We start from the raw sequence: 112,448 nt of genomic DNA, 5'->3' as shown, positions 1-112,448 counted from the left end.
GGTGGGGGGGGGGGGGGGGGGGAGAGAGTTTGTGTGGAAGGACAGGCAGATAGGGCAAATCTGCAGCCAGTGTGATGTTACAATGCAACAAGAATGCAGTGTCACATATAAAGGGATAAAGGTTTTGTATTTAAATGCATGCAGCAAAAGAAATAAAGTGGATGACCTTTTAGTACAGCTACACATTAGTGTTGTGGCCACCACGGAGTCGCGGCTCAAGAATGGATGTCATTGGATCCGAATGACGAAGGATACACAGTGTATTGAAAGGATAGGCAGGTAAGCAGAGGGGGTGGCGTGGCTCTGTTGGTAAGGAGTAACATTATATCATTAGAAAGAAGTGACTTAGGATCAGATGTAGAAACATTGTGAGTTGAGTTAGGAAATGGCAAGGGAGAAATGACTACATGAAGGAAATGCATATGTTTTATTTCAAGAATGTAATTTTTATTGATGAGTGAGAGCCCAGGATTGCACAAGTCTAGGGTGAGATGGGAGTCAGACCTAGACACAACAATTGACGAACAACTCTGGTCAGATCTAGGTCAAGGACGTTTGTTGGCTACTATCAATGCCAGGTATAGATTGGTCCATTATAATTTTCTCCATCAGCTGTACCTCACCCTGCAGAAATTACACCAATATAAACCTGAATTATCAGAGATGTGTTTTAGGTGTGGTGTAGGGGTAAGTTCCTTTTTTACGTTCTACCTGGCTTTGCACAAAGCTGAGGCCCTTCTGGTATGTCCTCTGTGTCACCCTAAACAAGATCATGGGAGCCACCTTCCCAGTAGACCCAGAGCTTTGTCTTCTGGGGAACTTTACCACGGTTGGTAACTAGTTCTCAAATTAAATTCAAAGAAATTGCCTTATGTGTGGCCAGGAAGTGCATAGCAGTAACATGGAAGTCTGACTCACCATCCACACGTTGGTGGATGATCTTCGGAGATGAACAGCTGCATGCCACTTGAAAAGGTCACATACAATCTCAGGAAGGAATAGAATACCTTCCTAAAAATCTGGCAGCCTTATTTAGAGCATATAGGCACCTCACTGGCCAATATAGGGTCACGATCGCTACTGGCTAGCCAGTACAGATTTGAACACTGTGGGATTATCGTGTCTCCAAGTGTTTTTCTCTACGCACTGACAGTGAGATGATCTTTCTTGTTTCTTTTTCTTTGTTTTTTCTCTGTTTAATAGGTCATATAGAGGGGAGGGGGGTCTCTTGATGTATTTGGTCTGATTGTTAAATGTATTTAAAATGATAAATAAAATATTACAACAACAAAAAATGGTGAAAATATCCAGACCTCCAAACGGTAGCTGGGATGTGGACAATAAATTACATACAGTAAATTGGAAAGGCGTGTCATTTAGACAATGTTATAGTCGTTATGGGAGGTATTAACACGCAAGCAGATTGGGAAAACCATGTTGGGACTGGATCTCAAGAGGGAGAATTGGTAGAAAGCCTGCAAGATGGCTTTTTAGAGCAGCTCATTGATGAGCCCACGAGGGGATCAGTAGCAATGTTGTGTAATGCTCCAGAGGTGCTTAGAGTAAAGGAACCACCAGGGGGCAGTGATCACAGTATGACTGAATTTAACAAAAGGAGAAACGAAAGTCAGATGTGTAGGTATTTCAGTGGAATTACAGCGGCCTATCTCGGCTGCACCATTTCATCGGATGCAAGGATCGACGAGATAGACAACAGACTCACCAAGGCAAATAGCGTCTTTGGAAGACTACACAAAAGAGTCTGGAAAAACAACCAACTGAAAAACCTCAAAGATTAGCATACACAGAGCCGTTGTCATACCCACACTCCTGTTCGGCTCCGAATCATGGGTCCTCTACCGGCATCACCTACGGTTCCTAGAACGCTTCCACCAGCGTTGTCTCCGCTCCATCCTCAGCATTCATCGGAGCGACTTCATCCCTAACATCGAAGTACTCGAGATGGCAGAGGCCGACAGCATTGAATCCACGCTGCTGAAGATCCAACTGCGCTGGGCAGGTCATGTCTCCAGAATGGAGGTGCATCGCCTTCCCAAGATCGTGTTATATGGCGAGCTCTCCACTGGCCACCGTGAAAGAGGTGCACCAAAGAAGAGGTACAAGGACTGCCTAAAGAAATCTCTTGGTGGGGAAGTCACGTGATGGAGTAGTGGCCGGACGGTGAACTCCAGCCCTCTCCAGAAAAGTTGAAAAAAATAAAGGTAAGCACAAAGGCACAAAAATAAAAATTAAAGTAAAGTGAATATAAAGGTGGAAAGAAGATGGAGACAAAAAAAGAAAAGTCGAAACCAACGGTAAGAAGAGAGGAAGAGAAGACAACGGAAGAAGAAGGAGAAGGCCTTACCTGTTCGAAGAGGCCCGCGGTGGAGAGAGAAGCCCGCTCCTTCAGGTCGGTAGACGCGCATGCAAAAAAAACACACCGACGGGAGGGGCGACCAGCTGGGGAGTCGATCTCCACAGCAGCAATGACAGCTACAGAACAGCAGCAGCAAGAGGAGAACATAGAAGACAACGAAAACAAGAAAGAAGAGAAGAAAAAGAAAACAAAGAAACAACAGATGGCCAACCCAGAGGAAGAAGAAGAGGAAGAGGAAGAGTACAGTGAAATAGAAGAAGAAGGGAAAGGCAATACAATGGATATATTTTCTCTTATTAAAGAATACATGGATTCATTTAAAGAATGGCAAGCACAAGAATTTAGTGATTTAAGAAGAAGAATAAACAGTACAGAAGAGAAAGTGAATAAAATAGATATGACCATATCAGAAATAGGAAAAAGAATGGACAAGGTGGAAGAACGAGAAGCAGCAGTAGAAATGGAGGTAGAGGACTTAAAAAAGAAATTAGAAGAATCTAATAAAAAAGTTAGAGAGACACAAGAACTGTTAGCTCAGAAAATAGATATAATGGAAAATTATAACAGAAGAAATAATATAAAGATAGTGGGCCTTAAGGAAGATGAAGAAGGCAAGAATATGAGAGAGTTTATAAAAGATTGGATCCCCAGGATCTTAGGATGTCCAGAACTACAGCAAGAAATGGAAATAGAAAGGGCACATAGAGCATTAGCCTTTAAACCACAACCACAACAAAAGCCAAGATCCATTTTAGTAAAATTCCTAAGATATACTACAAGAGAAAATGTACTGGAGAAAACAATGGAGAAAGTAAGAGAGGGCAACAAGCCACTGGAGTACAAAGGGCAAAACATTTTTATTTATCCAGATATAAGTTTTGAACTCCTGAAGAAGAGAAAGGAGTTCAATACAGCAAAGGCGATTTTATGGAAGAAAGGGTATACATTTATACTAAAGCATCCACCGGTATTGAAAATATTTATTCCAGGACAGCAAAACAGACTATTCTCGGATCCAGAGGAAGCACGAAAATTTGCAGAACAATTACAAAATAGACTGAGAGATGAAGATGTGTAACGAGAGTACAAAAGACTGCGAACTAAAAAGACGTGTGTATAGGACTATATACATATATAATACATATATTACATAAGTGTATGTGCATTTAAAAGAAAATATATAGTGTATAGAGAAGAATTAATGAGGGAAAAAAAGGGGAAGAGAGGAGTAAAGAGGTAATTTAGAGAGTGACCTTTGTTGTATATAAAAATTGAAATCTTTTCTGGGGGGGCTGGGTAGGGATAAATTACGGTCACTGCAAAATCAGTTGACGCTTGCGAGTGAATTCGCAAATCCAAATGGAGAGGGGAGATGTGGTTGCCCGACAAGGGATAATGGGCAACTCAGGAAGGGGAGGGGACAATGGGGTTAAAGAAATATTAGGTAGGAGAATAAGGGGAATGTTTGATGTGTTAAAAATGTTGTCTTATAAACTGTTCAAAGAAAGAAAGCAGAAATGGATGAGAAGGAAAGGTGATGATGAGGAAACGGAAGGGAAAGATAAACAAAGTATAAAATGGCTACATTAAACTATATGACTTTAAATATTAATGGAATACATAACCAAATCAAAAGGAAGAAACTACTAAATTTACTGAAAAAAGAAAAAATTGATATTGCATTTGTGCAAGAAACACACTTAACTGAAGTGGAGCACAAGAAATTAAAGAGAGATTGGATAGGACATGTAACGGCAGCGTCATATAACTCAAAAGCTAGAGGAGTGGCTATATTAATCAGTAAAAATGTACCAATTAAAATAGAAGAGGAAATAATAGATCCAGCGGGAAGATATGTAATGATAAAATGTCAGATATATTTGGAGTTTTGGAATTTACTAAATATATATTCGCCTAATGAAGAAGATCAAAAATTTATGCAGAATATTTTTCTGAAGATAGCAGATACGCAAGGGAATATATTAATAGGAGGGGATTTCAATCTCAATTTGGATTCAAACATAGATAAAACTGGGAAAAAAATTAACAGAAAGAATAAAGTAACCAAATTTATAATTAAACCGATGCAAGAAATGCAACTTTTGGATATATGGAGGAAACAACACCCAAAGGAAAAGGAATATTCATATTATTCGGATAGACATAAAACATATTCAATAATAGATTTATTCCTATTATCAGCTTGTATACAAGATAGAGTTAGGAAAACAGAATATAAAGCTAGAATATTATCGGACCATTCACCTTTGATATTACCAATAGAGTTAGAGGACATCCTCCAAAAATGTATAGATGGAGATTAAACCCCATGCTACTTAAAAGACAGGATTTTAGAGAATTCATAGAAAGACAAATTAAAATGTATTTTGAAATAAATACGGAATCAGTGAAGGATAAGTTTATATTATGGGACGCAATGAAAGCGTTCATCAGAGGGCAAATAATAAGTTATGTAACTAAGATGAAGAAGGATTACAATCAGGAAACAGAACAGTTGGAAAAGGAAATAGCAGATATAGAGAAAGAATTAGCAAGGAAGGAAGACACTACTAAAAGAAGGGAATTGGTAGATAAAAAAATAAAATATGAAACATTTCAAACATATAAGGTGGAGAAAAATATAATGAAGACAAAGCAGAAATATTACGAACTAGGAGAAAAAACGCACAAAATTCTAGCGTGGCAGCTTAAGACAGAACAAATTAAAAGAATGGTATTGGCATCAAGGAAAAAAGACAAACAGATCACATATAATCGAACGGAAATTAATGAAAATTTCAGAGAATTCTACGAACAATTATACCAAACTGAAAACGAAGGGAAAGAAGGCAAAATAGATGAATTCTTAACTAAAATTGAACTACCGAAATTACAAACAGAAGAACAAAATACATTAATAGAACCATTTGAAATAGTAGAAATACAAGAGACAATAAAAAATCTGCCGAATAATAAAACACCAGGAGAGGATGGTCTCCCAATAGAATTCTATAAAACATTTAAAGATTTATTAATTCCTCCCCTCCTGGAAGTAATCAACCAGATTGATAAAACACAAAGCTCACCAGATTCGTGCAAAACAGCAATAATTACAGTAATACCAAAGGCAGGGAAAGATCCACTTGCACCAGCATCATATCGACCAATATCTCTACTTAACACAGATTACAAGATAATAGCTAAATTATTAGCAAACAGATTATCTGATTATGTACCAAAAATAGTAAGTCTAGACCAAACTGGATTCATAAAAAAAAGACGAACAACAGATAATATTTGTAAGTTTATTAACTTAATTCATGCAGTAGAAGGAAATAAAACTCCAACAGTAGCGGTTGCTTTAGATGCAGAGAAGGCCTTCGACAGAGTAGAATGGAATTATTTATTCAAGGTACTACAAAAATTTAGTTTACCAGAGAAATATATTAATTGGATTAAAGCATTATATAAGGGGCCATTGGCAAGAGTGACAGTAAATGGATATATATCAAAATAATTTAACTTAAGCAGATCAAAAAGGCAGGGATGCCACTATCTCCCTTATTGTTCGCATTAGCCATAGAACCACTAGCAGAACTGATAAGAACAGAAAATAAAATAAAAGGGATAAAAATAAAAGACAAGGAATATAAAATCAGTTTATTTGCAGATGACGTTATAGTATACTTAGCAGAACCAGAAATATCAATAAAAGAATTACATAGGAAATTGAAGGAATATGGAGATGTGTTGGGGTACAAGATTAACGCAAATAAAAGTGAAGCAATGCCAATGAATAATGCGGATTTCTCAAAATTTAAGAAAGAATCACCATTCAGATGGCAAACGCAAGCAATGCGATACCTAGGTATACAAATAAATAAAAACCTCGGCCATCTATATAAACTCAATTATTATCCACTAATGAAAAAATTACAAGACGACTTAGAGATTGGAAAGACTTACCACTAACACTGATAGGAAGGATAAACTGTATTAAAATGAACATTTTCCCAAAGATACAATACCTATTTCAGGCATTACCAATACGCTTAACAGAGAAATTCTTCAAGGAGTTAAAGAAAATAATAAGGAAATTTTTATGGAAAGGGGGGAAACCGAGGATAGCACTAGATAAATTAACAGAATGGTAAAAACAAGGAGGCTTACAACTACCAAACTTTAAAAATTATTATAGAGCCACACAATTAAGATACCTATCAGATTTTTATCAAACAAGGGAAAAGCCAGATTGGACTAGATTAGAACTAGATAAAATAGGGGAGAAGATACTTGAACATATATTATATAAATGGGATGAAAAATTGGTACAACGTAGGAATTCTCCAGTATTGCATCATCTGCTCAACATTTGGAAGAAGATTCATGTAGAAAGGAATAAAACAAATTACCAACTTCCAAAACTAATACTGACACAAAATCAGCTAATCCCTTTTACAATAGATAACCTTTCCTTTAGAGAATGGGAGAAAAAAGGGATCAAAAGAATAGAAAATTGTTTTTCGGGAAATAAATTATTATCCTTTGAACAAATGAAGGATAAATATAATATAGCTCACGATACAGTGTTGGCATACTACCAACTGAAATCCTACTTGAAGGACAAATTGGGAAGCAGTCTGAGGTTACCAAAGGGAAGTAATTTTGAATATGTGATTACAGACACAATGATAATCAAAAAATTTGTAACAAACATGTATATTAAACTACAAGAAAAGGAGAATGAGGAAACAAATGGTAAAATTAAACAAAAATGGGAACAAGATCTAAACATAAAGATAAAGAATGAAACATGGGAGAAGTTATGCTCAGGAACTATGAGAAACACGAGGTTACGTATGATACAATATAACTGGATACACAGGCTATACATTACACCTCAAAAGTTAAATAAATGGGACCCAACAGTATCAGACAGATGTTTTCGCTGTAAAAAAGGAAACGGGAACAACAATTCATGCAATTTGGACATGTGAGAAAATGAAAAAATTTTGGGAAGATCTAAACCAGATATTAAATAAAATCAGAAAAAGCAATATACCAAAAAACCCAGAGATCTTCCTCCTAAGTAACATAAAAAACAAAGAATTTGGACTCGATTTGGATGGTGCACAAAAAAGATTTGTTAGGATAGCCCTAGCTGTAGCAAAAAAATGTATTATGTCAGTCTGGAAATTAGAAGATAACTTGAGAATACAACAATGGTATATAGAAATGAATATTCCATTAGAAAAAATAACAAATAATTTAAGAAATAATATTACAATATTTGAACAAATATGGGAGCTATACATGAAACATAATAGAGAAAACCTACCGTGGACATCTACCACCTAAAATGACAGAAGGAGAAGAGAATGAAAAGAACTGACTCAGTGGAATTTCTTGTTTATTTTTATTGAGTGACAACATTGTTTGATGGGTTTAATGTATCTTATATTCTCAACTTTAAATAAATGGGAGGGGAGGTAGGGAGGGAGGGAGGGGAGGGAGGGAGGGGAGGAGGGAAGGGGGGAGAAAATGACACTGTATATATTTAAGAAGGAAAATGTATGTATCTTGATCAATATGGTTTATAGTGTGAAAAATAAAAAATTTTAATAAAAAAAAGTATATAAAGAGTAAAAGATAGACCATGAGGCAATGATGCTGGAGATGTAATAATGGGAGACAAGGCAGAGGAACTAAATGAGTATTTTACATCAGTCTTCACTGAGGAAGGCACTAGCCGTGTGCCAGATGTTAAAAGGTATCAGGGAAGGAAAATGAGTGCAGTTACTATTTCAAGGGAGAAGGTGCTTGGAAAGCTGAATGGTTTAAGGGCAGATAAGTCTCCTTGACCAGATGGATTGTATTTTATCTACCACCTCTTTGCCCATTCTCCTAATCCATCCAAATCTCTCTGTAGCCTTTCCATAGCTCCAGTGTCACCCAGCCTACCACCTATTTTGGTATCATCTGCAAATTTAGCCACAAGGCCATCAATTCCATAATCCAAATCATTTATATACAACGTAAAGAGAAGCAGCAACAACACTGACCCCTGAGGAACACCACTGGTAACCGGTAGCCAACCAGAATAGGATCCTGATTCCTACTCTCTGTTTCCTGCCGACCAGCCAATACTCTGCCCACGCTGGTATCCTTCCTGTAATTCCATGGGCTCTCATCTTGTTTACCAGCCTGATGTGTGGCACCTTGTCGAAGGCTTTTGAAAGTCCAAATCCACAACACCCACTGCATCTCCCCTGTCCATCCTGCTTCAAAAAATTGCAATAGGTTTGTCCTTTAAGGAAACTATACTGACTTGGGCCTATCTTTTTATGCACCTCCAGGCATTCCGTAACAACATCCTTGACAATTGACTCCAACAATGTACCAACCACTGACATCTGTCTGGCTAATTTCTTTTCTGCTGCCTCGCTCCCCTCTTCATGAAGTGATATTTATTTGTATAATGAAATACTTATCCCACATATGTATTGTTTGTCTGTATGTATGTTACATCTGGTTGTGTGCCTGCATGTTTTGCACCGAGGACCTGAGAACACTGTTTCATTGGGTTGTACTTGTACAATCAGATGACAATAAACTTGACTTGACTTGAAACAATGGAGTGACATTTGCGATCCTCCAGTCCACAGAAACTCTGCCAGAGGCCACTGATTTTTTGAAGATTATTACCAATGCCTCCACAATCATTACAGCTACCTTCTTCAGAATCTGAGGGTAGATCCATCCAATCCAATGCCTTCTCTTTTGTGATCGAGACCAGTGGTTCCTAAATTTTTTGGGCCGCTGCCCCCTTCGCCTCCAGGCTGCATCCTGAGTGCCCTCCCCCATACAATGGTGAGAGGGGGAAGGGTAGTGGCGGTGCTGAGAGGGGAGGGTGGTGCTGGGTGGGGTTAGTGCCAGTGCTGGGGGTTGGGGTTAATGGTGGCACTGAATGGAGTAGTGGTGATGTTGAGCAGGTGTTGCATTGGCACTGAGTGGGGGAGGATTGGTGGTGACATTGAGAAGGTGTTAAGTGGGGGGGGCGTGAGTGGTGGCACTGAGCAGGGGGGAGGTAATGGCAGCGCTAAGCAGAGTGAGGGTGTTAAGTATTGATGTTGAGTTGGGTGGGGGTGGGGGTGCTTCCTTGTATGCCTTCTCGTTTGCTTTTACTTTGCCTTTAACTTTCTTTTTGGCCTGTCCCACACTTTACTGCATTTTGCGCATAGCGCCGGCCATGGCTGATCTGCTGTCTTCCCCATTAATGTGTTTCTCCAATCGACTTTGGCCATTTCCTCTCTCGTGCGTAATTTCCGTTACTTCCCTGAAATACCAACACATCGTTCAAATTTCTTTGAACTCAATCATATTGTGATCACTGCCTCCCAAGGGTTCCTTTAAGCTCACTAATCACCACGAGGACTCAAAATCTGGTCCGAAGATCTTAATATCAGACTGTAGTGTGGATTGTGGAGGGCTATGTGGCCTCTCCATCTGGAACCTAGTGGGAAATCACACCTGCCAATCAAGCTGAACTTTTTTTCCCCACTCCTCCCTCCAGAGTTGGTACAGGGAACTGGGAATCTGTGAAATCTGTCTTGTCCAATTGTGTTTGTAACCACATATTACTGGAGAGTAGGTGGTATTGGAGATTGCTGTATATAACATGAATGTCTATATTGTTTTTAATGTTTTGTGTTTTCCCTGTGTGTACAATAAAGATTACTCCTTTGTTAGCTTGTGTCTGGACTTGCTTCTCTCTGAACCCACTGAACCTGACTTAAATCTTGAGTAACAGAGGGTTCAAGAAGTAACATCCTAAACATGTTAGTAATAAACTAGTCTTCATTTACATGGGAATATGCAATGGGGAACACACATGTACATCTAAAACAGCAACACCCCAATCATACATATCAATCAAATTATAATCTCACCTCTTTATTATGACGCAAGGGTTACACAAACAATATCTGCCACCCCCTTGACAATAACCAAGTGTGGTGCACTGATTACCACAGGTACACTCAACTAGTTACAATGGAAACACACTAGTTTCTCCTGGGTGTATGCCACAATGGCCCCTACTCTGCCCCAGAATACATCTCTCAACTGGTTCTCCAGCTTCACCCACAGCCCACAACCTGGATTGGACCCCTTGCAGTCGGTCGTCCAGTATTGACCATGGCTCACAACTTTGAGGGGAGCTGAAGGATTGTCTCACAGCCAAAAGGGGAGCAATTGGTCAACATGGTGGGCTTTGTTCGGCAGTTGGCTGGGGGAGGCTCCGGTGTGTGCAGGTGACCTACAAGAACCAATTGCTGTCATGGTGGGCAGGCTTGGGTGTGCCAATGTGATTTATGAGAACCGAATGGGTGGTAGCCTCACTTGTGGGTGGATCCAATCTTGATAACCGGTTTCTCTCCGACCAGGTCAGGTGACCTTTGGTGCATCACCTGTGAGCTCCAGTTTCCTTCTATCCTTCAAAACAAATGGGGGTTATGGTTTAATTGGGGGATTTAGGCAGGGCACAGGCTTATGAGGCCAAAAGGGCCTGCCTACATTTAAAAAAAATGTAAACATTTTAAAAATATGAAAATTAAAAGAAAATTGCCATCCATGGTAATAAGGAAAGTGGAAGAGCAGCCAGTTTTAGGACAGAAGTAGAAATGTGTGGATCATTGGATACAGATCTCTGCATCTTGGAATGAATTGGCAAGGCTAAACATGGTCCATAAATGCCCATGATTGGGTTGATTTCCTGGCCAATCCAATTGAAATCTTCAAAGAATATTAAACAAAATCTAAAAACAACTAAATACTGTATTACTAGAGTAAAACAAATGTCTGCAGACTCCGTAATTGAAAACACGATGCTGGAGAAACTCAGCAGGTCAAACAGTGTTCTTTATAGTATAGAACCAACATTTTGTGCTTGAGTCCTTCATCATTGTTGATCCTGAAAAATAATTGGCGGCGGAGGGGGGGAGGTGGGTGGTGGCAGTGGGATGGGAACTCTCCCACAGGCAGGAGGTAATATGTTGATAAGGGAGGGAAGGCACAGTGAATGGAGGGAGGAAAGGGGGTGGGGAGCTGGAGGAAAGAAGACGAGGATGGAGAAAAGAGGAAGCCCAGCAGCAGGGTTCAATAAAGACAGTGCAATGTTACAAGAGGTTTTTTTTTTGTCTACCGTAGGGCAGACAGATTCACCATCGCCAGAAGTAGCCTGAAGCACTTCTTACAGTCAGAGAAAGAGAAGCAAGAGTTCTCCCCAGATTCACCAAGTGTCCGTAGATTGGCCTCCAGCACTCCCGCAGCCTCCATTGGCAACCTCTGAAATGATGAGGAACCCTTCAGTGCCCTTGGCACCCTCTTGCATCCTGGTTCTAATACCTGGTACCCAGGGTTGGTGCCCCCAAGCGAGGTGCAGTGCTCCTTATAAGATCTCTGCCATTACTTGCTGTGAGACCCACCCCCTCCATCATCACTCGCGTGAGTCAAATTTCAATAGCGTCTAGCTTGACTCACGCTAGCGATTCTCCACCTGCCCCAGGCCACGTCACAAGCGGGCGTCAAGCATCACCAGCAGCTAATTGCACTTGACATTATAAAAGCAGCGCTCTCAGCCCTGACATCGGAGGGGCCACTCCCCTCCGCTGAGTGTTTATCAGTGTTGCACCATGCCCCCCACTAACATTCGTTCTGGCGCCAACGTTGTTGGTACCACTTCAGTCAGTCCACAGCCTTGTGCAAGATCCGTGGCTGTAGTCTCCAGCAACTCGCAGGCTCTGAGGGGTCCCTGCCTCGAGTTGCCAACAGCCCGCCAGCTGTGTGGATCCTGGTCTACTGCTGTTATCTCCATCCAGAGCATTTATTTTCTCCTCTGCTTCTCCTTCTCAGTCGGGGCTGTGCTCCCCATTTTCTGGTGCACTGCGCCAGTCTTCTACTTCCCCTGAGTCTGCAACCCCTTGTGGCTGCTGCTAGATCAAAGAAGCTGCCATCTTGGGCGCAGACCCTGCAGTGGCAGGACACAGGAGAAGTCGATGTTAGTGCTGACCAGCTGGAGGGTGCTGGCATGGAAAATTGAGTGTTGCTCCTCCAATTTACGGGTGTTCTTGGCTTGACAGTGCATGAGGCCATGGTCAGACATATCAGTGCAGGAGTGGGGTGCAGAATTGAAATGGATGGTGTGACAAAGTAAAAAGATATGTTTTTGGGAGATAAATTGGGAAAGGTTTGTTAGAGTAGGCCACATACAAACACTTTAAAACAGATCTTACTTGAAATACTGGAGCTCTGCCCAATGCTAGACATGTCAGGGACTCAGACTTTTTGCAAGAGCTTTGAAGAGTGCTCAAGAGACTTCACTAATGGATTGTTGTTTACAAAAGGCAACAGATGAAAGAGCTTGTTGGAGCCGCAGATTGTCTGGAAGAGAACTTGCTGTTCTGAGAGGGTCATGTGGTTTTGCAAACAGAGAGAGTCAAACAGGCTTTCTCTCAGAGAGAGATAGAGACACACACACACATCACTTGACAGTGTTACAGCCAGCAGAAGCAGCTGAGATGATGTAATACAAATGGATGATAATAAACTTGATTTGAGGCTTCTAATGAAGAAGGTGTATACAAGCTTATGGAAAGCCAATTTGTAAGACGGTCTGGTCAAAACCCTTGTGGTTTATGCAAGAGGAGAGGACTGGTTGTCTAATGTTTCAATTGGAATAAGAGAAACAAAAAGGTGACCTGAAAGAAAGAAGTTATCATCTGGAGAACCCTGAAGGGGCAAGTTTCTTCAGCAAGCCACTGAAGTGACTGATGGAAGTACATCAGTTGTGGATGTCCTGGAACAACAAATCTCTCTCTGAAAACTGACAAGAACCTTCCTGAGTGGTAACCATTTACCTTTCGACCACGAAAACCTGGTGAACTTCATAAATGTTAAATTCTATGCACAGTATAAGAATTGCCTGCAATCAGTGAAATTGGAGGAATGAGAAGAGAGATTGGACTGTGAATCAAAGAACTTTTCTGAACTTACATACACATTACATACACATGTGCTTAGAATTAGAAGGGGGTTGTTAGTTAATAGAGATAAGTTAAAGTTTGATTCTATTTTCATGTTTAAAGATAATTAAAAGCAACTTTTGTTTAAGTAACCATTTGTCTTGGTGAATATCTATTGCTGCTGGGTTTTGGGATCCTCTGGGCTCGTAACAATGGCCACTGGGAGATGCCAGTCACCAATTATGGGCAGAGCAAAGATGCTTACCCCCTGCTGGTGAGCCTGTGATCCTCCCCTACCCCTTACAATTTTGTTCAGGTGCCTGCCCAGATTTTGTTTGTACCTTGAAGGGCTCAAGCCTGAAATGTTGATTATCTGTTTTTATCTTGTGAAAATGAAGTGCGCTGTTGGACCTGCTGAGTCTTTCCTGCATGATTTTTGTTTGAACTAAATACTACACAGGAGGCAGCAGAAGCTGGAATCTGAAGCCAAACACAATCTGCTGGAGGAACCCAGTGGGTTGAGCAGTACCAGTGGGTTTTTTAAAAAAAATCGGTCAATGTTTATGAGCCAAACCCATTCTTCAAGGCTGAAGAGATGTAATTTTTAAAAAAAACTTTAGACATTCACCATTGTAACAGGCCCTTCTGGCCCACAAGTCTGGGCTGCCCGATTAACCTACAACTCCTGTATGTTTCAAAGAGAGGGAGGAAACCAGAGTCCCTGGAGGAAACCCATGCAGATGGTGATAACAGCAGTAGATCAGTGAGGGGCTGTGTGGCTTAAGGATCCACACAGGTGGCAGGCTGTTGACAACTCGAAGCGGGGACCCCTCAGAGCCTGTGAGTTGCTGGAGACTACAGCCACGGGTCTTGCACCAGGCTGTGGATTGACTGAAGTGGTACCAACAACATTGGCGTCAGAACGAATGTTAGGGTGGGGGCATGGTTACCGGGAGAATATACAAACTCCTTGCAGATACTCTGGATTTGAACCTGGGCTGCTGGCGCTAACTGTCCATGCTGCCCTATGTCAGTGTAAAGAAAGATGCAGAGAAGTCAGTACTCAAGATTATTTTTTTCCCATTGACTGAATGAACTGCTTAAACAAACTCTCGAAAACTCGACTATTAAACAAATTTATTTTTGTATGTTATGTACTGAATATGTATGTGTGCCTGCACATTTCTGCACTGATGACTGGGGAACACTGTTTCCATCAGGTTGTACTTGTATAAATGGATGATAATAACCTTGATTTGAGGCTTCTAATGAAGAAGGTGTATGCTGCCCAATTGGATTTTTCCAGCATTTAGAATCACAGAACCATGGAACACAACAGCACTGAAACAGGATCATTGGTCCAATCTAGTCATGCTGAATTATTTTCCCATTTTAAAATTGTAATTTTCAGTCACTGCAGCTTTTTAAAAAAAAAACTTGGGATGCAAGTTTGGCAAAATGGTCTATTTCCCATGAGAAGAAACTCATCCGATCTTGCAGCGTCCATAAGAGGTAATTTTGAATCAAATTTGTCATCTGATTGTCCAAGTACAACCTGACGAAACAGTGTTTCTCCAGTCCTCAGTGACTCAAAGTGTTGGTTATAGATCTTCTTTGGTCGTTCAGCATTCTCACTGCCCATGGGAAGAAGTTGTTCCTCAGCCTGGTGGTACTTCTGTATCTTGGCCCTGAGCCCTTCAAGGTTTTAGCTAAAAGCAGGCAGGTGTCTTGATAAAGATTGGAGAAGAATGGGAGCGAGAGGAGCCCAGACAAAAGGTGTGAACTGGAGGAAAGGTCAGAATTTATTTTGTATCGTTGACTTCCTCAACAGAAGACAATCAGTACAAATTGGAAACAACATCTCACTGATGATCAACACAGGTGCACCCCAAGGATGTGTGCTTAGCCCACTGCTCTGCTCACTATACACCCATGATTGTGTGGCCAGTCACAATTTGAATGCCATCTTCAAATTTGCCAATGACAGCAGAGTTGTTGGCCGAATCAAATGGCAAAGAAGCTCAAAGTTTGCAAAATCAAGGAGATGATTGTGGGCTCCAGAGAACACCAACCAGCACTCATTCGAGGGGTCAGTATTGGAGAGGGTCAAAACTTTCAAACTCCTGTATGTCAACATCTCCGAGGATCTGTCCTGCAGCCTCCATGTTGATGCAATTACGAGTGGCTATACTTTGAGGTGTTTGAGGAAATTCGGTATGTCACCAAAGACTTCCGTAAATGTTTACAGGTGTGCTGTGGAGAGCATTCTGGATGGTTGCATTCCTGTCTGGTATGGAGGTGCTAACAAGTTTTAAAAAAATGTGGCCAGTGGCGTCATGCATATTGAGGACATCTACAAAAGGTGTGCCTTAAGGGAGCAGCCTCTATCCTCAAAGACTACCACCACCACCCAGGCTATGCCCTCTTCACACTGCTACCATGGGGGGGGGGAGGGGGGCAGTGAGATATAGAAGCCTGATGACAAGCATCCAGCACAAGCTCAGTTTAGGCATCCGATTGCTGAATGAACAATGAACCACAGACACTGCCTCACCTTGACTTTTTCTGGCACTCTTTTTATTTATTTTGTAGGGTGGTTTATATAAATGTTTGCACTGTGATGGTGCTGCAAAGCAACACTCTTCGTGGCATGTACACTACAATAAATTTTGATTCTGAGCATTGCAAAGACACAACTGCAAATCCCTCCATTCATTTTACACAGCTCTCTCCCGCAATTTCACCTTGCTGCTTGGCCTTCTGCCGTCTCTGCCACTCCATTGGCCAGCAAATCTGTCAATCATATGTCACCCCCATTGAGCCGCCGGAGGAGCGATGATTATGACGTCAGGCCCAAACCCCACAGCCAAGGCAGCAATCGACCTGACGTCACACAAGCTCCGTCTTCTCATTCGGCGACGGCGACGCCAATCACCGGCGACCTCCGTGAGGGAGGAGGCGAATCCCCGCGGCCTGAGCGCTGGGGCGGCAGGGATTGGCCAGCACGGGGCCGTCAATCAGCCGGCGGTGGCCCCCGCCCCTCCTTCTGTTGGCGGCGTCGAGGCGGGAGCGTTGGGAGCCATTGCTGGCGGTGGCCGGGCCTCCGAGTGCGTCGCGCGTGTGCAGCCTGTTTTCCCGGCGAGCGAACCGGGGTGAGGGCGCGTGTAATTGAGAAGAAGCCGAGCAGCACTGAGCCCCTTAGTTCAGTCCGGGGGAGCGGAGACCGACCAGACCGATGGCGGGATTCGCTGCGGCGACGACGGCGCCTCCGCACGCAGTGGGTGCCGGCGCGGCCGGGCCGGAGCGGCTGGGGCCTCCTTCAAGAAGCCGGACGCCTTCGCCGATGCCGTGCAGCGGGCGCGGCAGGTCAGTGCGAGGAGGGTTAGGGGGCGAGCGAGCGGGAGAACAAAAAAAAACGGCGTGAAGGCTGGAGCCTGGGTGGGTAGGCCGCGGCGGCAGAGCCCGCCAATTCGCTTACCTGGGGACCGGCCTCCTGTGGGCAGGCAGCCCCCTCTTCACGAGTGAGGAGGTGGGCGGATGTATTCCCCCTCCCCCACCCCCTACAGGTGGGAGCAGGCTTTGCACCTATTGTTGGCCTGGTCAGGTGGCCGCCCGCCCGATGCTGGGGTGCGAGACACCCTTCTCCCCCCTCCCCCTCTCCCCCCTCCCCCTTCTCCCCCCCCTCCCCCTTCTCCCCCCTCCCCCTCTCCCCCCTCCCCCCCCCTTCTCCCCCTCCCCCTTCTCCCCCCTCCCCTTCTCCCCCCTCCCCCTTCTCCCCCCTCCCCCTTCTCCCCCCTCCCCTTCTCCCCCCTCCCCCTTCTCCCCCTCCCCCTTCCCCCCCTCCCCCTTCCCCCCCTCCCCCTTCCCCCCTCCCCCTTCCCCCCCTCCCCTTTCCCCCCTCCCCTTCCCCCCCTCCCCCTTCCCCCCTCCCCCTTCCCTCCCCTCTTTCCCCCCCCCTTCCCCCTCCCCTCTTCCCCCTCCCTCTTTCCCCCTCCCCTCTTTCCCCCCTCCCTCTTCCCCCTCCCTCTTTCCCCCCTCCCCTCTTTCCCCCTCCCCTCTTTCCCCCTCCCCTCTTTCCCCCCTCCCCTCTTTCCCCCTCCCCTCTTTCCCCCCTCCCCTCTTTCCCCCCTCCCCTCTTTCCCCCCTCCCCTCTTTCCCCCCTCCCCTCTTCCCCCCTCCCCTCTTTCCCCCCTCCCCTCTTTCCCCCCTCCCCTCTTTCCCCCCTCCCCTCCTTTCCCCCCTCCCCTCTTTCCCCCTCCCCTCTTTCCCCCCTCCCTCTTTCCCCCCTCCCCTCTTTCCCCCCTCCCCTCTTTCCCCCCTCCCCTCTTTCCCCCCTCCCCTCTTTCCCCCTCCCCTCTTTCCCCCCTCCCCTCTTTCCCCCCTCCCCTCTTTCCCCCCTCCCCTCTTTCCCCCCTCCCCTCCTTTCCCCCTCCCTCTTTCCCCCCTCCCCTCTTTCCCCCCTCCTCCCCTCTTTTCCCCCTCCCTCTTTCCCCCCTCCCTCTTTCCCCCCTCCCCTCTTTCCCCCCTCCCCTCTTTCCCCCCTCCCCTCTTTCCCCCTCCCTCTTTCCCCCCTCCCCTCTTTCCCCCTCCCCTCTTTCACCTCCCCTCCCTCTTTCCCCTCCCCTCTTTCCCCCCTCCCTCTTTCCCCCCTCCCCTCTTTTCCCCCCTCCCCTCTTTCCCCTCCCTCTTTCCCCCCCTCCCCTCTTTCCCCCTCCCCTCTTTCCCCTCCCCTCTTTCCCCCTCCCCTCTTTCCCCCTCCCCTCTTTCCCCTCCCCTCTTTCCCACTCCCCTCTTTCCCCCCTCCCCTCTTTCCCCCCTCCCCTCTTTCCCCCCTCCCTCTTTCCCCCCTCCCCTCTTTCCCCCTCCCCTCTTTCCCCCCTCCCCTCTTTCCCCCTCCCCTCTTTCCCCCCTCCCCTCTTTCCCCCTCCCCTCTTTCCCCCCTCCCCTCTTCCCCCCTCCCCTCTTTCCCCCTTACCTCTTTCCCCCTCCCCTCTTTCCCTCCCGCCCCCGCCCCCCCCCGCTCTCCCCCTCCCGCCCCCCCGCCCTCCCCTCCCGCTCTCCCCCTCCCGCCCCCCGCTCTCCCCCTCCCGCCCCCACCGCTCTCCCCTCCCGCCCCCCCGCTCTCCCCTCCCGCCCCCCCGCTCTCCCCTCCCGCCCCCCCGCTCTCCCCTCCCGCCCCCCCGCTCTCCCCCCCTCCCGCCCCCCCGCTCTCCCCCTCCCGCCCCCCGCTCTCCCCCCTCCCGCCCCCCCGCTCTCCCCCTCCCGCCCCCCCGCTCTCCCCCTCCCGCCCCCCCGCTCTCCCCCTCCCGCCCCCCCGCTCTCCCCCTCCCGCCCCCCGCTCTCCCCCTCCCGCCCCCCCGCTCTCCCCCTCCCGCCCCCCCGCTCTCCCCCTCCCGCCCCCCCGCTCTCCCCCTCCCGCCCCCCGCTCTCCCCCTCCCGCCCCCCCGCTCTCCCCCTCCCGCCCCCCCGCTCTCCCCCTCCCGCCCCCCCGCTCTCCCCCTCCCGCCCCCCCCGCTCTCCCCCTCCCGCCCCCCCGCTCTCCCCCTCCCGCCCCCCCGCTCTCCCCTCCCGCCCCCCCGCTCTCCCCCTCCCGCCCCCCCGCTCTCCCCCTCCCGCCCCCCCGCTCTCCCCTCCCGCCCCCCCGCTCTCCCCCTCCGCCCCCCCGCTCTCCCCCTCCCGCCCCCCCGCTCTCCCCCTCCCGCCCCCCGCTCTCCCCCTCCCGCCCCCCGCTCTCCCCCTCCCGCCCCCCCGCTCTCCCCCTCCCGCCCCCCCGCTCTCCCCTCCCGCCCCCCGCTCTCCCCCTCCCCCCCCCCGCTCTCCCCCTCCCGCCCCCCCGCTCTCCCCCTCCCGCCCCCCCGCTCTCCCCCTCCCGCCCCCCCGCTCTCCCCCTCCCGCCCCCCCGCTCTCCCCTCCCGCCCCCCCTCTCCCCCTCCCGCCCCCCGCTCTCCCCCTCCCGCCCCCCCGCTCACCCCCTCCCGCCCCCCCCGCTCTCCCCCTCCCGCCCCCCCGCTCTCCCCTCCCGCCCCCCCGCTCTCCCCCTCCCGCCCCCCCCCGCTCTCCCCCTCCCGCCCCCCCGCTCCCCCTCCCGCCCCCGCTCTCCCCCTCCCGCCCCCCGCTCTCCCCCTCCCGCCCCCCCGCTCTCCCCCTCCCGCCCCCCCGCTCTCCCCCTCCCGCCCCCCCGCTCTCCCGCCCCCCGCTCGCCCGCCCCCGCCCGCCCCCCGCCCGCCCCCTCCCGCCCCCCTCCCGCCCCCCGCTCGCCCCCTCCCGCCCCCCCCCCTCACCCCTTCCCCACCCCCTTCTCCCCTCCCCCTCCCCCCCTTTCCACCCCCTTTTTTCAACCCCTTCACTGTACACTTGCTGCCCTGCAGGGTAGTTCGCACTTCATCATCTTTCAGTTGCACTCATTTAAATTAATTTTTTTTATTCTGAATATCGTGGACATCTTTTTGCACTTCAATAATTTGAAGTGCATCTTACAATAAACTTCTCTGGACTCAAAGCTGCTTTGGTCCATTTTTATCTACAATTCACGTTGCTTCAAATTAAAGCAGAAAATTTTGGGGATTAAATTGTGCATTTGCTAACTCCCATCAGTTGAGGCTGTGTCCTCAACTACTGTGGTCCCAATCTTCTCTCTAAAATCCTTTTAATCTTGATTCTGAAACCTCTTTGCCTGCCTTTTGATCAGTTTCTCTAAGATTTCCCTTTGAGGTTGTCATCTTTTACTTTTAGTGTGTTCATTGGTTGAAGTATTTTTGATATGATTTTTTTTTTTGGCTATATAAATGACATTTTCTTGGGAACCTCCAGTCAGATAGCATCTGAGGATAACAAGAGTTCTTGACTCGCGAAGATTATTGATAATTTTGTCCTGATGAAAGGTCAGTGACCTGAAATGTTTTTTAAAAAAAACATTATTTATTAATCATTATGCATATATTGAAACATACAATTAATGAATAGAACAAAAACAATTCAAAATATACATACATGATATTTCAATAAACTAATCCCCCTACAACTACCCAACCCACCCAGCCAACCCCACCCCCATTAACCTACCTCAAAGAAAAAGGAAAAGAAAGAGAAAGGAGATCAACTATAACAACAAAATTCATCAGTTAATTACCATGGATTGGAGAAACACCACTACTGTGTGGCCATGCGGTTCAAATAAGAAAACCCATATAATCGAAATAAGGGCTTCCAAGTTTTACGATTTGAAAAAAGAATTATCACACAAATTATATGTTTTCTCCAATGGAATACCTCAACTCCATCTGCCATCTCTGAATACTCAAATCTGTCACATTTTTCCAAGTAATTGCCAAACATTTTCTAGCTACAGCTAATGCCAATTTCATAAATGCAATTTGAAATCTATTTAATCTTAATTCGAAACTCAAACCTCTTAATATTATTCAACAAAAATACTAAAGGATCTAATGAAAATTTCACTTTCAAAATAACTTTAAAAAGTTCCTTAAGTCTATTCCTAAAAGGTTTTACTGTTTCACAGAGCAGAGTGTAAAAAAGAACCTATGACACCTAAAACAGAAGGAAAAAATTAATATCTCCTTAATTTTTCTGGAGTTAAATGTAATTGATGAATAAAGTTATAGTGAACTAATCGATACCATACATTTATAATTTTAGTCATAAATTCATCTAATCATCCTGAGGAGTAAGTATACCAAAATCTTTCTCCCATTTCAATCTAGATTTTTGTAAATCCAATTCTGTTGACCTGAAATGTTAATTCTGTTTCACTCAGTTTTTGCCTGAGCAGTTTTATTTTCCTGTTATTTCAAATTTTCAGCATTTGCAAAGTTTTTTTGAGCTGGAAGATTTGGTGTTTTGGATCCTTAGCCCATCATCATTTCAGATGACATACAAGTTATTTTTCTTACCTTAGATGTTGCTTGATAGAAACTTTTCATAAGACATCCAACACTTCTGTGGATGTGGTGTTTCATGTATGTGTGGGTTACCTGAATTTGGCTTTTCTCTGTTTTGGGGAAACTGAAATCTGATGATGTGAAATGGAAATGATTTGCATTTAAATCTCCCATTTTTGTTTAAATATGTATTCTGTTTTGTCCCAACCTTGTTTTAGGGATTAAGGTAGATGGTCTTTGCAGATTAACAGATTTTTTTGTGCTTTTTTTTCTCCAAGTAGGTGTTTTTAATTTCTTTTGGAAGAAAAACTGCCTTTTTAAAAAATTGCATCATATTTGAAATAAAATTTCTTAAAACCTTATGTAAACTATGGATTAATGTACGTTATTTGAGATAGGGCTTTGTGAAATTGGTAAAATATTGTTTTTGAAAATTAGAGGAAATGAATTATGGGAAGGGCATCTGGTACTTCAGTGGTAAGGAATTAGATATCACCTTTTAGAATTTTACAACATGCAATTGTGTATAGATTATATCTCTTTAAACAGGTGACCTTGGGGCCTGGCCATTGCTGGACCACAGAAAATGCCTGAACACTGAAATTGACCTCTAAGGGAACCCCCTATGTATCATGATGACATACTGAAGGGCTAAAATATAGCTGAATATAAGAAATTATCAGTACTGTATCACCAAAACACTCAACTGCAGTGTAAACAGATTTTGGCACATTAGCATTACGAATAGCGGCACCCTGTGGCAGATTCAAAATGTTCTGGACCATAGCGCTGGATTAGAGAGGTGCAAAGTGGACTTCTGTTTAAATAACTCTTTGAATAACCTAGTGTTGATATCATATGTTCTTGTGTTGACCAGGCAACATTTTGGGATGGGCACATAGAGGATTTGATCTCAAGTAAAATGAAAGTCTGCAGGCACCATGGTGAAGTAAAAACACAATGCTGGAGAAACTCAGCGGGTCAAACAATGTACAAGATACATAACCAATGTTTCAGGCTTGAGCCCTTCATCAAGATATGAAAGAATGAAGGCAGGCCCCTGAACAGAATGATGGAGGGAGGGGCAAGGGGAGATGCATGGTCACAAGCGCAGGCGGTAATAAGGGAGTGCACACTAGCAAACAGGCTATGAATAAAGAGGGAAGGGGGTGGAGAGCTGGAGCAAAGAAGACAAAAGGAAAGGAGGGAGAACAGAGAGTAGGCAGCAGAAACCAGAGAAGTCGATGTTAGTGCTATCCGGTTGGAGAGTGCCCTAGGGCATTGACTTCTCAAATTTCTGCTAGCCTATTCTCCCTCTTTTCTTTCCCCTTGTCTTCTTCCCTCTCCATTCCCAGAGCCCTCCTCCCACCTCCTGTTTGCTGGTGAGCCCTCATCCACCTCCTGCCGTTGGGATTATGCTCCTTCTCCTGCCCCTCATCTCTCCTCCCTCCCCCTCCCCCCCACCCATTCTTGTGTGGGTGCCTTCCTACATTTTCCATACCTAGATGAAGGGCTCAAGTCCAGAACATTGGTATCTTTATCTTTACTATTCAAGTGCACTGTTTGTCCTCCTGATTTTCTCCAGCATTGTGTTATTAATTTGACCTCAAGTAGCAGCATTTACTGAAAGCAGGGTTCAATTTTGTACTGAATATATACTTTTTTATATGAAAGCTTTGAATTGCAAACAATTTAAGAGTTGGAAAAAAAATAATGCATAATAAGAACTGAGTTGGATTGACTCCTTGCGAAGACTCTTGGAGTAATGTTTCAACACAATTTGCTGGAACTGGAGTTGGGGTGCTCCAGTTCTTGTGTTATGTCCAGAAATTTTTTTACATGAACCAAATCAAGCTGGGTCTAGTTCGTGATGGAGAAATTTGTAATGATTGCACTGTTGTACAACAGTTGTTAAGCAAGTTTTGTACGTAAACAGAAGACTTGTTTTCCTGGATGAATGACCTGAGGTCTGAATTTACTGGAAGGAGACAATGTCAACGTGGCTTGTGTCAGTATTGTTCATGCAATAAGATGGAGAAAGGAGCTTCTCCAGAAGAGTGACTATTGATGGAGAAGTTACTACAGATTGAGTTGTGCATCTGGAAATTGTGCAATGTCTTGAGAGTTAAGATTTGAGAACAAACAGAAGTAGTTTTCAAAAACATTGTAAATTTCATGGTTTTGCCTGATCTCACAAACTGAGCCACTTGCAAATAAATCTCTCATTGAGAATTTATATTCCCAGGCTGAGACCATTTTTGGCAAATCTACATTTGGTACTTTTGTGGTTGTAGCGACTGTTCATGTGAATGCTTTTTGCTCTGATCTTCAGTGGACCTTGGGTTCTGTTCAACATTAATGTGGTTGGAACTCAGGACATCCTGTCATCTCACTTGTGTGGTCTGGCCAGTGTAATATCTCCCTTAACTTGAAGACTGCTCACATGCGACCACTGTACAATGAGAAAGATGTGTTGGGAGATATACAGTAACTGTAGATCAATGAGATACACTGATATTATTAAACCAAAATGAAAAAAAAACTATGGCCTGCAATTTGGCCATGGACATCTTCATAGAAGATTTCAGTGGCACTTTATCATTCCTAACTAGGGATGCTGAAGTCGTTTGTGTTGTTGCCACTGCTATCTTAAGTGGTATTGCTGATCAAGTAATTTCATGAAGTTGAACTAATGGAGTCACTGAGGAGGATGTAATAGATGTGAGATGCCTCTTTTTCTACATGCTCATTTCTCAGTAGAGAGAAAGGTTAATGGACCCCCCCCCCCCCTGCGATTTATTTGGCGGGGGGGGGTTGCTGTAAAAAAACAGTCAATTTAATATTTATAATTTTCCTTAGTGTTGTACTGATAGATGATATCCAGATGAGAATTAAGGTTTGGAACATTTTCTGCAAATTCAGGAATATTTAATCTATTGATTATCAAGGAATGGGACTTCCCTTGCATCAGATGTTTTTAAACAATTCCATTAAATTATTTTCTGTTGTGTGTCGTAAGCTTTAACTATTGTCTCTTCTGCTGCTTCTCTAAATAAAATGACTTCACCTTGGAATTGTACTGTGTACATTATGCTGGATTTGACAGTAGTTTGGGGTATAGTTATATAAATTAACATAATAATTGTGCTGCTGGAGTGAGGACAGGCTTTAAAATCCTACTATGGATGCTAGCGTTAGTAATGATGTTAGTTGCTAAAAATCTGTGATATTCATTGATGTTCAGCATGGAATTCTGTTGCCCTAAGGTGACTACATAACCACAACACTGTGGTGATGCATAACAGTTCCTCAAAATGACCCTCAAGTCCCTCTGAGAGCAGTAAGAAATGGATGAAAGTTGTTAGCCTTGGAAATAAACAAGCCTGCCAATGCTGGAAAACTGGAGCAACACACAATGCTGGAAGAATTCGGTGGGTCAGGCAGCATCTGTGGAAAGAAATGAACAGTCAGTATTTCGTGCCGAAAACCCTTAGTCAGAAATAGCAAGATCCAGGTGGGTGTCCACCTAAAGGAAGGGGGAGACATACAGTCTGACACCTGATGGTGAATACAAGAAAAGAGCTAAAAGATGACGAGGGACAGGGCTGAAGAAAGCATTCTGGTCAAAGGAATGGAAGGAGGTGGGGGACTGAAGAAAGGTGACAAGCCACTGTGAGATCCTTGCTGTTGCAGGTGTCAGAGCAGAGATGCTCAGCAAAGTAATTTTATTTGGGTCTAGTCTCCCTGACGTAGATGAGGCCCCATTGGGTGTAGCAAATGACCTGCAGATTCACAGATGAAATGTTGCCTCACTGGAAATAACTGTGGGGCCTTACTCATCATGTCCAGCACCATTTGCAGAAAGAGAAACAGTGTAATGTTTCATTTTGGAGAGGTCTTAAATGTTAACTTTTTTTCCCCACGTTGTCTGACCTAATAAAGGTTTCCAGCATTTATTTCAGATTTCCAATGTAGGCAATTTTTGTGAGGGTATGGTGGCAGTCTACATTAACAATGATCTTACTTAAGTTTCTTGAAAAGGAAATGGTTAACGGGGAGTCTTGATATTTTGTCTAATTTTACTATAAACTACCAACAGGGCTTCACAGGAGCGACATCAAACTGAAGTGAATATTCTGGAAGCCTGATGTAACTGTATGTGATGAGAACCAAAGGTAGCAAAACTGGTAACCCCTCAGAAGGGGTGGCAGGAGGGATTTGGATTAGAAACTGTTGCCTTAGCCCACATTTATTTTTCATGGATGAAATAATTACACAGCTCAGAAATGGAACTTTGAGCCCAACTTGTCCATGTCAGTCTTCTTTGCGTGAATATGGCCCATATCCTCCAAAACCTTTCCAATCCATATACCTGTCTAAATATCTTATAAATGTCAAAATTGTATCCACTTTTACCACTTCCTCTGGCAGTTCACCACTACCCCCATTTGGGGGGGGAGGAGTTTCTCCTTTTATTCCTTTCTTCTCTCACTTTGAACCTCTGTCAAGTTATAGATTCCCCTGTTGTGATCTTTTAAACCATATAAATCTTGTCCACTATACCATAAACTTTGGTGTCATCCACAAACTATGAACCACACCAACAACGTTTCTATCCAAATTATTAATATATATGATAGCAATGGGCTGACTGCTGGTCATCAGGCCATCAACCATAAACAACTCTCCACCACCACCCTCTGATGCCTATCACCAAACCCATTGTGTCATTATGGTAGCAGAATTAGACCATTCTTCTTGCCCAGTCCTTATCAATCCTCAAACCTTTTCAAAAACATACTAGTGGGATGATTTTCCACACACAAAGCCACTTTGCTAACTAATGTAACATTGGCTTTCCAAAAGCAAGTTGAACCTGTCTCAGAATCCCCTCCATTAACTTTTCATCACTGTTTGACCCACTGATTCATTCCCTCACTAATCCTTGTAGCTCCTTTTAAATATGGGTACAACGTTAGGCATTCTTCTGATACCTTGCCTGGGATGATGCCAGGGCCCCATGAATTTATTCCTTGGCTTACTACAATGTTCTAGAATATGTTTAGTCAGGTTCCACTTACTTATCCATCTTCGTGTGCTTTGAGAATGCCAGCACCACTTCTTATAATGTAGATTTGTTTGAAGACATCACAGATCTCTCTTAATTCCCAAGCTTCCATGGCAGAGACAAGACAACTTACGATCTTGCTGCACACAAAGGTGATCACATTGATTCTTAAGGGGACCTATTTGCTCTTTTGTTACCTTTTTATTTGCCTCAATTATTTTTAACCCCACTTGTTTTATCGTTCCTGATGTTCTTCTGCTATTTGATATTTTCCCTATAACTGGTCCAAAATTTATCCATTTTATTTTTGTTTTTCTCCAAGAACTGTTAATAGATTTTCTTGAACATGTCCTTTCTGGCTTCCTGTTATGTGAGTAATTCACATGGCAGTAAGCGAATGAGGATTTTTGCATTTAAATATGCATTGTTGCTGCAGCTGTAGGCGCCTTTGCACTTGGTTGTTTAATAAAAATTGTTACTTTAGCAGTTCGGGAAGGAATTAAATTAAAATTAGAAAACTGTGGCTGTATACTATCCCAACATGCACAATTTTGCATAGCAGAGAACATTTAATTCAGAAATTTAAACAATAGTATTTTTCCCTGCTGGTGTAAAGGATGAAAGAGAATAATGCTCGAGTACTCTGATCAAAACCAAGAAGGAAAAAAAGAGCAGCATGGTCCCACTTGAAAAATGATAAATTGTGAAGTTATTTTGTATCTCAACTGGCCAGAGTAGCAGCTGGGATATCAAGGCAACATTACAATTGATACTTGTGGCTTTGTGATTGGGGAAATTACCTGGGGAATGTTATTGAAAAGCAAAACAAAATGCAGATGCTGGATAAAAAAATTGAAAATACTCAGTAAATCGCCAAAATTTGTGGTGAGATAAGTAGGTAATGTTTTGGGATGATGATCTTTATTCAGTATAAGGAAAGTTAAATCCATAGTGAAAAGGCACTGTTTGACCTACTGAGCTTCTCCAGCATTTGTGTGTTTTTTTTCACTTAACCACAGTGTCAACAGAATCCTGTGTTTTACCAAGGGGTCAGGGGGCATCTGTAGAGCGAGAAAAATGTAGTCAAAGGGTCCTTCCATCAGAACTGTTTTGATGTGCTGTTTGTATTCACAGGCAATAGAAAGCTCAATTGCACTTGTTTTTGTTACGTAGAATGGTCTCTCAGTTTGTATTTTTAACTGCACTGGAGACTACATCTGAAGTTCAAGTGTATCATCACCTGGTAGAAAAGTTTGGATTATTAAATGGTGGGCAGAGGCAAAAGGCTGGTATTGGATCTCATCCAACTGAATGGGAAGGTGCTGAGAGGGGGAGGGTGGAGGTGGGTGTTGGAGTTAACAGAACAGTCTTTGGAATCCTGGGAAGACAAGATGTATTTTGAAGATGGTAGAAGTTGGAAGAAAATCTATGAATAAATGTGTTTTTTAGACACCATTGTTGGAAAAATCTGTGAAAAATTTAATATTAATTAACATAATTACTCAGTTTGTGGTCATTTACACTGTATGCCTTAAGTTCCTGTGCACATTAGTCCCGGTGCTTTTATGTGGAACAACGTAGCCTGAGTCGTCAGCTGGACGTGAAATTCATGAGGTGAGTTTTGCAGTGTGATTTAGACTGCAGGCTTCTGAAAAATAGTAGGGGTCCTGCAGAATACATCATGGTGCAGGAATTGACTAAAAATTCCTGCACTTTCCTTTTCGACTGCCCATGTTGAGATTCATGCTTGCAGTTTAAAAACTCTAATAGACAGCATGGTGCCATCACTGGCACCAGTCTTCACTCCATTATGGACGTCTACAAGAGGCAGTGTCTCAAGAAAGCAGCCTCTATCGTCAAGAACCCTCACCACACAGACCACGCCCGCTTCGCACTGCCACCATCAGGAAGGTGGTACAGGAGCCTGAAGACGAACACCCAACCTTACAAAAACAGCTTCTTTCTGCCACCAGATTTGTGAATTGGCATTGAGCCGCAGAAACTGTGCACATCTTTTGCACTATTATTTATTTCTTTAAATGGTGTATTTACAGAAATGTGATTTACAGCAATTTTTGCAGCTGTATTGCTCAATAATGCTGCTACAAAATAACATTATGTGACGCATGGTCATGACAAATAAATCTGATTCTAAAACGAACATTGTACTCATACTGTGCGGCAGGAGAATGGATGAGGGCAAAATGGGTGAAGGGAATAAACGTGCTTTAGAGTCCTGTTGCAAGGGACCAGAGCACAATACTGTCAGTTCTGATGGCCATTCTGATTAATTAAACCTGTAGTATCCCTGTTGCTTTGGAATGGTTTTTTTCACTCACGTACTTTTGAATTATCCAATTGTATATTAATTAATTATTCCTTGCATTAATTAAAATTCCTGGCATAGACATCTTATCAAGTGTATTTATTGGATTGGTATTCTATTGATAAAGAATTGGTTTTATTTTAAGGTGTGTTATTAAGATCTTATTTTCCCCCCCTTCTCTAAATGTATCAGTCTTCTACACAGGTTGCTTTGAATCTGGCACTGCTGAATACCTATGATGCCTCCTGACCTGAGGTTTGTTGCTCCTTGAATGACCCATCAATCAGGATAGGCATGGGGGGGTGGGGTGAGGGGGGTGATACCGTGATGATGTATTTTATTTTTTGAAGCACCCCAATCCCATTTCAACATCATTGTTCTCCAACTTTGTGTTGTCCCACTTCAGTCACCCATGATTCTTTTCATGGACAAATATGAGTTCATTGCAGAGTTTCCACAGGTAAATGAGAACTATAGCTTGATGATTCTTCATTTTGGTGTGTTCAGTAATTGTCTTTGGTCCTGATCCAAGTACAACTATGAAAATCTGGAAAGAATGAAAAGGTTCTATAGTTTCATCATCTGGAGTTATCTCACTCTTGCTTTGTGGGCATTTGCTGGACTTTCAGAAATAGGACTTTGCATGTCCTCAGCATATAAACGAGAAAAAGCTCGGTGTCTTAAATAAGAGGAAGCATTGAACCTGTTGCAGTGATGGAATGCAGCATAAGGATAGAATTAGAGATGGTCTGACAGCAAAAGTAAGATACTGCAGCTATAGGAAACCTACAAGACTTTGGACACTTTTAGAGAGGAAATTTTGCATTTCAGATCACTAGCATTCCAGAGCAAGGAAATAGTTGGGGATAACTGAGAGCTGGTCAAACGGAATCCTCTGGTAAAAGCGATGAGGTGAAGGATTTCAACATTTCTGTCACAAGTAAATGATAAAATGTCTAAAACTTCAATAGTTGGAGAATCACAAAAAAAACAGATGACTATGTTGGGTTTCTGATGCAGGAGAGATAGGAATGTTCTGTATTTAGAAACCTAGAGCATAGATTTGGGGCGTTGGGACCACCACATCATGGTGGTCAAATATCTATACTGATCTCATTTTCTAGCACTTGGTCGGTGTCGTTGGATACCATGCCGATTTAAATGCTTGTCCAGATAATTATTGAATATTTGGATCAATCTTAGTTTTTCCACAGACTTCAATCTCCTGAGTGAAAACAAAATTGCTCTTTAACACCTCTGCCACAGTAAAATTTATATTATCTGTTACTTTCATAATCCTTGAAAATTATTTCAAAAGAGGATTGGTTGTTGTAGTAGTGTGTCAATGAAGGTGTAAACTCATTGATGTGTTGAATTTGGTTGAAAGTTCATTTATGGTCATGCCTCATCTTTTTCTTCAAGTATAGCAATAGATTAAACTGGGACTCGATAATCCAAGCAGATTGGGAGAATGAATTTTAAGGTTGTATGTGAGAGAGAACCCGTTATCTCAATGTCCTAAGTAGGAAAGTTCTGTTATTGGCTGTGTGACTGCAGTGGTTAATAAAGCAGAAATCTTGGTTTCCTTTCCTTGCATGTGTAATTGGTTGATTACTTTCCTTAAGAATGATCGACCTCTATCCTGATTTATACCAGGCTGACAAATTGGAAACTTCTCAATTCTGTTACTTTGAGGGGAGAATAATAATTTTGAATGACAGTCCTATCAGGAGCGATATCTATAATGATCTATGTTTACTTTTAGTGTGTTGGTATCTGCTTAGTTGAGGCTGGTGCAAGGCTGTGTCAACTTTTTGATCATGCCTGGTAAATAGCTATTGGTACTGTTCAGGTTAGATAGCTGTGTTAGTTATTGACCTTGTATGACAGACACTGCCATCACGTGCAAGAAAGAAACTGTGTGAAACTCCAGTGTGAGTGTTTAGTCCTTTGCAGTAATACCTTGGCACAGTCAGTGGTCCATTCATTTCAAGTAGTTGGTGCACATCTGGGAGGCAAGTCTCTGCTCGTCCTTTGACATCTCTTGGCTCTGAACTCAGAATTTGTCTCGTAGAAGAATGAAAGAACTTGTTCCAAAACTCAACTAATTGACTATGAAAAGTTGCTAGATCATCTTCAAAGCTTGGCTACCAACTTATTGTCCTAGTTACCTCAACATATTTTGAGGTTTTTTTGGAAAAGGAAAACATTTTCTCTGCATTTGGTGTTTGAAGGGCAGAAACTTGTATTACTAAAGTTCATTCTCTCATGCCAACAGCAGTTTGGGAAGTGATAGAAAACACTATTGTTACGTCTGCTTTTGCCTTTACAAGCCTGTACCTATTGCATTTTATTAGCGCCATCCCAATTTAAAAAGTTGATTTTCACTGTCTTGTGGAAATGTTTTTCATTATCTTTCTTTGAAATATTGTTGAATGGTTGCTGTTTGTTTAATCAATTGCTTTGGAATAGTTTGGTTTGAAATACATCCGGTTATGTTTAGCATTTCAATATATTAAAGACTAATGCCTGTGAAGCTACCTTTTATGGTTGCAATGTAAATGATGTGCCAAAGGGAATAATTAATCAAGGTTCAGGAAGGTGGCATTTAATTATGTTTGTATGTCTTAACTGCAGTGTAAATTTGCTGAATTGTCAACTGGGGTTTTCTGTTGTTTTTTTTCTCGGATTTTGCTACTGAGTTTCTTCTGCTTTTTGTTTGGAAAGGGTGAAGTAATGTTGCTGGGGACAGAGAGTTTAATTCATGTGGATTAAAGCAGAACCACTTGACTGGAGAATCAGCGTCTCTGTTTGAGCTTCCAGCAAATTGTACTTGTCTCTCAAAGACTGATTATGGTTTTTATTAATCTGTAGATAGCTGCTAAAATTGGAGGTGACACTGCCACAACAGTAAACCACAGCACACCAGAATTTGGATTTGTTGGTCAAAAGAGACAGCTGGAAGATGGAGGTAAGCCTTTCTCGTGCCACTCTTACCTTCAACCTGATTTTTTTTTGGCAACAGTGTTACAACTCAAATTGTTTGTTGCTGTTATGCCTTTACTCCAGTTGTCCATTTTTCTGTTCTGGGTGCCATATGTATTAATTTGGTTGAAACTTTTATGTCATGGAGGGGGATGGTGAATGGGTTGGAGAGAATTTGCATTGATTGGTGCTGGTGTAAAATAATAGCATTGTAATGGTGTTGATTGCAGCTGTTGTGACAGATGGAGAAAATCACAAAGTATAGCCCAGGAGAATTGAGATTTGCAGTGGATCATTGCAGTTCTCTTGATTTGTGCTCACTGAATCACTAAAATTCTTTGACACGAGTGGATTTGGAGATGACCACGCAAGTCCATTCAGACTTCACAGTAGCATGATTTAAAATTGTGGGGCTTGATCAAGCTGTTGGCAGCTTTCCCACTTAAAGATATGTTCAGGAGCCAACGCACAAGCTAAAATTAGAAAGCTTAGAATAAAGTTGTTTTGGAACCAAGAGTTGTGGCATAAATCTCTCGGGAAGGACATTGAAGCAGGTGGTTTAAATGTGTTCCTAGTATAACTGAGTTCTGTCTAGAAAGGCAGAAGATGGAGATGATGTTGGAAAAGAGATCTGTTTGGGCTAACGGTCTTGTCTCTTTGGGTGAAAATTCTTGCCACACAGCAGGTTTTAAATATCTTAACTTTTACTCCATTGCCAGTTTTGAGATTGATGTGTTGGAGTTATTGCTGAGCAATTGATAAACATGTTCTAGTCTTCTGTCATATGACATAATGAGTAGACCTAACTTGTGTTTCTTTTGAATATCTTGTTATAAATTATATTGCAGGTGATAAGGTTTTTCAGCAGATTAATTGCTTTTATTTTTAATTAATTGTAATGTGGAAAAGAAAGGGAATATGCTTGGTATCAAGACAGACAGCTGAAGATCCTTCATTTTTGTGCCATTTTGTATTGCAAATCTTCCTGGAGCAGATGATGAATGCAAACAAGTTTCTATGTACCATGTTTCAGCCCTAAAGCCAGAATTTAAAAGAGCTGAGTAAAGAATTTCTTTACATCTGCATAATTTGAAGAACTTCATAGCAACACACAACTTCACTAACCAGGGGTGTTTTCCTGGGCAGTTGGCTATCTTGCATTGACCGACAAATTGAATGTGATTTTCATGGTTTCTGTGCCAAGAATGAACAGAAAAGCTCGGTGTGGTGGGTGGAGGGGTAGTTGGAAGGCTATGACAATATTTCATTATTCAGTTCACCTGGTGCTTGATATCCACAGACAGTACAATTCAGACCAATTTGTCTATCTGTTTTCAGAAGGTAGAACTGAATAAATGTGGCTATTTCTGATGATAATCTACCATTAATGGTCAAGATTAGGTTTATGGGTACTTTCAATTTCATGGACATGCAAAATTAAGAATATTTCATGAAAGAATGTATCATTTAACCAGGTAGAATTGCTCTACTATTATGCATGTTAAATTTTGTCGTCTGAATTTAATGTAGCATTCTACTAAAGCTTTGTCTCCTGTTTTTATTCTGGAGCAGTGACAGTTGAACTTGACATACTAATACCAAATCCATTAGTCTTATAATGAAAATGAAGCCTCTTTAGTGCCCCAACCCAAGCATACTTGGCCTTTTTTGCACATAATCTTGATACTTGTGAGGGGGTTTGGAAAGTGACCAGGAATAAGATGGGTTCAAAGTTTCTTCCCTCCTTTCATGACCTCACAATATTAGATTTCATGGGAAGCTGGTTTTTCTTTTAATGGGACCAGAAGTAATAAAATATAGAAATCTTTCCAGCATTAGCCAAATGTCTGAGCTCACAATATTTTACCTGCTTTCAATTCAGCACTCAGACACATAAGGACAGCTTCTCTGCTGCCGTGAGATTCCTGAATGATCAGCAAACCAAAGACACAGCAGATTTTGATTTTTCATTCACAATTTTTATTTATCTTTTGTAAGGTGGTTTATATGAATGTTTGCCCTGTGACACTGCCGCAAAACAACAAGTTTTGTGACTTGTTCATGACGATAAATTCTGATTCTGATAATTGCACCTTCCAGATTGAAACTAAAGAGCATGTATGTTTTTCAACATGATGTTATTCGCTTAAATGCGTACCTACTTCTGTAAGGAGCTGTTGCCCATTATTTAAGTTGCCCTGTATTTTGTTTTTACCAAATTGCTGTCATTTACTTTCTTTTTCAATATTTTTTTTTGAAATGAAGTTCCACATTGAAAAATACAGAGTACATAAGAATACATATTAAAAGATCATACCAGTTCATCCAAGGAACCCCACATTCTCAATTAAACAAATTATATTACGGTAATATATAAACCCACCACCAAAAACGAAGCTGTTAGACAAGGAGAGAGAAAAAATTCCTAATCAAAGTAATAAATAACCTAATTAGTCACTACTTCCTCATTCATATTAAATCAGAGATTCTGAAAATAATTCAGAGTCCCCACGGTGTTTGAAAATATAAATTCAAATCTGAAATTGAGCATCTAATCTTTAAATTTAAACAGGACAGACATCACGTAGCCATTGAGCATGAGCAGGTGGAGCAGCATCCTTCCATCTGAGCAACACTGCCATAAGTAAAAGTTAATACATGCAAATCAGATGCCGTTCGAGTTATGTCACTCTCTCCAACAATATCAAACAAGGCAGATAAAGGATTAGGTTTAACATTAACTTTAAAAAGTACAGAAAAAGTCTGAAATACTTCATTCACTTGCAATTCAATATTTTTTCTTTCCACCTGTCCGTGTAGAAGTTGGCATCAGATAATAGGTTTCAGATGTATCTTCCAGCTCCATTCTTGTCATATAACTGGTCAGATTTATTGTCAGAGTATACGTATAACATCACATACAACCCTGAGATTCCTTTTCCCTGCGCGCAAAGCTGAATTACCATTAATTGGTAGTGCAAAAACTGTACACAGAGTAAACATTTCACAAATAAAAGAATTGTAAACAGATAAGGAATGTAAACAATAAAGTGCACAAGTAAGAGTCCTCAAATGAGTCCTGATTGAGTTTGTCGTTGAGGAGTCTATTGATGGATGGGTAGCAGCTGTTCCTGAACCTGCTGGTGTGAGTCTTGTGGCATCTAGACCTCTTTCCTGATAGCAGCAGCGAGGACAGTGTGTAGGCTGGATAGTGTGGTTCTTTGATGATTGCTGATGCCCCCTGGTGACAGTGTTCCCTGTAGATATACTCAATAATGGGGAGGGTTTTGCCTGAGATGTCCTGGGCTGTGTCCACTACCTTTTGGAGGGCTTTAAGCTTAGGGGTATTGGTGGTTCCCACACCAGACTGTGATGCAGCCAGTCAGCACGCTTTCCACCACACCTCTGTAGAAATTTGACATGATTTCTGGTGTCATACCAAATCTCTGCAAACTCCTGAGGAAATCGAGGCGCTGACGTACTTTCTTCATGATGCCATTTGTGTGTTTGGTCCTGAAAAGATCCTCCAAAATGGTGACTCCCAAGAACCTAAATTTACTTACCCTTTCCACCTCTGATCCCCCAATATCACTGGATTTTATACCTCTGGCTTTCCTAAAGTTAACAATCAACACCTTGGTTTTGGTGACATTGAATGCAAGGCTGTTGTTGATGCACCATTCAGCCAAGTTTTCAATTTCCATCCTGTTTGCTGACTCATGGCCATCCTTTATGCAACCCACTACCGTGGTATCGTGAGGAAAATTTGTAGATGGTGTTATTGTCGTACTGAGCCACACAGTCGTAGGCGTAAAGTGAGTAGAGCAGGATGCTAAGAACACAGCCCTGTGGTGATCTGGTACTGATGGAGATTGTGCAGCAGAAGTTCTTAACAATCTTCACTGATTGTGGTCTGGAGGTGAGGAAATCCATGATCCAATTTCACAGTGGGGTGTTAACTTCAAGGTCAGTTTTGAGGGGATGATGGTGTGTAATGCCGAACTGTAGTCGATAAAGAGCATCCCGTTGTATGCATCTTTGCTATCCAGGTGTTCCATGGCTTTGTGTAGAGCCAGTGAGATGGCATCCTCCCTAGACCTCTAACCATAGTCATTTAACTACCTTAGAAAATGGTTAATGTTGGAAATCTATTCAGTTACCTGTAAATAATAAATACACTTGTTTTTTTTTTCAAATCTGTTGCCTACAAATTTAAATATTATTTCATAATTTTGTTGATAAAGTCAATTTTGTTGCTTCAAAATATAATTTCCCGGAGTATTCAGCTAAGAATCCATTAGTAACTCAAACTGTACAATTTCAGATTGAACTATCTTTCCCTCGCATCTGAAACTGAACAGTTCTATTGTGATCCATCAAAAATCCGGCACCCATATGCTTCAGTGCTGCTAAGGTTTTGGTCAACAAGTTTCACACTCATTCCTCTACCATGTAATACTGTCAGATTTATTAACCCACTCCAGCTGGTCTTGCTGCTTATATGTTCTGATAGTACAGGCTAAAATTAAATGCATTGGTCAAGAGATTTTAACATGAACTCCTTCATGATTTCACAGTGGTAGACTTGATTTTCCAATCACAGAATGTTACTGAATGAAGAAGTTGAGCTCAGAGGCATTGACAAAGTTAGCACCAAATGGTATAAATAGACCTTGTCATGAAGATAATAAATGAGAATGAATGAACATTGCTATGCTAGGTGAGCAAGAACATTATGTATCAGCTGTAAAACACGAAAGACTGCATACACTGTGGTTGAAGTATAAGCACAACACTGGTGAAACTCAGCAGGTCAAATAGTGTACTTTATGTAGCAAAGATAAAGATACAGAACCAACGATTCAGGCTTGAGCCCTTCACCAAGGTAGGAAATAATGTAGGCAGGTGCCTGAACAAAGTGTTAGAGGGCAGGGGGAGAAGGGAGGGAGGGCACACCAGCAAGTGGGGGGGATGCGAATGGAGAGGGAAAGAGGTGGAGAGTTGGAGGAAAGAGACAAAGGGGAAGGGAGGGAGAACGGAGGGTAAGATAGCAGAATCCAGAGAAGTCAGTGTTGATGCCATCCGGCCAACCACTTCAATTCCATGCTCCAAACCCATGGCCCCATGTACTATTCCACCAAGACTACCTGTGAATTGGAGGAACAACATTTGATTTTCTTTCTGGGCACTCTGCAACTGGATGCCATTAAAATCGGTTTCTCCTAGCCTCTTGTCCGTTTCCCCTCCCTTCCCTTTTCCTTTTCTCTAGCTCTCCATCCTATCCCTTCACAGAGCCATCCCTTCTCCCTCTGGTTGCTGGTGTGTCCTCCCTCCCTTATCCACCTATTGCCTCCTGCTCCTCCCCTACCATTTGGTTCGGGTGCCTGCTGACATTTTTTCATACCTTGGTGAAGGGCTCAAGCCCAAAATGTTGGTTATCAGGCCTGCTGTTTCAATAAACCCAGAGGTTCATCTTTCAAAATGTTGAATATGGGCCCACATTGAGACATGTTTTACTTCTGTATTCCTGCAACCGTTCAAGAAAATGGGAGTTGTGGTTCAGAAGTAGTTAAAAATGCATAGATGGAATAAAGTGTGACACAAATCATTTTGACAAGCGGGCATAGCAGGTTAAATATTTTTACTACTTTATTTTACAGATCAGCCTGATAGCAAGAAAATGGCAGCACAAAGTGATCGTAAGTAAAATTAATATGTTAGTAAGTTTATGATATCAGGCAGCTGTTTAGTAAAATTTCAGATGTATAAAAAATTATGCTAAACCTAAGCGATCAGCAGAGATGTTTACGATGGAGAACATTATGCTAAAGTTTGAACTATAGACTATAAAATGCTACAGCACTGAAACAGGCCCCTTTGGCCTTTCTAGTGTTTGCCTAACCATTTATTTTTCCTAGTCTCATGGACCTGCACCCATCCACAGCCTTCCATACTTCTCCCATCCAGGTATCTGTCCAAATTCTTCTTAAATGTTAAAATTGAACCTTAGCTGGCAGCTTCTTCCACATTTCCACCACTCTCTGTGAAAAAGTTCCCCCTCGTGTTCCCTCTAAATTTTTCCCCTTTCACTCTTAACCCATATCCTCTGGTTTGCATCTCACCTACCCTCAAGTGGAAAAAGGTTACTTACATTTTCTTTGTCTATCCCCTTCATAATTTTAAACACCTCTATCAAATCTTCCATTATTTCTTCTAGACTCAAGGGAATAAAGTCCTAACCTGTTTAACCTTCCCTGTAACTCCGTTCTTGGAGTCTGGGCAACATCCTAGTAAACCCCTGCGAATGAAAACATACTCACAGTCCTTCAGGTTTTTGGGTATGTTGGTCCACACTTGTCCATACCTAGTCGGTGGAGTCGGGGCCAGGTTGCGACTTGTTGGCATAGCTTATGGAGGAGTGCTGCTGTGTCGTCTTTGTTGCTTGTCCAAGGGTGATGCGAATTCCCTGGGGACCACCAGTGGGGTTCCGTAGACGAGCTTGGCGGAGGAAGTGTTGAGGTTCTCTTTGGGTGCCATGCGGAATCCTAGCAGTGCCCATGGTAGCTCATCTACCCAGTTGGGTGATTGTAGACTGGCCATGAGGGCGGACAAGGTGCCTGTGGAAATGCTCCACGTCGGCCTGTTTGATTGTGGGTGATGGCTGTGATGTGGTGTCGCTGAGCGCTCCACAGGCTGACAAGGTTGGACCATAAGCTGGAGGTGAATTGGGCCCTTTTTTTTTTTTTTTTTTTTTTTTTTTTTTTTTTTTTTTTTTCACACCATAAATCACAATAGCCATGATATACACTTTTTCTTTTCCACACATTTACAGTGACTTTTTCTCCCTCCCCCCTCCCTCCTCCCAAGCCACCCCCCCATCCCTCCCCCCTCTCAGAATTGGGCCCCTTTGATGTAATGTGGGAGGGTATGCTGAACCGTGCCACCCCTTGTGGAGGTGGTGGAGAGACTGACTATGCTGTCTGTGCATAATTCATGTTCATAATTCTATCAACGTCTATAGGTTTATCCGTCGATAATCTTCAGTTTGGAGAAAAGCCTAGTCTATTGAATGTCTTTCTAACTTGAGCCCTCTGGACCAAGCAACGCTCCTATGATTCTATTTGCACTCTCTGCCGCTTAATTGCATACTTCCCGTAGTATGGTGACCAGAATTGCTCTCAATACGATCAGGTCAGAGTCTGCAGGACACCTAGAGGCTAGAAGTGATGTTTCAGTTTGTTGCACTCAGCATTGAATGAAGCAATTTGAATAGGGTATCACTTATCTATGGATTGGCAAGTCAGCCAGACAAGCGTTGGCTTGGTCATGCACCATGGTTCCATTTTATGTGATAATGCGGGGAGGAGCTATGATAAAATTTACAGTGTACAGTTTAAGCACATTCTTTGTTTAATTATCTGTACACCTTTATTTGATGTCATTGACGGTTCTCAAAAAGAGAATCTGATGCAGTGTTTGTTTTGGTTAAGTGCTTTTGCAGTTAGGATGTTGATATGGGATTGAGTGTTTAAGGTATGAACGTACAACTTTTAATAATGTAATCTGCTTTTTTTTAAAAAAAACAACTGAATTGCATGTGGAAATCTGTTTTTCTTTCATATTTGTCTCTTCTCTGCTAGCAATTGGAGCCCAGCTTGCAGCTATACATCAGCAAAGGTAAGGAGAGTGAGACGTTAATAGTGTAGCTGCCACCTTGTGGCTCAGAAAGAATTCATATTGTAACGATGCAACCTTCAATTCAGTCTGTATTATAAACTAGAACTTCTCATTCTATCATCTGTATTATCTGTGATCTGTAGTAGAAACAAATACACTAAAACCCCTGGTATCTGGCATCTATGGGGATTGGTAATGAGTGAATTTTCTGGTTGCTTGAGATTGTGTGTTGCATGGATTGGCGAACTAACAGCAAGGTGCACCATTGTTAAATTTCCATATTTTTTACCTATTTATTTTCTGTGATTTCTTTTGCTGGTTGCTTGAATTCCTGATGACAGGTATTTTACTGTATTACTGATATAAGAAGTAATATGTGAAACAAGTGTGTAAATTTAATTTCAAAGAGAAAAATCTCAAAAAATTTCCCAATAAAAACATAAAATCATTGATGATTTGGGAAGGGGCTTGGCCTCATGAGCCTTTACCCCTAGAGTGCTTGAGCTAGACTGTTTGTAGTTAGGAAAAAAATGGTTGAGAAGCGCTGTAAACCAACTTCAGTGTGGCTCATCAAGATCTCTTGAATCTAAACCATCTGCTGGAGTAACTCAGTAACTCCATCCTGCAGAAAAAAATGGACTGAAACCATCTCTTTTGCTTCTGTCTCTGACTGTAAAGGACTCCAGGCAAAGCTAAGAGCATTGTGTAAAATTGCATTTCTGTTTTATTACATGACAATAGATAGTATCTGATCTGATTTATTGAGACTCGGGAAATGATACCAGTGCAAAGAGGACAGGGTGGGGGGAATTGGGAAGAGAAGGTGACACTGGTGGTAAAGAAAGACAAGGTGGAAAGGGGGTTTGGGGTTGGGAAAGTGGAAGAATCCAAGAAAGAGATGGAGGGGAAATGAGAATGAGTGAGGAGTTGGGTAGGAAAGGAGGGAGAAAGGAAAAAACAGTATTCACAAGTTCAGAAGATGTAGGAGTAGAAGTTGGCCCATTGGCCCATTGAGTCTGCTGATGTCTCCTCTTGCTGAGCCCTCCCCCCCCCCCCCCCACCGGCTTTCTCCCTATAACCCTTAATACCCTGATTAGTCCTCTGACCAAAGAAAATTTTCCTCATCTTTGTTTTTTAATCCTGAAGTTATGCCCTCTTGTCCAAGTTCCCTACTATGGAAAGCATCCTTGCCACATTTTCTCTGTCCAGGCCTTTCAGCATTCGGAATGTATCTGAGGTTCACCCCCACCCCCCCTTTACTCCCTTTGAGTACAGTCCAAGGGCCAACAAACATTCCTCATATGCTATCCCTTTATTTCCTAGTATCCTAATGATACAGAAGAAGAAAGGAGACTCATTATCTGAAATTAGAGAATTCTAGGTTCATGTTATTGGGCTGCAGACTGCCCAGGTGGATTATGAGGTTATCCTTGAATTTACATTGGACCTCACTGGCAGTGGAGAAGGCACAGGACAGACTGGTCAGTTTAGCAATGGGGAGTGGAGTTAAATGGCATACAACTGGGAGCTTGGGATGGCTATTGTGGAACATAGATGCTCTTAGAAACTGCAATATATGGGTACCATAGGGAGTGGAATACAAGCTCCTCCCTGATTGTTAATATGTTGACATAAACTAGTTTTCTAAATTAAAAAATTAGAATACTCTTGCCATCCTCTTTGACCTTCACAGCTGAGTTTTAGTGGAAGGGAGAATGCAGTGATTTTTTTTTTTACTTTGTAAATTGAGGATTCTCGAGTTGTAGCTTTCTGCAGTTAAGGAAAATTTCCATTAAATGATTGTGAACTTCGCAGGTATTACGCTGCCTGAATATGAGTGTACAGAAGTTGGATGTGGTCGTTAAAGGCATAACACAGTGGTTCTAAACCATTTTTTCCCACTTTCACACCACCCAAGTAATTCATTACTAACCACAGAGCACCTATGGTCTGTGGTTAGTAAGGGATTAGTGTTAAGGTGATATGTGAATGGAAAGAAATAGAAATGGACAAAATTAATTGGCAAAGCCATGTGGTTTATAGACCAGAGGGTAGTTGCCTTGTGAACATGTGTGCTACATTACATCTTTGATCATGTAATGAGAAATAATTCATTGTCAAGCAGTTGTTTTGTCTAAAATTCTCGCAACCTTGTGTTTGGTGCATCAATTTTGGTAAACTTGTACATGATTTTATCTCAAAGAATTATTCAGAATATTGAGATACAAAATGTCAATGTGTTGCCATTCCAGCAGCAACTCAAGTAAACTTTGTTTCTTGTCAAACAAGGCTTATCCTGTCAAAGTGAGTTCGTGTCTCCCTTTTTTAAATTTTTTATTTTTCACACCATAAATCACATTAGCCATGATATACACTATTTCTTTTTCACACATATACAGTGACTTTTTCTCTCCCCCCCCCCCTCCCTCCTCCCAAGCCACCCCCCCACCCCCCCCCTCTCATCCATTTTAGGTATACAATCTAGGTTGCATTAAGCCAGTCAGACAATGTTGTCATTCAACAAAAATACACCAGAAATTCTACTGAGTCCATTCTTTTCTTTCCTTCTCCTTCCATCAACTTAGGTAATGTTTGTCCCCGGTAGGTTTTCGCTATTGTATTTAATGTAAGGCTCCCATACTTGTTCGAATATTTCAATTTTATTTCTTAACCTATATGTTATTTTTTCTAATGGAATACATTTATTCATTTAAATTTAGTACTTTCTTCCTTTTAATTTGGTTATGTATTCCATTAATATTTAAAGTCATATAGTTCAGCGTAGCCCTTTTATATTTTGTTTATCTTCTCTTTCCGTTTTTCCATCATTACCTTTCCTCCTTTTCCATTTCTGTTTTCTTATTTTCAACTCTTTATAAGACAACATTCCTACAACATCCAACATTTTCCTTATTCTCCTATTTCTATCTTATTTATCCCCAATCTCCCCTTTCCCTCCTGAGTTGTCCTTTATCCCTTGTCGGACAACCACATCTCCCCTCTCCGTTTGGATTTGCGAATCCACTCGCAAGCGTCAACTGATTTTGCAGTGACCGCTATTTCCCCCCACCCCGCCCCCCCCCCAGAAAAGATTTCACTTTTCATATGTCACAAAGGTCACTCTTTTAATTCCCTCCTTATTCTCTCTATTCCATTACCTTCCCTTATTAATTCTTGTCTATACTATCTATATTTTCCTCTAAGTACAGATACATTCACGTATGCACATTGTCTCTATTCACTCTTATACCTCTTTACCCACATACATATCAATCGTGATCATTTTTATTCTCATTACCCGTCTTCCTCCCTCAGTCTATTTTTGTAATTGTTCTGCAAATTTTCGTGCTTCTTCTGGATCCGAGAATAGTCTGTTTTGTTGTCCTGGAATAAATATTTTCAATACCGCTGGATGCTTTAGTATAAATTTATACCCTTTCTTCCATAAAATCGTCTTTGCTGTATTGAACTCTTTTCTTTAGGAGTTCAAAACTTATATCTGGATAAATGAAGATTTTTTGCCCTTTATACTCCAGTGGTTTGTTGCCCTCTCTTACTTTTTCCATTGTCTTCTCCAGTACCTTTTCTCTTGTAGTATATCTTAAGAATTTTACTACAATAGATCTTGGTTTTTGTTGTGGTTGTGGTTTAGAGGCCAATACTCTATGTGCCCTTTCTATTTCCATTTCTTGCTGTAGTTCTGGACATCCTAGGGTCTTAGGGATCCACTCTTTTATAAACTCCCTCATATTCTTGCCTTCTTCATCTTCCTTAAGGCCCACTATCTTTATGTTATTTCTTCTGTTATAATTTTCCATTGTATCTATTTTTTGAGCTAGTAGTTCTTGTGTCTCTTTAGTTTTTTTATTAGATTCCTCCAATTTCTTTTTTAAGTCTTCTACCTCCATTTCTGCTGCTACTGCCCGCTCTTCCATCTTGTCCATTTTCTTTCCCATTTCTGTTAAGGTCATCTCTATTTTATTCATTTTCTCTTCTGAGTTGTTTATTCTTCTTCTTAAATCATTAAATTCCTGTGTTTGCCATTCTTTAAATGACTCCATGTATCCTTTAATAAGAGAAAGTATATCCTTTATCTTGCCTTTCTTTTCTTCTTCTATTTCACTGTACTCTTCCTCTTCTTCTTCCTCTGGGTTGGCCATCTGTTGTTTCTTTGTTGCCCTTTCCTTCTCTTCTTTCTTGTTTCCATTGTCTTCTGTGGTCTCTTCTTGCTGCAGGTGTTCTGCAGCTGTCGTTGCCGGCTGTGGAGATCGACTCCCCAGCTGGTCCCCCCTCCCGTCGGTGTGTTTTTTTTCATGCGCGGTTGCGCACTTTTACTCGGCTCAGCGAGCCATTTTTGTAGTCCATTATTTACCGACCTGAGGGAGCGGGTTTCTCTCTCCGCAGCGGGCCTCTTCGGACAGGTAAGGCCTTCACCTTTTTCCTCCTTTGTCTTCTCTTCCTCTCTTCTTACCGTTGCTTTCGATTTTTCTTTTTTTGTCGCCATCTTCTTTCCACCTTTATACTCACTTTTCTGTAACTTTTATTTCTGTGCCTTTGTGTTTTCTTTTGTTTTTCCCGACTTTTCTGGAGAGGGCTGGAGTTCACCGTCCGGCCACTACTCCATCACGTGACTCCTCCCGAGTTCGTGTCTCCTTCAGGGCAGAACACGTTCATTTGTTTATATAATGTTGTGCAACAGTTGTGTGTCATAGGTTCCTGTGATTTAGTTTTTTTTAGTTATATTAAACTTGGACCCTTTTCTGCTTTTCCAAATTGATAAAAATCCCATTTATTGATGAATCCTGCTTATCAGTAACACCCAATTTTTCTGGTTGGTCTGAAAATTTATACGTTATTAACTTCTCGTTAATCCAAGAACCTTTGGACACAAACAATACATTTGAAGACTGACAACTGTTCCTCCATCTCTTGGCTTGTAACTGTAAACTAATCCGGGCGCAGAGTCTGTGTAGAATACAGCCTTATTCTTTTACATTTCCATTGTACATGGAAAATTTCCAAATTTGTGTTCTATTTGGATATAATGGTGCTTTCCAGGTATGCTGTTTGATTGCTGGAGTAAATCACAGAATATAACTCTAAAATAAATTGTACCTTGATTGATTGATGTGGTGCAATCCACGAAGAGATTAAAAAAATGTTTATTGATAGATTTGTGTTTGCCTGTGTATCTATCCACTGAAACATCCTCATTTTTTCCAGGGCAACCCTTACAGAGGATTACAGAGTACCCGATGGAATGGTTGGTCTTGGTAAGTCTATAATATATGAATGAAGTGTAGAGTGTTCTTTTATGTTCCAGTTTAATTCTCCTCCAATGGTTTGTATTCCAGGCTCTATTAGTTCATGAAGAACCAGATAAATTCTTCCATAACCCAATTCCTGAAGTTCTGCACAATTCATTGCGGACAGTTAACCAGTGTTCAGGAATTGTGAAATTGGTCACTTTATTAATTACTCCAGGTTCTGTGGTGAAGTATCTTGTTCTTTAATTTTAAGTGAATTCTAGGCGGTAGCCAACTGCACTTTTTAATCTTTCATTATGCAATCATAATGTTGCAGCATGCTGATGTGCAGCATCCATTACTTATTTGAGATTTATACACCTTGCATAAACCTTTCTAAGGTATACAAGTCTTGTATGACCCTTCACTATACAGATGTACTAATAACTTGGCAAAGTTTTGTATTTATTCCCAGAACTGACTACCTGAGCTACTTAATCTCAGAATCCTCTTTGCCAGAGTCCCTCCCCTTTAACGCTTAGGCACAACCTAAAGAGAGTGGGTATGCAATATGCTTGGTTAAGGAGAGAGTATTATGTGTGAAAGCTTAGATTTTTTTTGTGGGTTTAGGATCCTGTGTATGTTGTATGAATTTGGGGGGATAGTATCGTGGGCTTTAGTAATACTGGAATAAATAGTGATATTTGACTCTTCTATGCATAATCCTTGTGTATTATAATCATGTCCCTCTTTTTGAATGATGAACATGTGGTCATCTTGTTATGTGTACTTTTAGCAATTTGCAAAATGCTTTTATTTTAGTTATAGGTCGAGGTGGGGAACAAATAAACCGAATACAGCAGGAATCTGGTTGCAAAGTACAGATTGCTCCAGGTATCGTAGACGTTTCTTTTTTGAGTTTGTGTTTTAGTTTATGAAATTCTGCATTCTCGCTGTACCATTTTTGCCACTTGAATACATTCCCTTTGAGTTTCTTTGACAGTTTGTATGCCTATCTCTGGTCTAAGTGTTGCGTTCACATTTTGTTTCTGCAAAGCTTATTTCAGGTCTGGCAAAAGCAAGTAGAAAGGAGGCAAATTTGTCAGCCAAGTTTGGGGCACTTGAACAAACACATCATAATTTTGGCCATTTGTTTTTTGCATTGTGAACCAATATTGATGCTGTTTTTTGGGGATCAAGTTGATTCCTTTGGATGAAATACCAGCAAACTTTTAGTTTATTGGCCAAATTTTTCAAGAGCCAATCTCAAAGTAAAAGCAAGTTGCAACTATTGTAATTGGCGAAGGATCCTTGTGCTTTTATTATTTCTACCAATAAGGGTGACATTCGAAGCAAAGATCTCCCAAGAAAACATTGCTCCATCTCCCAAATCTTATTCTTTAACAAATGTAACACTCTTTGAGCATTGTGAGAGAAGGCTGTTTAATCCTTGGGGCTGGCCTATTTCAGATGGTAGGGGTGACATTCAAAGCAAAAATCTCCCAAGAAAACATTGCTCCATCTCCCAAATCTTATTCTTTAACAAATGTAACACTCTTTGAGCATTGTGAGAGAAGGCTGATTAATCCTTGGGGCTGGCCTATTTCAGATGGTAGGGGTGACATTCGAAGCAAAGATCTCCCAAGAAAACATTGCTCCATCTCCCAAATCTTATTCTTTAACAAATGTAACACTCTTTGAGCATTGTGAGAGAAGGCTGATTAATCCTTGGGGCTGGCCTATTTCAGATGGTAGGGCCTGGGGTTGTGGCTTGTAGCTCTTGCTAGCATGGACCCATGAAAATATCATGAATCTGGTCCCAACAGCTTGTGTTGTTGCAAATCAATATCAATTGTGACTTTTCTTCCCTCCTTAGGGCCAAATTGTGATGGTGAGTAACATTATTTTGCAATTAGTTTTCTAGCCCAGCATCCACATTGTTCATTGTATCCCTCCCTTATTTATTTTCCTTTAATTGGTAATCCAATACTTTTGGTAATGTTAATTTTTTTTAAACATAACCAAATCAGTTCAGCTCCCTGAATGATCACAATGGAAGTTGGATAAAAATGCTTTCCCTCTGGGCTCCTCCATTGCCTCTGCCATCCCAACGCCTTCCTCCCATCCTTCCAGCTAGTTAAATCAAATTTACACCAAAACACTGGTTTAGTCAAAATACAAGTAATGAGATGCTCTTTAGTGCTTTTCTTTAGGAAGGATGAAAAAAACCCAAGAGAATGGTACAAAAACATTGTTATTAAAGTATTTCTGGGGTGAAGAACGAAAGTTGTATTGATGTTTTGGGTTTGGTATTCAGTCGAGAGTTGATTTGATTAAGTATCAATAATAAACACAAATTCAAAAATAAGATCATTTGCATGGAGTTTTGGTGAACCATGAGACATAGATCTAAAGTGGTAAAAATATGAAGGTAACTCCTGGATCGGGCACTGGAAGTGGATACAGAGATAGACTTCAGTCCAGGAGTAGAATAATACCAGAAGGAATGACAGTCGCAGGACTACAGAGGAAATGGGCTACATCTGCCGAGATCGTTCTCACAAAGCTAACATCAGTTTGGCGAATGGAGTGGTTTTTTCAGTTGTATTGCAGAAATTTAGTTTTAACAAACACCATGCAGTTCATCCAATATATATTGTAAAAGAAAAGCTTTGGTGCTTGTTTTTCTGTATTTGTAAAGAAGATATTTTCGGTCATTTTTTGTGCAACGGAAAGGAAACGTCTTCCTCTTGAAATTGCCTTATTTCTAATGCTATTGCTGCTTTATTCTTCAAACATGGCATTTTGTAATAATTTGAAGGTAATGATTTTTGCATTTCCAGAATGTTTCAGCATTAATTCTTAAAGAACAGTTCTTTCATATTTGTTCATCCATTCTTTCTCTATTTCATGTTTTTTTTTTTTCATTCAGCTTGTGGGTTGAGATTTTTTACTTAATTGCATCTATCAATTATTTTCCAGAAAGTGGAGGTTTGCCAGAGCGATGTGTCACGTTGACTGGAAATTCAGAGTCAATTCAGTAAGTGCAAATGATCATAGTCATACAGCAGCGAAAAACCGTCCTTCAGCCCAACACCTCAATGCTGATCAAATTGCCAATCGAACCTAGTCCCATATCCCTCTGACCCTTTCATATCCATGTGCATGTTCAAAGGTGTGGAGAACGTCTCAGTTAGTGACAGTACTGTTGACAAGTAGCATGATGGGATGAGGAAAAATAATCTCATTAAATAGCCCCAGATTTGTGTTATAATAAATGCAACCAAAAGTGTAATTATTTGTATTGTAGTTCACCCCAGGATAAATTGTGCATTTTCTCTTCAGGACAGCAAAGATGCTGCTGGATGAGATAGTATCCAGAGGTCGAGGTGGGCCACCGGGTCAATCCCATGATTCCACGAACGGTCAAAGTGGATCGACTCAAGAGATAGTAATTCCAGCCGGGAAGGCTGGGCTAATTATTGGAAAAGGTGGAGAGACCATCAAACAGCTTCAGGTACTAAAGGGACTAAAACCAAAAGCAATTTAACAGGTGAAAATCTTGAAGATCAGTTTTGTGTAATGCAGCTAAATGCTTGGCTTTAAGTAGGTTAATTCGCATCTTTGTATGTTGAAGTGATCAGCTGTTATTAACTGGTCATCCCGGATAAAATAAACAAAAGGCTAGAAACACTTAAGAAAATCAGACTCCGGTGTGGAAAGAGAATCCGTTATCTGCACCTACTGCCTGATGTGCTCAAATGCTTACAGGATTTTGTTTTCATTTCAGAACAGCAATGTCTACAATTTTTTAAATCTTGCAATTTCGTTGTGATAGTTCAGTATAATTCCCTTTCTCCTTTGGCTCTTTTTAACTTGTAATTGATTGGAGCAAGTGGTTTGCAGGTGGATTATCTCAAGTGATATTTAAATAGCAAACCATCAGCTCTTGAAATTTGTGATTAATGTAGCACTATAATGAGTTTGTATAATTAGATTCTACAAGAAGGATGTCCCACATGTTTAGAATGAAAAGGTATCATGATTTAACTACTTGATGGGACAGGTTCTGACTTTTGATTCGGCTAGCCAGTTGGATGAGGAATTATATTAAATATCAAAATGTAAGTGTTAGGAGGATTATATATGCCAGTGGTACTGCATTTCCTTTAATAATTCCTCAAGTTTGAGGTTAACTCTGATTTGCAAAAAAATAATGGCAGAGTAACTCATTTGTTATGTAGTGCATGTCGGGGCTTGCCTAGGAGTATTGAATTTGGGAAGTTAATTGTTTAAATCATGGTGTAGTTGAGGAATTATCAGCTCATGGTTTGAGTTGTGTGGTCAGGGATATAACTCTTTCATACACTGATGCTTGGTAATCTTATCGCCTTTTAAACAGGAGCGTGCTGGAGTGAAGATGATTTTAATTCAAGATGGTTCACAAAATGCTAATGTAGATAAACCACTCCGGATTATTGGTGATCCTTTTAAAGTACAGGTATGATCTTGGAATATTCCTGGATTTATTTATCAATAATACTGTGCCATCTCTTGCAACCAGAAAACTATTAATAGCTAAGAACACCAAGAATGAATTGCTGTCTGAAAGTTTCCTCAGTTGGAGTTGCTGGTCACCTCCAGATCAATTGTTGGTTAGTCCCTTGACGTGGACTCAATTGGTTAAATCTGATTGGGCAGTGGTGGAGGAGGGAGCAGCCAACATATGAATCACACTTGGGTCTCATTTTCCTTCGGTTTCATTACTCTCTGCTTCATGAATCTTGCAGACCAGAGAGGTTCCAGCTCCCACTTGACCCCCTTGAATTGATGCTATTCACAATTTGGGTTTGAAATTGGCAATTAGATAATCATGCAATGAGGGATAATATTGACTAGTTCATCAGAAGAAATGATAGCTTATTAATTTTTCAGGAACCTTGATGCCTCAGCAGGTGGGGGCTAAGATAAGATTCAGCAGGAGTGTTAATTGGTCAAATAGAGTGAAACCAGTAGTTGTTCATCAAGGAACTTTCCTTTCTCCAAACTCTTCTGAACCTGTCATCTGAAAAATTTTAAATTTAATTAAAAAAAATTATTTACAACATGATGGAAGCAAATTCCATCTATTTAAACCAGTGCTGCCCAATTACACTTAGATTAACCTGCAACCCTACATGTTTTGGAGGGTGGGAGGAATCCGGAGCACCCAGAGGAAACCCATGCAGACACGAGAGCTTATAAAGACAGCGATGGATTCGAACCTGGACTGCTGGCGCTTAAAAGTGTCACTCTAAATGTCACACTAACTGTGCCACTCATGGTTTGTGCTTTGGGACACTGTTCAGCATGAAATTGACCTCTCTTTTTTCCATGCATTCAAACTTTCTCCTGGATTTGGATTGATGCATTCATTTGGGGAAAGAAAAATCAGTTGACCGATCTTGATTTAAAATCTTGGCCGAAATGCTGGAAGAAATCTATTACCTAATTTTGTGAATGGCTCCAAGCCTAGATAACAGATATGTGTATCTTTGCACTGCAGTGCTGAGCAGTGAAATAGGGTGACTTTTATTTTGAATGATTGCAGCAAGCTCGAGACATGGTAATGGAGATTCTGCACGAACGTGACCAGGGAGGATTTGGAGACAGAAATGAATTTGGGAACCGGGGTGCTGGTGGTGCTGGTGGTTTAGATGTAAGTAGAAGCATTGACTTTCCTTAAGTTCATTTTATTCGAGTTGAGGAAAATGATTTTTATATTGTATTGAATTCAAAAGGTGTCAGAAACCATGTGGCAGAGTGACTTGTTTTTGAAATTTTGTCCTTGAACCTCTGCCAGGGATGTGATTATCACACTTAAATGTTATAAAAGTTCATCTTTGTTCTTTTACTCTTACTAAGTTGGCCAAAGGGGTACAAAAGATTATGGTAAATTTTATCATCGTCTTTTTCTGAGAAGGCTTCTGCGATATGCAAAGTGGTTCGTGTCTTCCGGAGACTGTAGTCAGGGAGTTGCATTAGTACCATCTCAAACTTAAGATTATCAAGTTTCAACTAAGAGACACTAATAAGTTGTATGACACACTTTATGCAGACTTCAGATAGGATTGAGTATTTGAGTTATTTTCTATGCAAGTGTATGCTTCATTTTTGGATTCACGATTTATATCTGAACTTAATCATAACAGTTCATGGCATGGAAACAGGACATCTCAGCCCTTCAAGTACACACCAGTTCACTCAATAAGGGCATCACAGACCTGCTATTGCTAAATCTTTTGTGGCTATATGCACTTGTCCCTCTAAGAAATTGAACACCGACCGCTCTGGGGTCGCGTAACTATTTAGCAAGTCTCGTTCGTTATCGAAATTTCTTTTTACTTATTTTTTTATTTTGTATTTTTCGCACCCAGGATAAATGTGGAATTAGCAACATGCTATTTCATATTTTTTATCTATTCCGAGTATGAGAATGATATTTCCAATCTGTGGAAATTCCTCGTCTAGTGCAATCTGAATTAGCACTGGTTTAAATATCAAAAAGTTCAGCTGTAGCAAAAAGTTTGTATGATGTATGTAGGCAATAACTGGTGAGAATTGCATTCAGATGCAAGATTATGAATAAATATGTTGATATTGTGGCCTTTGTCTCAACTTTTTTTAAACTTTAGGTACCAGTGCCACGGCATTCGGTAGGAATCGTGATTGGAAGAAGTGGAGAAATGATCAAGAAAATACAAAACGATGCAGGAGTCAGAATACAGTTCAAACCAGGTCAGTTCCATTCTCTGCTCTTAAGAATATGATAAAACAGCTTTTAAATCCAGTATTTTTCTCTACTGTCCCTGAAGCCAATGTGAAAAGAGCACATTTGGGTTTAGTTAACAGAGTGTGTATACTTGACATTACTCCTTGTATCAGCCATCGTGGGTCTGGTGATCCTTGTTCCCTGGTGGACTAAATAAATGGCCTTCTGGCATTGGAGTTGTTATATTCCCAGGTGGCAGGATAATGGGCTGTCTGGGGCAGTATTGTACAAGACCAACCCCCTCACCCCCCAACCTGTGTTCCATGCAGATGGTTTTAAATGGTACTGTTCAGTGAGCATTTAATTTTTAAATTTAGAAATGCAGCACAATGGTCCTTCCAGCCCACACTGCCTAGATACACCCATGTGACCAATTAACCTGCTAACCTCGTATGTCTTCAGATGCTATTTTCCTGTCTAGTGATAAAGAATAAATTATTTTAATTTTTTCCTATCCCCTTTTCCTAAAAATGAGACTGGGAGATGTATGTAAGAACTTTTCAATTTAACAATCATCCTGGCATTTAGAATTTTGCAGAGATTTATTTTTGAAGCAGCTAATGTCAATGCTTCTGGCTTGAATAGTGTGTGACCAAAGAGCACCGAGGGGTTTAGTATGTTTCTACTCCATATGGCTTCAATCCCAACTCTATGGGGTAGGAATTTAACGGAGCACAGGATGGGCCTTAGCATTGGCAAACTTAACTCCACAGTTTTTTGGCTAGTTCAGCCACTCCCCAAAGAATAACTTATCCTCTTGAGAAAGGAATGGTGAGCGGTGAGCGGGGGGGGGGGTGGCATGAGAAATGGATTCCTCCAACCTGGGGCGCCACGTTGAGGTCTGGATTGTGTAAACTTTAAGTCACAAGGAAGAATGTTGCCATCGTAGGAATGAAATTAATATCTTGCCACTGATTAACATTACTGACAAAATAAAAATTCTTCACTCCCTTTCCAAAAACATGTTTCACATTTTTAAGCATTTGGATTATTGTTTCAGGTGCTGTCTGTACCAATTGGACTTAAATTCTCTGGAAGTGTTAGCCTACATCTTTCACCTTTTTCTTTCCTCCTTTCATCTCGTAGATGATGGGTCTACGCCAGATAAGATAGCGCATGTAATGGGACCTCCAGAGAGATGCCAGCATGCTGCACAAATAATTACTGACCTTCTGCAGAACGTGCGGGTATGGACTTTTGTTCTTGATTTCTTCTGAATTTATTTTTCTCCCTTGTTCCATAGATAATATACACTTGTTGGCCCATATTCATAAGAGACCAAGGCATAGTGGTTCCTTGATAAATATCTTGCTGGATCACAATGCTGTTTGATCCACCATCTGTCCAGGCACTGAAAGATACTGAGCTTGTAAATTGTTGCAAACTTCATCTGTGCTTGTAAACTTTAGAAAGTCTTTTCCTTGAATTATAACAGAGGTTATTTGCAGTAAATTTCATACTGTGAAGCCCTCATTGAAAGCTAATGCTTTGAGCATGTATCATCTTCCAAGGATGTATTTGTGGGTTTCCTTATTGAAATTTCCACTCAATAATTCAAATCTGGTTGACCAGGCAGTAGGACAGGGCTGCACGAAGCATTTCTGGTATGGGTTAGTACAATGGATAGCAGCATTCTCCACAAATGTTTGAGACTTTGAGTCCACACTCTTGCCCTTCTCAGAGCAAGTCAATCAGCAGAAGACATCTTGCTTTACAAGTGACTATTTCCCCAAGAGTACAATAACTAAACAGACAATTTCTTGAGTCCAGAAGAATGAGCTGCAATCTAATACAAACACAAAGTTGTGAGGTGCACGACAGATTAGAAGCAGGAATTGTATTATCCTCCGATTGGGGTCCTGGTCAAGTCTCAAATGTTTGGCCATGAGGAAGGTGATCCTCACCTGGAGAGTGATGGGCCTTTTGAATTATTTTACTCTGTGGAGGCTCAACTGCTGATACGTTTGGGCAATCAAGAGATGAAGGTTAATGTATAAAAATGATGCTGTGGTGGAACAAACATGAGAGGTTGAAAGGCTTTCTGCTGTTTCTTAGTTCTTGCTCAATAAATGAAATTTTTGGAGGTTGGGGGTGTATTTCATATTCTTGAGCTTTTGAATCCATTTGTGCATCTCTTGAACATAAGTTCGTAATTAATCATTTTAATTTATGGAAAGGCCATTTATGGTAACACCATTTAAATGGTAAATTTATAAAGAGTTGAGTAAAAGAAAGAAATTCAAGTTTCTGTTTGAATTTAGAAGAGGCATGTTGAAAGCTAATTTAATTAACCACCTCCATGTCATTTAAAGTTACATTAAAAAAAATTGTAGGAAACACACACCTTGTTTTGCAGTATCTTTGGAGAGGGAACACTAACTGTCGATTGCTGTTGTCATGTCATGCTTGGCAACCTGGCATCATCCTGAACTATTGATCCTGCTTAGCTCTCTGCATGCAGGAACAGACTTGAGTGTTTGTGCCATTCTCTGTATGGTTTTGTGTAATGAAATGTTTGTGACTGTTTGTATAGGCTGGGCCACCTGGTCCCCCAGGGCCTGGAATGCCTGGTCCTGGCCGAGGAAGGGGCAGAGGTCAAGGCACATGGGGCATGGGCCCCCCTGGAGGAGAGATGGCCTTTTCGGTCCCCAGCCATAAGTGTGGTTTGGTCATTGGTAGAGGTAGGTCAATCATGTAATCTTGACTGTTATCATGCTCCATTGCATTGTGCATGTGCCATACCTTGGCATATTTTATTCCTCAGCTTTTCGATTTTCATGTGCCTCCTGTTCAGCATGCTGATGGTGCTTGACTGGATCATTAGTATGTAGATTATTGCTGATCCTGTAGCTAACCAATTTGTCAGCATATGTGCCCTGGTGTTTACCAGGCGATGTTTTGCACTGTAAGCTTTTGGAGAGTCCCTTCCCTCTTTCACCCTTCCCATTGATAATGTTCAGTTTTCACTGCAGGTGATGTACTATTTATGTTGGTATTTTGCTTTATTTTGTGAACAGCTGGCTTCTGTATTTGTTGGCAAAACTGAAGTGAATTGCTTAATCCTTGCAGGTGGGGAAAATGTGAAGGCAATCAACCAGCAGACGGGTGCTTTTGTGGAACTGCAAAGACAGCCGCCTCCCAACGGCGATCCAAACTTCAAACTGTTCACCATCCGCGGGTCCCCCCAGCAGATTGATCACGCCAAGCAGCTTATTGAGGAAAAGATAGAGGTAATAGTAAATTCTAAAATCTAGACACAGCACGATAACAGGGCCATTTCAGTCCATGCTGTCCAATTTACACCCGATTAACCTATATCTCTGGTACCTTTTGAATGGGGGTTGGAAACCACAGCCCCCGAGGAAAACCCATGCAGACATGGGGAGAATGTACAAACTCCTTACAGACAGTGCAGGATTCAATCAAACCCCGGTCTTGATCACTGGCGCTGCAAAGGAATTGCGCAAACCGCTACAGCAACCGTGACTCCCCAAACCGTCTTCTATCTGAAGGAGTTCATCACTTAACCAAAAAAAAGCAGTAAAACAAGCTCATTGAAGTTAGCACCAATGATCAATTTTCTTAACTTGTCTGTCTCCAGCTACTTTTGCGTGTTTGAGAAGTTTTTTTTAGTGAAATCCCAATTCACAGCTTATTTGCTGCTTTACTCAAATGTTTGGCAGTTGTGGTTTAACAAGTATGTTGTTCACCATCAATTAATTCATATGAAGGACAGTGGTAATTTCCATGCTCTTATTTGTGTTCTGCAAGCAATGTTGTGCCTATTCTCTAAAATGGAATTTGTGCTGTTTCCACTTCAGGAATTCAGCAAGTTACCACAGCCTGTGTGCTTTCTTCCTCACTCCCTTAGGCCATTTTGATTCTCAGTTCCTCTTGTCTGCATTTTTTTGCTTCCTTTCTCTCCACCCCCCCCCCCACCCCAATTTCTGCCTGATAATTGAAAGGAGGATGAAACTATTTTTTAATGTTAATTTTATACCTGGTAAGAAATGTACTAATCTTTTGTTTCCAGGGTCCATTGTGTCCTGTCGGCCCCCCGATGCCTGGTGGACCTATGGGACCTTTCCAGCCAGGACCCTTCCCTCAAGGACCTCCAGGAGCTCCTCCTCCCCAGTAAGTAAACTGATCATTTAACAGCATCATTATAACTTTGCTGTTCGCAGCAGTTGTGATCTATTAGGCAATGAGCAAGGTCACTGCTCTTCAATAACATGAGATCCAGGATTATTTATTTCACCAGTTACAAATTTTTAAAAAAGAGTTACTTTTGGCACGTGGCCTCAAGCCTAAAGTACCCCTGGGGTCCCAGTCTGTGACATCTATGACTGCTTCCTGTTGATCAGGTGGAAGCTGGCTCAAGGTTTGCTGGGAATCATGGTGGTGTAATAATGCCAAAGCTGTATCAGTTGTGTTTGGGGAAAATAAGACAAGCTATGCCATCATTTTCAATGGTGCATTTAGTGGATATTCTCATTGTGGGTGCAGAGTATAATTTCCCCATCATTTTTTACACGAAGTTGCCACCTCCTTGTTGTTGAAGTTGGCTGATATGTGAGGTTTGAGCATGAGATTGACATGGGCTTCATTCTTGCATTCCTTGCATCATACATTAACCACTTCCTTTTTGCCCCTAGTGTATCCCTTGCAGCCTTCATTGATAAAACTGGTGCGTAATGGAACAGTAAATGGGGAAATGCCTGCACTGAAGTCCCATCAAACAAACTGAAAAGTACAAGGCCTAGTTGTTGACTGAGCAGCTGACAGGACACTTGGGTCTCTGTTCTTTTCCATTAGGCAGGTGTCTTTTCTCATTTGGCAAGAGAAGGATAAATGAATACGAAGATTTTTATTTGTTGTGATGTGAACTGTCTAACTAGCATTCTTCCCTGACAGTCCTGCTGCTGGTGGCCCGCCTCCTCCACACCAATATCCTCCTCAAGGTTGGGGAAACACGTACCAACAGTGGCAACCGCCTGGACCTCATGACCCAAGTAATTATTCACATTTTCTTGCTTTGTTCACGGGGTTTGAGCCACAGTTTCAAAGAAAGCCTGGAAGCACTGATTCACGCTCGTATCATTCCACACTGATTACCTTTACCACAGGGCCCTGGCTGACATCCAAGTGCTGCTGAGGTTCTTAATTCTGTTTTCCTCTTCCGGTAACACAAACTTGCCAGCATCCCTATGCTTCTTTCTCTTGGAATATTTTTGTGTAATCCTTTTCTTCACTCCTTTGTTTGATCATGCTCAGGAATTTTGTCTCTAAACCCCTTCCACACCTCAACATCAACTTTTCAGTTGTATTTAACTAAGTGTAATCTGCTATTGTACTAAATGTCAGCTGCAACCTTCCCTGTGTCCTGCTTTAGGATGTTTTACCCTGGAAGAAGTTGGATGAATGCAAATTTTGTGGTTTGGAAGTATTTTCTCAGTTTGTTCATTTCATCTTTGAAAACCATTCTGCCCATTTTCCAACATTCATAAAATATTGCAAACAATGCCATTTTGTCCATTTTCCCATGCCAGCTCTGAGTTTTCAATGAATCATGCCCACCTGTTCCTTCTCAGTGACCTTACAAATTGTCCAGTTCAAAGAATTTGTATAATTTCCCATCTAAATATGCAGTTGAGCTTTTGGAATAGTGTCTGAAATGGTAAGTTAAAACTAGTTTTTTTTTTGCTGATTAACTTGTTTTTGACTTTTGATTGATAGAAAATCACAATTCTTAGTAATAGATATACTGCCATCCAGATTTCCTAACTTCTGCTAAAAAATAATACATTGTTGGTCTACTGAGGCTTGTGGCTGCCTGCACGGTTCAGTGCAACAATTCAGATGGTTATGAAGAATGATTCTGGTGCAGGGCTTGAATCACAGGCCAGAATTATTAATATTCATTTGAGATGTTGATGTGGCAATCCTGACATTAATGGTCCATCCCCCGTTGTCCTTGATTGCGGTGGTGAGTTGTTAACATGGATAAGTCATTCTCATAAAGGGTCTTTTCAACCTGAATTATTAACTCTTTTCCCATAGATGTAGCTTGATATGAGTATTTCAGCATTTTTCTGTTTTTATAATGTCATTAGACCCGTGGGCTTCATCTATCTTTAGTATAAAGGCTGATCTGTGGCCCAAATCTCATTGGCTTCCGTAGAACATTACAGTACAGAAATAGGCCCTTCGGCCCTTCTAGTCCACGCTGAACTATTTTTCTGCCTCGTCCCACAGACTGCACCCAGTCCATACTCTTCCCATCCATGTAACTGTCCAAATTCAAATTAAGCTGTATTCACCACTTCACCTGGCAGCTCCCATCACTCTGTGAAATTGTTCCCCCTAACATTCCCCTAAACTTTTCCCCTTTCGCCCATACCCCATGTCCTCTGGTTTGTATCTCACCTACCCTCAGTGGAAAAGGCCTACCTGCATTTACTCTGCATATACCATAATTTAAAATACTTTTAAAAAAATTTTATAATTTTAAATAATTTCAAATCTCCCCTCATTCTTCCTCACTCCAGGGAATAAAGTCCTAACCTGTTTAACCTTTCCCTGTAACTCAGTTCCTGAAGTCCGGGTAGTTTCCTTGTAAATCTTTGCACTCTTTTAATCTTATTGACATCTTTCCTGTAATTAGGTGACCAAATTGCAAACAATACTTCAAATTTGGCCTCACCAAAGTCTTGTACAACTTTACCATAACATCCCAACTTCCATACTCAATGCCTTGATTTATGAAGGTGATGGGAGTCAATAAAAAAAATTGTAATCTTAATTTTGATTTGGCAGTTTGCCATCAGCTACAGTTTGCCAAGGAGTTGTAAATTAAATCCCAGCTTCAATGATGAAAGGCTCATTTTAATCCTCTGCCTTTCAGAATAACCTCTTCCCTCCCCTCTACTGCTCTTAAATTTTCTGAACTCATTCACATATCCATACTGAATGTAAGAAAGTGCCTGTCTGTTTTCCACATCGGAAACACACATTTGAAGAACTAAAACCATATTTTTTCAACTTCTCAGGAGTCAAATACAACTGAAGTAGAAAGTTATAATTAACTAAACTATATCTCACATTAATTAATTTTGTAACTCTGCACACATATTCATCCATTCCTCCTGAGATAGTGTTATAGATAAGTCCTTCTCCCATTTATCCTTCGTTTTGTAATAAATCAACTGTAACCATCTTTTCCTGTAATAATGCATACATTTCAGAAATGAACCCTTTCTTCCCCTCATCAGCAATTAATATCTCCAATTTAGTTTGTCCAGGTAAAACCAAATCCCGTCCAAAATTTTCTGTCAATAAAGCCCGAGCTAGATAATAAACAAGATGAGGCCATTTGGTTCCTCATGCCTTCACTACAATTGTATTATCATGGCCTGTATTGTATTTCATTATTACTTAAAAACTAATGAATCCCTGATTCCCTTGCTATCTAAAAAGTCTGCATAATGAATATGCTCAACTGAAACTTCGCAGCCCTCCAGAAAATTCCAAAGATTAACTACCTTTTGGGTAAGGTATCATCTTCTCATCTGAATGACTAATCCCATTTTCCTTTGTTCTTGGCTCTTGACACCCAAGGCCAGATCGAGAACTCTGCATCTTAGCCCTTTTTTGGATCTTCACTAAGATCTTCTTCTGTTTCTCTAAATTGGCAAATGCAGGCCGACTCTTTAATTTGTCCTCATGAGCAAACATTCCATCCCAGGAACTGGTCTGGTCTCTTGTCCCCCCTCCATCCCGAGTTTCTCCTTTCTTGGATAGGCAAACATATTCCAGATGCGATTTCAACCACTGCCCAATTGGTTCAAAAAGTTTGTTCTTTCGGACTGAAATTTTATTGCAACAAAGGGCAAACTACTGTTTGCAAGATTTCTTGATAAATCTGCGTGCTAACAGTGATTCATGTGGATTAGTAAGGAGTAAACCCAACTTCTGTGGGCATTTTCCAAGATAATAAAAAATTAATGTTTTTTTTAAATTGGTATTAACTTTTGCTGATATTGGGTTTGAACTTGGTTTTCTGCTGTGCCTTGAGGGTCAGGAATGGCTGTAATTGCTTACCTGTGCATAACTTATCTGGTGGGGGGGGGGGGTTATTGTTGGAATAGGTCAATCATTGAGCTTGCAAGTTCTTTTTGATTTCAGTATTTTTTCCTTTCTCCATCCTCCTTTGTACCCTTGCTTACCACCCATTTCCTTTTCAAATAAACGAACAAAGAGAAGCTGGAAGGACTCCACAGATTAGACAGCAGCGAATCGTTTAATGCAGAATGCCGACCTGAAATGTTGACTGACCATTTCTTGCCGTGGATGCTGAGTCCCTCCAGTATCTTGGTTCACTCCACATTTGAACATTTGATGTTTTTTTTTGTACTTCCCTTTCAAATAATTCAGAATATCCCAGCATTTGTCCAGGGTTGCTTTTGAATTTTTCATTCCTTCATGGGAACAGGATCTCTTTGCTATTTATTTTTTTTCTTGGCTTTGGTGTTCGAAGGTGGAAGCTTCTTGCTTCTCATCCGATCCACCTTGCCATGAATTCTGTCAGTGATCTTTTGTACCAGGAACCGCCTCTGTCTTTTGCCATTGTTTATCTGACCTGTCTTGAACCTTCCCTTGCGCTTGGGTTTCCTGCCTCTCTTTCAATTGTGGATAATTTTTGTAGTTGGGCTGAAATATTGGCCACATGTATGTGTAAAATTAATGGTGCCTTTTGTGGTACAGGTAAAGCTCCTGGAGATCCAAATGCTGCAGCCTGGGCTGCCTATTACCAACAGTATTATCAACAGCCTGCCGCTCCCGTCCCACCCCAACAGCCAGCTGCTGCTCCTCCGGGGCCAGGTAAGATTGGTTGAATGTTTCCCATTTCTTGTACAGTTGAAGGGAAATCGCATTGATGGTCCTCTGTCATCAACTCGACTCCTGCATTATGAAAAATCTAGTTTTTAAGTGATTTGAATGGGGATCACTTGGGAACAGCACGGTTTGAACCCGGCGCTGTCCGTAAAGAGTTTATACATTCTCCCTGTGTCTGTGGGTTTTCTCCGGGTGCTCCGGTTTTCCTACCCTTCAAAATATATGCGGGGGGGTTGAAGGTTAATTGTGTACAGCTGATTTCTGTCATGCATCCGAATTTCATTCTGACTGACCGTTTTTATTTCGAAATGGACGAAAATCAGAAGTATATTAGCATGGCCTGTAGAAGTCTAAAATCGTCATTTTCAATTCCAAATTGACTGTCTTCCTCAGCTTCTTGCTAGATCTATCAGTAGGGGATGGGTTTTTCTTTCTTCTTGCCATCTTCTTTGGTGAACTTACCGATTGGCAACTGAGAGATGGTCGCTATTGTACATACACAGATTATTTGGTTTTTTTTGTCGTATGTATGAATGGGCATGGATCGTAAGACAGGGAGAGTCTGTATTTGGGTAGTGCAGGCTCGTGGGCCAGAAGGGCCTGTTACTGTGCTGTGTCTAAATAAAAATTAATTTAAATTTACTTAAATTATTGTAAAATATGTAAGCCACGGTTGGGTAAAAGGTTGGATGAAATTGGTGCACCATGTTCTTTGGCTTGGCTTCGCGGACGAAGATTTATGGAGGGGGTAAAAAGTCCACGTCAGCTGCAGGCTCGTTTGTGGCTGACAAGTCCGATGCGGGACAGGCAGACACGATTGCAGCGGTTGCAGGGGAAAATTGGTTGGTTGGGGTTGGGTGTTGGGTTTTTCCTCCTTTGCCTTTTGTCAGTGAGGTGGGCTCTGCGGTCTTCTTCAAAGGAGGTTGCTGCCCGCCAAACTGTGAGGCGCCAAGATGCACGGTTTGAGGCGTTATCAGCCCACTGGCGGTGGTCAATGTGGCAGGCACCAAGAGATTTCTTTAGGCAGTCCTTGTACCTTTTCTTTGGTGCACCTCTGTCACGGTGGCCAGTGGAGAGCTCGCCATATAACACGATCTTGGGAAGGCGATGGTCCTCCATTCTGGAGATGTGACCCATCCAGCGCAGCTGGATCTTCAGCAGCGTGGACTCGATGCTGTCGACCTCTGCCATCTCGAGTACTTCGACGTTAGGGATGTAAGCGCTCCAATGGATGTTGAGGATGGAGCGGAGACAACGCTGGTGGAAGCGTTCTAGGAACCGTAGGTGGTGCCGGTAGAGGACCCATGATTCGGAGCCGAACAGGAGTGTGGGTATGACAACGGCTCTGTATACGCTTATCTTTGTGAGGTTTTTCAGTGTCTAAATAAAAATTAATTTAAATTTACTTAAATTATTGTAAAATATGTAAGCCACGGTTGGGTAAAAGGTTGGATGAAATTGGTGCACCATGTAAACTTGGAATAATGCTGCATTTGACTGGGATAAGTGAGGTTATTAAATTAAACTGTAAGTTGAAGAACAACTTCTCCCGAAAAATTCCCTTAAGTGGAAGGTAGCGACTTGCTAAGTAAAATCAATCAGTCCCTGTGTTTGATGGTGAGAGTTTTCATTGCCTATCTATGCACCCTTGTGATGCTGCCCAGTGAGATAGGCTTGCATTTGTGACCTCTTTCACAACTTCTGTGTTCCACATAACTGCCAATATTTTGAGAAGTAGGTTAGAAAATGGTGGCATTGCCTAAACTGCTGTAAGAGCAGTGCTTCTGCTGGTGTGGACCTGTGGAAAGCAGGGAGCGAAGTCACAGTGCTCCCGCGGGGTCTAACCGCCCAATTCGACTGCCATCAGCTCCTTACAGGCTGTAAATGGCTTGTAAATTGAACCGACGGTAGTTTTTAAAACTACTGCACCCAATTAAGCGGAACCTGTGAACTGCAGCAGCCGTGAGGGATTGCAGACTCCGAGAATCAGAGGACTAGCTGTTCGAGAAGGAGAAGCAGAGGAGTTGACCCACAGGGTGGTGACCATGACGGCAGAACAGTGAGGGGCTCTGAGGCTGAAGAACACACAGGCGGTGGGCTGTTGGCGACTCGAAGCGAGGAAGCCACACAGGCTGTGGGCTGCTGGCGACTTCGGTCGAGGAATTCACACTGGTTTGTGGACTGCTGGACACTACCTCAAGACTGGCTGAAGAAGTATCGAAAGTAGGATGTGAGAGGGTGCCGAGGGCGCTGAAGGGTTCCTGATCATGTTGGAGGTTTTGATCTGGAACAGTGGTTTGCTGATGGTTTAGACTGGACTGAAGGGGCTGGGGAAATGCTGGACACTCTGGGCCTCTGACGAGATTATCTTTTGCTTCTCTTTGTCTGACTGCAAGAGGTGCTTCAGGCAATTTCTGCCAATGGTGAATCTGTCTGCCTGATAGCAGACAAGGACAACTTCTGTAATATTGCAATTTTTATTACATGACAATAAACGGAATCATGAATCTTATCTTTTAAATCTGATGGGCAGTTCGTATGAAGCGGGCTCACTGTCAGCTAAGTGGTTCATACGAGCCAATTACTTTTACACAATGCCACTTGACATGCTCTTTGTGGTGGAACAAGAAATCTTGAACAGAAGAACGATTTCCTGAGTGCCGTTTGACCTGCTGAGTTCCTCGAGCATTTTTATTTTTACTACATTCACACCATCTGCACTTTAGTGTTTCACAACCGAAATAATTTCCTGGCTTCTCTTCCAAATAGTATGGTGGAATCTCATTCTTGGGAGATCAGTCAGGATTTGGGTGAAACACCTCGTCCAAAATGAGGGGCCTCTGACAGTTTTGCATTCTTTCGCCCGAGATTTTGTCTTCCATTCTCAGGTATGACTCGAAACAACTGGCTGAAGGGCTAAATTGGTGCTTGAAAGAAACCAGTTTTACCTTTAATCATATTTTAACTTTGTTTTACACAGATCCGACACAACAGCCTCCTGTTCAAGGCCCTGGGGGTCAACCAGATTACACTAAAGCATGGGAAGAATATTACAAGAAACTAGGTGGGCATCTTTCATTTACATTTTGAGCTGTTTGTACATCTGAAATAACCTGCTGAAGAATCAGTGCCTTTCTTTCTCCATCCTTCACTCAGTGTTTTGCTGTCTTGTCACACAGCCTATTTTGTTTCGTTTTTCCAAGACTACCATTTTCCTATGGCAACACTTAATAAAGTATTTCTTCTCTGGCCTCGATGGCACGTCCCAAGACACGAATAGTCGAACTCACTTGGTTTCAATCTGTTCATGTGAGATGTGTAGGTCAATGCTTCTTGTGACTTCAACATCTGATTACCCAGTCATGCCATGACTAATTATGTTCCTTTTGTTCTCCAGTACTATGCAGATATGTACAATTATCTGATGTCAGCTGGACCCTGTCTTCTACTACTGTTCCTTTCTTTGGCAGGTGGACACCTTCACCTGAAATGTTTGTGTTTGCTTTTACAGGCCAACAGAACCAGCCTGGCCAGCAGCCAGGACCCCAACAGGATTATACAAAGGCATGGGAGGAGTACTATAAGAAACAAGGTAAGCATGCTGCACTCGTATGACCATAGGATATTGGAGCAGAAATAGGCTATTCAGCCCATCGAATCTACCCAGCCATTTAATCATGGCCATTTTCCCACTCAGCCCCACTGCCCTCTCCCTATATCCTTTCATGACCTGGTCTCTGCCACCATCTCTAGCAGCAAATTCTAAAGATTTACCATCCTTTTGCTGAGTAAATTCTGTTTCCACCCTTCATTACTGAAGATGTGCCCTCTTGTGCTAGTTTCTCCCACCATGGGAAATAATAAACAATCTTCCTACGTCTACTCTGTCCATGCCTTTCACATTTGAAATGTTTCAGTGAGATTCCCCTCTCATTCTCCCAAATTCCAACAAATACAGGCCAAGAACAGCCAAACGCTCCTCATATGATAACCCTTTCTTTCCCGGATTCATCCGAGTCTACCTCCTTTGAACTCTCTCCAACATCAAAGTATCTTTTCTTAAACGAGGAGCCCAAAACTGCTCGAAGTGAGGTCTCACCTGTGTCTTATAAAGCCTCAATATCGCATCCCTGCTCTTGTATGAACGCCAGCGTTGCATTTGTCTTCTTCAAAGACTCCTAGGTTCCTTTGCATCTTCATTGCCATTAAAAACATATGGAGAACAATTACTGAACTTGCTGATAGTAATTCTTTGTGTTTGACTGGAAGAGTAGACAGCACCTCACTTCCACCAGTTCATCCAAAAATACTTTGTTTTTGATTATGGAAAAAGATTCTTCCTCATAGAGATGAGGGATGTTGATGCTCTGACCTGAGAAGGTACATTGTGAAGCTCCCAACATTCTAAGTGTCGGCTCCAGATGTAAAACATCCATTACATTAGTGTAATGGCATTGATTTACCACAGCTTACCAAAAAAATAAACTCGCTCGTTTTTTTTCAGCATACCATGAAGTTGATTTTCTTTATTATTCACGAGAGACAACATTGCATTCTTCAACTCTCCCAACACCACCCAGCCAAACTCTTCTGACCTTCTCATTGGCTCACTACCACACGGCAATCCTGACACTCTCACTCGCCTCCTGCATCGGAGATCAGTCACCTGTATAATGATGCTTAAAACACCTGTGTATGCACGCTGTTACTCCCGCGCGTCGCTTTGCTTACGTCATCAGCGGCAGCCGACACTGTTCTCAATGAAGGTGACTGCAGCAGAATTTTTAATCTTGGCCTGAGCATCTCAAAGCAGTTGACAGCTCGTGAAGTATTTCTGAATTGAACCTGAGGTTGTAAATGTAGGCAAATTGCTCTCATGGATGAACTTGCCATTTCAAGTCAAGTTTGCCATTATCAAATGGGATTTTTCTGTCCACGGCGTAAAAGCATGCAAACACACATGAAGTCATAGCACGCACTTTTACAAGTGACATATACAGTACATTTATAAAAATAAATAAATATTGTTGGATGCTGTAGTTGTAGATTCTGGGAGGGTTTGTATGAGCAGTTTGTCAGTTATTCAGCGGTCTCCCTGCCTATGGGAAGAAGCTGTTTCATAGCCTGGTGGTCCTGGTGTTGATATTCTTACATCTCTTTCCTGACAGGAGTAGCTGGAATACGCTCTGTGTGGTATGGTAGGGGTACTTAACGATTTTGTGAGCCATCTTTTAGACAACAGTCCTGGTAAATCACGTCGATTGAGGGGAGGGGGTGGGCTCTTCTCTGTCACTATTTTTATTAGTTTATTAGTATGAATGCTACATGGGAATAAAATAGAATATTTCTGTCACTCTTGAGCTCCTGTGGATTGACCGTCAATTTTTGATGTCGTACGTTGATTTGGGATTAATATTGCCCAGCAGTTTGGGTGGATTCCTGCTTTTCATTTCATCCATGCAGTTTGGATCTTTCATGTCCACTTAAGAAGACAAGGCCTTTATAATTATCACATTTGAAAGGTGCCACTTCTGAGCTGTGCTCCTTCTGTCAGCTTGACTGCTTTTTATCATTCTGTTCCCAGCACCAGCCATTCAGGGACCAAAGTTAGATTGCCAATGTACTGATCCTACTGAGGCTGACAGCAAGATTCAAGTTTGTCCAAACCCAATGAACTCCATGGCATATATTTTCCATTAATCCCTGTTTTGCAGTCATTGATTCTATTAAAAAAATGTTAATTCCATTCCAGATCACGAGAAAAGGGATATTGATGCCGGCATGAACAGAATTCCCTCTTATGCAACATTTGAAAGATTTCTTAATATGGGTGACACTCTCATTCTGAACAGCATTTCGAACTTGAATGGTCAATCTGCACCTCTGTCTCTTAAAAGGCAGAAATAGAACAAGAATAAAAGCAGGAGGAGGCTCTCTGACCCAATGAGCATTCAACAAAGATTGTGGTTAATCTGGTTGTGGACTCAGCTCCATTTACCTGCTTTTTCTCTCTAACCCTTATTTCCCCATCTCTTTAAAAATGCCTAACTTTGCTTAAATATACTTGTTAAGGCCGCCTCAATTGGTTCCTTGGGCAGAGAATGACAGATTCTCTTTGTTGAGAAAAGAAGTTTGTATGTCTTAAAGCTACTCTTAATATGAATCTTGAGGCTGTGTCCCCTATTTGTAGACTTGCCTTTCTGTGTCTATTTTGTCGATTCCTTTCATAATTTTGTTTATCAAATAGACATTATTGATCTCCATTCGATTGCTTTGTAATTAAAGCAGACTGTGTGCTTTAATATCAAGCAGCCATTTCAGTAGGACAAAAGTTTGGTCTACTGATGTCAGTGGAACTGTGGGGCTGTCTGTTCCCTTAATTTGGCTGTCATAACTGGTAACTCGTATTTCCCCATTTTTTCCTGATGTGGGAGGCATATGCAGTGCTTTCATTTTGAAGTTATCCTTTCATTAAAAAATTTCCCTTGTATTGTGCAAAATTCAATTCTGACCTCATCTGTAAATCTTGTTACTCCACTGTTGGCACATGTGCTACCGGTTGCCCAGACTCCACCCCTAAGCCTCTGCCATTTTAATTTAGAGATGTAGCACAGAAACAAGCCCTTCCGGCCCATAAACCAATATCCCCCAAATACACTAATTAAAAGAACACCCATGTGGACACGGAGAACATACAGAGACAGCGCTGGATTAGAACTCGGGTCGCTGGCGATGTATAGCGTTGTGCTAACCATAATCATGGATAATTCTCCTTTAAACCTATCTGCTTGATCTAACTTTTGGCACCTGGCTTTTAATATTTTTTAATTGTTTATTGGTTTCTGTTTAGTGTTGTGTTATATTCTTTTTTGAATATTTTAATTTTCCAAGACTCATAGAACATTATTACATACATTATATAAATAGTATTTTAAAATTACAATCTCATATGATTACCCAAATCTTGCCCCCCAAAAAAACTGCTAACTGCCTTCATTAATTAGTCCATATCTTGATCTTTGAGAACTCAATGCTATTAACCTAACTAAAAGTTAATTATATCCTTAAGTCAGTAGGATTCAAATAAGGTTGCCATATTTCTTTCTAAGATTATGCTATTTTTTTCCAGAGGGCACAACTTTGCATTTCCATATTCCAGTGTGTAATAAGTGGGGGGAGTTGGACTTCCATGTAACAGCGATACATCTCCTGGCTACCACAAGTGCAATCCTCACGAACTGTATTTGTTATTTTATTAGTTTTGTGCCAATGACCATAAGTTTGGTCAATAAATACAGTTCTGGTTCCAATGGAAAATCCACTTCTATAAATTTTTGTCAACATTTCTGCAAAGTCATACCAAAAGGATCTTATTTCCATGCATAGCCAGGTTGAATGTATAAATGTTCCAACTTCCATACCACACCTAAAACACGAGTCTGGAATTTCAGATTTTAAACTGTGTAATTTTTATGGTGTAAGGTATAATTGGTGCATAAAATTGTATAAAACTAATTATATCTGACATTAATAAATGATGTCATATTATCAGAGCACAGTTTTGACCAATATTGTTCTTGAATCATTTTCCCCAAGTGTTGTATCCTATATCGTACCAAATGAAAGGTCTGGTTGTAATTTAGTCATTGGTGACAAAGTTGGAGAATCTCACTCATGTTAAAAGATCTCTCAGCTGCCACAGAAGGAGTGGGACTTCTGTTCATGACATGGTCAATAGCCCCTCTCCCTTGTGATCTGGACTAACTTTTCCCCACAGAAACAAATGCAAACACTTGGAGAAACTGTTTTGTGGATTATCTGTGTGTGGAGAGTAAACAAGAGTCTGCAAATGCTGGAAAAGAAATGCAGGAAAAGAAGGTTGCTGTTTTGGGCCAAAATCCTGCACATCGCTAAGATAGTCTTTATTACTACTTCATTGGGGTAAGGGATGAGTGTTAAGGCTGTGTGTTGTCGGGAGTGCCGGATGTGGGAGGTCCTGGAGTCTTCCAGTCTCCCGGATGTCCATATCTGCACTAGGTGTGTCGAGCTGCAGATTCTCAGGGACCGTGTTAGGGAACTAGAGCTGCAGCTCGATGACCTCAGGCTGGTTAGGGAAACAGAGGAAGTCATAGACAGGAGTTACAGCCAGGTGGTCACGCCAGGGCCACAGGAGGATGAAAGGTGGGTAACTGTCAGGAGAGGGACAAAAAACCGTAAGGTACCAGAGAGGAGCCCTATGAATGTAACCCTCAGCAATAAGTATGCCTCTTTGAGTACTGTTGAGGGGGACATCAAGGTTGGGGGGAGCGACAGTGGCTGTGCCTCTGGCACGAGGTCGGCCCCTGTAGCTCAGAAAGGGAGGGAAAGGAAGAGGAGGGCAATTGTGGTAGGAGACTCCATAGTTAAGAGGACGGATAGGGGATTCTGCGGACGCAGCAAGGAGAACCAGATGGTGGTTTGCCTCCCTGGTGCCAGGGTCCGGGATGTTGCTGCTCGTGTCCCAGATATCCTAAAGTGGGAGGGACAGGAGCCAGAGGTCGTGGTACATGTAGGTACCAATGACATAGGGAGAAATAGAGAAGAGGTCCTAAAAAGTGAGTACAGGCAGTTAGGTAGGGAGTTAAAAAGAAGGACCGCAAACGGGGTAATCTCTGGATTACTCCCTGTGCCACGTGACAGTGTGAATAGAAATAGAATGAGGTGGAGGATTAACACATGGCTGAAGGGGTGGAGTAAGGGCAGGGTTTTAAGTTTCTGGATAACTGGGACCTTGGGGGAGATGTGACCTGTACTGTAAGGACGGGTTACACTTAAATCCCAGGGGGACCAGAATCCTGGCAGAGGTATTTGCTAGGGCTACTCAGGATCCTTTAAACTAGAATGGTTGGGGGGAGGGAACAAAATAGTACAGAGCAGTAAGGAGAAGGTTAGAATGCAAACAAAGAAAGTTTGTAGTAAGTATTTGAATATGGATGGGCAGGTGATAGAGAAGGGAACTGCTCTGGAAGAAGATGAAGGGCAATTGGCAGGAAAAGTAAATAATGTTGTTATTAAAGATGAGGGAAAACAGGGATTAAAAATTGGGAAATCTCTGAAATTCATATATTTTAATGCCAGGAGTATTGTAAAAAAGGTGGATGAGCTGAAGGTGTGGATTGATACTTGGAAGTATGATGTGGCAGCGATTAGTGAGACATGGTTGCAGGAGGGATGTGATTGGCAACTGAATATCCCTGGGTTTCGTTGTTTTAGGTGTGATAGAGTCGGAGGGGCAAGAGGAGGTGAGGTTGCATTGCTTGTCAGGGAAAATATTACAGCGGTGCCTAGGAAGGATAGATTAGAGGGCACATCCACGGAGGCTATTTAGGTGGAACTGAGGAGTAGGAAAGGAGAGGTTACACTTGTAGGGGTGTATTATAGACCACCCGGAGGGGACCGAGACCTAGAGGAGCAAATCTGTAGGGAGATAGTAGATATTTGTGATAAGCACAGGGTTGTAATTATGGGAGATTTTAATTTTCCACATATAGATTGGGAAACACATTCTGTGAAAGGACTGGATGGGTTAGAGTTTGTGAAATATGTGCAAGATAGTTTTTTACAACAATATGTAGAGGTGCCAACCAGAGAAGGAGCAGTGTTAGATCTACTGTTGGCAAATGGGATGGGTCAAGTGACGGAGGTTAGTGTTGGCGAGCACTTCGGGTCCAGTGATCATAATGCCATCAGCTTCAATGTCGTTATGGAAAGAGAGAAGTCAGGGCCAAGGGTTGAGGTTTTTGATTGGGGAAAAGCTAGATTTGAGGAGATGCGAAAGGACTTGCAGGGTGTGCATTGGGACAATTTGTTTTATGGGCAGGATGTAGTAGAGAGATGGAAGTCTTTTAAAGATCAGATTTTGAGAGTGCAAAAGCTTTATGTTCCTGTTAGGTTAAAAGGAGGGGCAAAAGGTTTGAGAGAGCCGTGGTTTTCAAGGAATATTGGAAACTTGGTTCGAAGAAAAAGGGAGGCGTACATTAGATATAAGAAGCATGGAGTTAAGGAGATGTTTGAAAGATACATTGAATGTAAGAGGAATCTTAAGAGAGGAATTAGGAAAGCTAAAAGAAGGTACGAGAAAACTATGGCAAGCAGGGTGAAAACTAATCCAAAAGAGTTCTACAAATATGTTAATGGTAAGAGGAAAGCTAGAGACAAAATTGGTCCCTTAGAAAATCAGAGCGGAAAACTGTGTGTGGAGCCTAGAGAAATGGGGGAGATATTGAACAGTTTCTTTTCTTTGGTATTCACTAAGGAGAAGGATATTGGGAGATGTGAGATAAAAAAAGCAAATTGGGTAAATATGGGGAATATAGAGATTACAAAAGGTGTAGTTTTAAGGCTTTTGAAGAATATAAAGGTGGATAAGTCTCCGGGACCAGACGGGATCTTCCCCAGGACATTGAGAGAAGTGAAGGAGGAAATAGCAGAGGCTCTGGCGGTAATTTTCTAAATGTCATTAGATATGGGGATAGTGCCGGAGGATTGGCGCATTGCGCATGTGGTTCCGTTATTTAAAAAGGGTTCAAGGAGGAAGCCTGGCAACTATCGGCCTGTAAGTTTGACGTCTGTGGTAGGTAAATTAATGGAGAAAATTCTTAGAGATAGTACTTATAAACATCTGGATAGACAGGATCTGATCAGGAGCACTCAACATGGATTTGTGGGAGGAAGGTCATGTTTGACCAATCTGATTGAATTTTTTGAAGAGGTGACTAGGAATGTGGATGAGGGTAGCGCAGTGGATGTTGTCTATATGGACTTCAGTAAGGCCTTCGATAAGGTACCACAAGGAAGGTTAGTTAGGAAGGTGCAGTCTTTGGGTATAAATTTTAAGATAGTCAAATGGATTGAACATTGGCTGAAAGTGAGAGGCCAGAGAGTGGTAGTGGATAATTGTCTGTCAGGTTGGAGGCCGGTGACCAGTGGTGTGCCTCAAGGATCTGTATTGGGTCCATTGTTGTTCGTTATATACATTAATGATCTAGATGATGGGGTGGTGAATTGGATTAGTAAATATGCAGACGATACTAAGATAGGTAGAATAGTGGATAATGAAGAAGGTTTTCAAGGATTGCAGAGGGATTTGGGCTGCTTAGAAAAGTGGGCTGAAAAATGGCAGATGGAATTTAATGCTGATAAGTGTGAGGTGCTTCATTTTGGTAAGAAGAATCAGAATAGGACATATGTGGTAAATGGGAGAGCATTGAGGAATACAGAAGAGCAGAAAGATTTAGGAGTAACGGTACATCGTTCCCTGAAGGTAGAAACTCACGTGAATAGGGTGGTGAAGAAGGCTTTTAGTATGCTGGCCTTTATCAATCATTGCATGGAATATAGGAGTTGGGAGGTGATGTTGAGATTGTATAAGACGTTGGTGCGGCCTAATTTGGAGTTCTGTGTGCAGTTCTGGTCGCCAAATTATAGGAAGGATATAAACAGAGTGGAGAGAGTGCAGAGAAGGTTTACCAGAATGTTACCAGGGTTTAAGTATCTAGAGTATAGGGAGAGATTGGACAGATTAGGTCTTTATTCTTTGGAGCGTAGAAGGTTGAGAGGGGATTTGATAGAAGTATTTAAGATTATGAAAGGGATAGACAGAGTGGATGTGGATAGACTATTTCCGTTAAGAGGAGGAAAGATTAAAACAAGAGGACATGAGTTAAGAATTAAGGGGCAGAGGTTTAGAGGTAACATGAGGGGGAACTTCTTTACTCAGAGAGTGGTAGCCGTGTGGAATGAGCTTCCGGGAGAAATAGTGGCGGCGGAGTCAATTGTATTATTTAAGAAAAGGTTGGACAGGTATATGGATGAGAAGAAGATGGAGGGTTATGGGCATTGTGCAGGGAGGTGGGACTAGAAAGGGGTGTTTGGTTCGGTGCGGACTAGAAGGGCCTAATGGCCTGTTTCTGTGCTGTAATTGTTATGTTATGTCTCAAAATGTTGCCTATCTGTTTCCCTCCACCAATGCTGAGTTCCATAGTGGTTTCTTGCTCCAGCTTCCAGAATCTGCAGCCTCTCATGTAACTTCATATTTTTGCACCCAGAAATTGATATAATCATGAACTACCCTTTGAAGTGATTTGTGGTGGTATCAAATCCACGTAAAACAAAACCATTTCCACTGGATACTGGAAAGAAAAATATGATGCTAAAAAAGATCTTAACCCAGCAGGCAAGTCGTATGGTCCAAGCAACACTTTTGTCATTTTTATTGGGCCTGTGTGGATGCAGGTAAAGAGTCATGGGTTAACATTATTGATCCCTTCCCATAAATGTAGCCTAACTTGCTCAGTATGCTGGGATGTCTGTCCATGGTCTTGTGCACTACCAGACTGAGACCACCCACCAATTGGTGGAACATCTGGGCACTCTCCATCCAGTTGGCATTAACATCAACTTCTCCAGTTTCAGTTAGGACCCCACCCTCCATATCTTTGTCTCCTTTCGTAGCCTCTGGCTCCTTACCCCAACTTTGCATTCACAGAGCCAAATCCCACACCCAAACCTCCCCAATCAATGATCAACTTCCTAGCCCCTTCACCATATCCAAAAACTTATAGGGGTTGATAGATGCCAGATAAGTGTATTTCTGGTTGCTTGAGACTTCCTTTTACAATGCCTAACAATACACTTGCATTAAGAATAAACAGTTTAAAAGACAAAAACACTGTATTTTATTTGCACTGAACAAAGTTCACTTGCATGAATATATAGGCCTTAAAGCATTTTACTTTATTTTCGGTCACATTCTGTGAAAACATTTAACCTTCACTGCATCTGCAGGTTCCTCTCCCTCCACAGAGCCCCCCGAAAGATGAACAATAACATTATAGATAATTAAACCCCCACCAAATTTACAGATAAAGCCTCTGACTGGGTCGAGTTTTACGAAGCAGGGATAAGAAGACACTTATAAGAGAGTCACCCCAATGGCAAGCAGCATCAACCAGCTCTTCATCCTGGGCGACACCATCACTGTTTCACACAACTTTATTCAAACAGCTGCTACGAGCAAAGCATGACTCAAGGCCACCCGCTGGCTGAATATTTGTTCCCATCTTCACCAAAGGTTTATGTGTTACTTCAGAGAGCATTTGCTTTTACAATTTTAAACTTGTTTATTTTTTGCCTGTTATTTTATTATTATTATAATTTAAAAAAATTATTTTCCTCTTTTTGCTGGTTGCTTGAATTCCAGATACCAGGGGCTGTACTCCTCCCCCTGCTATTTCTTTTATTCAGACATCTTCCTGCTTTTTCTCATACTTTGAAGAAAGGCTCAGGTCTGAAATGTTGGTAATATATCTTTTCCCTCGTCTGGGTGAATACTGCGAGACCTACTGAGTTCCTCCAGCCTTTCTCTTTTTACAACAACCGCAGCATCTGCAGACATTTGTTTCACTTGCTAAGTATTTCTGATTGTGTCTGGTTGGCAGTTGAGGATGAAGTGACATTGGCGAGATTCGGGGGGGGGGGGAGAAGGAAGTTCCTTCTTTGGGATGGTGATGTGTTTGGGTTTATCACATGTTGAACGCCTACTCTCTGTTCCACAGCTCAGAGTGCCCAGGGAGCGGCGGCGGCGGCAGCGGCGGCAGCAGCACCACAGCCTGGGGCCCAGCCGGATTACAGTGCAGCCTGGGCTGAGTACTACAGACAGCAGGCAGCATACTATGGGCAGCCAGGGGCACCACAGCCTGCTCCCCAGCAGCCTCCCGCACAACAAGGGCAACCGGTACGTCCGCAACCCCCTCCTCCCTACAGGTTTTAGCTCTGTTCTCCTTGCAGCAGCGGTGCCTGCTGGGACATGGCTCTGCCTTCACTCAGTGATCATGGTACTGTGGCTACAACCAACTGAAACTGGCCTGTAAGTTCAGCCTACAACTCTGTTCCTCACACCGGGCAGCGCACAGTCAATGGGGAGACTGCATACGTCCATCCATTTGCACACCTTTTTTTTCCCTTCAATGTTTTAATGCGCAAAAGAACCAACATGTGGAATAGTTCCCTCTTGTAATTAACAGTGAAAGGTTTGTGGTATAAATGGCTGAGGCTTTATTTTCCTAGCAAAATGCTCTTACTTCATGTTGATGCTTGAGAGGCACCTTGGCCTTGTGAGTGAATACAGGCATTTCTTTTCATCAACTCTAACTATTTTTGCTTCCAACTTTTCTGGACTTTCACTGGCACTCTGTTCTGCTTTTTCCTTTCCTTTTCGCCCCTCTTTCTTTCTTTTTCCCTCTTCCTCACCTCTTTCTCTCCCCCTTTCTCCTTTTTTTCTCTCTCTCGCACTCTCCTCCATATTTCTCCCTCTGTTTGAATTATCGTGCCTATTGTTTACAACTGTCTCCTAGTTGTGCAAAAGTAATCATCGGAAGGGTGTCCACTCTGCATTCATCTCCGAAATGGGACATGACACGCTTCCAGAAAATGCAGTCTCAATGATCCTACTAACAGTGACTAAAGTGACATGATTTCTGAACTGGCACTTCTGAAGATTTAAAAACCTTGGGCGTCGTTTCTTTATTCGTAATCCTCGAAGGTTCGATGAAGCAGGAAAATAAGACTGGTACACGAGTCTTTTGTGGTGAGATATGCTTCCTTTGGACGGACTCCGACCTGTTGAAGATTTCCATTGCAAGCATTTGAGGATGTGATGCATCAGTGACTCCGGAAAACCATCTCTGACTTCACATCGTTCCCGACACCTAATCAAAATGGAACTTGCAAAGTCTGTTTGTGTGATGGATTAGAAGTAGCATATAAATGCCTTTACTTTACAGGTTCTTTAAATGGAGTTGTGTTGTAATTTTGGACCAAGTGCTCAGAGCTGTGGCAGCATCAAATCCTTCAGCACTGGAGGCTGTTTGGCCAATTTGAGCCAATACTCATCCATTGAAGAAGCTTAATCAGCTCTTCCATTCTTCCCAATTTTGTACATTTTTCCTTTTGAACACATCTCGTTTCCTGAAGCAGACAGACTCTGCATTTAAAAAAAAAAGTTTAAAAATGTTATTTAAAAAAAAAAGCAAACCAGTTGCTGATCAGAAGCCTGAACTTAGAATATGAGATAAAAATGCCCTCTGGTGTCAGGTTTATAAATAGCTGGAATTAGCTAGAAATGTATCCATTTAGATCAGTGGCTTTAGGGTAGGCCTAAATTTTAACCATGAGCAATGCTGAGAGATAATCCAGTGATTTAGAGCCCCATTGAGCCCACAGCACTGGAATGGGTCATTGGCACCAGCTGTTCCATACCAGTGTCTACTTTGACCCATCAAGCATAACTGCTCTTATCCCTCTTGCTTATCCAGCTTAAACGCATCTGCTTTATGCCTCGGCTTCTCCTGTGGAAATGTGCTTCCTGTTCTCGGCATCTTGGATTTCTCTGAATTCCCTGTAGGGTTGATTGTTGACTGTCATAGATTGCGAGCTCCAGTTTTTGGTCTCAGCAACAGATGGGTTCAACTGCAACCACCCTGTCCAACCATCTCAAAATCTTGCAGTGCTCTCTCAGGACACACTCCTTGTTCTTCTGTTTTCCTGTGGGAAAAGAGCCCCTTTGTGCCATCTTTCCAGTAGTTTTGAACATCTATTCTGGTGTTGCCTATAAATCTTTTAATTTTATCCAGCGACTACTAAAACGGAGACCGAAGCCCTGCGCAGTGCTCGGTGAAGGGAAGTTTCGCACACTTAACATCTCTGTTTTTCAAACTGTGCTTCTGGAAATAAAATCTGATGCTTGTTTTGCATTTTCCTGTTGCCTTGTTAACCTGTCAGAATTTGTTTGTGCTTCGAATCCCGCTATTTCTCCATCCTCCTTCGACTCCATATCCAAACAATATATGGCCTAATTCTTCCTACCAAAATGTAATACCTCACACTTAACGATATTGAAATTCATTTGCCATAGCGATGCCTCATCTGACCGATGGATTCCCTATTGTGTCACCCCCACTAATTTCCACATTAAATATGTTCTCTCCCACAGACACAGTGAAGCAAACGGGGGACGATTGCAGTATCGTCGGGAAGAATATTCCTTTTAACAATGATGCGGACTGATGAAGATCCATAGGCTTAGGTTCCCTATCACTGTTTAAAGACGTTCATATTGAGCCAGTGTAGGAGATAGATTAAGCTCAGCTCCAACTTCAGATTCAGTCCGTCTACAGGAAAAAAAAAACAAAAAAAAATGGAGGGGGAAAAGTGAAAAATTCAGGGTAATACTTTTTGTTTTTTTAAATATAGATCACTCGGCTTTTAGTTGAAGATAGTTGAACATTCCAGACAATGTACTGTTGAAATCAAATCCATTACACTGAAAATGGCTGCTGGTCTGTTTTTTGCATCTTGTTGTCTGTTAAGGTTTAAAAAAAAAACAGTGTAAGCTTGGTTTTTACTTTTTACCGCTCGTTTTACACTTCACAATAAATGATATTAAAACAGTGACCCCTTTACTATGATACTTCATGCCTGTCTCAAGCTGTCGATCTCTGCCTTTGTTCACTGTACTGAAGATGCTGACTTCGAGGAAGCAGTAGCCGATCCTGCACGAAATATCAGCTCGACTGCCCTTGGGTTTCAGTCTGGAGAGAGGGCGAGGAGTTGGGACCTTGACCGATGCTCTTTTTTTGGTGAATTTTCTAAGTGCAGGTTTGACCCTTTGGTCGATTGTGTTCCCTGACGTGTCTGCAGGCCTGGTGTTTGACCCTGTTACTAGGTTTGATGAAAGTAGCACTGGGTTATTTCAACTATTTCATTGGATTGGATTCATTGGCCTCTGCAGTGTGTGAAAGAAATATTCTGTGGGCATTGAGATACTGTTGAATTCTTGACACTCGAGAGCTGTGGGTCAGGGAGCATCTGCAGGTAAAAATGGTCAGCCAGTGTTTTGGGCTGGGATGGGAAGCTTTGTGGAGTCTGGGTACAGACTCAAAATGTTTACTGACCATTTCTAGCCATGCGCTGAGTTCCCCCTGATTACACCTAAAGGACCTTGTGAGTTAGAATAGCAGTATGGCAGCTTATGGAGTTTATAAGTGTGATGCAGATAGTCGGGGGCTGAACCGATTTAGAGAGACCCAGAGAGGTGCTGACTGTATGTTACTGAAGTAAGAACACACGGAAATGGTGGAGGAACTCTGCCGGTCTCGCAGCATCCATCTGAGGGAGAGATATATTGCCAGCCTGAGCCATCTTCAAAGTATAAGCAAAGAACAGGATGGTGTCAAAATAAAGACGTAAGTCTGGTAGGGTGAGGAGTCCAGAGCAACAAAAGGTGTTAATTGGATATGATGGAAGGAGAGGTGAGAATGGATTTTGGTTCTGAAAGGGGAGAGACAGACAGCTCGGAGAAAGGTGATGGAGAAGGTGGGGGGTGGGGGTAATGAAAACCGGATAAGTTGATGTGATTGAATCTATAGTGTCCCAGAGTAGCGCAGACAGTATGTGACCAAATTCTGTGGAATGTTTCAGAATAGTGGAGGTGGTACATGGTGAGGGAAGGAGATACATGGTGAGGGGAGGAGATACATGGTGAGGGGAGGAGATACATGGTGAGGGGAGGAGATACATGGTGAGTGGAGGAGCCAGCAATGGCAGAGTACACCCTGACCTATTCCTGTGGAAGGAGATACAGTCTGGTCTTCTGGAGAAGAGAGCATTATCAACACACCAAGGCAGCAGTGATCGAGACAGCAGTGAGATGTGACACCGGCTGTGGGCTGGAGACTGAGGTGACAAGAGTGTGAAGAGCAGTGAGGCACATGCAGGGCTGACCTTGGGCTCCAATCAATAGAACTATGTCCTGTGAACCCTGAGTGAACAAGGGGTTGGCTGCCGATTGCAAGGGATCCCTTGTGGGGTTTTAGTGACAGGAATTTGCATTTGCCTTCCTGTAATTTCCATCTCACGGGCAAGGGGAAACAACCTGCAGATGGTGGAGCCTTGAGCAAATAACGAGCTTCTGGAGGAACTCGGTGGGGCAGGGAACATCTGCAGGTAAAAATGATCAGCCAGCGTTTTGGGCTGGGAAGCTTGGAGGAGACTGGATACAGACCCGAAATGTTTACTGACCATTTCTAGCCATGTTCCCCCCCCCCACCCCAGCAGCTCGTTGATTATACCTAAAGGACCTTGAGTTGTTGGCCACAGCTGTGGCAGGCCTATACCTCCCTATCTGCTCCTTCACTTGATAAGATCACCACTGATCTCATTGTAACCATAGCAGGTACCAGAGGACATCTGTTTAAGGTGAATGGAGGAATGTTTTTTTACACAATGGTGGGTGCCTGCAATTCATTGCTGGGAGTGATGTAAGCAAGTAGAAAAAGGTGGGTTGTTTTGAAAAATAGGGTGAGGTATGCAAGGGTTGGATTGTGGAGTTTGTTTTCATAGGTCACATTGTGAGCTGAAAGGCCTGTCCTGCACTGCATAAGGTGTGTGCAGGCAACAGGCATGTTGTGCCTCACCCTGAGCTACTGATGCCAGGAGTTTCGCAGTAAACTGCTGAGGTTTGTTTTCTCTTCTACAGCATGGATGGGGTGTGATCACTGGTATCTGTCAATCAATGGAATGTGCATGGTGCTAGCAAGGCCAGCATTAAAGGTGTCTCCCTAACTGTCTTAAAATCTAATCTTACCAAATTCCTCCCAATATTTATCCATTACAGTAGATCGTCAGCCCGTTTTAGAAAGGGGAGACCTTTGCGGACCTGAAATTGAGGACCGGCTGTAAGACTGATAATATTTATGCTTGTGTCCTGACTAAAGACAGCAGGGAAACAGACCCATTTGCCCTAATCCTCCCATCTCCAATTACACCACCCCCAAACATCCCGATCAGTTTTCTCCAGATTCTCCTGCTCACTGGGGGTGATTTAATCGGTCTTCCAGCCTGTGTGCTCTTGGGACATGTGAGGAAACCCACCTGATCATGTTTGTACGAATTCCACCTGCTCAGTGTTGGAACTGAAGATTGAGCACTGGATCCAAGACAAGGGATCTACGGTACTGTCAGCTGCCGAGCTGAATTGAATACCCTGCATCCTTGGTCTGGTTAGTTTAGCAGTATCAGACTGATAATCACCGAAGCAGAATTGAGTTTATTGTCACAAAATTTGTTCTGTTGCACCAATATGCATCTTGGGTCAAAACAGGCCAACTTTGGTTCAGAATGGAATCATAAAATGAATGATTTTGTCTCTTAATTGCTTACACGTTGTTGATGCTTATTTTAATCCTGGCATTTGATGTCACTTCAAGCTTGGTGGCTTTTAGTTTGACTGGAGCCCAGTAAATCATCATAACAGCCCTAAAACACACAGAAATGCTGGAGGGAATTAGCCGGTCTCACAGCTTCCATGGGAGTTCAAGATATATTACCAACGTTTCAGGCCTGAGCCTTTCCTTGAGGAATATTCCTTGAAGGGCCAAGTCCCTGTGGGTGCTACAAGACTGGCCGAGTTCCTCCGGCATTTCTGGGTGTTTTTACTACAATCACGGTGTCTGAGAATTATGTTTCACATCACAACAGCCCGGACCTGTTCAAGTCGTTTTGCCTGCAGATGGAACTGTTTCATTCTGATGTGTGGGCTTTCAGTGCTGTCCTGCCATCTGCTGGAGAAATATTGGGTGCTGTTATATTAGGTTATAGTTGACCTTGATGAAATTATGTAATGGGCAGGGAAAACTAATAATTTTCACAAGTGTTGCATAGCCCTAAGTGTTTGGAATGTGGAAATTGTGTGTGTCAGCTAACATTTTAGGAGCCAATGTTGATTAAAAATGCAGTGCCAGAGAAATTCAGCTGGCCGGTGTACTTCGTGTAGTATAGATACATAACCATCATTTCAGGCTTGAGGCCTTCATCAAGGTATGGACCAAATATGGGCAGGCACTCAATGGGGTTGGGGGGAGGAGCGCAATCCCAAAAGCAGGAGGTAATAGGTGGATAAGGGAAGGAGGGCACACCAGCAAATGGGGCAGGGGATGACTCGGTGAATGGAGGGGAGAGCGGGTGGAGAGCTGGAGAAAGAAGGGGAAGGGAGGAGAACTGGGAGTAGGCTTGCAGAAACTGGAGAAGTCCATTGTTAATGCCATCCGGTTGGAGAGTGACCCAGATGGAAAATCAAGCGTCGTTCCTCCCATGTGTGGGTGGCCTTGATGGGGCCGTCATCAGCGTGGAAGTGGGGTGCGGAATTGAAGTGGTCGGCTACTGGGTGATACCTGTCATTGATGCGGACAGAATGGAGAAGGTACAGTTGATTAATGTATTTTTCACGGAAGTTAAAAATTGTCCTGGTTTCAAAGCAGAATTGAAATCCACGCAGATTGAAGCCTGGGGTCAGAAATTGATTGAAAGCGCAGGGCCAGGAGTAGGAAGGGGCTATGATTTATAATTTTGATGGTGGAGTGAGGACCATTGTTCTCACTCTGGAGCTGCACCTCCAGGCTTAAAGTGGGAACTGTCACCAGGGCCTGTAGTCTGGTAGATCACTTGGAATAGTCATTGGTCTAGGAGACGGGAATAAAAAGGAAAGTCTGTAGGTGTGATTGTGCAATGCACACAAGCGCTGGAGAAACTCAGCAGGTCACGCAGGGATATAACCAATGTTTAATGATGAGTTTTATAAACTTCACTGCACTTCTTCCCACATTAGTCGATTTAGAAAAAGAGCAATAGATATCAGTCGTTTTTGGGATGGGGGTGCAGGAGCTGCTACACCTCCCTCTCCACTATTTGGGACCCCAGGTGAAGCAACATTTCACTTGTGAATCTGCATCAGGTCCTCCTACTGTGGTCTCTACATTGGGGAGACTGGATGCAGGCTGGAATATCGCTTCATTGAACATCTCTGCTCTGTCCGCAGCAATAACGTGGTTCTCCCAGTGGCCACCCATTTCAGTTTTCCGTTCCATTCCCTTGCTGACATGTCTGTCCATGGTCTCATGCACTGCCAGACTGACACCACTTGCAAATTGGAGGAACAATACCCCCAAGCAGATGGTGAAATCAAGAGGCAAAATGCGAAAGTCTGCAGACACTGTGGTTCAAGTAAAAGCACAATGTTGGAGAAACTCAGCAGGTCAATCAGTTCATTTTATGTAGCAGAGATAAAGATGTTTCGGGCTTGTGCACTTCATCAAGATGGAACAATGTCGAACAGAAAAGTAAGGGAGGGAGGGGTGGGGGAGGAGCATGGTCCCAAATGGTAATAGGTGGATGAAGGAGGAAAGCCACAGCAGCAAACCAGGGGGAGGGGGGTGGAGATCTGGAAGAAAGGTAAGGAAGGGGGTGGAGATCTGGGGGAAAGGTAAGGAAGGGGGTGGAGATCTGGGTAAAAGGTAAGGAAGGGAGGGGGAAAGGAGAGTAGGCTAATAGAAATTGGAGAAGTGGATGTTAATGGCATCTGGCTGGAGATGGAAAATCAGGTGTACCTCCAATTTATGAGTGGTCTTGGGATAGTACATGGGTCACGGACATATGTATGGGAGTGGGGCGCAGAACTGAAATGGTTGGCCGCTGTAGATGTCCCTGTCACTTGTGTGGAAAGAGCGAAGTGATCTCCCAGTCTGTGCTCAGTCTCTGATGTAGAGAAGGCCACAAAGGGAGCAGCAGATGCAGTAAATCACTCCTGCAGACACACAAGTGAAGCGTTTGGGCCCCCAGAATGTAGTGAAGGAGGAGGTGTGGATGCAGTGGCACCTCCTGTAGCCACAAGAGAAGATGCCGGGGTGGGGATTAGTAAGGAGGGTTGAGTGCAATATTTTTTATTAAGCATGCACCCGGTGTCAAGACTGGAGTTGGCGACCGAAGGTGTGGGAGGTCTGACAGGTGGGCGGCAAGGGCACTGGCCTGGAGTTGGCGAGGGAGGTGTAGGGAGTTCCGGAGGGCAGGCGACCAGAGCTGAGATGGGGACCTGCATTCCCCAGGGAGGTGAGCTTACAATCCTTGATGGACCCCAGGTAGGTTCAGAGCTGGCAGTTGAACGCATGGATGTAGAACAGGAGGGGTCTGCTGCAGGCCAAAATAAATTTACTGAACTCTGGTAAGCAGGTGGCTTCTCACATCAACTTCTCTGGTTTCTATTTACAACCCACTGCCCCCTCCCCCCGCCCCCCCCCCCCCCCAACTTGTTCCCCTGTCTCCTTCCTCTTGTTTCCTTTCAAAATCAAATTTCACCTTTCCTCTTATCATATTTCGTTTGTTGTTACATTTCCCACAAATCAACCTGATTTGGTCAGTCCAAACCTGCCAGTGCAGGTGCTATGCAAATGTTGTCTTCGGCCTGGGCCCAGGATAGATGCAGACACTATAAAAGCAGCTCACATACAGATGCTGTGGATTACATTGACATAGATTGAATGCATGTGATGCACATGTTCTTCAGGCAATAGCTTAGTGAGTGTACTTAACAATAGCATTTATTGTCTTCTGGAAGATTCAATACAGCAAAAAATGCCTCAATGTCACAACAGCTGTGATAAATTCGGTTACATTTGTGGCGAAGATGTACTTAAAGCTCAATGACACAGCACGACTGCACTTAAGAATGCCGAAGTTAAAAATTGGTGACCAAAACGAACCCTGGGCTCCTCATATGTTTGGCATCGGAATCAGAATTTATTGTCACGAACAAATCATGAAATTTGGTGTTTTGCGACAGCGTTGCAGCGCAAAAGTTCATATTATGAACCATCTTACAGCAATAATAATGATAGAGCGCAAAAAGTGAGGCCATGTCTTTGGTTCATTGATCATTCAGGAATCTGATGGTGGCGGGGAAGAAGCTGTCCTTGTGCCACTGAGTGCTTGTCTTCAGGCTCCTTCCTGATGGTAGCAGTGTGAAGAGGGTGCGGCCTGGGTCTTTGAGGATAGAGGCTGCTTTCTTAAGCCACCACCTCTTGTTGATGTCCTTGATGGAGTGAAGTCTGGTGCCCGTGATGTTGCAGGCCAAGTTAACAACCCTCTGGAGTTTTTTCTTGTCCTGAGAGTTAACACCTCCCTACCAGACAGTGATGCAACCAGCCAGAATGCTCTCCACGGTGCATCTGTAGAAGTCTTCGAGAGTCTTCAGTGGCCTACTGGATCTCCTCAAGCACTTCACAAAGTATAGCTGCTGGCAGGCCTTCTTTGAGATTGGATCAACGTGTGCAGTCAACCTGCGAGAGAGATACAATATGATATGGCTAGAACATAAGTATCACGTGACGGGCTGTCACTTCTGTCCGACCGATGTATTTGGAAAGATGAGGGGAGACTTAATAGAGGTCTACAAGATTCTGGGAGCCATAGATAAGGTGGATGGCTAGGGCCTTTTCCCCAGGGCAAGAATAGCAAACACTAGAGGACATCTGCACAGAGTGAAGGGAGGAGAGTTTAGGGGAGACATCAGGGGTAAGTTTTTTTACAGTGTTGTGGATACCTGGAATGCCTTGCCAGGGATGGAGGGGAAGCTGGAACACATGGGGCATTTAGGAGACTCATAGACACTTGAATGAAAGAAAAATAGAGGGTTGCGAGGTAGGAAGGTTTTTTTTTTCGTAGGAATATATGGGTCGGCACAACATTGAGGTCTGAAGGGCCTGTGCTGAGCTGAAATGTTCTATTGCTTGGCCCAATGAGTTCCAGCAGAAGATTGTGTTTACCTTCAGATTCCAGCATCTTCAAACTCCAAACAGTGTCCTCAGTAATTTGTTCTTTGCTCCATAGTTTAGCATCTGCAGTGTCTCCAGAACATCAGTGGTGCTGGGCTCATTCTATCTGTGCAATGACTCCTGTTCCCCCAGCGCAGTACAATGGTAATTGTGGGTTTTAGACTGTGGTTTGAATTTTCAATCATGAGACTCCAATGCAAATGCCTTGATCAACTAATCTGACACAAGCGGCAAATTTGCTGATTGGATATATTGCAACAGTTTAATAAGTCGATTGGAGTGGGCCAAAAATAATTTCAACAAATAACAAATCCAGTAATCTCTTAAAAATCCAGGCAAATTTTATTGCAAGATTAAATGGACCATTGTTGTACGTGGTATGATTAACAAGAAATGTTACTGGGTTGATTTAATTTTATTTTTATCTGGGTGATATACTTGCTGTTTTCTTCCCTTTTCGGTCATAGTAGAGGGGAGTTCTATCCTCCCTGGATACCTCTCCCTTTGACTCGAGGTGGGGGGGGGGGGGGGATGGAAAGAGTCCACCTTATTTTGAAGATTGTAGTAAAAAGATGAAATTGCTGGTGGAATGCTACAGGTCTGGCCGCTTCATTAGGAGGTGAAGATATATAACCGACTTGGGTCTGAGGGCTTCAAGAGTTGAGAGGGTACGTATGCCATTGGAATCCATGCATTATCCCTGACGAACTGCAACCTGGAAGGTTGGCTGCATGCAATTGTCTCTCGGACTTCTTATCTCCCCTGCGTTTGTCATCTGATCTAAGTGAGACTTTAAAAAATTTAGACATGCCATCACAGTCCATTTTGGCCCATGAGCCCGTGCCGCCCAATTCACACCCCGTTAACTTATAACTCCTGGTACGTTTGGAATGGTGGGAGAAAATGGGAAAAACCCACGCAGACACAGGGAGAACATACAGACAGTGCGGGATTTGAACCCAACTCCTGATGGCGCTGTAAAGGGGTCGCGCTAACCATCACGTCAACCATACCCCAATTTTTTTTTAATTTCAAGATTCCCTTATTGTCATGTAATGGTACAGAACATGTAATATTACATGGATTTGCCTTCAGGCAGAGTCGCCATTAGTGTTGTCTGGTTCCCCTTACAGTACAAGAGAAAGAGAGCCCCTTCAGAGTCACTGAGTGTCCTTGGATTTGCCCCCAGTGCTCCCGCGGCCTCTGCAGCCACCTGTTCGATCCATCGGCCACCCGAGCTCAAGATCTAAACCTCCGATAGAATCACGAAGCCTTCAGCGCTCGAGGACCTTCGGCAAACCTTTCCTTTAGCACCCTCTCAAATACCAGTTACCTGGTTCCCATGAGCCTGTGGGTCCATCATTCGCTGAGCCCCTCTCAGGCCGTGGCCACCGTCCTGTTGGGTCCTCTCCTCTGCGCCTCCTTCTTAACAAGGGTGGGAGGGATGTCCTCCCTATTTCTGGTGCTCCCCAGTTTTCAACCCCTTGTGGCCTCCACTGAGCACAGGTGCCACCATTTTGGGCACCGGCCTCCTTTAACAGCCTGTTCAGCATTAAGACTAGGCGGTTCAACCCTTCAGAGCAGTGCTGTGTCTCTCTGCGTTCACACCAGCCATTTTTGTGTTTGTGAAATAGATTGAAAGCAGCACATAAATGCCTTTTATTTTACAGGTTCTTGGGATGGAGTTGTAATCCACGAGCAAGTGCGCACAGCGATGTGACATAAAATCTTTCAGCACACGAGCTGGTTCTATAGTCCATGGTGCCTGAGCTTGCTCTTAAGAGCTTGCTCTTAAGGCTGGGTTTAGCCAAGTACCTGTTTGAGAAGCATCGCAGTGGAGTTTCATTTCATTCTTGACCTGCCCAGTCAGGAGTTCAGCTCTGGATCAGAGCTCATTCCCACCTTACCCAATGAAAACAAAGGACTTTCATGGGTCAGGGTCACCCAACTCGGTGCCAAAGGCAGATTGTTCCTTGGGTGCCTGGCTGATTATCGCAGACAGAATTGGAGGAAGTGATTAAGCAAGAAAATCTGGGGCCGAGGGCAATACACAGAGGTGCTGGAGAAACCCAGCAGGTTGCGCAGCATCCATGGGAAATGAATGTTTCTGGCCTGGGCCCTTCGTCAGGTACATGGAGGAATATGATGCTTCTCAATGACATATTTGTCAGATCTGACTCAGTGGACCACATTTTAATTTGATCCACAAGTTTGGGGGGGGGGAGGGGGGCATGGGGTTCAGGATCTGCTCAAAAAAAATGATGGTGCAAAAGTCTTGGTTGAATTGCCAAGGGAGTGCAGGAATATTTGAGGTGAGGAGTTTTGAATGAAGTGCTTGGCTGGGGTTGTATATGTTTACAAGCAGATGTAAAGTATCTTGCATCTGTGAGTTTCAACAAGAGCAGAGAAGCCTCCCTTCACTTTGTACAAATGTCCTCTGGTGTTTGCTATTCCTGCCCTACGTAAAAGGCGCTGGTTCTCTATCTGTGCCTCAGAATCCCTATTAAGACCTCTAAGTCATGAACCAGAGGACACTGGTTAAGGGTGAAAGGAGAAATGTATAGGGGGGAATGCTGGGGGGAAATGTTGTGGAATCAGCTGCGGTGGTGAATGTGGGGGCTCAATTTTAACATGCAAGGAAAATTTGAGCAGGTACGTGGATGGGAAGGGTATGCAGGTATGGACTGGTCAGTGGGTCAAGGCAGATTAATAGTTTGGTGCAAGATGAGAAGGGCCAAGGAGCCTGTTTCCTGTGCTGTGATGTTCACCAGGCCCCACTTATTTTGGACTTCGGTGCTTTCCACCAGGTTCTGACACTTGTTACTCCATCTATCATTCAAGTGTTGCTTGCTGTGGAGGAGAATTGAGGGAAAGGGAGGGGGTTATCAGGACATTTCCATAGCTGAGGGGGTTCACAAGGCTCAGAGCTGATTGAGGACGACCAGGGTCGCCCTCCTGTGTGGCATGTGAGAAAGTTTGCTGTTTTGATTGTACAGCCCATGTTTAGTTCTTAAGACTGAATCATTAAATGTAAATTTAGGCAGAAACAGGCCTTTCTGGCCCATGAGCCCGTGCAGCCTGATTAACCTACGACCCCCCCCCCCATAAGTTTTGAATGGTGGCAGGAAACCGGAGAACCTTGGAGGAAACCCACGCAGACACGGGGAGAACCTACAATCTCATTGCAGGACACCTTGGGATTCGAATCTGGGTCGCTGGTGCTGTAATAATGTTCTGCTGGCCTCTAAGCTAATTGTGCCACCCGTTACATGAGGCAAGACTTGCGTAAGGTTCAGCCATGCGTTTGTAAGTCGCGGAGTAAGTAGCGTCTCCAAGAGGGGGAGTCTGACCATGTGACGTTCCAACAATGAAACCAAACTCTTGACATCCTCAATATTAACATCTCACGGCCATCCCTTCGCAAGCGATGATGAACACGGTGCCTTGTAGCTCTTCTGTCCTCACAGAACTTTTGTTCCGTTTTCCATGGAGCCCTAGGCACCGTATGCCGGGACAAGGACTTGGAGGCGAGTATTCGCCCAGGACAAACGCCTCCCTCTGGGTCCCACGCCACTGGGCCTGGAAGAGTGCAAGGCACGAAAGCCAGAGTGGCGCAGGATTGCCCTGAAGTGGTCTGTTCCAAGACCGTGCTCGCTGGCCACTGTCCTGACAGATCCTTCGCCCACCGAATTTGCTGCTGCTGCTCCTAGGGAAACTGTTTCTCGCACTCTGTCACAGCTGCCAGCCCCTATTTTTGGGGCCCTTTCCAGGTACTGACGGCTGGGCGAGCTGATCTCGGGGATTTGAAGTCAGAGTTACCTTCTCTTAGCCTTTGCCTGAAGAGGCAAAACCTGCAAGGCAGCAGGTGGTTTGAACCCACAAGAAACCCACAAATACTCCGGTGACAACAGCAGGTCTGAATTTAGACGAGTCACCTCTTTCCTGTGACCCCTCCTGCCCTACGCACTACTCAACGAAGCAACCTGACCAGTCCTGGTGCAGGCAGCTGACCAGAGCATCCTGAATAATGCTGATGCAGGCTTTTGACCATCCCTCCCGATGCTGCCTGAGCTGCTAAGTCCCTCCAGTGGTTTGCACAGAACTCGCCAAATCTATTTGAGAGCATATCCCGAACCTGGGAGCTCTTATGCCTGCAAAGACCATGCAGGGAATTCGCAGGATCTCTTCTCTACCCCGCCCCCCGATTCCCTTCAAGTAATGCAGCAGCATCCAAACCTGGAGGTTTAACGCCATTCCTTTGTCAATTTTGGGGCCCAAAGATATTGGGATTCCCTCCGCAACTCAGCAGGGTCCTCCAGGGATTGGCAATAAATGTTTGGCATGATGATGAGCTTCATATCCCAATTCAATACGCATCTTGGGGTGAAAGTCTGCAGACACTGCAATTGTGGTAAGGGCACCAAAAATGATGGAGTAACTCAGCAGGTCTTACACGGAGAGAAAACTTCAAGGTGGGCATCCTGTGAAGAGATTAATACCTTGAAGGGCTCCGGCCCAAAACGTAGGTAATATATCTTTACCTCCAATGGACGCTGTGCGACCTGCTGGGTTTCTCAAGCATTTACAAATATGCATCTTGTTACACTGAAGGATTGACAGGAATGGGTATTTCTATAGACTATCCAAAAAGTATTGTGCTTGTCGTATCCACGGTTAAAGCCTCTTGGACAATCTCTCATCAACAATATTCTATGTCTGCGTGATGCTTGACCTATGTATTTTTCCCAGCATTTTCCATCTCTTTCTCTTTGCCTGAACAAAGCCCCACCAGCTCACCATTAACAACTCATGACACGGGTTCCACTCCTTAACACCTCTCCATTAGGCTACTTCAATGCATCCCTGCCCCAAGCCTCACTCCCGCTTGCCCAGCCCTCTTCTCCACATCTGACCAAGGCTCTGTTGACTTTTTTTTCCATCCCCTCACCCACAAGGGGCTGCGGATCCTAGGATCGGGAGCGAAAAAAATGTCTACTGAGGGAACTCGGTGGGTCGGTGAATGGTTTTGGCCTGAAAAGACGCCCATTCACTCTCTCCTTGACCTGAGTTCTTCCAGCAGATCGGTCTTTGGTTTCAAATTCCAGCTATAAGCTCGTCTGGACCCAGAACTATGAGGAGGGATTGAGTCTGTACTTGCTGGAATTCAGAAGAATGAGAAGGGATCTTGTAGAAACATAAAATTATGAAAGGCATAGAGGTAGGTAAGTAGTATCCTTAGTTGGGGGGAGACCAGGACTTGAGGGGACATTGCCTCAAGATCCAGGGGAGTAGGACGGAGATGAGGAGGAGCTGCTTTTCCCAAAGGAATTCGCCGCCCATTGAAGCAGTAGAGACGATCTCAGTAAATATTTGACGTTTGGATAGATTTCTACAAAGTAGAGAAATTAAGGGATAAGGGGAAAAGGCAGGTAGGTGGAGATCAGCCATTAGCAGGCTCGACGGGTCAGATGGCCTACTCCTGCTCCTATTTCTTTATGCTCTCCAGCCGTTTGCCCTTTGCTCACTTTCCACAGATGCTGCCTGCCCTGTTGATATTTTTTTCAGTGTTTTCTGTTACTGTCACAGATCCTGCATCAGCAGCAGTCCTCACAGACTAGCTGGACCAGGTTGTTGTGGTCAATGTCCTGCCACGATGTGGCACCAAGGACACTGTCTGTCCCCAAGTTGAAGCACAGTGTGAGAAGCCAGACCACATCTGTCCCTTGCCCACAAATACCGTATTTGCATGTGTAATTGGACCACTTTCTCAGGCCAAATGGGGCGATGGCCAGGGCGAGGATTCACGGCTTTCCGGGAGCTCTGGTGGGTGGGTGGGTGGGCGGCCAGGGCCTAGGGGAGAGTCTGTGGCTAGGGCATCGGGAGCTCCCGTGGGCGGGTAGCCGGGGTGAGGATCTGCAGTCGGGAGCCCGGGCGGGCGGGCGGTCGGGGCAAAGGTGTGGTGTCGGGGCGACGAGAGCTCAGATCGGGAGATGGGGCGTCAGGAGCTCGGATGGGTGAGCGGGTCGTGGAAAAGGTGCAGTGTCAGGGCATTGAGGGCTCGGATGGGCAGGCGGTCAGAGCCAATATGGGGGGGGGGGGGGGGAGATGAACTTTTACATAGATCATACAAAAACCACACAATTTGGGGTTAAAAATGTGGGGGGTCGACTATAACACGGTATAGTCGATTACACAAGTAATATACGGTAATTGGCTTAGAATCGTGCTGCTTGGGTTCATGACCCTGTTGTAGATGATACTCCGGAGCAGAGTTCGCTTATTCTCTGCGATCCATGTCAAACTCTGGGAGAGTTGACATGGTTATTGGGTTTGTATACTTATACGTATATGTGGTATATGGTCTAGTTTTTTATAAAAAAAATCTGTAATTCATTCCTCCTGTTTATAAAGAATGTATATACACAAACAATCACTGGAAGAAAACATTAGTTTCCAAAGGGCTGTTGGTGAAAGTTATCCAGGAGTTTTAACTCTCATTTTATTCATGGGGTCCTGGTTAATCTTCCTTGGCGGCCAAGAACACAAATGATGCTTGTTGCTAATTGTAGATAATCTGATCCCAGGACGGCTGCTGCAGGATTTTGTGACGTTGGGTCTTGCCTGCTAAAGTTCATCGAGGATGGCGCTGACATTCTGGAACACCTCGTCTTCTGTCCCTTCACCTTGAATCTGGGTGTGTGAGAGAGAGAGGTTTCGCTGTGGTGGATACACAGGTAATTCTGCACAGAATTCACAGCCAACATTTGGAGTGGTGTTTGTGTCTCATCCTCTCTCCTTCCCCATGTTCCCCCTTCCTGAGATATGTTCCACCTTTCCCCCTTGTTCTTGAGTCCCATCTGTGCCACCTTCAACACTGGAAAACCCCCTCTGCCACCTTCACCATCTCCATGAGATCCCTCTGCGCCCCCTCCACCTTGAGGCCACCTCTTGCCTTCCTCCACCTCGAGGACCCCCTCCACTTTGAGGCCCCCCTGTTGCCCTCCAGACCCCCCTGTTGACCCCCCCCCACCTTGAGAAGGGCCAGGGGGATATGAAGTAGTGGAAGCCAGAGGAGGAGTGAAGGGCCAGGGGTAGAGGCAGGGGCAGGAGGGAGGGGCAGGTGCAAGGAGGGAGGAAGGAAGAGGCAGGAGCAGAGGAGAGGAGGGAGGAGGGGCAGGAGGAGAGGAGGAAGGGGCACGGGAGAGGAGAGGAGGAAGGGGCACGGGAGAGGAGAGGAGGAAGGGGGGCAGGGGAGAGGAGGGAGGGAGGAAGGGGCAGGGGAGAGGAGGGAGGGAGGAAGGGGCAGGGGAGGGGAGGAGGGAGGAAGGGGGAGGGGAGGAAGGGGCAGGGGAGAGGAGGGAGGGAGGAAGGGGCAGGGGAGAGGAGGAGGGAGGGAGGAAGGGGCAGGGGAGAGGGAGGGAGGGAGGGAGTGAAGGGGCAGGGGAGAGGAGGGAGGGAGGGAGGAAGGGGCAGGGGAGAGGAGGGAGGGAGGGAGGAAGGGGCAGGGGAGAGGAGGGAGGGAGGGAGGAAGGGGCAGGGGAGAGGAGGGAGGGAGGAGGAAGGGGCAGGGGAGAGGAGGGAGGGAGGAAGGGGGAGGGGAGGGAGGGAGGGGCAGGGGGAGGAGGGGCAGGGGAGAGGAGGGAGGGGCAGGGGAGAGGAGGGAGGGAGGAAGGGGCAGGGAGGGGAGGAGGGAGGAAGGGGGAGGGGAGGGAGGGAGGAAGGGGCAGGGGAGAGGAGGGAGGGAGGGAGGAAGGGGCAGGGGAGAGGAGGGAGGGAGGGAGGAAGGGGCAGGGGAGAGGAGGGAGGGAGGGAGGAAGGGGCAGGGGAGAGGAGGGAGGGAGGGAGGAAGGGCAGGGGAGAGGAGGGAGGGAGGGAGGAAGGGGCAGGGGAGAGGAGGGAGGGAGGGAGGAAGGGGCAGGGGAGAGGAGGGAGGGAGGGAGGAAGGGGCAGGGGAGAGGAGGGAGGGAGGGAGGAAGGGGCAGGGGAGAGGAGGGAGGGAGGGAGGAAGGGGCAGGGGAGAGGAGGGAGGGAGGGAGAAGGGGCAGGGGAGAGGAGGGAGGGAGGGAGGAAGGGGCAGGGGAGAGGAGGGAGGGAGGGAGGAAGGGGCAGGGGAGAGGAGGGAGGGAGGGAGGAAGGGGCAGGGGAAAGGAGGGAGGGTGGGAGGAAGTGGCAGGGGAGAGTAAAGGGTAACAAGCAAGTTGTGATTGGTAGATACAGGTGAGAGGGTAGTAGAGAAGAGATGTGGGAATGGAGAGGGAAGGTGGAGGGGAGTTGGAGGAAAGGAGATAGAAGGATGGGGGGGGGTGGGGGGGAAGAGAGAGACTTTGGAGAGGAATTTACCAGGAACTGGAGGTCGATGTGAATGCAGTCTGGTTAGAGAGTGCCCAGACAGAATCCAAGGTGTTGTTCCTCCAATTTGCAGGTGGCCTTGGCTTGAGGCCATGGACAGATATGTCAAGGTGGGAAAGGTGTGTGGATTTGAAATGGTTTGGCCATGGACAGAACAAAGGTGCTCAGTAAAATAATCTCCAGTCTCACAGATGTCGAGGAGGCCACAACGGGTGCACTGGATGCACCAGGATGTTGCCCAAATGAAAGAGTATGAGCTTGGAGGAAAAGTTGGTCAAAGGTGGATGGTCCTCTCTGGAGCATTGGAGATTCGAGAGATGTTTGTGAAATTATGAGAGGCCTATTTCTCAGGGTGGAGATTTCAAACACCGGAGGGCATTGGTTTAAGATGAGACAGGGAAAGTTTCTTCTGCACATTATGGCAGATGAGATGGTGGGAATTGATAGGATCAGCCATGTTTAAGAAACCTTAAACAAGCACATCAATCTTGTATAATGGGGGGCATGTCTGGTGGGGGGGGGGGTCTGAAAGGGCATGTTATCTAAATTTAAAGAGACAGTGAATGGTGGGGATCGGTTGAAGTGACAGCGACGGGGGGGGGGAGGGGGATTGCCCCACCATCACTAGTACCACTAGTCTCCACGGTATAAGTGTCTGTTGAGTCGGAGGGATAGCAGCTCACGGAGGAGGTTCATGGTAGATAGCCACCTGGTTCCCCCACCCCTGCTGAGCAAATTTTTGAACATTAGGTTGTGACCCCCCTCCCCACTGAAGTTGCCCTGATGGCCCCCCCCACTGCAGTTGCCCTCATGCCCCCCCCACTGCAGTTGCCCTCATGCCCCCCCCACTGCAGTTGCCCTCATGCCCCCCCCACTGCAGTTGCCCTCATGCCCCCCCACTGCAGTTGCCCCCATGCCCCCACCCCCACTGCAGTTGCCCTCATGCCCCCCCACTGCAGTTGCCCTCATGCCCCCCCACTGCAGTTGCCCTCATGCCCCCCCCACTGCAGTTGCCCTCATGCCCCCCACTGCAGTTGCCCTCATGCCCCCCCCACTGCAGTTGCCCTCATGCCCCCCCACTGCAGTTGCCCTAATGCCCCCCACTGCAGTTGCCCTAATGCCCCCCCACTGCAGTTGCCCTCATGCCCCCCACACTGCAGTTGCCCTCATGCCCCCCCACTGCAGTTGCCCTCATGCCCCCCCACTGCAGTTGCCCTCATGCCCCCCCCACTGCAGTTGCCCTCATGCCCCCCCCACTGCAGTTGCCCTCATGCCCCCCCCACTGCAGTTGCCCTCATGCCCCCCCCACTGCAGTTGCCCTCATGCCCCCCCACTGCAGTTGCCCTTCATGCCCCCCCACTGCAGTTGCCCTTCATGCCCCCCCACTGCAGTTGCCCTTCATGCCCCCCCACTGCAGTTGCCCTTCATGCCCCCCCACTGCAGTTGCCCTTCATGCCCCCCCCACTGCAGTTGCCCTTCATGCCCCCCCACTGCAGTTGCCCTTCATGCCCCCCCACTGCAGTTGCCCTTCATGCCCCCCCACTGCAGTTGCCCTTCATGCCCCCCCACTGCAGTTGCCCTTCATGCCCCCCCACTGCAGTTGCCCTTCATGCCCCCCCACTGCAGTTGCCCTTCATGCCCCCCACTGCAGTTGCCCTTCATGCCCCCCCACTGCAGTTGCCCTTCATGCCCCCCCACTGCAGTTGCCCTTCATGCCCCCCCACTGCAGTTGCCCTTCATGCCCCCCCACTGCAGTTGCCCTTCATGCCCCCCCACTGCAGTTGCCCTTCATGCCCCCCCACTGCAGTTGCCCTTCATGCCCCCCCACTGCAGTTGCCCTTCATGCCCCCCCACTGCAGTTGCCCTTCATGCCCCCACCCCCACCCCCACTGCAGTTGCCCTCATGCCCCCCCACTGCAGTTGCCCTCATGCCCCCCACTGCAGTTGCCCTCATGCCCCCCCACTGCAGTTGCCCTCATGCCCCCCCACTGCAGTTGCCCTCATGCCCCCCCACTGCAGTTGCCCTCATGCCCCCCCCACTGCAGTTGCCCTCATGCCCCCCCCACTGCAGTTGCCCTCATGCCCCCCCACTGCAGTTGCCCTCATGCCCCCCCACTGCAGTTGCCCTCATGCCCCCCCACTGCAGTTGCCCTCATGCACCCCCCCCACTGCAGTTGCCCTCATGCACCCCCCCCCCACTGCAGTTGCCCTCATGCACCCCCCCCACTGCAGTTGCCCTCATGCACCCCCCCCCCCACTGCAGTTGCCCTCATGCACCCCCCCCCCACTGCAGTTGCCCTCATGCCCCCTAATTCGACTTGCTCGGATGCCGATCCTAGGGACAGGATTGTGTTGCAGCAGGTGGGATTTGTTTGATTTGGCACAGATAGTATGGGCTGAAGAGCCTTCTCTTGTTTGGCTCTGAACAAAGGAAATGGGTCAATTGAAGAATCCATGTAAATGGGAGGTTGATGGTGGGTGTGGAGCCTTATTCCTTCCTTTAACTTCCCAAAGCCTTTCTCAAAAGACCAAGCTGGTTTTACCTCTCGAAGCAGCCCCTTGCTCTCGTAATGTTTCACAACAGGAACGGAGTCAATAAGATAGTTTTCAACCCTCTTGCTGATGGTCACCTCGTTGTCATCGAACCGGCCGCTTGTCTCCCCGCGGCTTATCAAACGCTGCTTCATGGTCTCAGGGCTGCAGTCGATGAGGAGCACCAGGCTGGGGGGGAGTGATCTGGGGAGAGAAGGCGAGAGGGTCATTGGGCGAATTCATCTGCGTCTTGATGCTCTCCCTTGTCTCATTTGGGTCAGCCTGGTCTTCCATTCAGCATGGCCATTTTGGCTGGGGAGGCCCCTCATCTAACCTGACCACTCACCGAGGGAGTGGCCTCCTTCACTCTGACCAATCAGGCTCTGATGATGCATTCTGGTCGGCCCCTTTCCCCGCCCTAACGGAGGGCTCTGGACTTGTACCCTGAGATGCGTATATTTGTGCTTCCAAGGGACCTGCTATTTACTGATAACCTCTCAAAGTGCAACACTTTCAACTTTTGTTTTTTAGACATACAGCATGGTAATTGGCCATTCAGCCCACAAGTCCGTGCTGCCCAATTTACATCCAATTACCCTTCACCTGCAGTACATTTCGAACTGTTTGGATTAAATGCCACCTGTCTCTGCCCAGATCTCCAACTGATCTAGATCCTTCACAAGCACTGCCATTTTTTGTGCAGTTTGCAAACAAATCAATCACCACCCCAGTGCTGATTTGATGCAGGTTTGAAATCCGAAATCTACTCTGTGCATTTCTACCCATGAACCTGCTGAGTTCCTCCTTTGCTGCCCAGTTTTACAAGGCCACTCTGCATCATGGATGGATTGTGGCAGGCTTGGGTACAACTACAGTGTTCAAAAGATGTTCGAGCATGTACTTTGGATAGGAAGGATTCAGAGGAGTGTGGAGCAAATACTGGCAAGCAGCATGAACTTGGTTAGCCCACTTGGCTGTCATGGGCAAGATATGCCAAAAGGTCTGTTTCTGTACTGTTAAAAGTCCAACTCTATTGTTCTGTGGCCCGGCTGAGCTTTAGTAAGGCTCCCCCTGACCTTGCCCCCCCCTACCGCCCCACCCTTAGTTGATAAGTATTGTTAAGTTACATTAACTAAAATATTAGGGGTCTCCAAGCGGTCAATATTGACCCCTGTGGGGGATCAGTGGGATTATCAAAGGGGTCAAAAAGACTGGGGTGGAGGGGGGTCAGAAAGAATTGTAGGTCCCGGCTTCTGCTCTGGAGCCTGAAGTCCATGCTCCTACTGGCGCCCCCCCCCCCCCCCAACTCCCTTCCGGGCCCCTAGCCTTAAGCCTACTCAGCCTAATGGTTCTATCTGCCACTGATGCACATGCCTGGTTAAATGCACATACATTTAGAGATACAGATGTATGTTTAGTAAAAACAATGCTTGATGAAGGACTCAAGCCAGAACCATTGGTTCTTTGTTATATAAAGAACACTGTTTGATCTGCCGAGTTTCTCCAGCATTGTGCTTTTATTTCAACCACGGTGTCTACCAACTTTCATGTTTTATCTGCTCATGTGTGTAACCACATATGTTCCTTTTAAACACTCAATGCAAGTGACACATGTAGAAACCTGAATGCACTAAGTCCATGAATGCAGGTAAACACATTCGTGCACAACTATTCAAAAACAAGCCTACACATAGGCCTGCAGTCACATACATTCATGATTGCATTATTTTGCATACACAGGAACATGCACCAACCTACACACATTCACAAGAGCACATAGGTACCGGCCTCATGTACCCTGCTGTTACTTATCCATTCTAAACCAAACCCATGGCCCCTCACCTCCAAGGAAGCAGACCCATGGGGACACCGCTACCCAAAGGTTCTTGACAAATGGTTATATGGTTATGGAAGTAGTTTGCTTTTCCTTCATACTGGAACATCCTCACCACATATAGCTCTGTGGAAACTCCTTCCCCACACAAACTACAGCTGCTCGGGAAGGTGGTTCGTCACCATATCGAGCACCATTTGAGATGGGGAAATGTTGGCACCATCATGCCCCATCAGACACACGCTGTCGAGCCCAGAAGCAATGGGCATGCATATTCATATGCAGACATACTGAGAATTTAAGTCTGGTTCAGAGTGACTCTGATAACAAAAGAAAACTTTTCTGGTGGCGATCTTGTTCCCCTATACGAATTTAGAAACAAAAGCAAGAATTTTATGAAAAGATTATTCAAAAATAAGCCAATTCATGTAACATTTCCTTCCACACTGCCTTGTACATTCACCCTATTCCTTCAATCACACTGGCAATGTCACCCGTGACAGTCTTAAACTCCTGTAAGAAGAATTAATGGGAAATTAGTTACGATATTATTTCCTGTTATCAAAAAAGCTCCTTGGAGTTCACCAAACTAGTGATCTATCGTGGACGCACAACATATCTTGTCAGGAAGGCGCAACAGCCACTGCACTTCCTGAGAAGACTGAAGCGGGCAAAGCAACTGGCCACCATTATGTCAATCTTCTACAGGAGTTCTATTGAGAGTGTCCTGGCCAGTGGCAACACTGTGAGGTATGGTTGCTGCGGAGAAATGGATTGGAGGTCAATCCACTGGACCATAAGAGCAGCAGAGGGGATCAGTGGGCACTCCCTCCCCACAATCAATGTGATCTACTCGAATCGTTGTCTGAAAAGGCACGTAAAATCATTGAGGACCCCTTCCACCCCTTCCATCTTTCAGCTGCTCCAGTCGGGAAAGAGATACCGGAGAATCAGAGTTCGCACCACCAGGCTGCATATGTATTGTGTGCCTGTATGTGTGTTATGTCTAGTTGTGTGTCTGCATGTTTTGCACCGAGGACCGGAGAATGCTGTTTTGTCGGGTTTGTACTTGTGCAATCATTTGTTCAGGTTCCTTGTGGCTCAGTGTGGGCGATCATGTCTCTTCATCCGTCACGATCTCTGACCCTCAGAATTGAAGTTGTTGTCTCCCCTTCGGTGAAGGCTCCATCTTTGAGCTGAGACCATAGTTGATGTTGAATTCATGAGACCTGTGGCCTTCTTCAGTTGCAGTGTCTGTACTGGACGGGTAAACCCTAGCCATTGATCAGCAGATTCATCTGCCCTGTGTTTTTACAACCGTAAATTCCAATTTGTGGAATCTGCATGTAAAAACCACCCACCATCTGCAATCCACGTCTTCACGTGACCCTGACAGGGAGGCTAAACAGAGACTACACTTTGTCAAAGGGTGATCTGCAGGCTATTGGACAGAAGGAGCACCTTACACCTCCTTTTGCTGAACAATTGCGCAGCCCCAACACCGACAATCAGATGACAATAAACTTGAGGTCCCAGCCTCACATTTTAATATCAGGCAGCTCTGAGGGAAGGATGAGGGGAGATGGGTGATTAGGTGAGAGTGGACAAATGGGATTGCGACACTCACTAATTTATCGAACGTTTCAGCCTGTTTTAAAGTCCGGGGATACCCATCAATCATGAAGCCTTTAGTCTCCTGTAGATTCTCGAGCATAGCTTCCCTCAGAAGTTCCAAAGTTATTGTCTGAAAGAAGAACCAAAGTTAAAAGATCAATAACCAGAGATGCTTGACGCCCAAACCTGGGTCAAAGGGAATCAATGCAGGAAAGAGGGATGTAGGAATTATGTCTGAAGTCTTTGGAGGGGTGATCTTCCAAGAACATACAATGTTCCCAGGTCCTTGAAAGGGTAGATGCTGAGGTGTTTCTAGCCTTTGGGAGAAAAAGGTATGACCTGAGTAAGAAGGGTGGGGGAGGAGCACAAGCCAACTGACGAGGCCAGAATTGGACATGAATGGGAGAGGAAAGGTGGCACCAAGGGGGGCATCCACAGGCATTGCATCCCCAAGCAAGGTGCTATGCCCTCCCATATGCTCACAGCCATCGCTTGCTGTCAGGCCTGCCTGCACCACTAGTGTCTAGATTTGTCGCACGCTAGTGACTGTCCCAGCAATAAAAGCCATGCTTTCGTCTGCAATGTCAGAGGGGCAGAGGACTATAACATTTGTCAGCAGGTTGTTTCCTGCAATTCCACCCCCCCCCCCCCCTTCCTGGCTGAGTGAGTTTATGAGCGTTGCATTATGCCCACCCCGGTCACATTAATGCCCCCCTAACACTCATTCTGGTGACCAGCCTGAAGTGAGAATTGATGGGGGAGGTGTGAATGATGCAAGGTGGAGGAAAGGAGAGGGAGAGAGAGGAGAGGGAGAGAGAGGAGAGGGGGAGAGGGAGAGGGAGAGAGAGGAGAGGGAGAGAGAGGAGAGGGAGAGAGAGGAGAGGGAGAGAGAGGAAAGGGGACAAGGAAAGGGGAGAGGTAGGTGTTTGGATTGGCTAAGTACATGTAACCAGTATAAGGAGGGGTAGCTCAGGTGAAGCAGCTATTGTGTAGGAAAGGGAATTTGAGGCTTTGGTGAGCAGAGGTTGAGGTAGTGGTGCAGGAGTTAAGGTAAGGACAGGTTTTTCAAACTCCTCTTGAAAAGACCAACCAGGGCATGGATATGCTCCGATGTTATGGTATTGGGGCTGGAGATGGTTGAACTTTGGGTCATTCGGAAGCCCGAGGGGGTGATGGACTGGAGTTACAGGGATGCAATTGCATGAAGGAGGCTGGTGACAGACAGGGGAAGGAAAGGGAACAGACAGGCAGTGCAGGGAACCCCTGTGGCCATTCCCCTCAGTAACCACATTACCCCTTTGGATACTGCTGAGGGGGGGGGGGGGGGTGAAAGAACCAATCTGGGCCAGGCAGCAGCCAGACCAATAACACAATGGTCAGCTCTGAGGGAAGGTTGGTCAGGTAGATAGTCATGGGGGACTTGACAGTCTCTGTGGCCACAAATGAGACTCCAGGGTAGTGGGTTGCCTCCTGGGGGCTTGGGTCCAGGAGGTCTCTTGAGCAGTTGCAGAATATTCTGAAAGAGGAGGGTGAGCAGTCAGAGAGGTTGTGGTACATATTGGTGGGAGTGGGGTAGGGGTCTTGCAAAGGAGATAGGAGAGGGTGCGAGCTGGGGAAGGACAGAACGGGGAGACAAGTATGTGGCTGAGGAGATGGGGCAGGGTTTCAAGTTCTTGCATCATTGGAGTCTTCTAGGGAAAGGGTGAGTGTAAACCTGAACTTGAGAGGAACCAATATCCTGGCAGGGAGGTTTGCTAATGCTGTTTCTTCTTTGGGGGGTGGGGGGTGGTTAAACAAGATTCACAGAAGGGTGGGAAACAAAATTGAGGCGGAGGAAGAGGTGGTTGGAGCACAGGTAGGAACAGCTGGTATTATTGGTTTGTGTGGAAGGATGGGACAAAGTTGCAGCCGGTGGGGATGAGTTGCAATGCAAAGGGACACCGAGTCAAGAAAAATAACAAATACAGGGGTAAGGGTTTTGTATTTAAATGCACACAGCATAAGAAATAAAATGGATGACCTTGCAGTGCAGCAACGCGTCGGCAGATATGATGAATTGGCCATCACAGAGACGTGGCTAAAGGGTGGCGGTCATTGGGAGTGTAATGTCCAAAGATACATAGTGTATTGAAAGGATATGCAGGTAAGCAGAGGGGATGGCCTAGGTCTGTCGGTAAGGAACATTAAATCATTATTAAGAAGTGGCATAGGATCAGATATAGAATCATTGTGGGTTGAGTTAAGAAATGACACTGTTGGCAATTATTTGCAGACCTCAAACAGCAACAAATAATGACAGCAAATAGAAAAGACGTGTCAGAAGGGCAATGTTATGGTGGTCATGGGGGATTTTAACATGCAAATAAATTGGAAAAATTTGGGTCTGAATCCACAAGAGAGAGAAATTTGTTGAATACCTGCAAGATGGCTTTTCAGAGTAGCTTGTTGATGAGCCACTAGGGGGTCGGCTGCTCTGGAGTAGGTAGTGTGTGGTGCACCAGAGAGCATCGAGTGAAGGAACCACTAGGGGGCAGTGATCACAATATGATCGAGTTCAATTTGAGATTTAACAAGGAGAAACAAGAGTCAGATGTGTCGGTATTTCAGTGGAGTAATTACAGTGGCCTGAGAGAGCAACTGGTCAAAGTAGATTGGAAGGGGGCACTAGTCAGGAAGACGGCAGAGCAGCAATGCATGTAGATTCTGCAAGAAATGAGGAAGGTGCAGGAGAAATACCAAACAAGAGGAAATAATTAAATGGAAAAATGGCACAACTATGGCGGAAAAGGGAAGTGAAAGCCAACATAAAAGCAAAATAGAAGACATACAAGGAAGCAAAAATCAGTGGGATGATGGAGGATTGGGAAGTTTTAAAAAATTTGCAGAAGGTAACTAAAAAAACTCTTGTGGAGGGCACAGATGAAGTTTGAAAGTAGCAAATAGTGGATACAGAAAGCTTTTTCAAATATATAAAGAGTAAAAGAGATGTGGCAGTAGATATAGGACCACTAGAAAATGACGCTGGTGAAATAATAATGGGGGGAGACAAGGAATTACATGAGTATTTTGCATCAGTCTTCATTATGGAAGACACTAGCAGTGGGCCAATGTTGAAATGTATCAGGGAAGGGAAGTGAGTGCCATTACTATTTCAAGGAAGAAGGGGCTCAGAAAGCTGGATGGTCCAAGTCTCCTGGACCAGATGGGTCCTGAAAGAAGTAGCGGTAGAGATTGTGACAGTATTGCTAATGGTCTTTGAGGAATCAATAGATTCTAGCATGGTCCAGAGGATTGAAAAATTGCAAATGCCTCCCGACAGTTCAAGAAGGGTGGGAGGCAGCAGAAAGGAAAATTATAGGCCCGGTTAGCCTGACATCAGTGTTTGGGAAGATGTTGAAGCCAATCGTCAAGGATGAGGTTACAGAGTAAAAACACAACACTGGAGAAACTCAATAAGTCAAACAGTGTCCTTTATGTAGCAAAGATAATGTTTGGGGTTTGATCCCTTCATCAAGGTTTGGAAAAATGTCAGCAGGTGTCTGAATAAAAAGGGGAAGGGGAGGAGCTTGGTAGCAAAGGAGGTAATAGGTGGAGAAGGGAGCGAGGGCACAATGGCGTGCAAGGGGAGGATGATTAGCTGGGTGAAAAGTGAGGGAAGAGGTGCAGAGCTGAGGGAAACAAAATGGGGATGGGGAAAAGGAGAGCAGGTTAGCAGAAACCAGAAAAGTCGATGTTCATGTCATCCGACTGGAGAGTGCCCAGTCGGAAAATCAGTTGTTCCTCCAATTTACAGGTGGTTTTGGTGGAATAGACGCGAGTATGGGAGTGGGATACAGAACTGAAGTGTCAGCCGCTGGGAGGTCCCTGTCATTGGTGCCGACGGAGGGTGCTCAGCAAAGCGATCTCCCAGTCTGCACCCAGTCTCTCCGATGCCAAGAAGGCCACAAAGGGAGGCAGGAAGTCAGTCCTGAGGATACACAAGAAGAAGTGTTGCTCACTTTGGAAGGCCTGTTTGGGGCCCCAGACTGTGGCAAGGGATGAGGTCCAGGTGCAAGTGTGGAACCTCCTCCAGCCACAGAGGAAGGTGCTGGGGGAGGGGGAGCACGATTGGTGGGGAAGGATGAGTGCACGTCTGCAGGATTGATTTACTGCATCTGGTGCTCCCTTTGTGGCCTGCACATCATGCTACTACTGATTTTCTCCAGCATTGTGTTTTTACTTCAACCACAGTGCCTGCAGACTTTCATGTTCTACATTTTAGGTTGCAGGGTACTTGGGGGGTGGGGAAATGGGGGGGTACATGACAGGATTGGCCAAAGCCAACATGGTTTCCTTGAGGGCAAATCTTGCTTGTCAAACCTATTGGAATTCTTCGAAGAATTGACAACCAGGTTGGATAAAGGAGATGCAGTGGATGTTGTGTATTTGGATTTTCAGAAGGCCTTTGACAAGGTTCCGCACATGAGGCTACGTATTAAGACGAGAGCCCATGGAATAACAGGACCATAGTAGTATGGATAGAGTTAAAACACAAGGCTGGAGAAACTCAGCAGGTCAAACCATACTTTATATAGAAAACTTAAAAGATGCAAACCAACATTTCAGGCTCGAGCCCTTCTTCAAGGTATGTTCTTTGCTATATAAAATACACTGTTTGACTTGCTGAATTTCTCCAGCCTTGTGTTTTTACTTCAATCACAGTGGCTGCAGACTTTTTGTGGGCAGAGCATTGTCTGATTGGCAGGAAGCAGAGAGTCAAACTACAGGGATCATACTCTGATTGCCTGCCAGTTGCCAGTGATGTTCCTCAGGGGTCGGGGTTGGAGGTCGCTTCTCTTTCCATTGTAGATTATGGAATGAATGGCTTTGTGGCCAAGATTGCAGGTGATGTGAGGAACGGGTAGGGTTGAGGAAATGGGGAAGCTGCAGAAGGACTTAGAAAGATTAGAATGGGTGGAGAAGTGGCAAATTAACTATAATGTTAGAAAGTATATGGTCATGCACTTTGATAGAAAAAAATAAACAAAGATTATTTTCCAAATGGGGAGAAAATTGAAAATACCCAGATATGAAGGGACCTTGGAGTCCTTTTGCAGGATAGCCTGAAGGTAAACTTGCCAGGTTGAGTTGGTGGTGAACAAGGAAAATGCAATGTCGGTGTTCGTTTCAAGAGGAATAGAATAAGAGCAGGGGTGTGATGTTGAGGCTTCATAAGGCCCTGGTGAGACCTCATTTGGAGTATTGTGAGCAGTTTTGGGCTCCTCATTTAAGGAAGGATGTGCTGAACATGGGAGACGGTTCAGAGGAGGTTCACTAGGATGATTCTGAGAATGAAAGAGATATGAGGAATGCCTGTAGTCATTGGAATTTAGAAGAATAAGAGGGGATCTCATTGAAATATTTTGAATGTTGAAAGATGTGGTCAGAGTAGTTGAAGAAAGTTTGTTTCCCATGATGAGAGAGTCTAGGACAAGAGGGCACAGTTTCAGGATTGAAGGGCATCCACTTCGAACAGATGCAAAGGAATTTCTTTAGCCAGAGGGTGGTAAATTTATGGAATTTGTTGCCACAGGCAGTAGCAGAGACTGGCTCATTGGGTGTATTTAAGGCCGATATAGATCAGTTCTTTCTTCGCCAGCGTATCAAAAGTTATGGGAAGTCGGCCAGGCAGTGGGGCTGAGAGGGAAAATGGATCATCTCATGATTGACTGGTGGGGAAGACTCAATGGGCTGAATGGCCTATTTTGCTCCTATATCATGGCTTTTTGGCAGAGACTGGTAGGGAGGGAAATAGAAGTTGATTTTGATGCCATCCGGTTGGAGGGAGCCCAGACAGAATATTGGGTATTGTTCCCCAAATTTCCGGGTGGTCTCTGTCTAGCAGTGCACGAGACCATGGGACAGACATGTTAGCAAGGGAATGTGGCAGGGAATTCAAATGGGTGGCTATTGCGGTGCTCAGCGAAGCGATCCTTTGCTCCCTTAACCATCCTGACAAGGTGAATGGAAATATTTCTGGGGTGGAGAGGGAAAGTATCAAGGGTATATGGTGCAGAAGGATGTTTAGGTGGGGAAGTTCTGTTTATTGGATTTAATATAATTTATTACAGCAGCTCATTCCAATGCAGGTCAGCAGACAGTAACACAAGCTGCTCCTGCAGGGTACTCACCAATGGGACCAGACCTCCGTCAATCATTATCTTCTGAATTATTTTGCCTCTTTCAGTCTCGTTACTGATCTCCTTCCGCAGCAGGTTCCCCGTGGACAGGTGTGTGAAGCCGTACTTCTCCACCATTTTCACACACTGGCTGCCTTTCCCTGACCCGGGACCCCCTGAGACATAAAAAGAAGCCCTTGCGTGTTTAGTCATTGTTGAACATTCTTTCTGCGAAGAATTGTCCATGAAACTGCTCACATTTCATCTGCCCTTCCCAGATACGTTACAGGAAAATTTGCAGGTAAATTTTAGCACTGAAGTGACCAAAAGTCTTGGTCGAAGAGGCAGGTTTGGACAATGGTCGGGTGCAGTGGTTCTCAACCTTCATCGGTCAAAGGCCCACCTGGCTTTTGGCCTAACGTGATGGCCCACTAGTGGCAATGACTGAGCCAAGTCTGTAAGAAACGCATCTGTATCTCATTTAAAGTATTTAACATTTTTAAATAACAAGCATACACTCCTTTCTTTTTTCTTCTTTGGCTTGGCTTCGCGGATGAAGATTTATGGAGGGGTAAATGTCCACATCAGCTGCAGGCTCGTTTGTGGCTGACAAGTCCGATGCGGGACAGGCAGACACGGTTGCAGCGGTTGCAAGGGAAAATTGGTTGGTTGGGGTTGGGTGTTGGGTTTTTCCTCCTTTGTCTTTTGTCAGTGAGGTGGGCTCTGCGGTCTTCTTCAAAGGAGGTTGCTGCCCGCCGAACTGTGAGGCGCCAAGATGCATGGTTTGAGGCGATATCAGCCCACTGGCGGTGGTCAATGTGGCAGGCATCAAGAGATTTCTTTAGGCAGTCCTTGTACCTCTTCTTTGGTGCACCTCTGTCACGGTGGCCAGTGGAGAGCTCGCCATATAACACGATCATGGGAAGGCGATGGTCCTCCATTCTGGAGACGTGACTAAGCATACACTGAACATTATAAAAACACCCAATCAAAATTGGCTCAAGCCATTTGTCTGTCAGGCACACCAAATGGCTCCTACCCACAAGCTCCTGTATAAAGGTGACTGTTCCACAGCCCCCTGCAGCTCAGCACGGATTGGATGTGTCCTTAAGTGAATAATAAGACTAATGGTTTCTCTGCCACAGTCTTTCGAGTAATTGATGGTGCATCAATTTCCTGAAGTTTCTTCATCCTTGGTTCTGTTGTATAGATGAGGCCCGCCTGAAATTTGCCTCCACTTCAACGCGGTTCTGCGTCTTTGCCTTAAACTGCAGCGGTGTCAAAAAGGTAAGTGGTTGTTGAAGGGCAGGATCTTCTAAAGGACTTGGAAACTATCTGGCATTTTTTGGCTAAAACACAGAGAGTCTCTGCATCCAGAATAGTTCTGAAGGTCAATGAGTTGACCTTGCAGTTCATCAGGGACTCGAGAGAAGGTGTATGTGATTGGGGACCTCTACAGTGAGATACTGTGTCGGATTGCATATGGATTAGGTGTAAAATTAGGGATGGGATTAGGGGTCGTGTTCAGTATAAGGTTAGATTTTGGTGCAGGATTAGCCACAAAATTAGGGCTGGGCTTAGGTGTAGGATTGGGTATAAAATTAGACCATAAGAGACAGGAGCAAAATAGGCAATTCAGCCCATTGAGCCTGCCCCTCCATTTGATCATGAGCTGATCCATTTCCCCACTCAGCCCCACTGCCTGGCCTCCCCTCCCCCCAATAATCTTTGATGTTTTGTTTAATCAAGAACCTATCAATCTCTGTCTTAGGGCTAGGATTCTGTGTGGGGTTAGTGATAATATTAGATATTGGGTTAGAAGGATATAGGAATTTAGTTTGGGAGAAAGTTGGGTATACTGTAAGAGGACTTTTGGTGAGACCTCACGGAGTATTGTGAGCAGTTTAGGGCTTCTCATTTAAGAAAGGATGTTCTGGTTTTGGAGAGGGTTCAAAGGAGGTTCACTTGGATGATTCCGGGAATTAAAAGGGTATCATATGAGGAGCATTTGACGGCTCTTGGCTTGCATTTGTTTGATGAGGGGGGTCTCATTTAAATATTTTGAATGTTGAAAGCCGCGGACAGTGTAGATATAGAAAGATTGTTTCCCAAGGTGGGAGAGTCTCGGCCAAGAGGGCACCACTTCAGGATTGAAGGGCTTCCATTTAGAATAGTGATGCGGAGGAATTTCTTCAGCCAGACGCTGGAACTTGCTGCCACAGGCAGTTGTGGAGGCCAGGTCATTGGGTGGATTTAAGACAGAGATTGATAGGTTCTTGATTAGCCAGGGCATCAAAGGTTGTGAGAGGGAAGGCTGGGCATTGGGGCTGAGTGGGGAAATGATTAAATGATGGGGCAAACACAATGGACTGAATGCTCTATTTCTGTTCTGTTCCAATGACTCATGGTCTTATTAGGTATAGGGTTAGATGCAAGATTAGGTGAAAGATTAGTTATGGGATTAGATTCAGGGGTCGGTATAAGATTAGGTATTGGACTAGAGCTATGGAATTGCAGGATCAGCATGAATTGCCAGGGCTGGGATGAGATGGTTACAGGTGTGGCTGGCAATGATGGAGCAGTTGTTGATGAGGGAGAGACCAGATGAATGCAGTGCATAAACTCTTGGACCTCTTCACAAACAGGAAGGCCTTATATTCTGAAGCAATTGAGGCAGTCAGGATCGGACAGTCTCCTAAGGATCCAGCCTGTTCCAATTTTTGATTTAAAATCTCTGCAAATTCAAAGCATTGATCTACAGTCAGAGATCTTTGACTGAGAAGATTGGAGCGACAGCGAGTGGTTTCAAGTCGTCGTGATCTGACTGGGAATAGCTGGAGGTTGGTGAGTCGATGGGAAATCAAGCTTCTGCCTGAGGCTGGGATGGGCAATTGTGTGCGGCGATGGCATGTTCCTGAGAGAGCAATATCTGGCAGACCTCCTACCAGAGTGGGAGGCCATTCAGCCATCGTGACTGTGCCAAACTCTTTGAAACAGCTAACCCAGTATTTTAAACTAAATTTAATTAAGACATACACCACCTGTTGGTCCTTCCCGCCCATGTGCACATGCTGGTCAATTACACCCAATTGACCTACAACCCTGATGCGTTTTGAAGGGGTGGAGGAAAGCGGAGCACCTGGAGAAAACCTACACAGATCACAGGGAGAACGTACAAACTCCTTACAGACAGACACTGGATTCGAACTGGGTCGCTGGCGCTGTAACAGCTTGGCCCTAATCACGCCACCCTTCTTATTAGGGCCCATTCTTACCTCACAACCTAAAATTGCTTTCTGTTTTAAATTTTCAGTGAAAATTCAACACTTACCAGCAAGTGACTCGTTTAAGCATCCTTGTGTCCCGGGCACTTCCCTCTGGTTCTCCTGATTAACTCCTTTGAAATCCTTTATGATTTTAAACAACTGCAGCAAAATCCCCGCTATCAGAATTCAAGCAACCAGCAACCTTGAGCAACCGGCAATAAAATCACGGGAAAAGAAATAGCTAAAAAGTTTAAAATTGGCCCTCCCAGCGGTTAGTTTTGTCAGTCAGTCAGCGTGGCGATCTCAAGCAACCGGAAAATTCACTTAGCTGTATCTACCATAGTGCCAATACTGGGGGTTCTACTGGTTATTTAGCAGATGTTGTGATGATGTTCCATGGTTTATTGCCTTATTTGTCAGGGTGATGTTTGACCGTACGATCTTAAGTCTTGCATTAACAAATAAACAGAAATAAATGAGATTTACTTTACTCACCAATTACAAAGATGACTTTGGTGACTTAAGTTTTTCTGTAAAATGAAAAAAGAACATTTAGAACTTCACACTTCAAATCCTGGGCCAAGTTCAACTTCCTCAGGGGTTCGAGGCTCTCTCTCCTACTCCGTGTGGGCTGAACCATGTCACTCCTGTCCTTTAGTGACATTCCAAGGCAGGTAATGATAATTCCCTGCCCTCCAAGGTGAGCTTTGCGTCTGTCTGGTCACAAGGAGAGTGAGCACATCCACGTTTTGAAAGCAGCACCTTGTCTGGGTACAACCACGGAAATGCTGGAAATACTCGGCATGTTGTGCGGCGCCCGTAGAGGGGAAACCAGACATTAAAGCTTCAGGTGGAAGACCCTTGATCCGAACTGGACAGCACGCAGAGAAAGGAAGGGATGGAGACGGAGCAACTGCTACGCGGCAAGGCGCCGTTGATTCAATCGCTCCCGACGTGGAAATTGAGGTGAGTGCTTGTTAAAAAACAACTGATCTCTCTGGAGAAGATGTAAATAGAGAATGAATGAAGGCTGGGGTGGGGGGGGGGGGGGGGAGAGAACCAAAACAATAAAAGCAGAGACATTTTCTGGAACTTTGGGGGGGGAAAAAGTAAATGCCAGAAATACTCAGAGGGCCAGGCTGCGCTGAGGAGACAGAAAAAAACAATGAATGGTATGGGTGGGTGATGTTTGCATCAGGTGAGCCAGTTTTGACATGAACAGTTTGATATAGTTGAATAGTGTGGAGTCCAGAGGGCTGAACAAGGGACACCCGACCACTGTGGCAGGGCCAAAATGCCATAACCTGTTACAAAACCAAATCTGGTAAAGGAACAGAATGCAAAGCAGAGAACCACCCCCCACCATCCCCTGATGATCCCATCCTGTCTGCAGCTGAGGATGATGTGCGTGCTGCTGCCTTCAGGAGAGTGAATCCGATGATAAGCATCAACCCAGACGGAGAGTACCTAGGCCGAGTATTAAGATCTGTGCTGACCAACTTACCAGGTATTCACGGATATCTTCAATATCTCACTCCAGCAGGGCGTGGTACCCACCTGTTTCAAACAGGCTTCAATCGTACCGGGTGCCCAAGAAGAGTGCAGTAACCTAATATAATGACTATCGACCAGTAGCACTTGCATCGACAGTGATCAAGTGTTTTGAAAGGCAGATGATGAAGCAACATCAGCTGTCTGAGCAGTGACACCTGATACGTTCCAGTTCGCCTATCAAAGTAGCAGGTCTACAGTGATGCCATCTCACTGGCTCTACACAAAGCCCTGGAGCACCTGGGGCCAGCAAAGATACAGACATCAGGATGCTTTTTATTTACTACAGTTTGGCATTTAACACCATCATCCCCTCAAAGCTGATCAGCAAACTTTATTTCCAGGAGGGGAGATCTGATTGAAGTATACAAAACTAGGAGGGGGGTAGACAGAGTAAATGTAGGTTGGCTTCTTCCACTGAGAGTAAGTGAATACAATCCAGAGGATATGGGTTAAGGGTGAAATGGGAAAAGTTTAGGGGGGAACATAAGGGGGAACTTCTTAACACAGAGTGGTGGGAGTATGGAACGAGCTGCCAGCTGAAGTGATGAATGCCGGGGTCAATTTTTCATGTTAAAGAAAAATTTGGACAGGTACATAGATGGGAGGGATACGGAGGAGGTTATGGACTGGGTACAGATCAGTGAGACTAGGCAGAATAATAGTTTGGCATTGACTAGTAGGGCCTGTTTCTGAGCTGTTATGTTCTATGATTCCAACTGGCCAACGAACCCATGCTGCCCAACTATGCCAATTAACTTTTAAACCCTGTACATGGAAGAAACCAGAGAATCTGGAGGAAACCCACGTAGACACAGGGAGAACGTACAAACTCCTTACGACAACGCCGGATTTGAACTTGGGTCACTGGTCTGTAATAGCGTTACGCTAGACCATACTCAGCACAACCCGCTCTCATCAAGATCATAATCTCCATTCGCTGGAGCTGGAAAGGTCTCTGGGGCACTCACTCCCCCGGGGACCTCTTCCCACCACTTGGCCTGCACTGATCTCAAACTCCAGACACTCACAGATGCTGAGACTGTGTGGATAATTTACCATTTTGTGTTCTGTTTGGAAAGCTGATTGTTGGCACCGGCATCAGGCAAGACCAAGGTGTTATCTGCACAATTCCGCGTTACTTTCACATCATCGATAATCTGCACTGAGTCACCACTTCTGCAATTTCCCATTCCACTCTTCGAGCTTGTGTTGGGTTCCCGTTATCCTTCCTGGACTCTGAGCACAAGCTCCCCAATGACCACTGCAGTCTTGCCTTTTGTTTCTTTCTTTCTTCCTGCCATTGTGACTTAACAGTGGGAGACTTGGGCATCACTCACTCACTCACTCACTCACTCACTCACTCACTCACTCACTCACTCACTCACTCACTCACTCACACACACACACACACACACAAACACACACACACACACACACACACACACACACACACACACACACACATATATAGTACACACACACATATATATACACACACCACATATATATACCACACACACACAACACACACCACACACACATATATATACACACACACACACACACACACACACACACCACACACACACACACACACACAACACACATATATATACACACACACACACATGCAATCCACTGTGACATTGAGGAGAGGTGGGCGAGAGGAAAGGCCTCCCAGTCTGGTCAAGAATCCCTTGTACTTCAGGGATGGGCATGTTACAAGAATCAGAGCCTCACACCATCCTTGTGCATCATCTGCACTCCACCAACATGATCCCACACTGGATACATCGACCCCTCCTTCATTACTCCCTCGTCCACTCCTCCCCACTCACCGCTCCCTCCCTTGGCACCTTCCCTCGTGGTAGTAGGAAGTGCCAGACTTGCGCCCGCACCTCCTCCCTCAACCACCACTCCAGCGGAGTGAAGCCACTCTTCACCTATGAACCTGCAGGAGTCATCAGTGCTCCTGGTGTGGCCTTCAATGGAGAGACTGGAGGCAGACTGGTGAGGTCGCTGAACACCTTCGCTCTGTCAATGACAGGAATCTCCCAATGGCCAACCATTTCAATTCTGCCCTGACCTGTCTGTCCATGCACTGTCAAACCAAGGTCACCCGTAAATTAGAGGAGCAGCAGCTAATATTCCAGTTGGCTTTATCATCAACTTCTAGGTTTCTGCTAGACCATTCCCAGTTCTCCCTCCCTTCCCATCTCTCTGCCTTCTTTCCTCCAGCTCTCCACCCACTTCCCTCTGCATCACAAAGCCATCCCCCCTCCCCACCCTGTTTGCTGGTGTATCCAAACTCCCTTATCGACCTATTACCTCCTGCCTGTGGGACTGTGCTCCTCCCCCCCCCCCCCATTTTATTCGGGCAACTGCCCACATTTTGCTAATAGCTTGATGAAGGCCTCAAGCCTGAAATGTTGTATAAACGCTGCATAAAATACGCTGTCTGACCTGCTGAGTTTCTCCAGAGGGTGTTTTAATTCACGCATCCTCTCCAGTCCCCAATGATCCAGCAGTCATTAAACTGTAGTACTGCAGATCTGGGCTCTGGAACCAGCCAAGGGTAACGTGGCCATCTTCTCCATCATTACCCACTTTCTGCGCTCCCCGCAGAATGCAGGACAAGTCCGTTCTGACGAACTCAATGCCCTCGATCATCAGCTGTGGAGTTGTTGAACTCTACGACCACAGAAAGTTGTTGAGGCCAGTTGGCGGAGGGAGTTGGATGTGGTCTGGGGGAGAGCAGGAAGAGGGGACTGAAGTCGTAATGATCAGCCATGTTAGGTATTTTTTTGAAGGGTAGTGCTGGCTTGAAGGGCTGAATGGCCTCCCTATCCTATTTTCTATGAGTGCATTTTAAATTTAGACATGCAGCATAGTAACCGGCCCTTCTGTCCCACCAGCCTGTGCACCCAATTAACCTTCAACCCCTGGGACGTTTCTTTGAAGTGTGGGAGGAAATCCACGCAGACACGGGGAGAATGTACAAACTCCTTACGGACAGCGCGGTTTCGAACCAGTGTCGCTGGTGCCGTAACAGTGTTGCACTAACCACTACGCTAACCGTGCCACCCGGACTTCCCAATATCCCACTCACAAGCACTCAGCTTCAGATGGTGATGCCAT

General features: G+C 44.3%; 1 protein-coding gene across 1 annotated transcript; it reads left to right on the top strand.

The window, feature by feature from the left end:
- The first annotated feature begins 16,375 nt into the window (after nucleotides 1-16,375).
- Nucleotides 16,376-76,795, top strand: LOC138758477 (far upstream element-binding protein 2-like). Its single transcript, XM_069927436.1, is given in 22 exon segments — nucleotides 16,376-16,697; nucleotides 16,700-16,764; nucleotides 31,565-31,661; nucleotides 37,336-37,374; nucleotides 39,316-39,352; nucleotides 44,576-44,625; nucleotides 45,421-45,492; nucleotides 47,581-47,638; nucleotides 47,944-48,115; nucleotides 49,001-49,099; nucleotides 50,189-50,296; nucleotides 51,273-51,375; nucleotides 52,496-52,596; nucleotides 53,943-54,090; nucleotides 54,479-54,639; nucleotides 55,443-55,543; nucleotides 56,324-56,421; nucleotides 60,173-60,289; nucleotides 63,285-63,368; nucleotides 63,816-63,896; nucleotides 73,900-74,078; nucleotides 76,335-76,795. Coding segments are annotated over 22 exon segments (2,043 nt in total). The 5' UTR covers nucleotides 16,376-16,633; the 3' UTR covers nucleotides 76,344-76,795.
- Nucleotides 76,796-112,448: the final 35,653 nt, after the last annotated feature.

This window comes from Narcine bancroftii, chromosome 3 (genome assembly GCF_036971445.1).
Source record: "Narcine bancroftii isolate sNarBan1 chromosome 3, sNarBan1.hap1, whole genome shotgun sequence".
NCBI classification, from domain to species: domain Eukaryota; kingdom Metazoa; phylum Chordata; class Chondrichthyes; order Torpediniformes; family Narcinidae; genus Narcine; species Narcine bancroftii.
The sequence above is the reverse complement of the archived record's forward strand: the minus strand, read 5'-3'. Positions and strand labels throughout refer to the sequence as shown.